Here is a 144,179-nt window from a genome sequence, read left to right as displayed (position 1 = left end):
ACTTCCCAAATAGGTCTTGACTGGATATCGAGGGTGAAATGCATTGCCTTGACATGAGATGATAGGGCATTCGATTAGATAGCCCTAAACACCTGGATGTTCCTTACTGTACTGGATTAGTCCAGGGTGTCCTGGCATATACCAATGTACAATATACAATCGATACACATAAGACATGAAATGTCCAGACAAAGCCAGACATAGACTTATGGCAATATTTATTAAAGGAACCAAAGTTTATAGGGCATGGAAAAGATATCGCAGCAGTTGTTTACGTTCATGTCATAATCATGTTTTTCAGTATGATTATTTTGAATATCAAATTTCACTAAACTGGAATGCAATTGATTTAAATTTTGTTGTTGCTGAACAAATATGGGACCTCCTCAGGTGACAACTGCAGGATGGCAGGTTTTGGTATACAGAAAGCTGGCATGTCATTGAGATACATAAATGTTGCGATAAATATTTTTCCATATACATGTAAGTGAAATTTGTTCAGACAATGTGCCATTTCTTAATCAGCACGGTGTTCTCTTTATGAGCTTAAAGACATATTGAGGCAATAACAGGCTAGCTAGCAATTAACGATTAGTCTTACAATCGTTTTACTCAATGTGATCCGACAAGAATAATATACCAACGACTAAATTAATATCAGAAAATCTATTTACTGATAGCTGTTGGTATCACAAGTGTTTCATATTTGTGGCACTCTAAGTGCATATATTACATTAAATAAAGTATTTATTATCTGAATTTCTTTAATTCTCAATATCAAAAGAATTATTCAATATCATAAGGTGTATGAGTAAAATTTCACACTGTTGTTTCAAAGGGTATATATACACACCGATAGTCGGGAATCCTTTGATTAAACAGTGTTTAAAAATACAATATGAACTCAAACATTGTTCCTGATACTATGAGATAAACATCCTTTCACTCCCTTCTCCTTGGGTCCGTCTTTTGCAAGTTCTTGTCAGTAGTAGCGCAAAGTAACAATCACATACATATGCTAAGGTTATGTCTCTGCATATAAGGTTTAAACATGTGTTGCACAATGAAATGGTTAAACAAGTTACAGTCTTATCTAATGGAAGGTATGAACACTTTTTACATGACATACCAAATGAAGATTTTATGTAGGGAATTTTTCGTAATGTTAGATACTGTCAGGTCAGTTAAGCGATAACACAATCATTTGATTACAAGTAGAGTTAAAGCACTTAAAGAATAATTACGTATTCGGCATTTTAATCCACCCTGATTCTGAGATGTACCGATTGAAATACTTCTTGTATCAACATTACCACATCAGATCATCTCATGCATATTTGTGTCTAATAATGGTGTAATTCAGACAAGCAAATTGGTAATAACGTTCTTTTTAGCCACGGGAGCGCAGAATTTCTGCAGTAGTGCTGATAGAGGAGAGATTGATGACTCATTCATACAACACATTCCAAATAAGCATATTTAACTTCCAGCTGATGATGGCCACCATATGCTGGTTCTTGTCTACTTGATACTTGACGCAAAAATAGTATGATCAATTTAAAGGCACTATTTCACACCACACTACTCTAAAAATATATCATGCATTTCTCTCAATAATACTATTAGCTCTTAGGGAAGCTACCACATAATTTATTCCCCCAAAATTACGTATTTAGATTACAATATTAAATTAAAAAGTTCGACTGAATTTAATGCAACGTTGTATTAAATCGACTTTCGCACCCTCTACCGGCCGAACATTATTTCAAGCGAACCCCATAGAGTTATGTCCTTTGGAGCGCTCTTTACGAATATCCCATTACTCCTTTAGACACAGAACACAGTCCTAGACACAATGACGCTAATGTCTTTCGCAAAAACATACGCGCAAATTGTGATTGAAACCAGTTCGGCGAACACCGACAAAACCGCTTGCGACAGTTGTCGATGTACAGAGCAATTGTTTACATTCCATATATGGCAAGTGTTCTCTGTTTGGAAGCTGTTCGCCTCGAAGTTTCAATTATCGATTTCAGGCAAATGGTAAGGGATAATGAGTCCTTTACTGCAATAGGAGGCTTAAGTGAGTGTATATGCCCTAATATATATAATATAGGCCAAAATATTGTCGAAAATGTGCGACATTGTGCCTTTAAACCTCTAAAGAGAATTATATTGATATCATAACAAACAAAAATGTAAATAGTTGTTTTGTTTTTAACACAGGTTGTTGGTGCCTTCATATTCCTAGACAACGCAATTATACAACTGCTGCAGTTTGAGAGCAAAAGCAATCCTGGGGTAATTTTAAATGTAACTGATCGACGCTCCAGTCCGGCTATTGTCCCTAATGATCACATGTGCGTTTGGGTGAAACCAAGTCTTAACCTCAATACATATGTACATGCTTTAGAAACACGTGCACGTCAGCTAGGTCTCAACAATGTGAAAGCAAACAGACCTGTGACCGTCCACAGTGAGGCGGAGAGAGAGAATGTTCCCGTACAGAACTATACTATGCCAATCGGTGCCGCAGATAATCATTGGCAATGGGCTTACCTGAAAGGACCGTCCGGTGAGCAAATAGAATTAAACACACTTAAAGGAGATTATGCTTTGGATATTGGTAAAGAATACTGCAAACGAAAGGCAGTTAGCACTATGTTCCTGGACAAACCTCATCCTGACAATACGTGGAAGCTTCAAGCAGGGCTTACAGGGCAAACGTATGGACTCTTCCAGCATGGGACACGGGCAAGGAGCATGATATACGCGATTGATTTCTACACCGAAATACTAGGAGGATATTTGGGTGACATTGGTGGCGTGGGATGGAATGGTGATGGCAACCAAAATATGTTGTTCCAGAAGGAGATGCTTCAGGCAGAGGAATGGCACGTTGACTATCAGAGTCTGGGTATTGCAAACGTGTCATTGTCAGGAAATATGAGCTTTGCTCTTAGATGGAGTTTCTTTGACAACTATGTGGTGGAGACGATGGAATATGACACGGGTAGAAACTACAGCTTTCCTCAGTTTAATCCTACTTTCAACCTCAGCACACCGGCTTTGATCAACAACATGCGCATTACATTCCTTTTACCAGAAACAGTGGATATGAATTCCTATTTAAGAGATATGGAACAGAGGTCAGCTGTCGGAGGATTTCCACAGGTGAAAGGAAACAGGGCCATAGATGTGACCTCTTTCGGTCAGCAGGTTCCCTTAGAGGACTACAGCGCAGCCTTCACTGAAGGACCGCTCCAGGGACTCAGGTACTCCTATCTGAAAGGCCCTTCTGGAGAGCAGGTGTCATTTGTGCAGTTTACTGGCCCATCTTCTGAGAAGCTGAAGAACGCCCTCTTGCGGTATAATGCTGTCAGTACTGCCTTCCCGGAAACCAATCCCTGGAACAGAGGGGGATATGACGAATATTGTTCGCAGTTTCCACCACTACAAGAGTAAACTAAACCAGGGAGTTTATTCATACATTTACATTTGATACACATTCCCATTTCCGGGGAAGTACTGATATTGTTTGGTTTATGAAGACCCTCTGTGACAATTGATCAAACTCTTCCCCTACGTTGGCAACGAGAACGACCAACTTCATACCATCAAATGCAATGTCTAAACTCTCCAGGTTATTTCTCTTAAAAATAAATTTAAATGTTGAAATTCATGTATGTTTTCACCAATTTGTGTGCTTTTTATGTAAACATATGTTACTGTCTGTATTCTTGTTATGACTTCTTCATCTAATCGGTTTATGATATCAGTCGTTGCTGAAGGGTACTGACTTTCTAGTATTTTCCAAAATGATATTTGGGTGTGAACTTCCAATGACAGCATTCGGCTTCGTGCTAGGATTTTAATCATTTTTTCAATATTATCTCATAAACTCACCAAAACACCCACCAACATAGCCTAGTTACACACTGTTACATACCGCCATGAACTTATGCAGATTAGTAATAGACAAAAGGAGGGCAAGGGGATAATAGCACTGATTGGTGATAGCTGAAGCCAGCTGGAAGCACAGATAATTCCATCAGTAAGTTCAAAGCGAGGCAGATATGTTCTTTGGTCGCTGTTCATGGCTGGCCGGAATCTCCTGATGTCTATTGTAGCATCCTTTGATGCCAGTTGTTGGTGGGGGTGGACGGAACTTTGGTAGCTTTCCACAAAGAATTGTGGTTTTGGTTCTTGCAGATGGTTTCTGTTAGCGTTGGTAGGTAAAGGATAAAACTCGACTCCGAGGTTTTGGTAGCAAATGTAAACCCGCGGAGGGATTTTCCCGACTCCCAGGATTTACATTTGCTACCAAAACCGATGAAGAGTGTGTTATCCGACTTATGAACCGTCCTGAATGTAAAACACGAATATGTATTATGTTCAATTTGTGCAAATGTTTTGTGTACCTGTACTGAGCAGAACAAGATTGATGGAACAGCCCGCAAATGATGGAACAGCCGGTGTCAACTGGGATGCGACTGGCAGCCAACACCTAGCCTCGCACGCGCAATGCAGGTGGTCTGCACGTGCGCTGTCCGCAGTACCAATCTTGTGAGGAACACATGATTGATACTGACAAACAATCTAATTTTTCAGAGCGATCCGACGTAGTCTGGTGGATAAAACCGCCAAGGTAGAGATCGAAGGGTTGCGGGTTCGAAACCAGTTGTCGCCACTATATATTAGAAGTTTCAATAATGTGATTTTTTACGATCAGTGACATACAGACAAAGTTGTATCAAACATAACCTAGGATATTAAAAGGTCGAAATTTAACCTGATATGAGGTTTCGAAACGTGTACTTCAAGACATAGGTTTAAAGGTGATCAGTGCAAAGTCACAGCAGAGGTCTACCTGATACTGGAAGGAACCTACCTAACTACAGACAAACTTTTAAAAAGTTTATATATAAGACGGAAGGATAGCGTTCTTTGAGACTGTTGTTCAGGACTTAGTTGCTTCCAGCTGCACCGTGCCAGTTGCTATATATGTAAAGGTGTAAATGTCGGAGGGAATGACTCTTAATGTGCATTTGTCTATATCCCGATGCAACATATATCCTGTAACACGTACAATCTAACTATCTATACAATAAGATCCTCCATTGACTCTGGCTAATGTTGTTTGTTTGTAGCATTTTTGTCTCATTGTTGGTTAGGTTTTTCGTTTAGTGTATTTTGCTTATTAGTGGTTAGAATATGTTTACAGGTTTGTAATAAACCTGTAAATACCACGAATACGAGATTCAGAAAAACACAGTTCATGAAGCAGCCGTTACTTAGTAGCAGCCGTCGAACAGTAAAGACGACATTGCTGATAATTCGAAGATTAAAACTCACATTTTTGTTCATACCGTAGTGTGAGGATTTATTTAACAATTCAACAGCATCCCGATTGTTGATTCTTTCATACGGCAGCATGAGTGACAAACACCTCCATTTAGTTTTCTTGGTTGGCGAGAGTATTTTTTATGTTCTTTCTCTTTCTCCAGGATGTCGTCAGTTGAACTGATGTTCTGTTTTTAGTTGGTTTTGCTTCACACCAACATCATTTGGGACAATTCCACACCATTCTATCAAACCTTGCTTTGAGATTGGATGGAGTTAGTGCAGCTGCAATGACATCGCACGACATCACCACTGGCAGATACAATGCTACCACAGCAGCATGTTCTTATGTCATGACATGAACTTCTCGAAGGGCCCAAATGAGCCAAGAATTGAAGAATGCTTCGGTCTTGGCCATACGCTAAGGACAACTGAAACGTCAGCCTTGTGTTCTCAAACAGGTTTGGTGATGGTTTTTTCTGCTGATAGAGGAGTGAGTGGGTGAGAATGGTTGTACGACGCTTTTAGCAATATTCCAGCAATATCACGGCAGGGAACACCAGAAATGGGCTTCACTTGTAGCCCCCCGTGTTTGGGAATCGAACCCGGATCTTACGCGTAATAGACGAATGGTTTAATAACTTGGTTGACGAAACGTTCAAATAGATAGGCTGGACCAGTATGAATATCATAAAGAATATATGTATCTTTTGAACTCTTTATTCTGTATTATCAACTGTTGATGATGTTGCCACATTGTTTGACTGGCATTTTGGAACAGCAAATTATACAAACTTTATGGAAAACAACTTTTTTATTTCGTGAGTACGACGTTCATTGACAACGGTTCAAGAATCTGTATCAAAACGTGGCGAAATATAAAAATATTCTTATCCGTAAGGTTTGTTCCATGTTGTCAAAGTAAAACGTTTACAGCTCAGAAACTGCACTGAAAATCTGAGTGAGTGAGTGAGTTTGGTTTTACGCCGCTTTTAGCAATATTCCATCAATATCACGGCGGGGGGAACAAGAAATTGGCTTCACGCATTGTACGCATGTATATAACCGAACCCGGGTCATCGGCGTGTGGTGCGAACGCTTATACCACTGGATTACCTCACCGCCCCACCACCACTAAATGAGAAAACACGGAACTTGAAATTAGCCAAAAACAAAAATAACAGGGATTAGTAGCCTTAAATGTCATATGAGCACGTGCATGACGCTGACAAACTTAGCAACATTATTGCGGCGGACTGGGATTCGAACCCACGATAATCTGGTGTGCTAAAGGTTGTGCCATTCTGCATAGCGATTTGCAGTGGCTTTGGACTTGATATGATTTTGCTATGTATAACTATACATAATAATGACCTTAAGATATTAATGTCTCTGACCTGACATCAACGATCAGTACATGTATGAGTATTTCGTCGACAGTGGAATCAATGATTTAATTACATCAAGTGTGTTCTGTCATGAATTTCAAAGTCTGTCAAGTCCTGCACTTGCTTGATAAAGGTTCTGTTATCTGTACGACAACGCCACTCAATGATATTACAGCTTCTCTAATGCCACTTAGCTTCAGGGTTTCGAATTCGAGCGTTGTACGTATTTCAATACCAGTACGTTTTGTTAAAAAGTGAAGTTTAAAAGGTGTTCTTTTCACTTATTTTGGCATGTTTTGATGCAAAAGGAATTCGCGTGTAACCATGTTCTACCTTTCGTGATGTCTCTGCGCAGCTCTGCTGTCATTCAATCTTGTGTTTTTGCCTCAAATTCGCCATCGTCTTACTGTTACTACAAATATTCTCACTACATCTAAATGTACATCCTTGTATCATGGTTCACGCGCTTTCTAGGCGTATATTTTACTTTACTGTACATATTCTGGTAAGGTTGATGTACAACAAACCAGCACAAATTCATCAGCCGGCCTGTTTAATTAGGCGGCGCTGAAGATCGCACACGCCTCATAAATCACACGGGTGTTGATGCTGGTGTTATTGCTTATGTGGGGCGGTTGGGTAGCCTAGTGCTTAAAGCGTTCGCTCGTCACGCTGAAGATCCGGGTTCGATTCCCCACATGGGTACAATGTGTAAAGCCCATTTCTCGTGTCCCCAGCCGTGATATTGCTGGAATATTGCTAAAAGCGGCGTTAAACTAAACTCACTCACCCACTATTGCTTATGTATGTTTAGGGTACATTTTTATAGCATTTTGTCTGTATATATACCTATTGACTTACTGGTCCGGACCAAGTGTCTGTGTTTTTCTTTGTAAAGTGGGCTAATTAAGTTTCTGTAGAGCAGGCTAATGTAGTGTCACTAACAGCATTTACTCTCTCAACGAGTGATATTCAGTGTCATTATATTCTGTAAGCAAATATCGAATATTATCTACAAATATTGCAAATACCATATAATACAATCTAATCAAAACTTATACCCTACTATATACCCTTGTAATGTAGAACAATGAATGTCCTCCTGAGAGGGTACGTAAGTCCCAAAACATTCCCAGTAAATTAAAACTCCACATTTTAAATCGTAGAATATGTGTTATTTTAATATATGGCTAGATTTGTCTCAATTGCTAACAGCTGCAGGGATCGATGATGTAAATCCAGCTAGGGCCCGTGCAGGAAGCAAATGTACTGTAAGTCTCCATGGTCCCTAGTATGGTGATCTACCTTCAGTTGTTGGCAGTATATAGCCTGTTTTTATATTATTTTGTCATCTATAGTTAAACTGTTTTAGATCTAATTACTAGTTTTAAATTCGAATCTGTGATAATCTAGTTATTTTACTGTCCTTCGTTGACAGGTTTTACAATTTACCATTAATTACTATGTATAAAATTAATTGTTCTCTTCACGATATGGCTGAAATATTGCCGATGTGACGATAAATTTTAACTCACTCACTCACTAGAACAATGAATTCAAAAGGTAAACAATGAAAAATTAAAAATAGTATCTCTAAACTGCCGAGGTCTAAATAATGCATTTATAAGAAAACAGGTATCTAACGTTGAAAAGGCTACTATTTTCTTCCTTCAGGATGTACATTTCACCACTGAGCAAGAACAGTTTCTTAAAGAGTGAGTGAGTGAGTTTGGTTTTACGCCGCTTTTAGCAATATTCCAGCAATAGCACGGCGGGCGACACCAGAAATGAGCTTCACACAATGTACCCATGTGGGAATCGAACCCGGGTCTTCGGCGTGACGAGCGAACGCTTTAACCACTGGGCTACCCCACCGCCCCAGTTAATTAAGGAACAATTGGGTGTAACGAATGCTACTTTAGTCATTTTAAGAGCAATGCAAGATATGTGGAAAAAGTAAACACCACAATAAAGAATACCTTACACCAATATGAGGCTAACGATGAAGCGAAAAATGAAGAAAAGAAATATACTATAAACGATCAATTATTGTGGGAAACGTTATTGAAATATAAGGGAATGACCATATATTATTCATCTACTAAAAAAGGAAAATAACACTGAACAGAAATAAGGTTTTAGAAAATAATTAAGAGAATTGGAAAATGATTTAGATATAGAATCAGAGGCTAAAAAGGTTGAAATAATGAAAGAAGTAAATGATGTCCAAGAGGACTTGAAAGATACTGCTAAACAAAAGATCTAAGGCAAACGGGGAAAACCATGTAAGTACTTGTTACAACTAGAAAGTAAACTCTTTTTTAATACATTTATATTGGAATTGGAAAAAATGATGGTTCAGTGACAAAATATCAAATTGAAATACTTGATAACAAACAAAATGTAAAAAAAGTTTTTAATTAAGTGAAGATTGTACACAAATAATATTAAAAGAATTTTTCACGGAAGGTGAAATATCTTGTCAGGTGATGCAGCTTAATCCTTAGAAGGAAAATAAAACCTATGAAGAATCACTCTCACCTTTAAAACAAATTGATAAATGATAAAAGTCCTGGCCCGGATGGATTTTCGATTGAATTTCTCAATTTGTTCTGGAATGATTTCAACAAATTTCTGATAAGCTCTTTGAGCTTTGTATACAACAACGGTTCTTTTTCTGTATCACAAAACAGGGTCTCATCATATGTCTCCCTAAGGGTAATAAAAGTTAAAAAATCTAAAACACTGGAGTCCAATATCATTATTAAATATTACATATAAGCTAGCCTCAGCAGTTATACAGAATAAATACAATATTACATGCTATTATTAATGAGGATCAAAAAGGTTTTGTTCCAGGAAGAGATATATGGGAAGTTACAAGGCAAATATGTGAAATAATGGACTATACAGAAAGATATTAAATTCCAGGTTTATTGCTACTCGGTTGCCAGAAGATTTAGGCAAAATGTAAATTTTTGAATTTTGGACCAAGTGCAAGTGTTCTGTTAAAAGTTACTTTATCTGGCGTACTATTAAATGGGTTTGCGAGTGACATTTTTAAGATAACTAGGGGTGCCGTCAGGGAGACCCACTATCACCTTATATTTTTATTTCATGTACTGAATTGTTAGCGCTATTAGTCAGAAAAATAAAACGATCAAGTTGCAGATGACACTAGAGTGACCTTAGACGGATTTGAATCAAGTCGTTATGCAGTTTTAAATACATTAGCTTTATTGCAACATTTTCAGGATTAAAGGTTAATGCAGATAAAGACATGCTGATATGGATAGGGATAGGGCACCAAAAAAGATAAGATGTGCAAGGAATGGAATTTCGACTGGACACAGTCAAAGTTCAGACTCTTTGGAATAGATTTTGATGTTGAGTTACATGATATAGTAGACAATAATGACAAGTTAGAGAAAATCTACAATGATATTGAGATATTTGACACCAATGGGTAGAAATGTTATTCTAATATACTTGCTACTACCAAAGTTAAATCACATCAATCTCTAGCCCACCTGATGATATAATACAAAAGTTTCAAAAAGATGTTTCAATTTTGTGTGGCAAGGAAAGAAAGATAAGGTAAAGCGAGAAATCATGCATCTCAAACCCAAAGATGGAGGTATTAGTGTACCTATCATAAAAGATACTATAAATGCCCCAAAAGTGATGTGGATCAAGCCACATTGTTTCAGGCCATTGTAGATAAGCTGAATGAGTTGAATGTTGATATGAATGTTGAGATTATTGTCACTGAATTTGAAGATGCTGTGTTTAGTAGACATGTACAGACTAGAGTAAAGGGTGTTTCTATCACTTAACCCAGAGTACATGGAGAAAGGTCCAGAGTCTTGGCTTAGTTCGAACATATCGTGATGATCTAGACTTCAGATTGTTCTGTGGCAAGCTTGATGCTTTAGCCTTTCTCCCATTTGATGAAGTGAGAGATGGTATGGATCATCTGAAGGACATTGTCCCTGAAGATGCCGAGGAACTGCTCACCTACTTCGACGAGAACTATGTGACTGGCACCTACGGACAACGCCCGCCTGCAGCACCTGGCTCCCTTGCCCCACTCCGTCTCAGACTGACCCCACCCCATGTGCTTTGTTATACTTTGTTAATAAATAAAATAAAAAAACTGAAAAAGTGTTTCTTGTTTTCTTGTTACTTTTTTCCTAGCATAATCTGTTACTTTTTCTCGTTTCCTTTTTTCCTGTTATTCTTTTTCCGATCACTGGATCAAGCGGCTTCCATTCGAACATTCAAAATGTATCTCTGTTGCAAATGAAAGCTTAGTTGATTCAAACAATTTATGCTTGGCAAATGCAGAATATGTATGCAACAATATCATTCTTTATGTTTCAAATCAATTCTGGAGGGATGCATTAGTGGCACTGTGTCTCTACCTAAAGAGGTGTTATGCATATGTGAAAGAAATCTCAGATCGTTTCTGCCAATCTTTATGGTTTAATAATAACATCAGGTTAGAGGGAGAGTTCATTCATTACGAAAATATGGCAAAAACGGAAACAAATATTTGTTTGTGATATTGTAGATCAGAACGGAAAATACTTACAAAAAGTTAACATTGAAAAATAATTATGGAATTGTCAAAATATACTATCTCCACTTTGAAGGCATAAAAGGTTCTGTTCTAGCATATAGTAGATCTATACATGTACTTGATATGGGTAAGACCTACTATCAGATTCAATATTCAACACTACCATTCAACATACCTTGCATATGTGCACACAATCAAAAGCGTAAATCGTTTCATAATATAATTTTATCACAATGTCAAAACAGACCGACTGGTCAAAATAAATGGGAGGATATCCTAATAAACAATATAAGAAGGAGGATTGGTCAAATATTTATTTAATGGTAAATAGATGCACAGAAAGTGTATAGTTAAGGTGATTTCACTTCGAGATCACTCACAATATTCTAATGACCAAACATAAGCAACATTATGAAATACAACTACTGCCCGGTGTGTTTTTTCTGCGAATCTACTCCTGAAACAATTATACATTTATTTTGTGAATGCCCTTACACTGTGAATGAATGGAACGACGTATCCAATTGGCTTGATATATTGTCTGAAGGAAATATTGACTTCTCGCACGAAAAAATAATTTTTGATTTCAAGGGTAAAAGTAATAACCCACTTAATGTGGTGTTTTTACTGGCGAAATATACACCATATAAAATAAGTTTTAAAAATATAAAGGCAAACTTTAAATTTCTCCAAAGGGAAATGCTGAACTATTATAAAGTGACAAAATATGTAGCATTCTCTATACAATGCCGGCAAATGTCTATGCTTTTGGTCTTCCTTCCATACGCTCTTTGCTAATTATCTTGATCCATGATGTTTTATATATCACAACTCAACATGGAAAAACATATGAAAATTTGTATCGCATATGAGCTTCTAATGTGTGATAATTGTACTAGTACTTGTACTTAGAAAAGTACAACTTAACAGACCGCCTCCGTGGTGTAATGGTTAGAGCGTCCGCCCGGAGAGCGGAAGGTCGCGGGTTCGATCCGTGACCGCGTCATACCAAAAGACGTTAAAATATGGTACTTCTTGGTTCCTGCCTGGCTTTCGGCATTAATGGGTACAACAAGGACTGGTCGGCTCGGAGTCAGTATAATGTGTCTGAGTTGGGTATTCATGCTTCACTGCGGCATGGTATCTCAGTGGGCTAGCACTATAAAACCAGCTTCAGTCTGGGCTAGTACAAGCAGCCGCACATACACATACACACGCATGCACGTCGTCATATGAGCGAAATATTCTCAAGCACGACGTTAAACTCAATTTCACCTCACCTCACCTCAAAACTTAACAGTTGAATTATCTGTGGATATCTGTATTTGTGTACAAATTTCGGAATATATGATGATTAGTATGTACCACATGTACTGTGTGTACTACAACACAACCTGTGAATTATGAAAATCTGTATCATATATTCACTTCTGACTGTATGACGATTGTGTTAAGTAACATGTCAGCAAGAACATGATGATGTTTTATTACTTGTACGCTGTAGAGGGCAACTTAACAGGTTACTTATCTGTGGATATCTGTATCTTGTACTAATTTCTGTATGATGATTATGTATACTACAACACAACCTGTGAATTATGAAAATCTGTATCATATATTAACATCTGACTGTATGACGATTGTGTTAAGTAACATGTCAGCAAGAACATGATGATGTTTTATTACTTGTACGCTGTAGAGGGCAACTTAACAGGTCACTTATCTGTGGATATCTGTATCTTGTACTAATTTCTGTATGATGATTATGTATACTACAACACAACCTGTGAATTATGTAAATCTGTATCTGTGAATTAACTTCAGACTGTATGACGATGTAGGAAAACCTAGTTCTATGGATAGTCAACTTCTTTATTGCAATGAGTGCAACCTTTCGGCGACGAACACCGTTATCACCGTTAGAACCGAAACGTCGCACTCATTGCAATAAAGAAGTTGACTATCCATAACTTGGTTTTCCTTCATCTTCACAACTTCTGAAATGCATCTCAAAAATTTTTATGACGATTGTACTATGTAACATGTCAACAATAAGATGATGATTGTATAAGTACTTGTACTATGTAGTGAGTGAGTGAGTCCAGTTTTACGCCACACTCACCAATATTCTAGCTTTATGGCGGCGGTCTGTAAATAATCGAGTCTGGACCGGACAATCCAGTGTTCCAGTGAGCACCTATCTGCGCAATTGGGAGCCGATGACAACATGTGTCAACCAAGTCAGCGAGCCTGACCACCCGAACCCGTTTGTCGCCTCTTACGACAAGCATGGGTTACTGAAGATATAACCTGAATTCGAACCTTCATGGGTCAGTGTACTATGTAGAGTACAACTTAAGAGTACACCTATCTGTGGATATCTGTATCTTGTACTAATTCCTAAATGTATGATGATTATTGTATGCTACAACAAAACCTGTGATTTATGAAAATCTGTTTTATGTATTAACTTTTGACGATTGCATTATGTACCATATCAACAATATACTCGGGAAGTAAAAATATGTATTTATTTTTTTTAAATCCTGGTTTCGGTAGTTGTCACCATGGCAGTCAACTTGACAAAGAGGTAACCAAGTGGTTAAAGCATTCTCTCGCCCGTCAGCTTGTCCGTGAGTTAGCCTAATTACTACATTCCAACGGCGGAACAATCTGTGTCCTTTTATGCATTGGGACATTTGACCGCATAACCTCTCAGTAACAATGCCTTAGCTGAGGAACGCCTTCAAGCTGTTACTAAAATCAATAGTTACCACCAGACATCGTGCAGCACAGCCTGCCAGATCGGCTAAAACTACAAACAGGTATGTACTCCTTTTTGCTCCTAAACAAATCCTGTAACGGCATTTGTTGCCAATATTATGAGATGGGTTTATATAATTACCATCAAAAATGTAAAACAACAACAACAAAAAAACGTTCATTTAAATTGTACATGTCAACGCTTTTATTTGTCTGATGGGTGCCTAAGTTCCCACATTATATACGTCCATTCGCCGTCACATAGCTGCTGGCATCAGTCGAATGGTTTGAGATAAAAAGTTGTGTAAATAGTTGTAAATATAGTTGTAAAACAGTTGTGTAAATAGTTGTAAATATAGTTGTAAAAGTAGTTGTGTAAATAGTTGTAAATATAGTTGTGTAAATAGCTGTTAATATAGTTGTGCAAATAGTTGTAAATATAGCTGTAAATATAGTTGTGTAAGGACTTGTAAAGTATAGTGTTATCGTTATTAACTACATAAGTATACAAATATGTTAGTGTTCAGCGGGTAATCAGAGATGAAATTTAAAGTTAATCAGCAAAAATACGATACACTCCGCTATTTTTGTCAGCGTATTGCTGTTATGAACTAATGTAGAGCCGCTATAACGTCTGTCTAATCTCTCTAAATGACTTTCAAAGCACGTATGACGTCATCAGTCAACTGAAGAGGCACCTTTTAAGTTGAAGGAGTTTAAATACGCATTTTTTTCATTTGCTCAAAACTGAACACACTAACATTTACAAATTATGTTTGCTTCTTAAACAGGAGAACGTTTCACGACCGAGTGTTCAAATATTGAAATATCTAAATACGTTAGACTATCTACCGGTTTGTATGTTTATATGGTGAGCGATGCCCCTATGTGTCTCCGTTACTTTGTACCAGTTACTTAGAACCGCAGTTAAATGCACACTGGTAATCCACTTCTGAAGTTAGATAACATTATGTAGATTAAAAAAATGCCTTGTTCTATTCTCAGACAAACCTCCTTTAACCTCTAGTCAACCATAACTCATAAACAGTTGTGTTTCAGTGAGAAGATGTGGATCCTATTAGTGTTCATTGGCTGCATGATTTCGCAAACATCTGGGAAATGCTATGACCCCAATCTCTCATTATACGTTACAGGTAGGTGATTCCCCGTACTACAGTCTTAAACATGGTTAACAAGTTACTTTTTGTTACCTTGTCTGGTGTTCAACTGTAAGGAATAAACACAAATAAAATAAGTCCTCGATCTCCGTACACTTTATCTGATTTGGGTCTTTAATTTTAAACTGATCTTATATAATGTTATCTGATAACATTGTCTTGTGTGGTGCCGTTAAAGCGTTCACTCGTCACGCCGAAGACCCTGGTTCGATTCAACACATGGGTACACTGTGTGAAGCCCATTTCTGGTATTCCCGGCCGTGATATTGCTGGAATATTGCTAAAAGCGGCGTAAAGTAAACTCACTCACTCACTGATAACACTGTCTATTGTACGATATTATAATACGATAGTACGATATGAATTATTATGAAATTGCCATTGTAACAGGTCTTTGCGAAAATTGTGCAATATACTTACAATGCTTATAGCTCTTACGATAAGGTGAGGTGAGGTGAAATTGGGTTTAATGTCGCGCTGGAGAATATTTCGCTCATATGACGACGTGCATGCGTGTGTATGTGTATGTGCGGCTGCTTGTACTAGCCCAGACTGAAGCTGGTTTTATAGTGCTAGCCCACTGTGATACCATGCCACAGTGAAGCATGAATACCCCACTCAGACACATTATACTGACTCCAAGCCGACCAGTCCTTGTTGTACCCATTAATACCAAGCGCCAGGCAGGGACCAACAAGTACCATATTTTAACGTCTTTTGGTATGACGCGGTCGGGGGGTCGAACCCGCGAGTTTCCGCTCTTCGGGCGGACGCTCTAACCACTACACCACGGAAGGGGTTCTTACGATGAGGGTAGGGACGACTGGTGATGGTTTTAATATAGTAAGCTGATAACCTTCTAAAATCTGATGGAACAATGATCTGACCTGTTAAATAGCACGCACTTGTTTTGGAAGAGGTTTCGTTTAGGCTTGTAATCTTATCTCTTGCCTATCCCTGAATGTAACGATTGGGTTCAACTATACCCTCCCAAAAAAAGAAAGCATAGGCTCTATTGATATTTGAAATTTATATGATTTTCAAAATTAATGTTTGATTGTTATAGTTTCGCCATTATAATGCTGACTTATGGTCATTGAACGTATGTACTGTGCAAAACGCATCTTCAGAAACTTTAATGCGAGAAAGTGTCAAGGAATCGTGGGCAGGGGCATTTCCTATACAGAGCCCTTTTGCTCTTAGACGGGTCACTGGCATTATTCAGCTAAATGAAAGAATGTAAAATCGAAACATTGAAATTGGACCTTTGGATGCTGGTCAGTCTCAATCTGTCGTTGCACGTCACCTGATTGTTCACAAGGGTACCATCAGTCGTGTATGGGACTGATATCAACAAACCAATTCTACATAGGATCGGCCTCGAAGTGGTAGAACTCGGATTACCATTGCAGCGCAGGATAGGTACATCCGGGTACTTAACTGTCATAGCAACAACAAGCGCAGTGCCTGGTTTGAGGAGAGTGTCGTAATCATTTAAGCTGGAATTCGAGCCAGAATACCTTATTATGGCCCTGTGCGGGACGTCGACGGGTCCAGTGGTGCAATAACGTTCGATTCTGGAATCAACAAAACTGGTGACGTATATAATATTAATAATAATAATGTGTCCATTTATATAGCGCCAAACTCCACACCAGGTATGCTCATAGCGCTAACAATCAAAGCACAGCACAGTATTACCCCGGATAACCCAAGTTGCCTGTTAGGCGCTAGACGATTATAATCACATGACTTATCCCACCGGGTACCCATTTTCTGTTGGTTGAACACTGAACAGAGGCAATTTTGAACAAACTCACTTGCCTTAGATGAGACCACATGTATCACATGTGCTTCGTTGTGGGGCAGGACTGAGGTCCTAGAAACTCTGAGGAGTCAAGCTGCTAAACACGGTCACCCATCCACGGACCCTCCGCGCTTGACGTTGCTTAACTTCAACTGATTTGTGACCTGAGCTTTATGCACAGGACCACACACCACCACGTGGTTCAGTGATGAATCACGCTTTCAGCTTCAGTGCCGTGACGGAAGAGTACGGTGTCTATAGACGTCAAAATGAACGTTTTGCCCAGTTTTGTGTCAGAATTGTGTGGCCCAGGTTAACAAATATTGTGGGGAACGTGCCATAATGTGGGGAGCCATAACCTACACGCAGAAACCTAACTTTGTGCGCCTCCATGGCAATTTAACTGCTGTTCGGTACAGAGACGAACTCTTAAGGTTTCACATGGTTCTGATCAGATCGCCAGCTCCAGGAAGATAATGCCAGGCCTCACACAGCACAAGCTACTATTCAGTATCTTCAGAATAAAAACATTACAGTACTTCCATGGCCTTCCAAATCGCCCGACCTTAACCCCATCGAGCATTAGTGGGATGACCTCTTCCCGGCGCGTACGGGAATGTCAACCGGCGCCCCAGACGTTAGATCAACTGTCGCATGCATTGCAAGAGGACTGAGCCAAATGCTACTATATTTTACTGAGAAAGCGTAATCTCATACATAAAATATATTACACATGACTATTTTCTAAAAGTCATTGTGTATTCATAGCTTCGAACGCTCCAAGTTGATGCAATATTGATCTAGCAATCGGTAGAAGAAAAGTCGTGCAGAACCAAGGGAATTTAATCACAGTGCAATGAAATCAAGAAAAAATCAGAAAGAAAAGTCGATCTTTGTTGGACAGTCAGTCATATTCTCATTTGGTGATACTGCCAAACCCAAACAAAGTTCAACATTTGTGCAACAACCAACATAAATGTATATCATATTTACAGCAATCAGTAATCATAAAGATTGCTGTGTATTTATTAGATATTTTTCTGTTTTAGTCGTGTTTATCTATGTTTGTTTGTGTCTGTGTAAGTGTTTCAGCGTATGCGTGTATGTGTGCATGCCTTCAGGTGTGTGCACAGTTTATCATTTTTGCAAGGTGAAATAAAAGAGCATTGAACAACTAAGAACAAAAATGACCGAAGTGTGTATCTCATTCATCTCATTCATTTATGTACAACATGTGAAGTAATTGTAAATATTGATGACACAGGTTTAAATAACCTTGTGTTCGTGATAGAGAAGTGTAAATGTGGCCATCGTTTCCATATATTTTATATTCTATATATTCCATATATTCGTGTGACATAATTCATTTGTAAGTATGTTTTACTGTACAGGTTAAAATACCCTTTTAGTCGTGGAGGACACGATTTAGATGTATTTGTATTTCATACTCTCTTAAATACTCGGCCATAGGTAAATGGATTATTAACATATTGGCATAAATTAGCATTTATTTTATATCCGACGATGGGTTACCAGTGTAGTTTTACGCCGCTTTTAGCAACATTCCAGCAATATCACCGCGGGGAACACCAGAAATGGGCTTCACACATCGTGCCCATGAGGGGCACTGAACCTGGGTCTTCGGCGTGACAGGCGAACGCCTTAACTACTCGGCTACCCACCGCCCCCATTTATGTACAGCAACCGTGTCAGTGACGTAATGAGGTAATTGTTAAGGTATGGCGAGGTGAATCCACTTTCCCACTGACATTGAAAGTTTCCCGTGTAGGCTGATAATTCGTGTTGAATTAATATCCGATTTTATCATTATTTGAAGGTAATATATGCACACACGTTAATGACATAATTACAAACGTAAAATGGACAAAGCTATGAGCTTAAATCACTTATGATCACGTGAAAGATTTTATCGCAGGCTGATGTGTAAATCACATCTTATACCACAGATTCACTGTAAAACACGTGACATGTAACAATGACATGTTTTATATTTTGATGGAGAGCAACGATTTTATCACGATACACTCTAAGAGGTACTCCAGCGCCTCGTGCACACTGTGCACTGCTTGTTCATTACGACACTTGGCTCGTCACGCCGAAGACCCGGGTTCGATTCCCCACATGGGCACAATGTGTGAAGCCCATTTCTGGTGTCCCCCGTCGTGATATTGCTGGAATATTGCTAAAAGCGACGTAAAACCCAACTCACTCACTCACTCATTACGACACTGATAGTTAGTATTAATGAGAGAAATGCAATATTGCCTTGTAGAGAATTGTGGCGGGATAGTATGCCTAACTACCGGTAAAAGTATTGGTTCCTGAATAAGAAAGGCTCTAAAACTACACCAGCTATCTTTTTACTAAAATATGTGTCTCGAACAATATCAAACATCCATATAAAAAAACCCGAGACATTGCAACATCAGATGTTGTTCTCAATCAATACCCATATTGCAAACGGTAATTCACAGAAATAGAATACATCAATGCTGGAATGTTATCAACTTTCGGATTGCCATGATTGGTTAAATAGAAGTAACGACAATGTACTCGAATTGCTGACAATCAGTAATGGCGTCAGATTTTCACAATAAGTTACGTTTTGAATGGAACAACTATGCTGAAATCTTTACCTAATAGAATTCATGTCTGCAAGTTGGGCCTGGTCAATATCCAATAAGTAAGATGTATATACGTGTACAGTGCATCAACAACGGCTACTGAATCTGGAGCGGTTTGTGTAGACGAAGAAAACATCAGGGATCCAATTATGGATACTAATTTGTTTTGTTTGTTTAAGGTTTGCCTGCATTTGTTTTAGGTTCATACGACCTTTCACTGACTATTTCCATTTAGAAATCATTATGTGTACGTGTGCACGTCCATGTGCATCTCATATTTGGCATTATATTCTTCAACTATCCATGTGACAGCGGACACACACGAAAAATTGGAGGTGTCTGTCCAAGGTCTTAATGCATTGATGCGTTTCCAGACCTCCAGATAGCTGCGTAGTTGTTTAGAATACTCAAACAATACATTTGAAAACAAGCACACCTCATTTATTTACTTTGAGTTACTTGTGCATAGACACGGATGAAGAAACTGAAGTACCGTGCGTATCATATTAGTAATGCAGCTTACAGGAGGTTGCGAATATATTTCTACAGACGATTTGCAAGAATCATGTCTTCAAGTCATCTACGGTATTGAATAATGCAGGGATGAAAAACGTCTTGCATATTGTAATGTTGTCGACTGACTGGCTGACTGAGTTTAGTTTTACGCCGCTTTTAGCAATATTCCAGCACTATATGGGCTTCACACGTGCGGGGGACACCCGAGACGTGACGAGCCAACGCTTTAACACTAAACCGTTTTGAATTATGTTGGCGTTTGATTTGTCATAATCGTTGACCCTTAACTTTATCACTGTAACGGCCAAGACGACCATGACCACGCTTTAACCACTAGGCTACCCCACCGCCCCGTAATGTTGTCGACGTTTAACACTCAAAGATATATTTTTCCACCAGATTGGCCCATGGGCCACCTCAGAACATACGACTCTTGTAAAATGAAAGTTTGGATTTGAAATTTCAAGTTACAAATCATTTGGCCAAGACTTGTAAACAAGTAATCATTGTTAATCAAATTTGTGCAACACGCCATAGTAGTGTCTGGGTTTGGCAAGACTAGCCGATTGTGTATATCGTATACACAGTAACAAAGATGGCGAACGAGAACAGCAAGTAGGGCAAGGGGTCATCTCAAAAAGGTTTATCATTAAATTCCCAATCTAGGTAAATTGAAGCCTTGTTGTTATATTGTATAGGATCCAAACATTAACATGTGCTGACTATCCTTAGTTCTGCTTTTGATTTATGACAATGCCCCTTAGTGTTATTACTAAAACATGTTTGTATATGGATCCTAGGTGATGGCTACATCCGGGCTCGTTTAAGTGCTGCAACATTAAAGATGGCCGCAAATGGGTATATTGGAACAAGATGTGGACTCAGATGTGGCTGTTTTGCCATGGTTTTCCTATGCTGCAGGTATGATAATTTTTATCAACAATGTTTATAGTGGGCGTCTTTCTGCCTGATACAGGAAATGTTTTTATTTAATGTTCAGAACATGCAAGTTTAGTCCATGAAAAAAGGAACCAAAAATATATTTACACGTATCTTAAAGCACAGTTTTGTTTTGATATGTGACCAGTTTCCCCTGGAACTATTTATCCCCATCCCATGCGTATCACATATTATTAACGATAGACCATTCATTTATCTTAGTGGCCTGAAACAGAGCCTTAAGTTTTATCTGTGTTTAACTTTGCAGTGACAATGAGTGTATCACCATGGACCACGCCTGCCCTCCACGCCGCCTACACCGACGACAAATGTCTCTACACTCGTCTCCACAGCTGATGGATCAATCACAGTTCAAGTCGGATTCCACAAGTATTCATACTGAGCGTCTTGACCCGGAAGTAAATCTCGTACAGGGCCAAGGTCATGATGTTCCCGCTCTGATAGCCCATGCTCCTCCACAACCTCATGAAGGTCAATCACCAGTATATACTGACAGTACCGTTTCCACGAATGCCATTTCAAGCAATGTCATCGACCACGAAGCATTCGCAAGCAGTGTTAGAAACACAAACGTTTCAACACCTGTGACTCATAGTAGCCAACTGGGGAAGAAAAGAAGGTTGAAGCTCATTGAAGTCCTAAAATTGATGATGAATAAAGACAAATAAATTCGAAAAGCTCTTTTGACAGCCACACGAAATATTCAACTATATCGTAATCATGTGTTTATGATTCAATATCAAATATTGATCATGCCTTTCTCTGATTCATTATTTCACAATTGGAGGCAACATGGCCGTAGTTACATTTCATATACGACAAATCGTACAGTATATGGAGGTATATGGAACAGTCGTTTTACAATACATATTTTCATTGACATGATAACAATCCGCTTCATTCCAGTATGTTTTTATTTGTTAGTTATCATTTGGCGGTAAGGGTAGAAAATCTATTAGTATAGTAATAAACTTTCTTCTACTTTGTGCATTATGAGGGTAAACCTGAAGAAGACCAGAAGTGGAAGCCTATATTCCCATGCCTGACTTATTAAAGGCACTATTTCACACCACTCTTCTCTAAAAATAGATAATGCATTTCTCTCAATAATACTATCAGCCCTCAGGGAAGCTACCATATATTTTTCCCAAAAAATTACGTATTAAGATTACAATAGTAAATTAAAAAGTTCGAATGAAATAATGCAACGTTGCATTGAATCGACCCTCGCGTCCTCTACCGGCCGAACATTATTTCAAGCGAACCCCATAGAGTTATGTCCCTTCGAGCGCTCTTTACGAATATCATATAAAACTGCTTTGGAGACAGAACTCAGTCTTAGATAAAACATATGCGCAACTTGTGATTGAAGCCAGTTCGGCAAACACCGACCGAAAACACCAGTTTTCGACGAAAGGAGCAATTGTTTACATTCCATATATGGCTAGTGTTCTCTGTTTGGAAGCTGTTCGCCTCAAAGTTTCAATTATCGATTTCAGGCAAGTCGTAGGGGGTAATAAGTCTTTTATTATACAACAGTGTATGCATATACCCCAATATTCATAATATAGACCAAAATATTGTCGAAAATGTGTGAAATTGTGCCTTTAATCAAACCAGGTGATTGCGGTGAAATGAGGAGCGTACCTTACCCGTCTGGTGGAACCCGTCACAAATCCACGCAGAAGGTAGTCATTTGTTCAGCTGTCAAAACAAACCTGCTGACGTATGGTACACGTTAAAATATAGGCATTATTTTTATCATTAATGCATCAAATTTAGAAATCAAACAACTGTGAAGCAGGAGTCGTGTGACCCTAGATGGAAATTTGGTAGAAAGGGCAGATTCGGCTCGGCCGTCCGTTGGAAGTTCTCAATAGTAGACGCCATAGGCTGACGTTTGTGGACTTATAAAAGTTGAAATGTACCGTCTTGTCGCTAATTATTTGTTACATTGAATGTTTATGACTACTTCTCCTCAGAGGAGATCGTTTATGTTCATCTATAGAGTTCCTGTCTCGAAGGCCGAACAGACTGCGATGTTGCCTAAAGTATATTTTGTCGACCCTTGTGCCACATACTGACTATTGTTAGACCTCAAGGCTGTGTACTAATAATTAAAGTGCAATGGGACAATGCCTATGTTCCAAGAAATTTGATTTGGAAGTGACCCGTGAAGATCCGGGTTAGAATTGATATTCAGTAACCCATGCTTGTCGTAAGAGGCTACAAACGGGATCGGGTGTTCAGACTCGCTGACGTGGTTGACAATTGCGTTGATCGATGTTCATGCTGTTGATCACTGGATTGTCTGGTCCAGACGATTATTTACAGACCGCCGCCATATAGCTGGAATATTGCTGGGTGCGGAGTAAAACTAAACTCACTCACTCACTGATTTGGAGGTATGATGCACCTGGTGTACGCTGCAAACACCTTATCAACGTTACCACGTTTAAGTAAAACGCATCGGTATGCCTTAGACTCGCCAGAATTAACAAAGCTGCAACATTACAATCGAAGCATAGTGGAATACTTCGCGAAGCTCTCATAAAATCATTTGGACCAGGCAAACCTTGCCAGGTGGTATGCATCTGGTGGTGTATGTTTTGTGTTCTGTCTTATGACATGCGGGATCGATTGGTGAATCCACTAATTGATTACAAGTAGTTACTGTACATGATGATGCAGACACTTTGTATTATTAAATAGCATGGTATCTTGATTGTTGCATGGGGTGGTGTGGTTAAAGCGTTGGCTCGTCACGCCGAAGACCCGGGTTCGATTCCCCGCATGGGCACAATGTGTGAAGCCCATTTCTGGTGTCCCCGCCGTGATATTGCTGGAATATTTCTAAAAGCGGCGTAAAATTAAACTCAGTCAGTCACTTGATTGTTGAATATTTCCTGTTGTATTTTTAAAAAGTGACAACATTTTAAGACTGCATATTTTTCAGATGCATTTACAAAACCACACATCATGTTGATTAAAATACGATGAGTCGAAGTATAAAATTATTAACATGCAGCAACAATGCGTTTCAACTGCCAGACAATTTGTGTTTTTTATTGGACACATACTATTTGTTAGCCTGCTGACAGGGTTAATCTATTTGGTCGTGTGAACAAGGCGTCCGACTTCGGATCAGGAGGTCCGTGATTCGAATGCAAGCACTGGACTGGGAAATGTTATGGCCGCTACAATACCGCTTGCCGTTGCGTCGCCAAATACATTTATTCTGCCATCTATGAATCGAAAACACTGCCTTGTTTCATCTGTAAACATAGTGTCGGTAGTACACGTTATGACTGGGGTACTCCATGCATCATGTTCCACTGGACCACAAGGTATTGCAACACACATCCAGTTCAAGAGGTTGTATATGTTTACCATTGTATTTTATGAAACATCAATACTTGCAGTGTGTACTTAACAAAGTGGGTGGTTCCTTGTGACATACTAGTCAGGAAATGGACCATGCTTCAGATAACCCCGCGAGAAATCGTTTATAGAGCATAAGGTCGAATATCCTTATCATTTTTCTAATCATACCTTCAAACTTGACACGTGACCTAATTCAAGATAGTGGTACAAGTCCAACCATTTTGTTTCTCTTCGACAAATATGGAGGCCATAATACACATTGCCTTTCTTCTGTCGGCTGTCTATTTAACAAGTTCTAGGAATGTATCTCTGAGTATTGCCTTCACCTCCGTTACCACTGACAACCTGACGAACTCCATCAGATTCTACACTGAGATTCTAGGCGGGATGCTGGAGCCAGAGTTCATGTTCCGCTACTCTGGAAACCAGCATTACAACATGATGTTCCAGAAGGAGATCCTCCAGGCCCGACAGAGCATGGTCGCCCCGGCGGTCCTCGGGGTCCCGGACATCAGCGATAATGGGACATACGAGGTAAGTCCTGAGAAAACACAATGACATCATAAAACTGCTATATTTGAGGTTAAAACGTACAAAACACAAGATTTAAAAACAATGTCCAAAGAGAAAAACCTGAAATATTCATTTCGAAACTTATTGGGCAAGAACACTTGTATCCCGTTTACTATATCTCATAATGGGACATACGAGGTCAGTCAAATGATACTGAGACTTGGTATCATATCTCAAAACGTTATGAGGGAACCGGATGGTTGTTTCCATGGTCATAGATATGTTATTAGGTTTTTTTCAACAATGCGAAACCGCACTGGGTCCACATAAATAATATCTGAGCCTTAGACGAGTGTGACAGTCCGGACAGCAGCATGTCTGTTACAGAAATGTTTATTGTAGTTTCGATAATGTTAGTTCCCATACGTGCTTATTTAAGAATGTTTATTTGCACATGACACTGATGCATGAAATTCCCACATTTAAATATACTGTACACAGATACGAATTCAACCTTAGGCGCGTCAGAGTGAGTGAGTGAGTGAGTTTAGTTTTACGCCTCACTCAGCAATATTGCAGCTATAGGGCGGCGGTCTGTAAATAATCGAGTCTGGACCAGACAATCCAGTGATCAACAACATAAGCATCGACCTGCGCAATTGGGAACCGATGACATGTGTCAACCAAGCCAGCGTGCCTGCCCACCCGACTCCGTTAGTCGCCTCTTACGACAAGCATTGGTTACTGAAGGTTCATTCTAACCCGGCCCTTCACGAGTAGGCGCGTCAGACGTCAATGGTCAAATATGTTTTCAATTTTGTTAGGAACATTCCCATTCATGTCTATCGCCTTCTTCAAGCTGACATGCGGTGATATAAGTGAAATTTTGTCCAAAACGCTTAAAACTAAACTCACTAAACCCACTCCCCCCATACACCGTTTCTTCTATTCCCAATTCAGGTTGTCGGGGCCTTCATCTTCTTTGACAACGGAATGATACAGCTGCTGCAGTTTGTGGACAAAGAGTGTCCAGAGAAGGGTTTTGATGTCACTGACCGACGTACTAGTCCCGCTGTTGTCCCCAACGGACACATAGATTTTTGGGTGAAGCCCACGTTGGACCTCAACATGTACGTGCATGCCTTGGAGACACGATCCCGCCAGCTTGGGTTCAATAAGGTGGAGGCAAACAGACCCGTCACAGTACACAGCGAGGCTGAAAGAGAACGGGTCGCCATTAAAAACTACACTATGCCTCTTAATGCCACAAATCAGACAATGCAATGGGTATATTTTAAAGGTCCATCAGGTGAACAACTGGAATTAAACAGGATGGCTGGGGATGTCTTGTTAGATGCTGGTAAGGAGTATTGCAAGAGAAAGGCCGTTAGCACAGCGTTCCTGGACAAACCGCATCCTGACAATGTGTGGAAGCGACGTGCTGGGTTTACGGGACAAAACTATGGGCTCTTCCAGCATGGCACGAGGACTAGAGGCCTGTTCGCTTCCGTTGATTTCTATACCGAAATACTGGGAGGATCCCTTGGGGATAATGGTGATGCTGGTTTCTTCGGTGATGGCAAGCAGAATACGTTGTTCCAGAAGGAGATGCTACAGGCAGAGAAATGGCACGTTGACTATCAGAGTCTGGGCATTGCTAACCTCACATTCTCAGGGAACATGAGCCTTGCTCTGAGATTTACTTACTTTGACAACTATGTTGTCGAGACGCTGCAGTATGACACGGGGAGGAACTACAGTTTCCCATTGTTCAATCCTACTTTCAACCTCAGCACGCCGGCTTTGATCAACAACATGCGACTTACCTTCCTTTTACCAGAAACAGTGGATATGAATTCCTATTTAAGAGATATGGAACAGAGGTCAGCTGTCGGAGGATTTCCACAGGTGAAAGGAAACAGGGCCATAGATGTGACCTCTTTCGGTCAGCAGGTTCCCCTAGAGGACTACAGCGTAGCCTTCACTGAAGGACCGCTCCAGGGACTCAGGTACTCCTATCTGAAAGGCCCTTCTGGAGAACAGGTGTCCTTTGTGCAGTTTACTGGCCCATCTTCTGAGAAGCTGAAGAACGCCCTCTTGCGGTATAATGCTGTTAGTACTGCCTTCCCGGAAACCAATCCCTGGAACAGAGGGGGATATGACGAATATTGTTCACAGTTTCCACCGACGCCACATCAACACCTTTAATTTAATTGTAATGTATACCAATGCCTTGATATGGTTTCGCGTTAAATTTAATCAGTTTTAAATCTGATGGTACATACTTACCCATCACGTGCTGTTTTATAGCTGAAATAAAGGCTGTGCTGGACCCTCGTGTATATCTTACCTGGAAACTCAGATTTCGAGAAAGTATTCCTCTAATTTTGTATCGGTTTACTGTTGCTATACTGTGTATAAATGCTTTAGAACAGTTGTAGATGTTGTTCTTTATTTTGTACTCATGTGCTGAATCGAACCCGGGACTTCGGCGTGTCGAGCTAGGCTGCCCCATCGCCCGTCTGTTTACTGAATATCATGCAAGACATTATATGTTGATGGACGTGTGGGTATGTAAATCTAACGTTATTACGTTAATGCGATGTTATAAATGACATATTAAATACCATATATACTGTATATTTTCCCAATTCTTCCAATTTGACAACACATTTGGGTCATTCCTGAAAATGTTAATGCAATGCAATGTTAATTCAATGCAATTCCGCAGAATTGGGGACACGATAACTGATCTTTCACTTACTTAGGGAAACCTTATCAAAGAAATTGATACCTTAGGATAAATGTTTATAAAAAATGTCAGTGATAATCACACTAACGGCCCCACATGGGCATAGGCGGCTTCAGAGGAGGGGTGCACAGCCCTAATTCTCACCGACAGTGATGGATGCAGAGATAGTATGACATGATTGTATGGTTTAGGGACAGAGAATATGCCTCAGCAGAATTATCGTCAGAGGCGAGATGAAGCCTGGAGAGAGACAAGATGTAGCCTGGCTAGTGGTGTGTCAGCGTACCCGACTATACGCAACACCAACAACATCTGGGTGTACCTGAACTATCGGTTACACTGTATAGATAACAACCTCGAATTGTTTAAGAAATACAGTTCGCTCTACGTTCGCTAGCGTCCGAGTGTTAACGTCATATACTAACGGAAGAAATAACCCTAAGTAAACATGTAGCAAAGCACTTTGCATGAAATTTGATGTCACGTATCACGCGAGGCACGTGCACTTTGTACACAATGAACTTACTCACTTTTTCCCATGCTTATTTTACACCTGAAGTTCACACACCTGATATTGAAAATGAAGAACGGTTGATTATTCTCTTGCCTCAGAATGTTGTGGAAAAAACGTTAATACACCTCAACTGTCCGAACGGTTGACAGAAAATCAGCCTCTCCGCGCCGTGGGTATGCTGGAGACTGGAATGCCCCAAAATGATCATGAAGTGGCCAGACATTTTGGCATCTCTATGGAGACGTTTTCAAAATAATGGAAACACGAGAGATTTGTCTCAGGCCGGCCGTCCACGCGTGACGTCACGTCAGCAAGACAACCACATTCGGCTGACCCATCTAAGGAATCGGTTCTATACTACCATGATGCTCAGACCATTCCTGGTTTACGTCCAATCAGTTCCTGGACAGTACGGAACCGACTGAGGGAGCACAACATCCGGCCCCGACGGCCTGCAGTATGTCCATCTGGCAGGGATGAGATCACTGGCCGTTATACAGCCGTTCATTCAATGACAGACGTAACGCCCGTCCGCATGTCGCTCGTGCTGTGATAGATTTCTTGAGACAGCAGAATATTCCAGTACTCCCTTTGCCAGCTGTTTCTCCGGACCAGTCCCCTATCGAGCACGCTTGGGATGAAATGGAGCGACGTTTTACGTCAAGCCCAGAATCAGCCATTGACGTTAGCTGAAGTGGGACAAGCGTTGGTTAAAACATGGAACAACTTATTCAACATAGCAACTGATTCTGAGTTGAATCCCCAAATGTGAGGGACGCATTATATGATTAAAACCGTCAAATAACAGAAATGCCACATTTTAAAATCATTAAAAACTGCACATAATACATGATCCATAAATCCGGGATGTTCACACAAACGCCATAGTTTAGGAGGTGAAATCTTACCCGTATGTCTTAAGTAGAGGCGTTTTTTGTTGCCAACAGTGCGTAGATTTGCGTCCGGTGCGCAAGGCGCGACTCTAAAAATATCCGATCAGTCAAATTACTGACTTGAGCGAGGCATAATATTTGTTGATATTATTGCTGTTTTAGACGATAGAGATGATGACGTCTTCTCTGATACGAAACCTGTGTGTACCGTCTGCTATTCTAATAGAAATGAAATATGATACACTGGAAGATCGACAATGTTTTCAACCAGCTAGTTTTGTCCAATTTCTATCATGGAATATAACACAATGGGTAGTACATTACTGGTCGGATGTGGTCGATTAATTTGTCAGACCGCGAGATTTAGGATTAACTCGTAAACAGAGGTGCCACTGAAGACTTTGAACCCTCACAGAAACACGATATTCCAGCGAATAGACCAATCACTTTATACGTCAGTAGCCAAATCTATAATGCTTGTACGATAAATGTTTATAATCAATTATACATTAGTTGGGCGAATATCCCAGGAACATGGTGAAAAGGTTGAAGCATATTAGATAAGCATTAACACACATCGCAGGACCATTGTTATACAACATATTACGATCTATATCTGACTGGACGATGGTCACAGAATACGACCCGTCAAGGTCCGGGTTAGAATGAACCTTCAGTAACCCTTGTTGTCAAAGAGGCGACTAACGAGATCGGGTGGTCAGGCTCGCTGGCTTGGTTGACACGTCATCGGTTGTCAATTGCGCAGATCGATGCTCATGCTGTTGATCACTGGATTGTCTGGTCCAAACTCGATTATTTACAGACCGCCGCCCTATAGCTGGAATATTTTGCTGAGTGCGGCGTAAAACTAAACTCACTCACTCACAGAGTACACCCGCAATACACAGAATACATGTGTGACCTCAGTGGGCTTTCAGTGACTGCAGATGTATAACACTGTGACAAAATATTCACAGAGTATTATTTCGACAATATCTTTAGTAAACGTAAAGGAACTACATGATTCGGGTTAGAATTGGTCTTCAGCAAATCATGCTTGTCGTAAGAGGCGACTAACGGGATCGGGTGGTCAGACTCGCCGACTTGGTTGACACATGTCATCGTATCCCACAGAAATATATATTCCTATTTTGACACAGGCATTGCTGATAAGAGCGCTTACAAGTGAACAAAAATAGCTTGCATGCCACGAAGGTGGACATGGTACGTGTGATTTGATAAAAATGGATATTCGACAGCCGTTAATGTTGATAACGGTGTTACAGTGGTAAATGTGTTTGTCAACTGACCTATGTCACAAGTGTGTTATCAGTGTGACACATGGTGGAAATGTTCAGTTGGTAATATTTCCTGTATTTTACATTTTATTCCTTGACATAAAAATATCCTTGGCACTAAAATATTCGAAAAACGTATTACTATATACCAGTCCAAATAGGATAAGTGAGTGAGTTTAGTTTTACGCCGCTTTTAGCAATATTCCAGCAATATCACGACGGGGGACACCAGAAATGGGCTTCACACAATGTACCCATGTGGGGAATCGAACCCGGGTCTTCGACGTGACGAGAGAACGCTTTAACCACTAAACTGTTTTTAATTATGTTGGCGTTTGATTTGTTATAATTGTGTTGATTTTCTTTAACTTTAATCACTGTACGGCCAATACGACCTTGACAAGAAGATAGATGTAGATGTACTTGCATGTATGTTTAAGCTTGGCGTTTTAATCAGCTGTTGCCATAGCCTGACGCAATGCTGATGCAAAGTTAAACATCAACTCTGTCTGAATCAGTTTCCCGATTTATTACCATCATGGTTTTCTAAATTCTGTATTCCCGTATTTGCATTAAACACTACAACTTAATAAACATAGTTCATGAAGTACTGAACCCAGCAACATTAAGTTATGCTTTCTCTCCGCAGCACGTACGGCAGATCAGAACAGTGGCCTTTCTGCAAAATATTCCGTCAAGCTAATCTTGCCACTACATGATGAACGATCTCTCCAGCTAATTTCATTAAATTCCGTCTGTTTGCACAGTGCTCAGCCGGATAAAGAAAAACATTCTTAGGAACAATGGGTTTTCAATTTCCTCTGGAAGCTGACAAACGGCCCTCCTCTGCCATTGAACACCAGAATCAACATCAGCCGACAATCTCAACAGCTTCGACGGCGATTGTCTCCGGGCGACGTCGCCGCATGTCTGTCGTTACCGACACGCTCATGCCACCACAAGTGACAAGCTAGCGTGTGTTTCTTGCATAGTCAGTCCTTGTTACTACCAGTTACCTGGCCGTTTCGCGGATTCTTTGGGATTATGGGGCAAAACGTTCTGATGAACTGAGATATGGACAAGGTAAAAGCAGATTTACTTTTTTATGTTCTTCAAATTTACGTCGTGAAACAGCTGCAATGAATCTCTGAGTACACATATATTACTTGAATAATGTATATATATTTTATATCTTTATATTTTATGTCACAAAATGAAAAATAATAATATAACTATTTGAGATTTCTGAGAAACGGTTCGGAGTGCACTCCTGCACTTTTGTAAAGCGTAAGATAAACCATGACCATAAGACTGTGTCGTCCACTAAAACTAAAATCAAACGAAGATATCCAAAAGATCAGTCGAAACGTGCAAAAGACTAAACAATTCCGTTTGGTGTAAAGGGAAATATTGATGTGAAAATATGTGAATGAACACCCATGAAGACAGCACTTTTTGTTTGCTTTTACCACCAAAAACGCTAACACCTATTTGTTTTGCAGTCATAATTTCACAGACTGCTTAAAATATTCATTTTAAACAAACGTAACTGTCGAAAACAAATGCAATAGTTCAGGGGACGTAATGCAACACATCCCTCGAACTAGTCCTCTTTTTCAGATTTATCAATAAAATACATTATGTATATTATCATATAATGATTGGCTACACAATCAAATGGCATGGAAACTACAACTACATGCACTTTATTGAAATTTGACGCTTCTTGCGGAAGTATGTGATGTGTAGATATATATGATACATACTCTACAGCAGAGGCGGATCCAGAGGGTGCGCACCCCTCCTTTTGTCCAGAAAGTTTGTTATATGACCATTGAAACTCGGGTGGAAATGAAGTGTGCACCCCCCTTTTCGCAATAGTGTGCCCCTCTCCTTTCTCAAAAGCTGTATCCGCCCTGTACGGACACATCACATGCCGATTTCCTGTCACTACAGACCACGGAAAGCCCTATCCCCAAGCGTTAAAGAACGTTCACAGTAAGGAACTGTTTCTGAAGCCCATGGATTTTTTACTATCACTTTATGCCAAACACTTGTCGATGCATGCATGACACACGCCGTTCGATTACTTAATCACACGATCATTATAGCGGATGATGATCTGCCACATTCTCGAAATACACTAAATGATTTGTTGAGATCATTAGCAGCCTGTCAGAGTAACCTGTCGGAGTAATTCACGACCTAATGACTATTGGTTGTCATTTGAGTGCGACTGCGTATTCAACTGCTGTGGCTTGTACAAAACAACACATTCAACAACTGTTACACGTTATATGGATGTTAGCTTTTTTTGCGAAGTTGTATTCGTCGAACATTTAACCGTGTAGTTAGCTGCATACATCATTGAAACTGACCAATAACTTTCCCTAACCCCTTCAACTGCAGTCTATCATATTTGTCCAAAATATATGTAACGTTGCACGTTGCACTCTCCCTGTGTGCGCGTTAGTCCAATAGTTCAGATATATCACGCTAATATTCTTTTCAAGAAGGTCGGGATATCCTGAAACAACCTAAAACATCCAAACTTGTAGTCGATATTAGTTTCTCGTAATAGTTGTGTGATAATAATGAAAGAATAGGGAACACTTTGTAACCGGTATTGAAATAGGAGAGTTCATGTTATGACCGCCAACGAGCATGAAGGACGATAGGAGTAAGATGGGAAAGTTGACGGTTTGGGATCTGTAGCGCAATACGCGTAGATTACGGATAGCAAACCTTTATGTTTGTTTCAGTCCAACGAACAAGCAGGATGTGTGTTACAGGCTTTGACCTCTTGTGGTATAGGCACAAAGCCTCTGTGTTACAGGCTATGAGCTCATATTGTCTGCCAGCCTCTGTGTTACAACCTACCAACTCTTGTGGTATAGGCAAACAACCCATGTGTTACAACCTACCAACTCTTGTGGTATAGGCAAACAACCCATGTGTTACAACCTACCAACTCTTGTGGTATAGGCAAACAACCCATGTGTTACAACCTACCAACTCTTGTGGTAAAGGCAAACAACACATGTGTTACAACCTACAAACTCTTGTTGTATAGGCAAACAACCCATGTGTTACAACCTACCAACTCTTGTTGTATAGGCAAACAACCCATGTGGTACAACCTACAAACTCTTGTGGTATAGGCAAACAACCCATGTGTTACAACCTACAAACTCTTGTGGTATAGGCAAACAACCCATGTGGTACAACCTACCAACTCTTGTGGTATAGGCAAACAACCCATGTGTTACAACCTACAAACTCTTGTGATATAGGCAAACAACCCATGTGTTACAACCTACCAACTCTTGTGGTATAGGCAAACAACCCATGTGTTACAAACTACAAAACCTTGTGATATAGGCAAACAACCCATGTGTTACAACCTACCAACTCTTTTGTTATAGGCAAACAACCCATGTGCTACAACCTACAAACTCTTGTGGTATAGGCAAACAACCCATGTGTTACAACCTACAAACTCTTGTGGTATAGGCAAACAACCCATGTGTTACAACCTACCAACTCTTGTGGTATAGGCAAACAACCCATGTGTTACAACCTACAAACTCTTGTGATATAGGCAAACAACCCATATGTTACAACCTGCCAACTCTTGTTGTATAGGCAAACAACCCATGTGTTACAACCTACAAACTCTTGTGGTATAGGCAAACAACCCATGTGTTACAAACTACAAAACCTTGTGATATAGGCAAACAACCCATGTGGTACAACCTACCAACACTTTTGGTATAGGCAAACAACCCATGTGCTACAACCTACAAATACTTGTGGTATAGGCAAACAACCCATGTGTTACAACCTCCCAACTCTTGTGATATAGGCAAACAACCCATGTGGTACAACCTACCAACTCTTGTGGTATAGGCAAACAACCCATGTGGTACAACCTACAAACTCTTGTGGTATAGGCAAACAACCCATGTGTTACAACCTACAAACTCTTGTGATATAGGCAAACAACCCATGTGTTACAACCTACCAACTCTTGTGGTATAGGCAAACAACCCATGTGTTACAAACTACAAAACCTTGTGATATAGGCAAACGACCCATGTGTTACAACCTACCAACTCTTTTGATATAGGCAAACAACCAATGTGCTACAACCTACAAACTCTTGTGGTATAGGCAAACAACCCATGTGTTACAACCTACAAACTCTTGTGGTATAGGCAAACAACCCATGTGTTACAACCTACCAACTCTTGTGGTATAGGCAAACAACCCATGTGTTACAACCTACCAACTCTTGTGGTATAGGCAAACAACCCATGTGTTACAACCTACCAACTCTTGTGATATAGGCAAACAACCCATGTGTTACAACCTACCAACTCTTGTTGTATAGGCAAACAACCCATGTGTTACAAACTACAAAACCTTTGTGATATAAGACAAACAACCCATGTGTTTACAACCTACAAACTCTTTTGGTATGAGGCAAACAACCCATGTGTTACAACCTACAAACACTTGTGGTATAGGCAAACAACCCATGTGTTACAACCTACCAACTCTTGTGGTATAGGCAAACAACCCATGTGTTACAACCTACCAACTCTTGTGGTATAGGCAAACAACCCATGTGTTACAACCTACCAACTCTTGTGGGTATAGGCAAACAACCCATGTGTTACAACCTACCAACTCTTGTGGTATAGAGCAAACAACCCATGTGTTACAATCCTACAAACTCTTGTGGATATAGGCAAACAACCCATGTGTTACAACCTACAAACTCTTGTGGTATAGGCAAACAACCCATGTGTTACAACCTACCAACTCTTTTGGTATAGACAAACAACCCATGTGTTACAACCTACAAACTCTTGTGGTATAGGCAAACAACCCATGTGTTACAACCTACCACAAACTCTTGTGGTATAGGCAAACAACCCATGTGTTGCAACCTACAAACTCTTGTGGTGGTATGGGCAAACAACCCATGTGTTACAACCTACAAACTCTTGTGATATGGGCAAACAACCCATATGTTACAACCTACCAACTCTTGTTTGTATAGGGCAAACAACCCATGTGTTACAACCTACAAACTCTTGTTGTATGGGCAAACAACCCATGTGTTACAACCTACAAACCCTTGTGATATGGGCAAACAACCCATGTGTTTACAACCTACAAACTCTTGTGGTATGGGCAAACAACCCATGTGTTTACAAACTACAAAACCCTTGTGATATAGGCAAACAACCCATGTGGTACAACCTACCAACACTTTGGTATAGGCAAACAACCCATGTGCTGCAACCTACAAACTCTTGTGGTATAGGGAAACAACCCATGTGTTACAACCTCCCAACTCTTTGTGATATAGGCAAACAACCCATGTGGTAAAACTTACAAACTCTTGTGGTATAGGCAAACAACCCATGTGTTACAACCCACAAACTCTTGTTGTATGGGCAAACAACCCATGTGTTACAACCTACAAACTCTTGTGATATAGGCAAAACAACCCATGTGTTACAACCTACCAACTCTTTTGGTATAGGCAAACAACCCATGTGTTACAAACTTCCAAACCTTTGTGATATATAGGCAAACAACCCATGTGTTACAACCTACCAACTCTTGTGGTATAGGCAAACAACCCATGTGTTACAACCTACCAACTCTTGTGATATAGGCAAACAACCCATGTGTTTACAACCTACCAACTCTTGTTGTATGGGCAAACAACCCATGTGTTACAAACTACAAAACCTTGTGATATAGACAAACAACCCATGTGTTTAACCTACAAACTCTTTTTTGGTATAGGCAAACAACCCATGTGTTACAACCTACAAACACTTGTGGTATAGGTAAAACAACCCATGTGTTACAACCTACCAACTCTTGTGGTATAGGCAAACAACCCATGTGTTACAACCTACCAACTCTTGTGGTATGTAGGCAAACAACCCATGTGTTACAACCTACCAACTCTTGTGGTATAGGCAAACAACCCATGTGTTACAACCTACCAACTCTTGTGGTATGGGCAAACAACCCATGTGTTACAACCTACAAACTCTTGTGATATGGGCAAACAACCCATGTGTTACAACCCTACAAACTCTTGTGGTATAGGCAAACAACCCATGTGTTACAACCTACCAGCTCTTTTGGGTATAGGCAAACAACCCATGTGTTTGCAACCTACAAACTCTTGTGGTATAGGCAAAACAACCCATGTGTTACAACCTACAGGCTCTTGTGATATAGGCAAACAACCCATATGTTACAACCTACCAACTCTTGTTGTATAGGGCAAACAACCCATGTGTTACAACCTACAAACTCTTGTTGTATAGGCAAACAACCCATGTGTTACAACCTACAAACCCTTGTGATATAGGCAAACAACCCATGTGTTACAACCTACAAACTCTTGTGGTATAGGCAAACAACCCATGTGTTACAAACTACAAAACCTTGTGATATAGGCAAACAACCCATGTGGTACAACCTACCAACACTTTTGGTATAGGCAAACAACCCATGTGCTACAACCTACAAACTCTTGTGGTATAGGGAAACAACCCATGTGTTACAACCTCCCAACTCTTGTGATATAGGCAAACAACCCATGTGGTAAAACTTACAAACTCTTGTGGTATAGGCAAACAACCCATGTGTTACAACCTACAAACTCTTGTTGTATAGGCAAACAACCCATGTGTTACAACCTACAAACTCTTGTGATATAGGCAAACAACCCATGTGTTACAACCTACCAACTCTTTTGGTATAGGCAAACAACCCATGTGTTACAAACTACCAAACCTTGTGATATAGGCAAACAACCCATGTGTTACAACCTACCAACTTTTTGATATAGGCAAACAACCAATGTGCTACAACCTACAAACTCTTGTGGTATAGGCAAACAACCCATGTGTTACAACCTACCAACTCTTGTGGTATAGGCAAACAACCCATGTGTTACAACCTACCAACTCTTGTGGTATAGGCAAACAACCCATGTGTTACAAACTACAAACTCTTGTGATATAGGCAAACAACCCATATGTTACAACCTACCAACTCTTGTTGTATAGGCAAACAACCCATGTGTTACAACCTACAAACTCTTGTGGTATAGGCAAACAACCCATGTGTTACAACCTACCAACTCTTGTGGTATAGGCAAACAACCCATGTGTTACAACCTACCAACTCTTGTGGTATAGGCAAACAACCCATGTGTTACAACCTACAAACTCTTGTGATATAGGCAAACAACCCATATGTTACAACCTACCAACTCTTGTTGTATAGGCAAACAACCCATGTGTTACAACCTACAAACTCTTGTGGTATAGGCAAACAACCCATGTGTTACAACCTACAAACTCTTGTGATATAGGCAAACAACCCATGTGTTACAACCTACAAACTCTTGTGGTATAGCATTCTCTTCCCACAGAGGTTACTCCTGTCATATCTTCCTACATAACCTCTGTTCTAATACGACCCTTTCTTGGTGTCAGCGTTCAAGGCTCGTGATTGGAGACAAGCCGATTTAGTTGTGCAATCAGCGACGTTGTTTCAAAAGTGATCATTCGCAAGGCCTCGGTAATTTCCGTATGCTTCGGGAAAACTAGAACCTCTTCCCGAGCGCGATGCGCAAACGTTTCTTCTAGACAGAACTCAGTCATGTAATGGCGTATCAATGGCGTCTCCATCGCCCTCGTTGACAACGGACAAGCTAGCCATTAAACGTCTTGTGTGTAACATCAACACAATTCCCCGGCAGATGGGGGATATTTGTGGCCCCGCATTTGCTTGTGTTAGTCAAATTGAATCTAAGTCGATGTAACACGTGTTCTGATTGGATAGAAAGAAGGGAGATAATTCGTGTTGCGATCTTTTGCCGCTAGGGGATTTTACGAGGACCGGGAAATATGGCCGTATTAGAACAGAGGTTATGTAGGAAGATATGACAGGAGTAACCTCTGTGGGAAGAGAATGGTGGTATAGGCAAACAACCCATGTGTTACAAACTACAAAACGTTGTGATATAGGCAAACAACCCATGTGGTACAACCTACCAACACTTTTGGTATAGGCAAACAACCAATGTGCTACAACCTACGAGCCAACGAGCATGAAGGACGATAGGAGTAAGATGGGAAAGTTGACGGTTTGGGATCTGTAGCGCAATACGCGTAGATTACGGATAGCAAACCTTTATGTTTGTTTCAGTCCAACGAACAAGCAGGATGTGTGTTACAGGCTTTGACCTCTTGTGGTATAGGCACAAAGCCTCTGTGTTACAGGCTATGAGCTCATATTGTCTGCCAGCCTCTGAGTTACAACCTACCAACTCTTGTGGTATAGGCAAACAACCAATGTGTTACAACCTACCAACTCTTGTGGTATAGGCAAACAACCAATGTGTTACAACCTACCAACTCTTGTGGTATAGGCAAACAACCCATGTGTTACAACCTACCAACTCTTGTGGTAAAGGCAAACAACACATGTGTTACAACCTACAAACTCTTGTTGTATAGGCAAACAACCCATGTGTTACAACCTACCAACTCTTGTTGTATAGGCAAACAACCCATGTGGTACAACCTACAAACTCTTGTTGTATAGGCAAACAACCCATGTGTTACAACCTACAAACTCTTGTGGTATAGGCAAACAACCCATGTGGTACAACCTACCAACTCTTGTGGTATAGGCAAACAACCCATGTGTTACAACCTACAAACTCTTGTGATATAGGCAAACAACCCATGTGTTACAACCTACCAACTCTTGTGGTATAGGCAAACAACCCATGTGTTACAAACTACAAAACCTTGTGATATAGGCAAACAACCCATGTGTTACAACCTACCAACTCTTTTGATATAGGCAAACATACCATGTGCTACAACCTACAAACTCTTGTGGTATAGGCAAACAACCCATGTGTTACAACCTACAAACTCTTGTGGTATAGGCAAACAACCCATGTGTTACAACCTACCAACTCTTGTGGTATAGGCAAACAACCCATGTGTTACAACCTACAAACTCTTGTGATATAGGCAAACAACCCATATGTTACAACCTGCCAACTCTTGTTGTATAGGCAAACAACCCATGTGTTACAACCTACAAACTCTTGTGGTATAGGCAAACAACCCGTGTTTACAAACTACAAAAACCTTGTGATATAGGCAAACAACCCATGTGGTACAACCTACCAACACTTTTGGTATAGGCAAACAACCCATGTGCTACAACCTACAAATACTTGTGGTATAGGCAAACAACACATGTGTTACAACCTCCCAACTCTTGTGATATAGGCAAACAACCCATGTGGTACAACTTACCAACTCTTGTGGTATAGGCAAACAACCCATGTGGTACAACCTACAAACTCTTGTGGTATAGGCAAACAACCCATGTGTTACAACCTACAAACTCTTGTGATATAGGCAAACACCCCATGTGTTACAACCTACCAACTCTTGTGGTATAGGCAAACAACCCATGTGTTACAAACTACAAAACCTTGTGATATAGGCAAACGACCCATGTGTTACAACCTACCAACTCTTTTGATATAGGCAAACAACCAATGTGCTACAACCTACAAACTCTTGTGGTATAGGCAAACAACCCATGTGTTACAACCTACAAACTCTTGTGGTATAGGCAAACAACCCATGTGTTACAACCTACCAACTCTTGTGGTATAGGCAAACAACCCATGTGTTACAACCTACCAACTCTTGTGGTATGGGCAAAACAACCCATGTGTTACAGCCTACCAACTCTTGTGATATAGGCAAACAACCCATGTGTTACAACCTACCAACTCTTGTTGTATAGGCAAACAACCCATGTGTTACAAACTACAAAACCTTGTGATATAGACAAACAACACATGTGTTACAACCTACAAACTCTTTTGGTATAGGCAAACAACCCATGTGTTACAACCTACAAACACTTGTGGTATAGGCAAACAACCCATGTGTTACAACCTACCAACTCTTGTGGTATAGGCAAACAACCCATGTGTTACAACCTACCAACTCTTGTGGTATAGGCAAACAACCCATGTGTTACAACCTACCAACTCTTGTGGTATAGGCAAACAACCCATGTGTTACAACCTACCAACTCTTGTGGTATAGGCAAACAACCCATGTGTTACAACCTACAAACTCTTGTGATATAGGCAAACAACCCATGTGTTACAACCTACAAACTCTTGTGGTATAGGCAAACAACCCATGTGTTACAACCTACCAACTCTTTTGGTATAGACAAACAACCCATGTGTTACAACCTACAAACTCTTGTGGTATAGGCAAACAACCCATGTGTTACAACCTACCAACTCTTGTGGTATAGGCAAACAACCCATGTGTTGCAACCTACAAACTCTTGTGATATGGGCAAACAACCCCATGTGTTACAACCTACAAACTCTTGTGATATAGGCAAACAACCCATATGTTACAACCTACCAACTCTTGTTGTATGGGCAAACAACCCATGTGTTACAACCTACAAACTCTTGTGGTATAGGGCAAACAACCCATGTGTTACAAATCCTTACAAACCCCTTGTGATATAGGCAGAGCAAACAACCCATGTGTTACAACCTACAAACTCTTGTGGTATGGGCAAACAACCCATGTGTTACAAACTACAAAACCTTGTGATATAGGCGAAACAACCCATGTGGTACAACCTACCAACACTTTTGGTATGAGCAAACAACCCATGTGCTACAACCTACAAACTCTTGTGGTATAGGGAAACAACCCATGTGTTACAACCTCCCAACTCTTGTGATATAGGCAAACAACCCATGTGGTAAAACTTACAAACTCTTGTGGTATAGGCAAACAACCCATGTGTTACAACCTACAAACTCTTGTTGTATAGGCAAACAACCCATGTGTTACAACCTACAAACTCTTGTGATATAGGCAAACAACCCATGTGTTACAACCTACCAACTCTTTTGGTATAGGCAAACAACCCATGTGTTACAAACTACCAAACCTTGTGATATAGGCAAACAACCCATGTGTTACAACCTACCAACTCTTTTGATATAGGCAAACAACCAATGTGCTACAACCTACAAACTCTTGTGGTATAGGCAAACAACCCATGTGTTACAACCTACCAACTCTTGTGGTATAGGCAAACAACCCATGTGTTACAACCTACCAACTCTTGTGGTATAGGCAAACAACCCATGTGTTACAACCTACAAACTCTTGTGATATAGGCAAACAACCCATATGTTACAACCTACCAACTCTTGTTGTATAGGCAAACAACCCATGTGTTACAACCTACAAACTCTTGTGGTATAGGCAAACAACCCATGTGTTACAACCTACCAACTCTTGTGGTATAGGCAAACAACCCATGTGCTACAACCTACCAACTCTTGTGGTATAGCATTCTCTTCCCACAGAGGTTACTCCTGTCATATCTTCCTACATAACCTCTGTTCTAATACGACCCTTTCTTGGTGTCAGCGTTCAAGGCTCGTGATTGGAGACAAGCCGATTTAGTTGTGCAATCAGCGACGTTGTTTCAAAAGTGATCATTCGCAAGGCCTCGGTAATTTCCGTATGCTTCGGGAAAACTAGAACCTCTTCCCGAGCGCGATGCGCAAACGTTTCTTCTAGACAGAACTCAGTCATGTAATGGCGTATCAATGGCGTCTCCATCGCCCTCGTTGACAACGGACAAGCTAGCCATTAAACGTCTTGTGTGTAACATCAACACAATTCCCCGGCAGATGGGGGATATTTGTGGCCCCGCATTTGCTTGTGTTAGTCAAATTGAATCTAAGTCGATGTAACACGTGTTCTGATTGGATAGAAAGAAGGGAGATAATTCGTGTTGCGATCTTTTGCCGCTAGAGTTTTACGAGGACCGGGAAATATGGCCGTATTACAAACTACAAAACGTTGTGATATAGGCAAACAGAGGTTATGTACAACCTACGGAAGATATGACAGGAGTAAGATGGGAAAGTTGACAGGCTATGAGCTCATATTGTCTGCCAGCCTCTGAGTTTACAACCTACCAACTCTTGTGGTATAGGCAAACAACCAATGTGTTACAACCTACCAACTCTTGTGGTATAGGCAAACAACCCATGTGTTACAACCTACCAACTCTTGTGGTATAGGCAAACAACCCGTAATGTTACAACCTACCAACTCTTGTGGTAAAGGCAAAACAACACGTAATGTTACAATCCTACAAACTCTTGTTGTATAGGCAAACAACCCATATGTTACAACCTACCAACTCTTCTTGTATGGGCAAACAACCCATGTGTTGGCAACCTACAAACTCTTGTTGTATGGGCAAACAACCCATGTGTTACAACCTGCCAACTCTTGTGGTATAGGCAAACCAACCCATGTGGTACAACCTACCAACTCTAGTGGTATAGGCAAACAACCCATGTGTTACAACCTACAAACTCTTGTGGTATAGGGCAAACCCAACCCATGTGTTACAACCTACCAACTCTTGTGGTATGGGCAAACAACCCATGTGTTACAAACTACAAAACCTTGTGATATAGGCAAACAACCCATGTGTTACAACCTACCAACTCTTTTGATATAGGCAAACATACCATGTGCTACAACCTACCAACTCTTGTGGTATAGGCAAACAACCCATGTATTACAAACTACAAACTCTTGTGGTATAGGCAAACAACCCATGTGTTACAACCTACCAACTCTTGTGGTATAGGCAAACAACCCATGTGTTACAACCTACCAACTCTTTTGGTATAGGCAAACAACCCATGTGTTACAAACTACCAAACCTTGTGATATAGGCAAACAACCCATGTGTTACAACCTACCAACTCTTTTGATATAGGCAAACAACCAATGTGCTACAACCTACAAACTCTTGTGTGGTATGGGCAAACAACCCATGTGTTGCAACCTACCAACTCTTGTGGTATGAGCCAAACAACCCATGTGTTACAACCTACCAACTCTTGTGGTATGGGCAAGCATTCTCTTCCCACAGAGGTTACTCCTGTCATATCTTCCTACATAACCTCTGTTCTAATACGACCCTTTCTTGGTGTCAGCGTTCAAGGCTCGTGATTGGAGACAAGCCGATTTAGTTGTGCAATCAGCGACGTTGTTTCAAAAGTGATCATTCGCAAGGCCTCGGTAATTTCCGTATGCTTCGGGAAAACTAGAACCTCTTCGAGCGCGATGCGCAAACGTTTCTTCTAGACAGAACTCAGTCATGTAATGGCGTATCAATAGCGTCTCCATCGCCCTCGTTGACAACGGACAAGCTAGCCATTAAACGTCTTGTGTGTAACATCAACACAATTCCCCGGCAGATGGGGGATATTTGTGGCCCCGCATTTGCTTGTGTTAGTCAAATTGAATCTAAGTCGATGTAACACGTGTTCTGATTGGATAGAAGAAGGAGATAATTCGTGTTGCGATCTTTTGCCGCTAGGGGATTTTACGAGGACCGGAAATATGGCCGTATTAGAACAGAGGTTATGTAGGAAGATATGACAGGAGTAACCTCTGTGGGAAGAGAATGTGTTTGTTTCAGTCCAACGAACAAGCAGGATGTGTGTTACAGGCTTTGACCTCTTGTGGTATAGGCACAAAGCCTCTGTGTTACAGGCTATGAGCTCATATTGTCTGCCAGCCTCTGAGTTACAACCTACCAACTCTTGTGGTATAGGCAAACAACCAATGTGTTACAACCTACCAACTCTTGTGGTATAGGCAAACAACCCATGTGTTACAACCTACCAACTCTTGTGGTATAGGCAAACAACCCATGTGTTACAACCTACCAACTCTTGTGGTAAAGGCAAACAACACATGTGTTACAACCTACAAACTCTTGTTGTATAGGCAAACAACCCATGTGTTACAACCTACCAACTCTTCTTGTATAGGCAAACAACCCATGTGTTACAACCTACAAACTCTTGTTGTATAGGCAAACAACCCATGTGTTACAACCTACCAACTCTTGTGGTATAGGCAAACAACCCATGTGGTACAACCTACCAACTCTAGTGGTATAGGCAAACAACCCATGTGTTACAACCTACAAACTCTTGTGGTATAGGCAAACAACCCATGTGTTACAACCTACCAACTCTTGTGGTATAGGCAAACAACCCATGTGTTACAAACTACAAAACCTTGTGATATAGGCAAACAACCCATGTGTTACAACCTACCAACTCTTTTGATATAGGCAAACATACCATGTGCTACAACCTACCAACTCTTGTGGTATAGGCAAACAACCCATGTATTACAAACTACAAACTCTTGTGGTATAGGCAAACAACCCATGTGTTACAACCTACCAACTCTTGTGGTATAGGCAAACAACCCATGTGTTACAACCTACAAACTCTTGTGGTATAGGCAAACAACCCATGTGTTACAACCTACAAACTCTTGTGATATAGGCAAACAACCCATGTGTTACAACCTACAAACTCTTGTGGTATGGCATTCTCTTCCCACAGAGTTACTCCTGTCATATCTTCCTACATAACCTCTGTTCCTAATACGACCCTTTCTTGGTGTCAGCGTTCAAGGCTCGTGATTGGAGACAAGCCGATTTAGTTGTGCAATCAGCGACGTTGTTTCAAAAGTGATCATTCGCAAGGCCTCGGTAATTTCCGTATGCTTCGGGAAAACTAGAACCTCTTCCCGAGCGCGATGCGCAAACGTTTCTTCTAGACAGAACTCAGTCATGTAATGGCGTATCAATGGCGTCTCCATCGCCCTCGTTGACAACGGACAAGCTAGCCATTAAACGTCTTTGTGTGTAACATCAACACAATTCCCCGGCAGATGGGGGATATTTGTGGCCCCGCATTTGCTTGTGTTAGTCAAATTGAATCTAAGTCGATGTAACACGTGTTCTGATTGGATAGAAAGAAGGGAGATAATTCGTGTTGCGATCTTTTGCCGCTAGGGGATTTTACGAGGACCGGGAAATATGGCCGTATTAGAACAGAGGTTATGTGGAAGGAAGATATGTATGGCAATGAAGAAATAATGATATAGGCAAACAACCCATGTGTTTACAAACTACAAAACGTTGTGATATGGGCCTGTGGTACAACCTACCAACACTTTTGGTATGGGCAAACAACCAATGTGCTACAACCTACGAGCCAACGAGCATGAAGGACGATAGGAGTAAGATGGGAAAGTTGACGGTTTGGGATCTGTAGCGCAATACGCGTAGATTACGGATAGCAAACCTTTATGTTTTGTTTCAGTCCAACGAACAAGCAGGATGTGTGTTACAGGCTTTGGACCTCTTGGGTATAGGCACAAAGCCTCTGCAATGTTACAGGCTATGAGCTCATATTGTCTGCCAGCCTCTGAGTTACAACCTACCAACTCTTGTGGTATAGGCAGACAACCAATAATCGATACAACCTACCAACTCTTGTGGTATGGGCAAACAACCCATGTGTTACAACCTACCAACTCTTGTGGTATAGGCCTTACCCATGTTACAACCTACCAACTCTTGTGGTAAAGGGCAAACCCAACACATATGTTACAACCTCTACAAACTCTTGTTGTATGGGCAAACCCAACCCATGTGTTTACAACCTACCAACTCTTCTTGTATGGGCAAACAACCCATGTGTTGCAACCTACAAAGCTCTTGTTGTATGGGCAAACAACCCGTATTGTTACAACCTACACAACTCTTGTGGTATAGGCAAACAACCCATGTGGTACAACCTACCAACTCTGGTGGTATGGGCAAGGCAACCCATGTGTTTACAACCTGCAAACTCTTGTGGTATGGAGGCAAACCCAACCCATGTGTTTACAACCTACCAACTCTTGTGGTATAGGCAAACAACCCATGTGTTACAAACTACAAAACCTTGTGATATAGGCAAACAACCCATGTGTTTACAACCTACCAACTCTTTTGATATAGGCAAACATACCATGTGCTACAACCTACCAACTCTTGTGGTATAGGCAAACAACCCATGTGTTACAAACTACAGACTCTTGTGATATGGGCAAACCCCCATATTATTTTCAACCTACCAACTCTTGTGGTATGGGCAAACAACCCATGTGTTACAACCTACAAACTCTTGTGGTATGGGCCAAACCCATGTTATACAACCTACCAACTCTTGTGGTATGGGCAAACCCAACCCATGTGTGTTACAACCTAAAAACTCTTGTGATATGGGCAAACAACCCATATGTTACAACCTGCCAGCTCTTGTTGTATAGGCAAACAACCCATGTGTTACAACCTACAAACTCTTGTGATATAGGCAAACAACCCATGTGTTACAACCTACCAACTCTTGTGGTATGAAAGCAAACAACCCATGTGTTACAAACTACAAAACCTTGTGATATAGGCAAACAACCCATGTGAGGTTTCAGCCTACCAACACTTTTGGTATGGGCAAACAACCCATGTGCTACAACCTACAAACTCTTGTTGTATAGGCAAACAACACATGTGTTACAACCTCCCAACTCTTGTGATATAGGCAAACAGCCCATGTGGTACAACTTACAAACTCTTGTGGTATGGGCAAAACAACCCATGTGGTACAACCTACAAACTCTTGTTGTATAGGCAAACCAGCCCATGTGTTACAACCTACAAACTCTTGTGATATGGGCAAACAACCCATGTGTTACAACCTACCAACTCTTGTGATATGGGCCAAACAACCCATGTGTTACAAACTACAAAACCTTGTGATATATAGGCAAAACAATCCATGTGTTACAACCTACCAACTCTTTTGATATAGGCAAACAACCAATGTGCTACAACCTACAAACTCTTGTGGTATAGGCAAACAACCCATGTGTTACAACCTACCAACTCTTGTGGTATAGGCAAAGAACCCATGTGTTACAACCTACCAACTCTTGTGGTATAGGCAAACAACCCATGTGTTACAACCTACAAACTCTTGTGATATAGGCAAACAACCCATATGTTACAACCTACCAACTCTTGTTGTATAGGCAAAGAACCCATGTGTTACAACCTACAAACTCTTGTGGTATAGGCAAACAACCCATGTGTTACAACCTACAAACTCTTGTGATATAGGCAAACAACCCATGTGTTACAACCTACCAACTCTTGTGGTATAGGCAAACAACCCATGTGTTACAAACTACAAAACCTTGTGATATAGGCAAACAACCCATGTGGTACAACCTACCAACACTTTTGGTATAGGCAAACAACCCATGTGCTACAACCTACAAACTCTTGTGGTATAGGCAAACAACCCATGTGCTTTACAACCTCCCAACTCTTGTGATATAGGCAAACAACCCATGTGGTAAAACTTACAAACTCTTGTGGTATAGGCAAACAACCCATGTGTTACAACCTACCAACTCTTTTGATATAGGCAAACAACCCATGTGCTACAACCTACAAACTCTTGTGGTATAGGCAAACAACCCATGTGTTACAACCTACCAACTCTTGTGGTATAGACAAACAACCCATGTGTTACAACCTACCAACTCTTGTGGTATAGGCAAACAACCCATGTGTTACAACCTACAAACTCTTGTGATATAGGCAAACAACCCATATGTTACAACCTACCAACTCTTGTTGTATAGGCAAACAACCCATGTGTTACAACCTACAAACTCTTGTGGTATAGGCAAACAACCCATGTGTTACAACCTACAAACTCTTGTGATATAGGCAAACAACCCATGTGTTACAACCTACCAACTCTTGTGGTATAGGCAAACAACCCATGTGTTAAAACTACAAAACCTTGTGATATAGGCAAACAACCCATGTGGTACAACCTACCAACACTTTTGGTATAGGCAAACAACCCATGTGCTACAACCTACCAACACTTTTGGTATAGGCAAACCAACCCATGTGTTACAACCTACCAACTCTTGTGGTATGGGCAAACAACCCATGTGTTTGCAACCTACAAACTCTTGTGGTGGTATAGGCAAACAACCCATGTGTTACAACCTACCAACTCTTGTGGTATGGGCAAACAACCCATGTGTTACAACCTAAAAGAAACTCTTGTGATATGGGCAAACAGCCCATATGTTTACAGCCTACCAGCTCTTGTTGTATGGGCAAACAACCCATGTGTTACAACCTACAAACTCTTGTGATATGGGCAAACAACCCATGTGTTACAACCTACCAACTCTTGTGGTATGAGCCAGAGCAACCCATGTGTTTACAACCTACAAAACCTTGTGATATGGGCAAACAACCCATGTGGTACAACCTACCAACACTTTTGGTATGGGCAAACAACCCATGTTATACAACCTACAAACTCTTGTGGTATAGGCAAACAACACATGTGTTACAACCTCAAACTCTTGTGATATAGGCAAACAACCCATGTGGTACAACTTACAAACTCTTGTGGTATGGGCAAACCCATGTGGTACAGCCTACAAACTCTTGTTGTATAGGGCAAACAACCCATGTGTTTACAACCTACAAACTCTTGTGATATGGGCAAAACAACCCATGTGTTACAACCTACCAACTCTTGTGGTATGGGCAAACAACCCATGTGTTACAAACTACAAAACCTTGTGTGATATGAGCCAAACAACCCATGTGTTACAAGCCTACCAACTCTTTTGATATGAGCCAGAGCAACCAATGTGCTACAACCTACAAACTCTTTGTGGTATGGGCCCAAACAACCCATGTGTTACAACCCTGCCAACTCTTGTGGTATGGGCAAAGAACCCATGTGTTACAACCTACCAACTCTTGTGGTATGGGCAAACAACCCATGTGTTACAACCTACAAACTCTTGTGATATGGGCCAAACAACCCATATGTTACAACCTACCAACTCTTGTGGTATGGGCAAAGAGAACCCATGTGTTACAACCTACAGAGCTCTTGTGGTATAGGCAAACAACCCATGTGTTTACAACCTACAAGCTCTTGTGATATATAGGCAAACAACCCATGTGTTACAACCTACCAACTCTTGTGGTATGAGCCAGCCAACCCATGTGTTACAAACTACAAAACCTTGTGATATGGCCAAAACAACCCATGTGGTGTACAACCTACCAACACTTTTGGTATGGAAGGCAAACAACCCATGTGGTACAACCTACAAACTCTTGTTGTATAGGCAAACAACCCATGTGTTACAACCTCCCAACTCTTGTGATATGAGCAAACAACCCATGTGGTAAACTTACAAACTCTTGTGGTATAGGCAAACAACCCATGTGGTACAACCTACCAACTCTTGTTGTATATAGGCAAACAACCCATGAGTTACAGCCTACAAACTCTTGTGATATAGGCAAACAACCCATGTGTTACAACCTACCAACTCTTGTATGGTATGCAACAAACAACCCATGTGTTACAAACTACAAACAAATCCTTGTGATATGGCAAACAACCCATGTGTTACAACCTACCAACTCTTTTTGATATAGGCAAACATCCATGTGCTACAACCTACAAACTCTTGTGGTATAGGCAAACAACCCATGTGTTACAACCCCACCAACTCTTGTGAATATAGGCAAACAACCCATGTGTTACAACCTACCAACTCTTGTGGTATAGGCAAACAACCCATGTGTTACAACCTACAAACTCTTGTGATATAGGCAAACAACCCATGTGTTACAACCTACCAACTCTTGTGGTATAGGCAAACAACCCATGTGTTACAAACTACAAAACCTTGTGATATAGGCAAACAATCCATGTGTTACAACCTACCAACTCTTTTGATATAGGCAAACAACCAATGTGCTACAACCTACAAACTCTTGTGGTATAGGCAAACAACCCATGTGTTACAACCTACCAACTCTTGTGGTATAGGCAAAGAACCCATGTGTTACAACCTACCAACTCTTGTGGTATAGGCAAACAACCCATGTGTTACAACCTACAAACTCTTGTGATATAGGCAAACAACCCATATGTTACAACCTACCAACTCTTGTTGTATAGGCAAAGAACCCATGTGTTACAACCTACAAACTCTTGTGGTATAGGCAAACAACCCATGTGTTACAAATCCTACAAACTCTTGTGATATGGGCAAACAACCCATGTGTTACAACCTACCACCAACTCTTGTGGTATAGGCAAACAACCCATGTGTTTACAACCTGGCAAAACCTTGTGATATGGGCAAACAACCCATGTGGTGCAACCTACCAACACTTTTGGTATAGGGCAAACAACCCATGTGCTACAAACCTACAAACTCTTGTGGTATAGGCAAACAACCCATGTGCTACAACCTCCCAACTCTTGTGATATGGGCCAAACAGCCCATGTGGTAAAACTTACAAACTCTTGTGGTATAGGCAAACAACCCATGTGTTTACAACCTACCAACTCTTTTTGATATAGGCAAACTAACCCATGTGCTACAACCTACAAACTCTTGTGGTATGGTGCAAGCAACCCATGTGTTACAACCTACCAACTCTTGTGGTATGAACAAACAACCCATGTGTTACAACCTACCAGCTCTTGTGGTATGGGCAAAACAACCCATGTGTTACAACCTACAAACTCTTGTGATATGGGCAAACAACCCATATGTTGCAACCTACCAACTCTTGTTGTATGGGCAAACAACCCATGTGTTACAACCTACAGAGCTCTTGTGGTATGGGCAAACAACCCATGTGTTACAACCTACAAACTCTTGTGATATAGGCAAAACAACCCATGTGTTGCAACCTACCAACTCTTGTGGTATAGGCAAACAACCCATGTGTTAAAAACTACAAAACCTTGTGATATGGGCAAACAACCCATAATGGTGCAACCTACCAACACTTTTGGTATGGGCAAACAACCCATGTGCTACAACCTACCAACACTTTGGTGTGGCAATGACAACCCATGTGTTACAACCTACCAACTCTTGTGGTGTAGGCAAACAACCCATGTGTTACAACCTACAAACTCTTGTGGTATAGGCAAACAACCCATGTGTTACAACCTACCAACTCTTGTGGTATAGGCAAACAACCCATGTGTTACAACCTAAAAACTCTTGTGATATAGGCAAACAACCCATATGTTACAACCTACCAACTCTTGTTGTATAGGCAAACAACCCATGTGTTACAACCTACAAACTCTTGTGATATAGGCAAACAACCCATGTGTTACAACCTACCAACTCTTGTGGTATAGGCAAACAACCCATGTGTTACAACCTACAAAACCTTGTGATATAGGCAAACAACCCATGTGGTACAACCTACCAACACTTTTGGTATAGGCAAACAACCCATGTGCTACAACCTACAAACTCTTGTGGTATAGGCAAACAACACATGTGTTACAACCTCCCAACTCTTGTGATATAGGCAAACAACCCATGTGGTACAACTTACAAACTCTTGTGGTATAGGCAAACAACCCATGTGGTACAACCTACAAACTCTTGTTGTATAGGCAAACAACCCATGTGTTACAACCTACAAACTCTTGTGATATAGGCAAACAACCCATGTGTTACAACCTACCAACTCTTGTGGTATAGGCAAACAACCCATGTGTTACAAACTACAAAACCTTGTGATATAGGCAAACAACCCATGTGTTACAACCTACCAACTCTTTTGATATAGGCAAACAATACACAGCCTACAAACTCTTGTGGTATGGGCCAAAACAACCATGACAACCTAAACTTTCTTGTGGTATAGGCTCTTCTTGTGGTATAGGCAAACAACCCGTGTGTTACAACCTACATGTGTTGAGCAAAACAACCCATGTGGTACAACAACTCTTGTGGTATGGGCAGTGGTGCAACCTACAAGCTCTTTGTTGTATGGGCCAACCCATGTGTTACAACCTACAAACTCTTGTGATATAGGCAAACAACCCATATGGGCAAACATGTGTTACCCTACAAACTCTTGTGGTATAGGCAAACCCCATGTGTTACAACCTACAAACTCTTGTGATATAGGCAAACAACCCATGTGTTACAACCTACCAACTCTTGTGGTATAGGCAAACAACCCATGTGTTACAAACTACAAAACCTTGTGATTCTCTTCCCACAGACTCTTGTGTTAGCTCTCTTCCCACAGAGGGTTACTCATATCTTCCCTACATAACCTCTGTTCTAATACGACCCTTTCTTGGTGTCAGCGTTCAAGGCTCGTGATTGGAGACAAGCCGATTTAGTTGTGCAATCAGCGACGTTGTTTCAAAAGTGATCATTCGCAAGGCCTCGGTAATTTCCGTATGCTTCGGGAAAACTAGAACCTCTTCCCGAGCGCGATGCGCAAACGTTTCTTCTAGACAGAACTCAGTCATGTAATGGCGTATCAATGGCGTCTCCATCGCCCTCGTTGACAACGGACAAGCTAGCCATTAAACGTCTTGTGTGTAACATCAACACAATTCCCCGGCAGATGGGGGATATTTGTGGCCCCGCATTTGCTTGTGTTAGTCAAATTGAATCTAAGTCGATGTAACACGTGTTCTGATTGGATAGAAAGAAGGGAGATAATTCGTGTTGCGATCTTTTGCCGCTAGGGGATTTTACGAGGACCGGGAAATATGGCCGTATTAGAACAGAGGTTATGTAGGAAGATATGACAGGAGTAACCTCTGTCGGAAGAGAATGGTGGTATAGGCAAACAACCCATGTGTTACAAACTACAAAACGTTGTGATATAGGCAAACAACCCATGTGGTACAACCTACCAACACTTTTGGTATAGGCAAACAACCAATGTGCTACAACCTACAAACTCTTGTGGTATAGGCAAACAACACATGTGTTACAACCTCCCAACTCTTGTGATATAGGCAAACAACCCATGTGGTACAACTTACAAACTCTTGTGGTATAGGCAAACAACCCATGTGGTACAACCTACAAACTCTTGTTGTATAGGCACACAACCCATGTGTTACAACCTACAAACTCTTGTGATATAGGCAAACAACCCATGTGTTACAACCTACCAACTCTTGTGGTATAGGCAAACAACCCATGTGTTACAAACTACAAAACCTTGTGATATAGGCAAACAACCCATGTGTTACAACCTACCAACTCTTTTGATATAGGCAAACAACCAATGTGCTACAACCTACAAACTCTTGTGGTATAGGCAAACAACCCATGTGTTACAACCTACCAACTCTTGTGGTATAGGCAAACAACCCATGTGTTACAACCTACAAACTCTTGTGGTATAGGCAAACAACCCATGTGTTACAACCTACAAACTCTTGTGGTATAGGCAAACAACCCATGTGTTACAACCTACAAACTCTTGTGATATAGGCAAACAACCCATGTGTTACAACCTACCAACTCTTGTTGTATAGGCAAACAACCCATGTGTTACAAACTACAAAACCTTGTGATATAGACAAACAACCCATGTGTTACAACCTACCAACTCTTTTGGTATAGGCAAACAACCCATGTGTTACAACCTACAAACTCTTGTGGTATAGGCAAACAACCCATGTGTTACAACCTACCAACTCTTGTGGTATAGGCAAACAACCCATGTGTTACAACCTACCAACTCTTGTGGTATAGGCAAACAACCCATGTGTTACAACCTACCAACTCTTGTGGTATAGGCAAACAACCCATGTGTTACAACCTACCAACTCTTGTGGTATAGGCAAACAACCCATGTGTTACAACCTACAAACTCTTGTGATATAGGCAAACAACCCATGTGTTACAACCTACCAACTCTTTTGGTATAGGCAAACAACCCATGTGCTACAACCTACAAACTCTTGTGGTATAGGCAAACAACCCATGTGCTACAACCTACCAACTCTTGTGGTATAGGCAAACAACCCATGTGTTACAACCTACCAACTCTTGTGGTATAGGCAAACAACACATGTGTTACAACCTACAAACTCTTGTGATATAGGCAAACAACCCATATGTTACAACCTACCAGCTCTTGTTGTATAGGCAAACAACCCATGTGTTACAACCTACAAACTCTTGTGGTATAGGCAAACAACCCATGTGTTACAACCTACAAACTCTTGTGATATAGGCAAACAACCCATGTGTTACAACCTACCAACTCTTGTGGTATAGGCAAACAACCCATGTGTTACAAACTACAAAACCTTGTGATATAGGCAAACAACCCATGTGGTACAACCTACCAACACTTTTGGTATAGGCAAACAACCCATGTGCTACAACCTACAAACTCTTGTGGTATAGGCAAACAACACATGTGTTACAACGTACCAACTCTTGTGATATAGGCAAACAACCCATGTGGTACAACCTACAAACTCTTGTGGTATAGGCAAACAACCCATGTGGTACAACCTACAAACTCTTGTGGTATAGGCAAACAACCCATGTGTTACACATGTATTCTGGACAAGCAATACAGTATCGTAGCAACAATATTTCCCTTTTAATTTCAGATCATGTTGGTGATGGCGCTGACATGTCCCGGCGTCAACTCGGCAACAACGACTGGTACGTCGGGGACATTAAACACAATTCTGAAGGGGCATAGCTGGTTTAGACACTGCTGTAAGGTTTCTTGAAAAAAACAGTATTCTGTCTAAATTATAGCATCTGGTATTAACATAAGCACAAATAGGGTTTTTAACACGGGTTGTATATGTGAAAGAAGTATATAATATAACCAATTTGAATAAGTAACATGCTGTTACACAACACATCTATGTACAAGCTTGGTAGTGGGGTAGCTGCGCCTTTAAAGCGTTCGCTCGTTCTATATGTTTCACGATTTCACCCCCGTGGAGGTAACATATCTTAACATTCCATCCCACACACACTCTGGCAGTGGAGAAAGTATCAGTTTGTCGGGTTCCAAAGCTTCTACCTTCTGATCAAGAACGCACAAGGTACACAATGTATCGTGAATTTCTGGATCTGTTTGAAGCTGGCCCACAAAGGTGCTTACAGCGATTTGTAACATGGGATGAAACAAGGGTTCACCACTCCAGCCAAGTCCAAACAACAATTTAAACACCGTGCGCATTTGATATGACGACCATCCAAGACAACGAAGACTGAGTATCAGGTGGAGGGGTTATTGTCTCAGCGGTATATTTCTACTTTTTGCAGCGAAAACGAGATAAGATTTAGCCTTAGTGGTGTGGGAACGTGAGGAGATGCGTGCTCTTCCATTATGACAGTGTTCCATTGAAAACATCAGTCATGGTCATAGTGCAGGGGCTTGTGTAATTCCGTGGGAATTTCATGTTAATTTTTGGAACCAATACTAATTGTAATCACCATTGTGCATGGATTCAGGAAAAACATGGTTCCATTTTTTCTGTTTGCTATAAGTGTCATTGTGGGGTGATTGAATATGAGTTACCAAAATTGCTTGCGACACCATTTCGAGATAAAACAAGTTTTCATAAACCTATCACAACATAGTCATGTAGCATATCAAAAGGCAGCTTATGATGCATGATAAAGAGATAACCACATAATATGCTTCTAATTTCAATTTGGTGACATAAAATATAACATAATCATATAAATTAATCAAATATTGTCTTTCCTTCATCGGACACCAACATTGTAAGTATTGATCTGTATTAATAGAAACCATTTGTTCAATTAATGTATTCTCCCATTCCATAATATATACTACCATGACACACGTATGTAGTAATAATAGTACCCAGGTAAGGTTATTGTGACTATCATATAGTCATGCACAAGTGTCAAATCAGGCCTACCAGTACAGTCATAATTGACACACTGACACTCGTGTCTGGGTAATTAAATGACAAATGACATAAAGCCAAATCTGCAGTCAATATAAACTGAATGTATTAATACAGGAGTGACAATTATATCACAGTGAACAGATACCTACATATTACAAGTGGGGTATGCAAGTGCAATATATACTACCCATCAAAAGTTTAGACTCACTAGTGTAAATGTAGCCACTTACTTCAGTCAAATGTTCTAAATTAGATTTTGGCTAAATATACATACTGTTTAAAGGTACTGTTTACACATGAACTGATGTATTGTTAAACGAATTCGCAACGTTGAAACGTTTATTGTTATGAGTTCAATAAATGATGAAACTCAGAGAAAATTGGCGAATTCTCAACAAACCTTTACACCAAAAAGCAGCTGTTCATATGCACTATATTTGCACATGCTTTACAGCAATTTGATGCATGATTCTCGCGCGATTTATCTGCATAACGTTTGCAGGTGGTTCCCCAAAGTTAGTGGAGAAATTCATATTCGATGTTACCACACACACACACACACACACACACACACACACACACACACATACCGTGAGAATTTAGTGAGTATTTTAAGTAAGTCTAAACTTTTGATGGGTAGTATATAATGTGCACTAGTATATTTATTTTAACTTTCCCATTGTTAAGTAACTTGCATAATCAATTAATCCACCATTAACCTGCAAGAACAAAATATGCTGTTGAAATACAAGCTTTGACATTATTTGTCATACAAACACAAGCATGAATTCGACGCATATGTTTTTCTTAATTTGGAAACTAGAAGGGCCCTCGTTAGAGAACATGTCTCCGCCTTGCACAGCAATCTCTTTTCACTAGTACATTTTTAAAGTACTACTGTGTACTTGTACTTTAATGTACTTTCTCCAAACCGGACGCAGATCGCATACCTAACATAACCACCAAGATTCATTCAAATCCATCCATAACGTTTTGAGATATTATTCATATTCTCCATCTATTTAACATTGCGATTATTTTCAAAGTACCTCTGTGCTCATGTATTTTAACATACTCTCTTAAAAAAAACGCAAAATAAATTTTGAAAATAACGATCGAAAGTTTGTACAGATATGTCAAATTAAGCATGCTTTGAGGGTTGAATATTGTTGTTGGTATGGTTTAGAAGAACATGCGTGAGCGAATGCAACCATAAACGATTTTGAATGGTTTTATCGATCATGATAGTCATGATGAACTTGACTGTTATGGAACACAACCGAAAGTAACAATTATTGCTTTTCATGTGCAAAGCATGAGTGCAACATATGACTATAAAAAAGAACCAAATGCATCTCGCAAATTCATCCAAGACCCTTGCAAATACTGGATGAGAAAATGGGACGTCTCAACGGTGCCCACCGAAATATTGCCATTGACAATTACAAGCTGGCGGATCCAAGAGTGTCGTGGCGAGGACCTTCAGCATTCATCTCAGCACAATAGCTCGTTTGTGGGATCGTTCCATTTCGACAAATGACCATGAGTCACCACACCAGCCCAAGATCGCTACATCCGGGTAACCCAAGTACATGACTGCCATCGTTCCGCCCGGGACACAGCACAAGAACGGTTTGGAGCTCGGAGAATGTCCGACAAGACAATCAGGAACCGTCTGCGAGACGTAGGAGACGGTTCCTGCGTGCCAGACGTGCAAAAGTTGCCCCCTTTCTGGCATGATTACATCAACGTCCGCGAGTCAGGGGTGTAACGCGGTGCAGCCATGGAACCTTTGAAGCTGGAAGCACATATGGTTCAGTGATGAATCGCGGTATCCCCTCAAGCGACGTGACGGAAGACAACGTGTCTACAGACCACGCAATGAACGTTTTGCATCGACCTGCAGCAGGCAAGTGAACAGATTTGGTTGCGATGGTGTGATGATGTGGGGAGCAATCTCATACACCTGCAGATCGGAATTGTTGCTCGTCCAAGGTATTCTTAAGGCCGCTCGATATATCGACCAAATTCTCTACCTTCACATGCATCGCCTTGTCGACCGCCAAAGGGAGCTGCTTCAACAGGACAACACCAGTCCTCACACAGCACGTGCTACAGTGAACTATCTGGCCAATAACAACATCAATGCCCCCCCCCCACCCCCACCCCACATCTCCTCATCTCCAGATTTCCGGATTTGAAACCAATTGATTACCTGTGGGATCAGATACATAAACGTGCACGTCAACGTCGTAATCCGCCATTGAGGCTTTAACAGTATGCTGCAGGAGGAATGGAGAAGGATTCCACAACGAAACATCCAACAACTTATTCAATCTGTGTCATGGAGGTGTCGTGTAGTTCTAGCAGTAAAAAATGGTCATACAAGGTAGTAACATGAACGTCACCTCGTGGACAGCAGTAATGACTATAATGACTATCATTCTTGTGAAATGTGCACGAGATACCAATGTATTGCTCTACATAATTTCAATGCTGCACCGTATATTTTCGTTGATTTACATAACTGAATAATATTTTACTGTTGCGTTTCTATTTTTTTGAAGAGTATACTTTCTGCACCATCTAATTGATTTGTCCTTGGGACATACCCGAGAGATCCAGTAAGTTTCATTGAAATCCATCTCGTAGTTTTTGAGAAAAGATGCTAACACATACATACACACACACAAACAGGGTTGAATGCATATCCTCTGCAACAAACCTTCGGTTTTGGCAGAAGCAATTATGATCATATTGATTATTATGCATACATATATTATTGAGATTCATGGTATATAATGGTAGTTGTAAAAGACATATCACAACGTACATTTTGATATACTACATGCCTATGTTGTGATAGGTTTATAAAAATATATTTTTCTCACATTGGTGTTGCAGCTCGATTATGGGTACCGATGTTCAGTTACCTCAGAATGACACTTATAGCCATCAGAAAAAATGGAACCATGTTTTTCTGGATTCATATGCAATACTGATTACAATCATCAGTGGTTTCAAAAATTAACATGCACTTCCCACGGAAAGCATTTTTGCTACATAAGCCCCTGCAGTATCACGGCTACCTTCCACGAGAGTGGATTTGAACTCCTTCACCACCCACCTTATTCTGACCTGACTCTCATGAAACATGATGAGAGACTTTGTGGATTAACTGGGAAAATATCCCTCCTGCATAGTTGGCAAAAGTGAATAATTGTGGAAGGGGGCTGTGTTGAAAAATATACAATTTAAATATCTTCAGGTAATGTCTTTCTGTGTGAAACTCTAAACAAAGCAAGTACTCCTTTGCCAGATCTGAAATAACCTGTATCTGAGGGTGTCTGCTGTAATGTCTTTGTGTTCCCTGCCCTAACTGTCGTGCATTTCTGTGCTTTAATCAATATTTCCCGTCAGTCTTTCACGAACCGGCCTATTTCTCTAGACCCCCTCCCTCACAGAATATGTCTAGGATGAGATGGAGAAACAGAATATGTCTAAGATGATCTGCAATTTCACAAGGCCATTTTTAATACGCTGTCACTGCATCAATGCATCTGGTGGTAACACTCCATATTGGCATTGTTATCTGCGCTTTTTGTCTCTATATCTTGTTACCAGATATGGCATTCCTCAATAAAAGAGTTTTGGTAAACACAGATCGGACGAATGTCGAAATTTTGCCATTATTTTCGATGAGCTATTTAAAGTATCTACAACGGTTTATATAAAGCAGCTACCTTTTTCCGTTGGTATAAAGCAAACAAGACGTCACAATTTAATTATTGAAACCTAAAAGTCCAGAAACTCTCCACTCTGTGGCCAGTTTCTAACAAAGGATTTGACAAAATTCAAAAATTCAAAATTTAAAACTACCTCACTCATGGTCAAATAATTTGTCAGAAACTGACCACAGTGAGAGTTTCTGGAAATTTTGGGTTTACATAATTAAATTCTGACGTGTTAAACCATTTTGTTAAAACAGCTGGTGAATGGCTTAAGGCAAAGGTGAAGTTGAGTAGCAAACGGCGATGTTACTTGGATGTAGTTGTTTGTAACCTTGTGATGTTACACATGTAAGCCCACAGCGGCAGGTGCATGACACAGTTGTCTGATGATACTACTCTGTTCCTTCACAGGGCCATCCAGTGCATGTTTCCGGGATTGGAGCTACTGGAGAGGGTCGTGCTACAGGGTGTTCCAGAGCGCCAACCAGTCCACGTGGAACACATCTCAGACCACATGTCACCAAAATGGCGGGAATCTTGTCGAAATAGCCGAAAGAAGGGAACAGAATTTTCTGCTGAATCTTCTGCCTGGCCCGGCAGAGATGTGGATAGGTATATATCAGGAGGTAAGGAAACTCTATATCAATTTGAAATATTGTTTATACCTAGATCAGTTTCTTTTATCGAAAATAGATTACAATTAGACGCTAAAAAGAGCTTGTTTTATGTAAATGACGATAACCTGTCTTTTGTTATGAAACTGTCACTATAATGGCTGGGTACTTATAACACTTCTGTGTCGAGATACAGTTTAATGATAGACGTTACTTACGTCAACGGGCATACGTCACGAGGAGAACGGCCACTCAAAGGGTACGAGTCACCAAAGTCACGAGGTATACGTCACCTATGTCATAAGGTAGAGTCACGACGTATGAGTCATCTTAGTCACGAGGTACACGTCACCTATGTCATAAGGTAGAGTCACGACGTATGAGTCACCTGTCACGACGCATACGTCACCTTTGTCATAAGGTATAGTCACGACGTATGAGTCACCTATGTAACGAGGTATACGTCACCTATGTCATAACGTATAGTCACGACGTATGAGTCACCAAAGTCACGAGATACACGTCACCTTATGTCACAAGGTATAGTCACGACGTATACGTCACCTATGTCACGAGTTGAACGTCAAATCACAAGGCATGTCACGACGTATGACGTATGTCACCTTATGTCACGAGGTATGTCGTAAAGGTAGAGTCACGACGTATGAGTCACCAAAGTCACGAGGTATACGTCACCTATGTCATAAGGTATAATCACGACGTATGAGTCACCAAAGTAACGAGGTATACGTCACCTATGTCATAACGTATAGTCACGACGTATGAGTCACCAAAGTCACGAGGTATACGTCACCTATGTCATAAGGTATAGTCACGACGTATGAGTCACCAAAGTCACGAGGTGAACGTCACCTATGTCATAAGGTATAATCACGACGAATGAGTCACCAAAGTAACGAGGTTTACGTCACCTATGTCATAACGTATAGTCACAACGTATGAGTCACCAAAGTCACGAGGTATACGTCACCTATGTCATAAGGAATAGTCACGACGTATGAGTCACCAAAGTCACGAGGTGAACGTCACCTATGTCATAAGGTATAGTCACGACGTATGAGTCAACGTCATATGTCACGAGGTGTACGTCACCTGGCGTCACCTTATGTCACGAACGTATATGTCACGAGGTATACGTCACCTATGTCATAACGTATAGTCACGAGGTATACGCCACCTGTGTCATAAGGTATAGTCACCAGCTGGCAAGGGTATATGTCGCTTCCGTGGCACCATGTTATGTTACTTACGTCGCCATGCCCCACATATATGTCATTATTACACAGGACATGCACAAAGTAGTTGTCTATATCAGCGTTAACTCAGGCAGAAGGTCGATGTTTCAGGCGAGTGGAGACTGGAAATGGCGAAGTGGGAACGCACCGACACTGTCTAGTTTCTCAGCACTGTCAGGTAGGTCATGTTCGCTCAGAACAAACGCACGTACGTACGCACGCACACACACAGAGGTATTTGTATAACATATATATATAATTAATATAAGTGATGAAAGAAAATAAAACAGTATCCATCTGTAGGGACTGAGACGCACTGAATTAAAACGGATGTGAACATGTGACCTTGACGACAGCTGAATCCCATATGTCTGTATTTCTGTCCTAATGACTGATATAAAACACACTCCGCTTCCAGTGACAAATCCGTCTGCTACGCCACTGTGCGGGACGATCTCCAACAACGGAATTCTCGGAGCACGGACGTGTGACAGTAGATTACAGTTCATATGTGAGGCCAACCCTGTAGGTACGTATACCGCTGGTACTGAGGCTGCGAGAATGTATCTTGTCACAATTTGAAAATATTTTTCACAGACGTAATTGTTTACTTTGGATGCCGCAGAAATATTCCAATGTTTTTTGTTGTTGTCTTTTGTTTATGTTTTTTGTTTTGTTATTGTTTTTTTAAATATTTTTGATATTTCTTTTAGTTGTTGTTTTGGTTTGTTTTTTGGGGGGGAGGGGTGTATGGAAAACCGCACAGCAGTACACAAAAGTTCAATAGTTATTGTCAAGGAGGGGATTACAGGTGTCCTGTGTGATTGTGAGATCATGAATGTGATTTCTCGTCGTTTTTGAAATAATTCCGCATTATCAGTGTGTGTATCAGGCACTATATATCATGTAACAAGAGAAAATGAAGTCAGAGAATCACAAATGTATGTCAGTATACGTCTACAGCTGATTGTATATCTTTAACTCAGAACCTTGCAATTCCTCATCTTGAACTCCGTACCTTACAGATCCTCATCTTTAACTCAGAACCTTAGAATTCCTCATCGTTAACTCAGAACTTTACTATTCCTCATCGTTAACTCAGCACCTTACAATTCCTCATCTGTAACTCAGCACCTTACAATATGCCTCATCGTTAACTCAGAACCTTACTATTCTCATCGTTAACTCAGTACCTTACCATTCCTCATCTTTAACTCAGTACCTTACAATGCCTCATCTTTAACTCAGCACCTTACAATGCCTCATCGTATACTCAGAACCTTACAATTCCTCATCTTTAACTCAGTACCTTACCATTCCTCATCTTTAACTCAGTACCTTACAATGCCTCATCTTTAACTCAGCACCTTACAGTGCCTCATCTTTAACTCAGCACGTTACAATGCATCATCTTTAACTCAGCACCTTACAATGCCTCATCTTTAACTCAGAACCTTACAGATCCTCATCTGTAACTCAGCACCTTACAATATGCCTCATAGTTAACTCAGAACCTTACAATTCCTCATCGTTAACTCAGTACTTTACTATTCCTCATCTTTAACTCAGCACCTTACAATTCCTCATCTGTAACTCAGCACCTTACAATATGCCTCATAGTTAACTCAGAACCTTACTATTCTCATCGTTAACTCAGTACCTTACCATTCCTCATCTTTAACTCAGTACCTTACAATGCCTCATCTTTTTTAACTCAGCACCTTACAATGCCTCATCTTTAACTCAGCACCTTACAATGCATCATCTTTAACTCAGCACCTTACAATGCCTCATCTTTAACTCAGAACCATACAATGCCTCACCTTAAAATCAGTACCTTACAATTCCTTCCAATCACGTGTAGACTGCGCCGCCCTCCGTGACTGGCACCACTGCCTCTGGTTCAGCGATGCCGACGACTCCTGGCCGAATACAAGACTCACATGTCACCAGTTTCACACCGACCTCGCCTCCTTCCCCAACCCAGCGGAGTCTTCCACACTGAGAACCAAGCTGCAGTGAGGCTGACATTGTAACCTCAGACTGATACTGTAACGTCAAACTGATAATGTAATCTCCACAGTATAAGTGGAGATAATCTGATACTGTACATTCCACACTCAAATATCGTTTGACAGTGACTCGGATAGTCTGAGAGTGTCATCTCCACACTCAAATCTTCAGACACAGTTAGAAGATGATATTTTAGTCGCAAGTGAGTGAGTGAGTTTACTTTTACGCCACACTCAGCAATATTCCAGCTATATGGCGGCGGTCTGTAAATAATCGAGTCTGGACCAGATAATCCAATGATCAACAACATGAGCATCGATCTGCGCACCCGATCCCGTTAGTCGCCTCTTTCGATAAGCATGGGTTACTGAAGGCCAATATTCTAACCCGGGCCTTCACGGGACTTTAGTCGCAAGACACAGGTAGAGGCTTACACTATACTCATCACACACAAGTAGAGACTTACGATATAATTTACAAACACAGCTGTAAACACCATATTGTAAGGATATTAATGTATGCTTGATAGTTATTTCATACATGCTGCTATATCCATTCCTACAAAACCCATAGGTTTCGAATTTTCACATCCCTTATCCCTGATTACCGTTTTATCATTTCAGTCTAAACGTCTCCTACTGGGTGGGAATCCAGTTTCGACCGCCCTTATCTGATCTAATCTGGTTGGATGGCCTTAGAGAGACCGACTCCAGCCGGTTCCCGATCCTGAATGCAGCGAGCCCAGGGTACGTCCACTCCAAGTCACAACATGATTCCAAGTTGAGATGCCGTTCTGGGAAACCACCAAAGTGTACATAAACACAGTCTCTGATGGTCCTACATTTCCATGTATATCATTTTATATTGGTTGTATTTGACGTGGTGTGGCGGATGTATAGGACGTGTTGTGGCGGCGGTATTGGACGTGTTATGGCGGAGGTATTGGACGTGTTGTGGCGGAGGTATTGGACGTGTTGTGGCGGAGGTAGTGGACGTGTTGTGGTGGAGGTATAGGACGTGTTGTGGCGGAAGTACTGAACGTGTTATGGCGGAGGTATAGGACGTGTTGTGGCGGAGGTATAGGACGTGTTGTGGTGGAGGTATAGGACGTGTTGTGGTGGAGGTATAGGACGTGTTGTTGTGGAGGTATGGGCGTGTTGTGGCGGAGGTATAGGACGTGTTGTGGCGGAAGTATTGAACGTGTTATGGCGGAGGTATAGGACGTGTTGTGGCGGACGTATAGGACGTGTTGTGGTGGAGGTATAGGACGTGTTGTGGCGGAGGTATAGGACGTGTTGTGGCGGAAGTACTGAACGTGTTATGGCGGAGGTATAGGACGTGTTGTGGCGGAGGTATTGGACGTGTTGTGGTGGAGGTATAGGACGTGTTGTGGTGGAGGTATAGGACGTGTTGTTGTGGAGGTATGGGCGTGTTGTGGCGGAGGTATAGGACGTGTTGTGGCGGAAGTATTGAACGTGTTATGGCGGAGGTATAGGACGTGTTGTGGCGGACGTATAGGACGTGTTGTGGTGGAGGTATAGGACGTGTTGTGGTGGAGGTATAGGACGTGTTGTGGCGGACGTATAGGACGTGTTGTGGTGGAGGTATAGGACGTGTTGTGGCGGAGGTATAGGACTTGTGGTGGAGGTATAGGACGTGTTGTGGCGGAGATATAGGACGTGTTGTGGTGGAGGTATAGGGCGTGTTATGGCGGAGGTATAGGACGTGTTGTGGCGGAGGTATAGGACGTGTTGTGGCGGAGGTATAGGACGTGTTGTGGCGGAGGTATAGGACTTGTTGTGGTGGAGGTATAGGACGTGTTGTGGCGGAGATATAGGACGTGTTGTGGCGGAGGTATAGGACGTGTTATGGCGGAGGTATAGGACGTGTTGTGGTGGAGGTATTGAACGTGTTGTGGCGGAAGTATTGAACGTGTTATGACGGAGGTATAGGACGTGTTGTGGTAGAGGTATTGGACGTGTTGTGGCAGAGGTATTGGATGTGTTGTGATGGAGGAATAGGACGTGTTGTGGCGGAAGTATTGAACGCGTTATGGCGGAGGTATAGGACGTGTTGTGGCGGAAGTATTGAACGTGTTGTGGCGGAGGTATAGGACGTGTTGTGGTGGAGGTATAGGACGTGTTGTGGCGGAGGTATAGGACGTGTTGTGGCGGAGGTATAGGACGTGTTGTGGCGGAGGTATAGGACGTGTTGAGGTGGAGGTATAGGACGTGTTATGGCGGAGGTATAGGACGTGTTGTGGCGGAGCTATTGAACGTGTTATGACGGAGGTATTGGACGTGTTGTGGCGGAGGTATAGGACGTGTTGTGGTAGAGGTATTGGACGTGTTGTGGCGGAGGTATTGGACGTGTTGTGGCGGAGGTATAGGACGTTATGTGGTGGAGGTATAGGACGTGTTGTGGCGGAGGTATAGGACGTGTTGTGGCGGAGGTATATAGGACGTGTTGTGGTGGAGGTATAGGACGCGTTGTGGCGGAGGTAGTGGACGTGTTGTGGCGGAGCTATTGAACGTGTTATGACGGAGGTATTGGACGTGTTGTGGCGGAGGTATAGGACGTGTTGTGGTAGAGTATTGGACGTGTTGTGGCGGAGGTATTGGACGTGTTGTGGCGGAGGTATAGGACGTGTTGTGGTGGAGGTATAGGACGTGTTGTGGCGGAGGTATAGGACGTGTTGTGGCGGAGGTATATAGGACGTGTTGTGGTGGAGGTATAGGACGCGTTGTGGCGGAGTAGTGGACGTGTTGTGGCGGAGGTATAGGACGTGTTGTGGCGGAGGTATAGGGCGTGTTGTGGCGGAGGTATAGGACGTGTTGTGGCGGAAGTATTGGACGTGTTGTGTGGGGAGGTATGGGACGTGTTGTAGCGGAGGTTTCGGACGTGTTGTGGCGGAAGTATTGGACGTGTTGTGGCAGAGGTTTCGGACGTGTTGTGGCAGAGGTTTCGGACGTGTTGTGGCGGAGGTATTGGACGTGTTGTTGTGGAGGTATTGGACGTGTTGTGATGGAGGTATAGGACGTGTTGTGGTGGAGGTATAGGACGTGTTGTGGCGGAAGTATTGAACGTGTTATGGCGGAGGTATTGGACGTGTTGTGTTGGAGGTATCCGACGTGTTTTGGTGGAGGTTTCGGACGTGTTGTGGCGGAGGTATTGGACGTGTTGTGGCGGAGGTATTGGACGTGTTGTGATGGAGGTATAGGACGTTATGTGGCGGAGATATAGGACGTTTTGTGGTGGAGGTATAGGACGTGTTGTTGTGGAGGTATGGGCGTGTTGTGGCGGAGGTATAGGACGTGTTGTGGCGGAAGTATTGAACGTGTTATGGCGGAGGTATAGGACGTGTTGTGGCGGACGTATAGGACGTGTTGTGGTGGAGGTATAGGACGTGTTGTGGCGGAGGTATAGGACGTGTTGTGGCGGAAGTACTGAACGTGTTATGGCGGAGGTATGGGACGTGTTGTGGCGGAGGTATTGGACGTGTTGTGGTGGAAGGTATAGGACGTGTTGTGGTGGAGGTATAGGACGTGTTGTTGTGGAGGTATGGGCGTGTTGTGGCGGAGGTATAGGACGTGTTGTGGCGGAAGTATTGAACGTGTTATGGCGGAGGTATAGGACGTGTTGTGGCGGACGTATAGGACGTGTTGTGGTGGAGGTATAGGACGTGTTGTGGCGGAGGTATAGGACGTGTTGTGGCGGACGTATAGGACGTGTTGTGGTGGAGGTATAGGACGTGTTGTGGCGGAGGTATAGGACTTGTGGTGGAGTATAGGACGTGTTGTGGCGGAGATATAGGACGTGTTGTGGTGGAGGTATAGGGCGTGTTATGGCGGAGGTATAGGACGTGTTGTGGCGGAGGTATAGGACGTGTTGTGGCGGAGGTATAGGACGTGTTGTGGCGGGTATAGGACGTGTTGTGGTGGAGGTATAGGACGTGTTGTGGCGGAGATATAGGACGTGTTGTGGCGGAGGTATAGGACGTGTTATGGCGGAGGTATAGGACGTGTTGTGGTGGAGGTATTGAACGTGTTGTGGCGGAAGTATTGAACGTGTTATGACGGAGGTATAGGACGTGTTGTGGTAGAGGTATTGGACGTGTTGTGGCAGAGGTATTGGATGTGTTGTGATGGAGAATAGGACGTGTTGTGGCGGAAGTATTGAACGCGTTATGGCGGAGGTATAGGACGTGTTGTGGCGGAAGTATTGAACGTGTTGTGGCGGAGGTATAGGACGATGTTGTGGTGGAAGTATAGGACGTGTTGTGGCGGAGGTATAGGACGTGTTGTGGCGGAGGTATAGGACGTGTTGTGGCGGAGGTATAGGACATGTTGAGGTGGAGGTATAGGACGTGTTATGGCGGAGGTATAGGACGTGTTGTGGCGGAGCTATTGAGACGATGTTATGACGGAGGTATTGGACGTGTTGTGGCGGAGGTATAGGACGTGTTGTGGTAGAATTATTGGACGTGTTGTGGCGGAGGTATTGGACGTGTTGTGGCGGAGGTATAGGACGTTATGTGTTGGAGGTATAGGACGTGTTGTGGCGGAGGTATAGGACGTGTTGTGGCGGAGGTATATAGGACGTGTTGTGGTGGAGGTATAGGACGCGTTGTGGCGGAGGTAGTGGACGTGTTGTGGCGGAGCTATTGAACGTGTTATGACGGAGGTATTGGACGTGTTGTGGCGGAGGTATAGGACGTGTTGTGGTAGAGGTATTGGACGTGTTGTGGCGGAGGTATTGGACGTGTTGTGGCGGAGGTATAGGACGTGTTGTGGTGGAGGTATAGGACGTGTTGTGGCGGAGGTATAGGACGTGTTGTGGCGGAGGTATATAGGACGTGTTGTGGTGGAGGTATAGGACGCGTTGTGGCGGAGGTAGTGGACGTGTTGTGGCGGAGGTATAGGACGTGTTGTGGCGGAGGTATAGGGCGTGTTGTGGCGGAGGTATAGGACGTGTTGTGGCGGAGGTATTGGACGTGTTGTGTGGGGAGGTATGGGACGTGTTGTGGCGGAGGTTTCGGACGTGTTGTGGCGGAGGTATTGGACGTGTTGTGGCAGAGGTTTCGGACGTGTTGTGGCAGAGGTTTCGGACGTGTTGTGGCGGAGGTATTGGACGTGTTGTTGTGGAGGTATTGGACGTGTTGTGATGGAGGTATAGGACGTGTTGTGGTGGAGGTATAGGACGTGTTGTGGCGGAAGTATTGAACGTGTTATGGCGGAGGTATTGGACGTGTTGTGTTGGAGGTATCCGACGTGTTTTGGTGGAGGTTTCGGACGTGTTGTGGCGGAGGTATTGGACGTGTTGTGGCGGAGGTATTGGACGTGTTGTGATGGAGGTATAGGACGTTATGTGGCGGAGATATAGGACGTTTTGTGGTGGAGGTATAGGACGTGTTGTGGCGGAGGTATAGGACGTGTTGTTGTGGAGGTATAGGACGTGTTGTGGCGGAGGTATAGGACGTGTTGTGGCGGAGGTATTGAACGTGTTATGGCGGAGGTATTGGACGTGTTGTGGCGGAGGTATTGGACGTGTTGTGATGGAGGTATAGGACGTGTTGTGGTGAAGGTATAGGACGTGTTGTGGCGGAGGTATAGGACGTGTCGTGGCGGAGGTATAGGACGTGTTGTTGTGGAGGTATAGGACGTGTTGTGGCGGAGATATAGGACGTGTTGTGGCGGAAGTATTGAACGTGTTATGGCGGAGGTATGGGACGTGTTGTTGTGGAGGTATATGACGTGTTGTGGCAGAGGTATTGGACGTGTTGTGGTAGAGGTATTGGACGTGTTGTGGCGGAGGTATTGGACGTGTTGTTGTGGAGGTATATGACGTGTTGTGGCGGAGGTATAGGACGTGTTGTGGTAGAGGTATTGGACGTGTTGTGGCGGAGGTATTGGACGTGTTGTGGCGGAGGTATAGGACGTGTTGTGGTGGAGGTATAGGACGTGTTGTGGCGGAGGTATAGGACGTGTTGTGGCGGAGGTATATAGGACGTGTTGTGGTGGAGGTATAGGACGCGTTGTGGCGGAGGTAGTGGACGTGTTGTGGCGGAGGTATAGGACGTGTTGTGGCGGAGGTATAGGGCGTGTTGTGGCGGAGGTATAGGACGTGTTGTGGCGGAGGTATTGGACGTGTTGTGTGGGAGGTATGGGACGTGTTGTGGCGGAGGTTTCGGACGTGTTGTGGCGGAGGTATTGGACGTGTTGTGGCAGAGGTTTCGGACGTGTTGTGGCGGAGGTAAAGGACGTGTTGTGGCGGAGGTATTGGACGTGTTGTGGCGGAGGTATTGGACGTGTTGTGATGGAGGTATAGGACGTGTTGTGGTGGAGGTATAGGACGTGTTGTGGCGGAGGTAATGGACGTGTTGTGGCAGAGGTTTCGGACGTGTTGTGGCGGAGGTATTGGACGTGTTGTTGTGGAGGTATTGGACGTGTTGTGATGGAGGTATAGGACGTGTTGTGGTGGAGGTATAGGACGTGTTGTGGCGGAAGTATTGAACGTGTTATGGCGGAGGTATTGGACGTGTTGTGTTGGAGGTATCCGACGTGTTTTGGTGGAGGTTTCGGACGTGTTGTGGCGGAAGTATTGGACGTGTTGTGGCGGAGGTATTGGACGTGTTGTGATGGAGGTATAGGACGTTATGTGGCGGAGATATAGGACGTTTTGTGGCGGAGGTATAGGACGTGTTGTGGCGGAGGTATAGGACGTGTTGTTGTGGAGGTATAGGACGTGTTGTGGCGGAGGTATAGGACGTGTTGTGGCGGAGGTATTGAACGTGTTATGGCGGAGGTATTGGACGTGTTGTGGCGGAAGTATTGGACGTGTTGTGATGGAGTATAGGACGATGATTTTGTGGTGAAGGTATAGGACGTGTTGTGGCGGAGGTATAGGACGTGTCGTGGCGGAGGTATAGGACGTGTTGTTGTGGAGGTATAGGACGTGTTGTGGTGGAGGTATAGGACGTGTTGTGGCGGAAGTATTGAACGTGTTATGGCGGAGGTATAGGACGTGTTGTGGCGGAGATATAGGACGTGTTGTGGCGGAAGTATTGAACGTGTTATGGCGGAGGTATGGGACGTGTTGTTGTGGAGGTATATGACGTGTTGTGGCAGAGGTATTGGACGTGCTGTGGTAGAGGTATTGGACGTGTTGTGGCGGAGGTATTGGACGTGTTGTGGTGGAGGTATCGGACGTGTTGTGGCGGAGGTATCGGACGTGTTGTGGCGGAGGTATTGGACGTGTTGTGGCAGAGGTTTCGGACGTGTTGTGGCGGAGGTATTGGACGTGTTGTTGTGGAGGTATTGGACGTGTTGTGATGGAGGTATAGGACGTGTTGTGGTGGAGGTATAGGACGTGTTGTGGCGGAGGTATAGGACGTGTTGTGGCAGAGGTATAGGACGTGTTGTGGTGGAGGTAGTGTACGTGTTGTGGCAGAGGTATGGGACGTGTTGTGGCGGAGGTATAGGACGTGTTGTGGCGGAGGTATAGGACGTGTTGTGGCGGAGGTATAGGACGTTATGTGGTGGAGGTATTGGACGTGTTGTGGCGGAGGTATTGGACGTGTTGTGGCGGAGGTATAGGACGTGTTGTGGCGGAGCTATTGAACGTGTTATGGCGGAGGTATGGGACGTTTTGTGGCGGAGGTATTGGACGTGTTGTGGCGGAGGTATCGGGCGAGTTGTGGCGGAGGTATTGGACGTGTTGTGATAGATATGGAATGTGTATGGTGGCTGATTAGGGCCATCGCTTCCTCGCCTTAAAATTTCTGAGGCGAGAAAGCGAGAAACCATAAATGGGTGGTAGTGAACACATGTTTTGAGGGAGGTATAGGTCGTTAGATAAGGGTCATTAACTACGTCTTGTTCCAGAGCGGCTGGCGTTTACTGTGGGTGTGTGCAGCTGGGCGACAGCGGCCATCTGGAGTGGGGGCTGGATGACTGTACTTCATCAAAGCCCTTCATCTGTGAGAGAAAGGTCCATAAAGGTAAACAGCAAAACACCAGAAGCTTGGACTACTTTAGTAACTGTATATTGAAGGATAGTAATGCGACAGGCTTAGCGCAAGTATATTATCGTGCAGTAAGGGGATACGAAATATCTTATTTGAGAAATAGGACTGCAATTTTGACATCTCACTACTTTCAATTCTAACCACTAATGTGGAATATCAGAAGGAAACTCAAAATATACAGAACAGAGTCATGGGAAATGTGCTGTTACTCGACGTGGTGTTATTTTAAACGCGAGTTTGATACATCAAATCTGAAACAACAATCAAGTTTTAGCATGCGCCTCACAGGCTGCACGGCTTTCAGTTTGCTCCTCAAACTTTGTCAGATTTCTGTGGCAGGAGGCATCTGTTGTGTACAACTTTTACATGGATATACATGATGACATTTCCTTTCTAATGATGTCAAAATGTTGTTGAAAATATTGCTGAAAAAACTGTTTTTGATGCAAATTGTTGCAATTTTGCATGTATTTTCAATCTGTGAGTTGTGGCTCACATACCAAGTACAAAGGACTACCTATTGTTCTGTGATTGATCCAAGCCAGGACATGGGACAGTGGAGGCTTGTATCATACACCAGAGATGAACTTCTCCTGATTGGAGACTCTTGGTTTCAACCTATTGTATGGACAACACCCTGCCCATTGTTACACATCAATGCCACCAATCAGCAATCTAGTAAATCGGTGAGAAAACGTAAAAGAAGAGGGCAACGATCAGGAAGAAGGAAACAAAAGCAAGGCTTGCTTGGGCTTAAAACAGGTCAGAAAAAATTGAACTCTTATAATATTTCTAAAGTTCAAACAAATCTGAAAGTGTGCTTACTTAATGTGCAGTCTTCTCGCAACAAATGTGAGGTAATTTTGGATTTAATTCTTGACAGAGACATTGATTTAATGATCTTGACAGAAACTTGGTTGTTTAACCAAGGTGATGAATCCAAGATGGCCGCTATGACACCAAATGGCTACATGCTTCAGCATCAACCAAGACTAAGTCGTGGTGGCGGAAAAGCAATTATCTATAAGTCACACCTTAATGTAAAGCCGCTTACAAAGCCAAAAGTGTTCTCAGAAACTTTTGAAACTTTGGATTTCATACTATCACGGGGAAAAACAACAACAAACCTTGTTGCATTGTATCGCCCCCACCGTCAAGAAAGAATGGTCACACGTTTTTACAAGATTTTTCCTCATTCATGGAGATGAAAGTTGTTGAAAGATCAAGGCTAATCGTGATGGGAGATTTTAATATACATTTTGACAATCCTTCTAATACTGAAACTATCCATATGTCAAAACCTCTTGACTCCTTAGACTGCATTCAACTAGTGAACGGTACCACACATAAGGGTGGTCATATCTTGGATTGGGTGCTCACTAAGAACACAGTGAGGTGTGTAACCAGAACTAGTGTTGAGGACATTCAAGTGTCTGATCACTACCTATGACAGTTGACCTCGATACTGAAAGACCTCCCCATCCTAAGAAACACATAAGGTGCAGAAACATGAAGAAGATGGATAAAGAAGCTTTCCGTCAAGACCTCATGTCCTCAGAACTTTTACAGGCCCTGCCATCTGACCCAGACCAATACGCTGAACTTTACAACAAAGTACTTCTTGAGTTGCTTGATCATCATGCTCCCGAGAAGGTGAAATTGATACCATGCCGACCAGAAACAACTTGGATTATGACCCCCTGAAATCATTTCGGCCAAAACACACAGGAGAGTAGCTGAAAGAACATGGCGCAAATCTCATCTCGAGATTCACAGACAGATCTACTGTGAGGCAAGGAACAGGGTTACAGGTGAGATCAAGCGTTCTAAACAGCGTTGTATGAACTCTAAGATCCGGGACAGTATGGATGACCCAAACTCACTGTACCAACTTATGTTCAGCTTACTTGGTAAAGAGACACATAATCCACTTCCAAATCTTGGAGACTCTGTGCAGATAGCTCAGTCATTTCAATCATTTTTCTTCGATAAGATTGAGCGAATCCGTAAACCTATGATTGAAAATTCTACAGATGATCAAGACAGTATATCTTCGTGTGATCAATTATCGTCCTGTATCCAACCTTACCTTCATGTCCAAGGTCATAGAGAGAGAGCAGTGGGAGACAGGTTATCTCAGCATCTGATGCATCATGACCTCTACGAGCCATATCAGTCGGCTTACCGTAAGGACCACAGTACTGAGACAGCTCTTGTCCGTGTGTTTAATGACTTGAGACATCTTTATTGGTCCTCCTCGACCTCAGCGCCGCATTCGACACCATTGATCATAGCAGGCTTCTGTCTCGTCTCAGGAATAACTTTGGTATTGATGGGATAGTGCTGGATTGGTTCACATCTTACTTGACAAATCGTCATCAGGCTGTATTCATTGATGGTTGCTCTTCTGACAACGTTCATCTCCAATGTGGTTTTCCTCAGGGATCTGTACTGGGACCGGTCCTTTTCACACTATACACAAAGGATCTCGGGACTCTCATTGACCAGTTTCAAGTCTCGCGACAGTTGTATGCAGATGACACCCAGCTTCATAACCCTAACTTCATAACGGACCACATGGCAGAGTGTTGTGACCAGATCAAGTCATGGATGTTCACCAACAAGCTGAAGCTAAATGAGGACAAGACGGAGTGTCTTCTGGTAGGGACAACACCTCGCCGAGAGCAGACCAACATCAAGTCGTTTCACTTTGGCGAAACCACTGTTCCACTATCTAACAGTGTTAAGGACCTTGGCGTGACTGTTGATCCAGAGCTGTCATTGGACCAGCACATTACCATCTTGTGCAGGACATGCTTCCTACTCCTCCGAAACATTGGAAACATTCGAAAGCTTCTCACAAAGGAGTCAGCTATAATCCTTGTTCTCTCATTGGTGATGACAAGACTAGATTATTGCAACAGCCTCTTTGCTGGTGCAACAAAATCCCAGATTGGTAGACTGCAACGGGTCCAGAACACAGCAGCAAGAATAGTCACTCTCTCACCCAAGTCAGCTCACATCACTCCTGTGTTGAAGGACCTCCACTGGTTGCCCATTCCACAGCGCATCACTTTTAAACTCTGCATTCTCGCCTTCAGATGTCTCTCTGGAAGTGCACCTCAATATCTGTCCGACCTCCTAAATGAACTATTATTATTATTATTACTATTATTATTATTATTATTATAAATGTCATTAACGCGAAGTCTTTATCCTTCAGACAACCAGACAAAGACAACAACATCTGCTGCCACACACCGTACATCGTCGTATACACCAACTACTACATATGACATTCACGCAACATCTGGTTCAACACAAACAGCAGCAAGTACATCAGCTCAACGAGCTTCTTCCTCTCAAGTTACCACTACGTCTGCCATCATCGTCACCGGAAGCCCGAAGTCAGCCATCACTGCCGCCACCGGAAACCCGACGTCATCCACCATTGCCAACGGATACCCGACGTCAGCCATCACCGTCACTGGAGACCCGACGTCAGCTGGAGGTAACCCGCTTACGTTCCCGGCACACCTGACAATGAGTACTGCGCATCCACGGACAGAACACACTACTTCCAGCGTGCTTGAGGCTGTCGAGGTAGTTGACAGCACCACGGTGACCTCAGGTTGGACACGACAATCCAGTGAGTTTGAACTGTATATACCTCGTTTCTGACATATATATATTTTATAAATGGTCTATGTTCCTAAATTAGGTGAATGAGTGAGATAAACGCCGATTTGAACAATATTCCGGCTGTATGACGGCTTGTCAGCTTTGTGTATGGGACAAACAAAATATAGTACACGTCTGAGGTATTTCCACTTGTGTGACTTTCACGAATGTGGGTCTCATAAACTGACAAAGCTAGTTTCACAATCAGTGTCAATCTTGAATTGAAACCGCAATCTTCAGTTTCTGGAGCTCCAAAGGGACGCAACTCTTCGGGGCGCATTGCGTTCATTACTGAGCTACTCCGCTGTGTAATAGATGGACGCAATATTTCCAAGATGGTCAGCTTGGTGTTTGAAACGCTAGATATGGTCAAGCATTTTGTTTTCAGGAATCAGACAGACCGCTGAAGGAATTCGAAACAACTCAAAAGAAAGTATCACAATACACACGATGGACTAAAGGAACGGCATTTTTTACAATAGACATTGTTTTAAAATGTTACAAAATTCCGATGATTATTTGAGTGAGTGAGCGAGTTTTACGCGGCACTCAGTAATATTCCAGCTATATGGCGGCGGTCTGTAAATAATCGAGTCTGCTACAGGCAACGCAACCGCTATACATCGTGGGAGGAGACGAACAGACATCATTGGCAGATCCAGAGGGGGGTCAGGGGTTCGACCCCCCTTTGAAAATGACTTAAGACCACACTGAAGATTTTTTTTGCGTTGGCGGAGCCAATGGGGCTTTCAGGGGATCAACCCCACCCACCCACCCACCCCCTCTTTCAAAATTCCTGGATCCGCCCATGGACATGGTACGTATGTTCCTAAACGCGACACCAATATTTCAGCGGCCCGAAAATTAGGAAATATGGACTAGAATATCCAGTGACTGGTCTCGAAGAAAGCACACAGTTCGTGTTCACTGAAACACAGCCAACTAGGTAAACAGAGATTCACCAGCCAATCCATCTTACCAGAAAATGCTGCTGGTGACCAACTCGGATTGCCCTCTGGCCAACACCTTCAGTAAATAATGACTGATGTTTATTTTGTTTATTGACATACCTGTTTACTGATGCACCCACAAACAAACATTCATGATCAGATCACTACAATGTTTATTATTGCAGAGCTGCCGATGCGCCCTCGTTCGCTGACTCGCCGCCGCCTGCCTGCGCACATTCACTCCTTATTGCCTGCGCATGTCCGCACCCGTAGATCCAGACGCTGTCATTCTCACTTGTTCCACGTGAACGCTCATGAATGCTGTTACAACGAGGCGTTACTCCGCTGCACAGACTACCACCTCATCCTCACGTGCACGCCGCCATACCCGAGGTGCACATCTGCGCCTCGTAGCGGGGTTACATCGACCCGAGCTGTTGCGCATGCTCAGACACTAACTACAACTTCCACTTCTTCAACAGCAACAGCAGCACGACATGCACCTCCGCCAACCGGAATACCGTCAGATCCACGTCTAAAGGAGATACAGTCCACCATGCCATCCAAAGAAACAGCAAAGAGAAGAATGTCTTCGACCTTCCAGAGTCCTGCTCTCACGGAGAATATGGATTTTGACCATAACGATAGTTTCGCACTGGTTGGTATCATTCGACAAATGAAATATAGTCGTGCAGTTCAAAAACTAATTGCAGTATATATATTACACTGTGAAAGAAGTTCCACAACTGATAGACTAATACTTTTACATTGAAAAACTGTCTGGTGAGCTATACGTTACAGTAATTAAATGTCAGTTCCACAATACCAGTACTACCATATGGATCATATATTTCAAACCCGTGAAGGTCCTGGTTAGAATTGATCTTCAGTAAGCCATGCTTGTCGTAAGAGGCGACTAACGGGACCGGGTGGTCAGGCTCGCTGACTTGGTTGACACATGACATCGTATCCCAATTGCGTTGAACGATGCTCATGCTGTTGATCACTGGACTGTCTGGTCCAGACTCGATTATTTACAGACCGCCGTCATATAGCTGGAATATATGACGGCGGTCTGTAAATAATCGAGTCTGGATCAGGCAATCCAGTGATCAAAAGCATGCACATCGATCTACACAATTGGGATACAATGACATGTGTCAACAAAGTCAGCGAGACTGACCACCCGATCCCGTTAGTCGCCTCTTACGACAAGCATGGCTTACTGAAGATCAATTCAAACCTGGATTCATTATAGAAACTTAGTTAGGTCGATGTGTAAATTTCGTATATCTCTCCTTGATTTCAGAGTTAATCAACAACGTCAAAAGAAAGTCAATGACAATTCTCATATAGAATCTATTTGTTTGCACAGTGATATGAATGTTGTAGAAAATGAATACAATGTTTTCTTCATTTGTAATAGATATTCTCCTCTCCATAACGAATACTTCTTGTCCATCCAAAAAATATTGTAAAGTAGGATTAACATTACAACAAATATTAAACATACCTGATGTAAATATAAAACACACCTGATGTAAATATACTACGTTTAAAATATATATATTTGCTAAAAATATTTAGCTTTAGATCTTCTTAACATATTTTTGGTCATGTGACAACTATTGTGGTATAATTGTACTATGGGCCATGTGGCCTAAAATACGGAATAAATTTGATTGATTGAGTACCAAAACAATATGTATGTGTTTCAGTGCAGCGAATCGGATCAGCCGTTGGATTGCCTTATGAATCATATTCAAGATGGCGATCTCAAACCAGAAGTGACATACCAAGCATTGTTCAAGCTATTCCTCCATCTTCGTATTGCCATCACAATGTCTCCGTCACAGCAAGCAAAGACGAACTTCGAGGTAGACTAACATGGGACTAACATGTGTCTGTCAATATAGTTTTGGTTTCACTTTAGTTTAACTCTGGCGTTCATTCTGTGGTTTTGCTGATCAATGTTTATTTTACTTCAGAACTTCTTTCGGATACTGAACTTTTTCATAGAGGGCAGCTACAGTAAGCACTGGCACAGATACAACATGGTGAGTCGTTACCCACGCATCTGTAACATGTATATGTGGTAGATACAACGTGGTGAGTCGTTATCCACGCATCTGTAACATGTATATGTGGTAGATACAACGTGGTGAGTCGTTATCCACGCATCTGTCACATGTATATGTGGTAGATACAACATGGTGAGTCGTTATCCACGCACGTGTAACATGTATATGTGGTAGATACAACGTGGTGAGTCGTTAACCACGCACCTGTAACATGTATATGTGGTAGATACAACATGGTGAGTCGTAATCCACGCACCTGTAACATGTATATGTGGTAGATACGACATGGTGAGTCGTTATCCACGCACCCGTAACATGTATATGTGGTAGATACAACGTGGTGAGTCGTTACCCACGCAACTGTAACATGTATATGTGGTAGATACAACATGGTGAGTTGTTACCCACGCACCTGTAACATGTATATGTGGGAGATACGACATGGTGAGTTGTTACCCACGCACTTGTAACATGTGAGTGAGAGAGTTTAGTTTTACGCCACACTCAGCAATTTTCCACCTATATGGCGGCGGTCTGTAAATAATCGAGTCTGGACCAGACAATCCAGTGATCAACAGCATGAGCATCGATCTGCGCAATTGGGAACCGATGACATGTGTCAACCAAGTCAGCGAGCCTGACCACCCCATCCCGTTAGTCGCCTCTTACGACAAGCATAGTCGCTTTTTGTGGCAAGCATGGGTTGCTGAAGACCTATTCTACCCCGGATCTTCACGGGTCACCTGTAACATGTATATGTGGTAGGTACAACGTGGTGACTCGTTACCCACGCACTTGTACCATGTATATGTGGTAGATACAACGTGGTGAGTCGTAATCCACGCACCTGTAACATAGATATTGTGGTAGATGCATGGTGAGTTGTTACCCACGCACCTGTAACATATATATGTGGTAGATACAACATGGTGAGTCGTTACCCACGCACCTGTAACATGTATATGTGGTAGATACGACATGGTGAGTCGTTATCCACGCACCCGTAACATGTATATGTGGTAGATACAACGTGGTGAGTCGTTACCCACGCAACTGTAACATGTATATGTGGTAGATACAACATGGTGAGTTGTTACCCACGCACCTGTAACATGTATATGTGGGAGATACGACATGGTGAGTTGTTACCCACGCACTTGTAACATGTGAGTGAGAGAGTTTAGTTTTACGCCACACTCAGCAATTTTCCACCTATATGGCGGCGGTCTGTAAATAATCGAGTCTGGACCAGACAATCCAGTGATCAACAGCATGAGCATCGATCTGCGCAATTGGGAACCGATGACATGTGTCAACCAAGTCAGCGAGCCTGACCACCCCATCCCGTTAGTCGCCTCTTACGACAAGCATAGTCGCTTTTTGTGGCAAGCATGGGTTGCTGAAGACCTATTCTACCCCGGATCTTCACGGGTCACCTGTAACATGTATATGTGGTAGGTACAACGTGGTGACTCGTTACCCACGCACTTGTACCATGTATATGTGGTAGATACAACGTGGTGAGTCGTAATCCACGCACCTGTAACATAGATATTGTGGTAGATGCATGGTGAGTTGTTACCCACGCACCTGTAACATATATATGTGGTAGATACAACATGGTGAGTCGTTACCCACGCACCTGTAACATGTATATGTGGGAGATACGACATGGTGAGTTGTTACCCACGCACCTGTAACATGTGACTGAGAGAGTTTAGTTTTACGCCACACTCAGCAATTTTCCACCTATATGGCGGCGGTCTGTAAATAATCGAGTCTGGACCAGACAATCAAGTGATCAACAGCATGAGCATCGATCTGCGCAATTGGGAACCGATGACATGTGTCAACCAAGTCAGCGAGCCTGACCACCCCATCCCGTTAGTCGCCTTTTACGACAAGCATAGTCGCTTTTTGTGGCAAGCATGGGTTGCTGAAGACCTATTCTACCCCGAATCTTCACGGGTCACCTGTAACATGTATATGTGGTAGGTACAACGTGGTGAGTCGTTACCCACGCACTTGTACCATGTATATGTGGTAGATACAACGTGGTGAGTCGTAATCCACGCACCTGTAACATAGATATTGTGGTAGATACATGGTGAGTTGTTACCCACGCACCTGTAACATATATATGTGGTAGATACAACATGGTGAGTCGTTACCCACGCACCTGTAACATGTATATGTGGTAGGTACAATATGGTGAGTAGTTACCCACGCACCTGTAACATGTATATGTGGTTGATACAACATGTCGAGTCGTTACCCACGCACCCGTAACATGTATATGTGGTAGATACAACGTGGTGAGTCGTTACCAACGCACCTGTAACTTGTATATGTGGGAGATACAACATGGTGAGGTGTGACCCACGCACTTGTAACATGTATATGTGGTAGTTACAACGTGGTGAGTCGTTATCCACGCACTTGTAACATGTATATGTGGTAGATATAACGTGGTGAGTCGTTATCCACGCACTTGTAACATGTATATGTGGTAGATATAACGTGGTGAGTCGTTATCCACGCACTTGTAACGTGTATATTGTGGTAGATACAACATAGTGAGGTGTGACCCACGCACCTGTAACACTCGTATATTGTGGTAGATACAGTATGGTGAGGCGTGACCCACGCCGCTGTAACACACATATTGTTGTAAATACCTTCTCTCTTATTTGTATATGCACAAATGCATGTATACGTACATATACATAATTTGGCTTCGTTGAGTGCTAACCGTCGCCATATAGCTGTAATATTGCTGAGTGCGGCGTAAAACTAAACTCACTCACTCGTTGTGTGCTGAAGTTGGATATGAACACTGCAGAGCCTGTGTGACGTCATATCCATTGTGGAGGTGTTCCTGAACAGCAACATCAAGCACCTGCCCCTTCGCGACGTCATCAGGAGGACGTACTCTCATGTTGGTGAGCTGCTTCCTCGTTCATGTACAATGTACAGACTTTGGATAAACAGCTGGGCATTGGTAAATGTCAAATTGGCAACTGTTATATTAAAACATGTGACATAAAACGATAATGAAGGTAATTCTAATGTACAGCAGCAGATTGTTTATAGATTGGTTTCCGGGTCCGCAGACCCCCAAAACTTAGGAATGATGTAAATAATACCAGTTTAAAATATCTTAGTTCTACCGAAGCACATAATCACAGAACTGTTTTTATGGGGAGTTTTTCGTCTGAGCTAAACGTTTCATAAACGCTAATTCAATACAAATGCTTATATCTAGCTTTATTGTGACAACTAAATCACTAAAATATTTATTGAAAAATAGAGAATTTGAAATTAATTCTGTTTTTTCTTACCGTCACTTTTTCAGAGCCTAATTTGATTTAGATTTATATATCTACAAACGACCAACAAGAACCAGTTGGCAAGAAAGGAAATGAGTAATGAGATTTGAGTAACAGCTGAACATTAACTATGATAGAGAGACATGGTAACATGTTTAACTATGACTAATTTATCAGTTACACTCGCTTGATTTCAGAAATATTGATTAAGCGTGTTCCTAGAAATGGTATGAAGTACTTCCGGTACCATGGCAAAAATGGTCTTGGAAGCATAACAAGTATCCGCCCCACAGTGCCGCTCAGTACATCATTCAACGACGGTAAGTGGCCTTATCACATGGTTGAAACATTGTGAACATTCATTGTCAGTTCAGACAAATATTCCCTTTCAAGTCGTAGCAGCTGATTTTACTACCTCTTCCCCGCGTATGAATTTCTACGCATACCGCTCCATTCAGCCAACAGTTATCAATGATAACTATTTCAATACATTGAGTGAGTAAGTTGTTTTGAACTGACAGTGTTTCAGTTAAGTCACGGCGTGTTAGGACATGCAGGTCTGAGAGGTTTCCCGCTTTGGTGCCAGCAAACCCAGAATCATTCTGTGGGAACCGGTGTTCACCCAGGGTTCAAAACGCGCCTGGCGTACCTAGGGGGCGCAATTCTGGGCAGCAAATTTAGATGCGTCAGATGACTAGCCTACCGGTTCCCAATGCCGTGTTCAGGTCAGGACAATTTAGGACGTTTAGACTTAGCCATATGTTATAGTGAGTGAGTTAAGTTTTACGCCGCACTCAGCAATATTCCACCTATATGGCGGCGGTCTGTAAATAATCGAGTCTGGACCAGGCAATCAAGTGATCAACAGCATGAGCATCGATCTGCGCAATTGGGAACCGATGACGTGTGTCAACCAAGTCAGCAAGCCTGACCACCCCATCCCGTTAGTCGCCTCTTACGACAAGCATAGTCGCTTTTTGTGGTAAGCATGGGTTGCTGAAGACCTATTCTACCCCGGATCTTCACGGGTCACCTGTAACATGTATATGTGGTAGGTACAACGTGGTGACTCGTTACCCACGCACTTGTACCATGTATATGTGGTAGATACAACGTGGTGAGTCGGGATACGGGACCTGGTCCCCCCAAGGACTCAATTTTTTAAATTGAGTCCTTGGGAAGTCCCTAATCCCTTTGATGAAAATCGGTCGAATAGTTTCTGAAATATTGACTTTTAAGTGAGCATGGGGTCGGTCGGGAAAAAAGCTCGGGTCGCCTCGGGGGTGGTTGCTCCTCCGAGCGCTGTGGGCGGACGAGTCGCAGTGCGTGTGCGTGTGTCTCTCTCGGCTTGGTGTACGGGTGGCTGGCTGACACGCTACATTAAGCAGAAAAATAGGCATGCAAGACTGATAAAAAAATCATGACGAGAAACTATCATCACACGGCTGGTGATGTGTAAGGGACTGTGTTGTGAGGTACGATCATCAACTCCTCTCGGACGAATGGTCTCGGCGGCCCTTCTTTCAAGTAGTACAAGTTCGGTTCGCCGTCTTTGATGTCAACCAGGTCGATGTTGTACGTTTTCATGGACCATATCGGATCGGTGGCGCGTTTTCTGCTGTCTCCCTCGTATTCGCCCAGCTGGTATAAGTACCTAACGCTGACACGGTCCGGTAATGTTTTCATTGTTTTATCGTGACGTGCCGCGGCCGCTGGTGACGATTCGACTGATTTCATTTTGATGGCTTTTACCCACGAGTCTGTTGACTTCGTTGTTGATGACATCCACCACTCGTGGCAAGCGTACAACCCATTCCGTGTTTCTGTTTCCGGGATCGATTAAATCCAGCAAGTATTGGTGCGAGAACAGGCGTTCGGCTAGGGTGCGATTGAATCTCTCAACAATGGCTTGGCTACGGTGAGCTCCCGCTATACCTCATCTCACCTGGACGTCGTGCGGGGCATCGTCCGGGATCGACTTGCAATACGGCAGGCCAGGTCAAGCGACTGAGTGTATATGCATTCGAATCTTTGGTAATCAACGGTTTGGCTTCCTTGTAGAGACTGGCGACGTCGACGATGGTCAGGGCGAACTTGTAGGTTTTTCTCCTCACCCTGTCGTGAGGGAGAAACAGGAGGTCGGTTTGGTGGACGTGATTCGGCGTTGAAATGTCGAATTTTCTTCTCGGGATGTATCGAGGCCCCATCAGGTAGACATGCCAGATGGCTTGTTTTTTAAAGCCAGGCTTTGGCTTTCTCTTCCAAGCTCGAGCGGCTTTGTTGAGTTTCGCGCCTTTCCAGTACCCTCGCGGGATGTAATAAATTTTTGTCCATGATATATGTACGCATGTGTGTGTAAGCGTTCAATTATTTGATACGCGCGTGTGTGTGTGTGTTGGTGGAGTCCGTACGCTTAAGTGGTGACTCCGTCGATGGCGATCCATCGTTTCATGTCCATGGGAGACAGCCAGGTCTTGTTGATTCTCAGTCCGTATATCCTGTGTCCGTCGCTTCTCAGCATGTTCGTTTGGTGTTTGAACGTTTTATTCTTGAACAGGGCTTCCTTGAATCTGGCGTGCTTGATGTGAATTTCACCAGATGTTTTTTGACGCCTTTCGCCTTTCGGATTTCATCGTCGTCGGCTTTCTTGATTGAATACATCTTTGGTCTCAAGATGACGTTCTTGGCAATCGGCGTGCCCGCGCAACTTGGGCAGCATCGTTTCCTGGTTGTTAGGCTTCTTGTCGAAACGGTCACGTGGCTCGGTCAAAACCTGTGGGCTTTTGTCGTCGCCGTGGCGGGTCTGGTGTACGTCGCAGCTAAGGAATTATCATCCAAATAAGACACAGTCTGACCGCGATCCCGCCGCCGTTTTGCGACCAACATACGGCTGATTGTTTGCCTGCATGTGCGGGGGCAGCTGCTGCTGCTGTCGTCGTCGTGGTTCTACTTCTTCCGGTGTCGGTGCCACAATGCCCGTTTTCATACTGCGGCATGACTCGACTCGCGTTATTGACGCCCGGGTTCAAGCCCAACTTTTGATCGCCGATGGCGATGACGATTTCGTTGTTGTAGCCCATAACTACAGTTGCATGTCGCTCTGAGCCATGTACAATCCCGCGCCGAACTCGTAGTCGACTTTCGAACGGGCGTATTCCAGCGCGTTTTCATAGCGTTCGCTGGCACTTGGTAGATCGACCCTCTAGCAATGGCATCCTCGACGTTAGCCATGAACTGTTTCTGCGCGTCGTAAGCCATCCCTTCACAACCAACCATGCTGGAATGCATTTGCGTCTGAGCGCCCAGCATGGCCCACATAAACGTTCATGTCGAATCGTTCAATCTGAGGACACCGGCACGAGTAAACCCTTTCGAAGTGTCCAGCATGAACATTTTCCAATTGTCCGCGGGTCCCAGCTCAAACCTCCAAATGCGGTAATCCTTGCTGTCATTGAAAGCCATGTAATCGTCGTTCCACTCGTTCGTCGTGACGTAATGATACGACTTGTAACCCCAATCTTTCACCAGCTGTTTGCTGGCTTCCACGAGAGACATGTTGTCAACAATGGGAATTCCCAAACCGTGTTTCGGACCCGGCAAACGCCAATCGACCATCTTCAGATCTAGTCTGAATTCACCGCAAACGCGTTCGTATGCACGTCAATCGTATGAATTGTTTACGGCATTCCACGCCTTATCCTGTGAAATCGGGGCGCTGATTTCTTTCAGGATATGTCTGATCTGGTGAAACGAGAATACAGACCAACTCAGTTCATCACGACGAGTGTCGTTCAACGTCACGCCACACCCGGTCGTCGCGCACCACACGGCGAAATTGAATTGATTCTGCCAAAACTGCATCAGGTTGTTAAACCAAGCGTGTACCGTTTTCACATTCATGACCGAAAACCCGTAATTTATAAACACATCGATGAACCGAACTATGAAATGTAAACCATCCTTTGCATCCACCACAATACTCGATTGCATCAGATTGGTAGCACTTATATTATCACTTTTAGAATAAAACACTCCCGGTTTGTACATATTGAATTGTTATATATTTCATTTTAGTATACATACCCACAGTTCAATATGTACGTGACGCTTCCGGGAATTACGAGCAGCGAGTCCATTCAGCTGCTGCACGCGATCGATAACACGTTGGGTCAGCTCCAAGTCGAGCTCTGCGACATCACCTACTACCCGCGATGGACCAACATCAACGGCAGAAACAACAGGCTGTTCGTCAATAACGCCCGCAACCAAATATCAGACGGCTACTACAGCATGTGCTCGCTCAATGAAGAAATCTTCAAACCCGTGGGAGCTTAACTCAAAATGAGCAACTCCAACGGCACGGTCATGTTAGCCGTGGAACGCTCCGGTTTACGTGGAACGACATACCACAGGAAACCACCATGACCGGCACAAAATTACCCGATCTTGTTCCGTATCGCGAACTGTGCATTCATCTTGATCAGCTGAGCACAACCGACAACGTTCAAGGCGAACGACCTTCCACACTGCTGAGAGCCGTGCCGTTGAAAACGGAAAACTACAATGACGGCAGAACCCAATCGTTTTCGTCGCAGCAGTACAAGAAATTAATCCGAGGCAACATCATGGAATTGAAAATATCGGTTTTAGACATTAAACACAATCCCGTAAGTATAGGGTATCTCAGCGCGACACTGCACATACGACAATGACGGAGTCTCAAGATCCACGAACACGCGTTAGAAAATGCGCCAACATAGCGATCTCCGACCTCGGGGACACGTGCGGATTCAACGAACCAGGAGTCGACAGCAAGGGGCAAACCATTTTATGCCATTAATAAATTCCATAAGTGGGCAGCAAAAGCTTTAGGAGTATCAGCAAGGGTACTGACAAATGTTCTGGAACACAAACATTGTTAGGGTGTTGCGAAGCAGGTAGGGGTCATGTCAAAATCACACAAATTAAAACATTTGGAAAACTTTCAAAAGAACCTTGTAAGGCAGTCTATCAACAAGCTCTATTCTGAAAACAAATACACGGCGCTGAAAATTTTAAAAAAGCATTTGAAGCAAGAACACAACCTCAGAGTATCAAAGTACACACTCTGGCGACTCTTACACTCTTCGGATATCGTTTTCAGAAATTTTCGGGGGAGAATAGGTCAGTACTCTGTGAAAGCCCTGATATCGTTCACTTGAGAAATAATTTTCTCAGGGTTATAAAGAAGAAGCACGAGGAAGGGTTCGAGCCAGTGTACTTGGACGAGACCTGCGTCAATGCCTCGCACACTGCAAGCAGTCAGTGTCTACCCGATGGGGGTGATAAGGGGTCAGGTAGAAAGCTGCCTCTGGGGAAACGAGATAGACTAATCATTCTCCATGCTGGTTGCTCCATCAAAGGCTTTCTCCCAGGCTGCGACTTGGTATACAGGGCAAAGTCCACAGATAACAGACTACCATTCCGAGATGAATGGTGCGGTTTTCCTCAATTGGGTTAAAAACAAGTTGGTACCAGCTCTACCAGAGAAGTCTTTTATCGTAATGGACAATGCCCCATACCACAGCATGCAGGACCCGACAGTAAAGCCACAACATCGAACAGTCGAAAAGGTGATATGATATCATGGCTCAACAAATTTCAGATCGTACGGCCTTCAAAGGCAACGCAGCCTCAGCTATATGAGATCATAAAACCCACAAAGGTGAACCTTTCTTCAAAGTTGACAGTTACATAAAAAGTAAGGGTCACGATATTCTGCGACTTCCACCCTATCACTGTGACCTTAACCCCATTGAAATGATATGGGGTATTGTCAAAGGTTGCCAGATCATTGATTACGTGACGTAGAGGTCAAGAAATCCCTTAACAAAATCACGACTGAAAATTGGCAAAACTGTGTCAACGAGGTAGCTATGTTGCTCAGATCAAACAGGCAACTTTTGTCATCCCTTTAAGATTATACTACGACGGAAGGAACCGACAGGTCTTTAGATTTTGTCCCCTGTGGAGTCACCCCGGACAGATATTTTCAAATGATAGGAAACTTTTTGGTGGAGTGGGTATTAGTAAATGATAAACATGTGTACTATTTATATTTATGTGACAATTTTGTACAATGATAAAATTTGCAATTCATCAGTCCGTTTCTGACTCAAACGGACTGTAGTGGAAATCAACATGACGTAATCAGCCAGTCAGCCAGCCAGACGGTCGGATATACAAGCCGAGCCGAGACACACTCACTGCGACTCGCCCACTGCGCTCGCTCGGTGCTATCGAGACGGCAGTGAGGCGACCCCCCCGAGAGGAACTGCTGAGAGATGCGTTTCATTCACCTTCAGACATCTGTAGCCTCGCTAGTCAGCCGGCCGTGCATCATCATAGCCGAGCCGAGACACACACGCACACACACACATATACTTGTCGACGGCGATCGCTCAAAGCAACCCCCGAGACGGTAGCGAGGTGATGACTGCCTAGACCTGCGTTTCATTTAACTTCAGAGAGCTCACACATCGCTACAAGTACGCCCTAACGAGATGGTAGCAAGGCAGCTCGGGGGAACTGCCTAGAGCTGCGTTTCATTCGGCTGAAAACACCTCTCGCCTCGATAATATATAGCAAGTACGTTGGATTGTAAGCTTTTCGACATGCTCACTAAAAAGTGATTATTTCCAAAACTATTCGACTGATTTTCGTGAAATTTTGCATGCATCTCGGCAGATGATTACGCTATAGCAAAACGGCATTTGGAACACTCTCGATGACTTCATTAGATTAATTAAGACTTAATTAAGACAAAAAGTTGGACATTTTGCCTTTTCCTGACCGACCCCATGCTCACTTAAAAGTCAATATTTCAGAAACCATTCGACCGATTTTCATCAAAGTTTGCATGCACCTCAGTAGTAGTATACACAATGGAGCTACGGTATTAGGGACCTGGTCCCGTACCCCATTGTGTATACTTCTCCCCTTACGACAAGCATGGGTTACTGAATATCAATATTCTAACCCGGACCATCACGGGTACCATATGTTATAATGACCTTAGGTTATAATGGCCATAAATCATGGGACTTGTTCTAAGGTAGGTCCGTTGTTTCTTTGTTATCACACGTGGCACTATTCTTGCTATATGTGCTGGCGGCGTGGAAACTATTCTGCCTCAACCCCACGTGTCTTCAAATCGCTACGGCGTTGGAAGTTGCTCATTATGTCAATCACTGTCGAGTATGTACACGACGTCTTGATGTTGCTGAACTATTGCTGGGTACGTTGCTGCTGACGTCCACGTTAGTCAACACAAAATGTGTAACGTCTCTGCTTTGGCAATATAAATGTAGCCAATGCCGTTGCACATGTTGCAGATGTCGTCGTTGCTATCGTACTGATGAAGGTGCCAGTGCTGGACGCTGCACTCGTAGACAGGTAGGACACAGCGTTGTCAGGTTTGACTACTACCACGTCAACAAACATGCCCCTGCAGCTAGACCACCCACTCACACACACCTGTAGACACGCACGCAACAATTCACGCACACACATCACACAAAAATAGTGTCTGTACACAGTGTTCTGTGTACGATTGTAGGTAGAACGTTGGGTATCATTCTCACGTATGGTACAAGTATGTTTTTTACAGGTTTACTCTCAAAAGTTAGACGTCCCAAAAGTCATACATCCCAATTGTCAGACAAATCAATCAGGCGTGACTGTGATTACAACCTAGTCTTACCCACTGATATAATGAACCTGTCCCATACACTAACGAGATGGTTTTCACATTTTAACAGAAATACTTTGATCAGAATACTAATGTTGACAGTTAACCTAGAGAAAACTCAAATTGTTGTTTTAAGAAGAGGTGAACCCTTAGCGAGAAATAAGAAATGGTGTTATAAAGGTGAACGTGTCTTAACAGTTGATTCATATAGATATCTAGGTATTCCTTTTTCATCTTCTTGTAAATTCAATAAATGTATATTAGATTTATCATCTCGGGGTAAAAGGGCACTTCTAGAAGTACTACACCACTTATATAAATTAGATAATGTTGACTATTCTGTATTTTTCAAAATATTTGATACCCAAATTCAACCAATCCGTTTGTATGGTGCCGAAGTATGGGGTATTAATACATTTTATAAGATTGAAATTGTACATTTAAATGCATGTAAGAGGTTCTTAAATGTTGGTCCCCAAGCACCAAATGTAATTGTTTATGGTGAATGTGGACGTTACCCAATGTATATAAATGCACAACGGCGTTTCATAAAATACTGGCTTAAACTTGTAAATATGCATCAACAAAGAATTAAAAAAGCATATGATATGCTAATGTATTTCGATAATTGTGGTTATGATAACTATGTTTCATCTGTGCGTAATTTATTGTTTTCATATGGATTTGGTTATGTTTGGTTATTTCAAAGTGTTGGTAATGAATCCCAGTTTCTTCAAATGTTTAAACAAGTTGCAGTTGACATGTATATACAGTATGGAATAGCACAATTGAAGAAAGTTCAAGGTATAAGCTGTACAGACAATTTAAAACCCTTTTAGAGCCAGAAAAATATTTAACTATGTTAACAAATAAGAAACACAGAAATATTCTTACTAGGATCAGAGAGTTTGCATGCTTGTTTTTACGATGTTCACTTTGATCAAAACAGGATTATAGATTTTTTATGTTTTTGAGTTTTCATTAACCTGATGGAGTTACTTCCTTCCTAACATTGTTTTACCAAAATAAACAATATAAAATAAAGTCATTGTCATTATCCATAATCTCTTCTCTTTGTGTTTGGATTAGTGCATTTGGACTAGTCCATTAATGAACGAAGGTAACAGTGTAGTGAACCTCAGTGCAACCAACCATAACCTTTGTTGTTTTAACGCGTCAAACTTTTGGGACGTCTAACTTTTGGGAGGACCTTGTGTATCATGCATCCTAATTACTGATTCTAAATGTCAATTGTTATTCTACAGTTGAAGGTGAATACATGTGCCAAAGGACACACAATGCATATTAATCATAATGTGACATATGGCCTTTGTGGCATATCACAGACTTAGTAGCATTTTGCACACGCACACGCACACGCACACGCACACGCTCCGGGAACCCCCACTCTGTAATATCACGTAGTACCACGGCAAAGGTTTGATATTGTTTCACTTCGGAAACGAATATTAGAATAGAGGACATGTAATGGCGTAAGACAGTCAGTGTTCATATCAAATCAGTATGTGTTGTAACAGCAACAGCAGTGGATTGGTGCTCAGCCCAGTGTTGTCCCTGATCGCCTACAGCAGGGAGCGACATGTCAGTCTCACTCACACATTCAACCTCCTACACACGAACAGCGCAGTTGAGGTAGGTGTGTTGTATCGTATGTTTCAATGACCGTGAGTCATATTTACGGCAAAGATGACGAAACACTATTCTCAAGTGAATTATTTATGAAGGTTTCAAACTTCAACTTCAAATATATGATAAAAAGTCAGCCTGCGCTTCTAATGACGGTCACAAAATAGTGTGTATAGTGTACCTTCATCTTTAATCGGTTACCTTGACGCCACTTTCAAAACCCTTTCAAAACTGAACAGTAAAACAATAGAGAAAATGATACTTCGCAGACACTCTCCATCACAAAATTCTTAGCGGTCGAATTTTCACATTTTTCTTACAAATTTCGTGCAATTAGAACAACTGCTTGGCTGCGTCTCTTCGATCGTTTTAGCACTCATTCTCTGGTTCAAAACCAATTCATTCACACCATTACCAAACGTTTCATGTCATAATAACTTTTGCATCTGAATATAGTTCACTGTGTTGATTGACAGCAGTTCCGCGAACAAGAGAAGGGAGGACATGTCCTGCAGTGTGTGTTCTGGGATAACAGTTCCAGGTCTGTTTGTATCTCACCACGTTAACTCAATACAGTTCATTTACAACCCACGTAAGGTTTGGTAGAAGTCTACCAAGTATTGGAAAAACCCTCGGTCAATAAGACGTTTTCACTCACAGTCATCACACATGTAAACAGCTGCCATCAAGCAAATATAGAAATATATAAAGGTACACTGTGTTGTCTGTGATTGTACTTAGGAATAACTAACAAGCAAATATAGAAATATATAAAGGTACACTGTGTTGTCTGTGATTGTACTTAGGAATAACCAACAAGCAAATATAGAAATATATAAAGGTACACTGTGTTGTCTGTGATTGTACTTAGGAATAACTAACAAGCAAATATAGAAATATATAAAGGTACACTGTGTTGTCTGTGATTGTACTTAGGAATAACTAACAAGCAAATATAGAAATATATAAAGGTACACTGTGTTGTCTGTGATTGTACTTAGGAATAACTAACAAGCAAATATAGAAATATATAAAGGTACACTGTGTTGTCTGTGATTGTACTTAGGAATAACTAACAAGCAAATATAGAAATATATATAGGTACACTGTGTTGTCTGTGATTGTACTTAGGAATAACTAACAAGCAAATATAGAAATATATAAAGGTACACTGTGTTGTCTGTGATTGTACTTAGGAATAACTAACAAGCAAATATAGAAATATATAAAGGTACACTGTGTTGTCTGTGATTGTACTTAGGAATAACTAACAAGCAAATATAGAAATATATAAAGGTACACTGTGTTGTCTGTGATTGTACTTAGGAATAACTAACAAGCAAATATAGAAATATATAAAGGTACACTGTGTTGTCTGTGATTGTACTTAGGAATAACTAACAAGCAAATATAGAAATATATAAAGGTACACTGTGTTGTCTGTGATTGTACTTAGGAATAACTAACAAGCAAATATAGAAATATATAAAGGTACACTGTGTTGTCTGTGATTGTACTTAGGAATAACTAACAAGCAAAGTTGGGATTGGAATAATATTCAAAGTACTTCCCGTCAAAAGTTTAGACTCACTAGTGTAACTGCACTTACTTCAGGCGACTGTTCTAAACTAAATTTTGCCAAATATTCCTTACTGTTTAAAGGTACTGTTTACACATGAACTGATGTATTGTAAAACAAATTCGTAACGTTGAAAAGATTATTGTCATGAGTTCAATAAATGATAAAATTCAGTGAAAATTGGCGAATTCATAACAAACTTTTACACCAAAACGCAGCTGTTCACATGCACGATATTTGCACATGCTATTCAGCAATTTGATGCATGATCCTCGTGCAATTCATCTGCATAAGGTTCGCATTTGGTTCCCCCAAGTTAGTGGAGAAATCAATCTTTGATGTAACCATATATATATACTATCCCAAAAAAAGAAACGCATAGGCGTTTTGTATTTTTATAAATCTATTAATTACCAGTTGTGTTCAAACAATCGTCAAAATATGTAACAAAAGTGTTGATAACATGATTTTACACTATTGCACAAGTGAAAAATCGACTTTACCTGAAAATGTTGATTTTGATGAGATTTCTTATTAAAATTAAAAACGCATCGCACCTTCCAGTTGAAACTGTGCAGCAAAGAGCATGCACTGTCTGGCTATAAAAATCCAGATTACTTTCGGAAATCGGCAATCGGCATTCGTTTTGAAGGAGTTTCAAGGTCAAATCACTACGCCACGTCTTGACGCTGCGACACGGAACATCGCCATTGAAAGAATGCACGCTGGAGATTACCAATTTTCTGTTGCCAGGCGTCTGAATGTTAGTCTGAGCACGATATCACTGCTTGCAGCTCGTTACAACCAAACAGGTTTAACAAATGACCGTCCCCATACAGGCAGACCTCGAGTCACCACTGCAGCCCAAGATCGGTACATCCGGGTACTACATTTGCGTAATCGTACTGCCACGGGTGAGAGCACAACAGCCAGGTGGCCTCAGACCACAATTATTTTCCTTCTTTGCTATCTACGGTGACATGCCAGTGCACCATAATTAATATCGGTCGTAGGCTGTTCTCCTGTTGCATGCTGACCAACCTGCCACTTGTCACTTAATCGGCAAAATATGAGCCTGGATCGACCATGTCGATTTTGCTGTATCCACTGTAAACAATGGTCACCGGAAGTTACGAGCCGAAACACACCAGACAGCCTTGAACTTGGGGTCAAATCAAAGGAAGGCTGGTGTCAATACCATGAGTAGATTGTGGACCCAAAAATTTTGCAATAAAGTACAATGTCTTACCTTTCATTTTAAAGCTATCACAAGTCACCCTGAAAAAATCAGCACAAGCAGAACAGCCCATTTAAACAAGGCACTATATTCTCATATTTTACTTCCGGGTCATGGTAAAAGTTAAGGGGTAACTGTGGTCTGAGGCCTATCAGGACACCAAAAAGTCTGCAAATTAAATAAAACTTCATCAATACTAAGCCCAGACACTATGTAAGGCTCACAGAAAATTTGAAAGCCCTAACTCATACACAACTTGACTTATACTCCTTTTACTCCATGCTGTATCTCTGGCATTTGAGTGTTAATTTTGGGCATGAATTAATTTCAAACACAATTCTAATTTGTCTATAACTCCATAACCAGGTGGAAATTGACAAAACATCAAGTGTTCCTCTTTTGTTATTGCATGTGCTATCAAAGGACACTGGTTTCAGTCCATTAAAGCATTTTTTTCATTTTTTCTCTATTTTTATATACATACATGCATTTTATACTAAAATAATTCCATTAAAGTTCATATTTTTTCAACAAAAATGAAAATTGAAACTGTTAAATTTTTTATTCATTAGAAAGCCCTATCTTTCCTCGTTAAATTGATTGGCTGCACAAGCAGATGTGTACAACCAATCAAGTGCAGCTGAGTCACCAAGCGTGTCCACTCTCACCTGACACCTGGCCAATACGCGACAAAGTGTCAGTAGGTGTGTATGGCTCAACTGCGATTTACACTAGTGGCACAAGACATGTGTATGTCTTGAGTTTCCAATACATTTTCTAATACATATACCTGCTTGTCAGTGCCAGTGACAACACACAGAGATGGGATATATAAGTACATGCTGTGCTCAAGAGCTCATTAGTTCTATTCGACACAATCACGATGAAAGGCGACCGCAAGAGAATCAAGTCACAGTTCAGCAAAGGCCATACTCCCTGGAACAAAGGTCTCACCCTTGAATCGGAAGAGTCGGAAAGTGCCTCTCCACCCCAGATACCCAGGACAGTCACTAGGTTGAGTGCAGAAGACTTCTCCCTGGTCACCAAGTCAAGGCTGGATGGCACTGGGCTGTCAACACCTGACTGCGATGGCATCTCTACTTCAGTGAGGCTGCTGCGTCCCACTTCAACGAGCAAGCATGACCTGAAACAAGAGTCAAGCAAAGATGACTTGGAGGGTATGCGACTAGTCGACAATGAAAAGGTGGCCGAAGCATGGAACACAGCTCTGCGACTGCATCGGTCAACATCCAGTGACTGTGACGACCCTCAGCTGCAGATAGCCAAGGAGAGAAAATGGGAGCATGCTGGAAAATAACACTGAAATGTGTCACATGTGACTTTGTAGCACCTGAAATGAAGTTATACAAAGAAATCGAGACGGGTAAACCTGGGCCAAACCCAGCAGCACCCAACGTGGGACTTGCCTTGGGTCTACAGGACACACCTATAGGAAATACGAGAGCGAGGTTACTGATGGCCAACATGGACATTACACCCCATGCAGGAGCAGTATGCAGAGGACCTCCAACAAGGTGGCTAAGGCTGTAACTGAACTTAACACTAAGGATATGGCAGAAAAGGTGGAGTTAGTGAAGGAAGTTAATCGAAAGAGGGGTACTGAGCCGTGTGAGATGAACATTGCTATGGATGGCCGATACAACTTGACAACAATAGCAAAGCAGGAAGAAGCCAGGGCAGAATGCATCACAAAGCAATCGGCATCGCCTGTGAAACTGTTACTGACAAGAAGTTCATCGTCGGTGCGTCATTCCAGAATAAGCTCTGCTGGACTGGTGCCTGGCTGAAAGCAAAAGGCATGGATGTGAAATGTCCAGGGGGGCACCCAGACTGTACTGCGAACATGTCGGCCTTCACGCCATTCTCTGAGTTCAAAATGGGAGAGGACATTGGTAATCAGCTCGCACTACAGGGTGTACTCATAAAGTATGCCACAACCGATGGGGATTCGAAGTCTGCAGATGGAGTAGACAAAGCTCTCAAAGTGTTGGACCCAATGTGGAAGGTGCAAAGGCTAGCTGACCCAACCCACTTGGCTCAAGGACAGTTCCGACAATGTTACAGAGCTGATTTTAACCCAGATATGTTCCCCGGCACTACTCGTACACATAAAATGGAAGCAAAGAAGGTGCTGAGCCAGGATGTCAAAGCACGGTGCAGCCTGATACTAAAAGAACTCATGAAAGATCATGCAGGTGACATGAAAACACTTCGTAGTATCTTACCAAGAGTGCTCGAAGCAACCCTCAAGTGCTACAGCGGCGACTGCTCCAGGTGTGCCCGGTACTCAGTTGTGTGTAGAGGAGGTGTAACAAACAGCTGGTGGCAGCGATCCATGTTCCTCGGCTGCAACAGTATCACTCATTTCAATATGGATGACAATGATAAACACTTGCTTAATGAAATTCTCAAAATGAAGTTAAGTGTAGAAGTGGTGGAACAAATGAAACTGTACACAGACACACAGAAATGTGAAGCTGCCAATAGATCACTGAGTATTTCTTTGCCAAAGAATGTAAACTTTTCAAAGGAACATGATTGGGAGGGCTTCTTCTACAATTCACAGGCTCAACAATGGCCCTGGGACATCAGCAATCGACAAGTGCGACCATTCTGGGGTGAAACTTTCAAGCCGAGCTGTGCGGTCACTTGAACAAATGGACAAAGGGGCTACCTATCACAAAGACTATCAGAAAAGCCCCAGTGTTGTGAAAGGAAACTTACACAGCATGGAAGCAAGATCTGTGAACATTTGAAGTCTAAACAGACTGACAAGCAGAGTGGGGACTACAGAAAGGGTCAGTTAGACCCTGTACCGTGTTTCAGCAAAACCATGAACATTCTTATTCAAAATATTGAAAATGTGCAGTGATGCTGCAGAACTGTATGTCCTAATTACTTGCTAAAGACAGATGCTGTTTAACTTTAAGTTTAAATACATCATAATGTCTCTAAAGCTATGTGTTGTGAATAAATGCTATGTCACAACTAACTGTGACTAATGGTGAAAATCAGGAAATATGAATAAAATTTTACTATATTATATGATATAGTATTTTTCATATACTTTGCCTTTGTTTTTCTGTTCTCCTATAACTTCAATACCAAAGGCAATCTGGGAAAGGTGCATGGCCTTTACACACACCCTGTTTACACAGGCCACTCTGTCTGCATTTATGCTGTGTGGTTCAAGCAGACAGGTGTTCGACATAGGTGCATTAACTGTTGTGGCACAAATGGCTGATGTCGTAATCACCTATGTCGAAGTTTCCCTGTGTACTATAAAACTCAGCCTGTGAGCATGAGTAGTACGCCACTGGTAGGCTATGGGGCAAAAATACCGCAATACCCCATACCCACTGTGCTTGCATGCTCCAGTCCACATATGACATATGCCATTTTCCTCACTGAGGGACTGAATTTTTCACAAACTTGGCTCTATATCTTTGGAAAAGGCTTGAATATTAGCCATTTTAGGTATCACATGCATCTAAAAGGCACGTGCGGCGTAGAGATACATACATTCACCATAATTGAACCAATCTGTCTAAATATGATGCGTCCGCTCACTCACTAAAACAATATGCAATCAGAAAACTGAAATAAATTCATAAAAAAATGTAAAAAAATATTTTCAGTTGAAAACACATGTATACATATTTGAAATGTTCCTGTCAGTAAATATGCAAAGTTTCAAGTGAATATTTTGAAAAAATAACAGACATATAGCAAAGTAAACACTTGCACTACCTTCACCATATCAGGCCTCAGACCACAATTATTTTCCTTCTTTGCTATCTACAGTGACGTGCCAGTGCACCATAATTAATATCGGTCGTAGGCTGTTCTCCTGTTGCATGCTGACCAACCTGCCACTTGTCACTTAATCGGCAAAATATGAGCCTGGATCGACCATGTCGATTTTGCTGTATCCACTGTAAACAATGGTCACCCGGAAGTTACGAGCCGAGAAACACACCAGACAGCCTTGAACTTGGGGTCAAATCAAGGAAGGCTGGTGTCAATACCATGAGTAGATTGTGGACCCAAAAATTTTGCAATAAAGTACAATGTCTTACCTTTCATTTAAGCTATCACAAGTCACCCTGAAAAAATCAGCACAAACAGAACAGCCCATTTAAACAAGGCACTATATTCTCATATTTTTTACTTCCGGGTCATGGTAAAAGTTAAGGGGGGTAACTGTGGTCTGAGCACAACAGCCAGGTTGTCTGGACTTCTGAGGATATCCGGTCAAACTGTACGGAACAGGTTGAGAGAGATTGGACTGAGAGCCAGAAGACCCGACGTTGGGACCATGCTACGTGGTCACAATCGCGCTCAACGTCTCCGTTATCTAAAATTATCCACTTGGTTGTATAGACATTACCTTCTTCTAAACTGATGTAAAAAATCATGTACTAAAGTCTGTTTGTTGACAAGTTATACATGTTTGAAAATACAACATTTTCGCAACAGATTTCTGGGAAATGCGTTTCTTTTTTGGAATAGTATATATACATAACGTATAGTGAGTGTTTTGAGTGAGTCTAAACTGTTGATGGGAATTATGTGTATGGCAGTACATTTGGGAAGGGAACACCTTCAAAATCGAGTAACGGTGTAACGCAAGTTTTATGGACTACGGGGTGTGTGGGGGGGTGTGGGTTGGGTTTATGTGATGTGATACATTTTCCATCATAGGTTTTATTTGTCATAATGATTATTCTTTATTCATTGAAATATTTTGATAAGGCATAATGATGTCAACATTTTGTTTTTAAGTCACCTTTGGCGTTTCCTCCTTTCATAACCAAATTCATATTTGAGTCTACACCCAGTTCAAAACATGCACTGAGTATACAGATGCCTATTTCGGGTCCTATGTTTTCCTTTTTCATGTTTCTCATACAAGTGCATGGTCAACATATGGATGCACTATGACGTCAACAAACAACCTGACGTCACAGTGTCACTGCAACCACACCACCAACTTTGCCATCCTGATGCAGATCAATGATTTCGAGGTACGATAGTTATCTCGGCATAATTATGATATATTGGTGATTACACTTTATCGATAAAGCTCAGCTTATTACTGATAGTTATCTCCCTTTAATACGTCTTTGGAGTAGCTGCAATGTACCAATTTCATAAACCATTTCAAATCAAAGGTCGTACCTATAGCGGATACCGTCAACATGCAAGAATGTATAAGAAACATATGTTGACTGGTCCTGTTTTTGTTTGGGGTATTACACTTTGTTGAAACAAACTAATATGCATGGCTCTGTTCGGGCGGAGGGAAGGCTTAGTGGTTAAAGCCTTTGCTCTTCACGCCGAAGACCAAGGTTCGATTCCTCACGAACAATGTGTGGGTACAATGTGTGAAGCCCATTTCTTGTGTCCCCCCGCCGTGATATTGCTGGATTATTGCTAAACGAGGCGTAAAACTGTACTCTTTCACTCACTCATGGCTCTATTCTATTATTAGGTCACATATTTACATTGAAGACTGAAATGTAACAAATGTCAAGCTGACTTGGTCAAAACATACCTAGTATCTTTTCAACAAACGGGGGGCGGTGGGGTAGCCTAATGGTTAATGCGTTGGCTCGTCACGCCGAAGACCCGGGTTCGAATCCCCACATGGGCACAATGTGTGAAGCCCATTTCTGGTGTCCCCCGCCGTGATGTTGCTGGAATATTGCTAAAAGCGGCGTAAAACCAAACTCAGTCAGTCAGTCAACAAACGGTGACTACTAGACACAACACGTGCCTGACAAATTGCCTGTAACTTTGGCAACACTTTGTCATCTTCTCTGGCTCTCTTCATCGAACCCCGAGTCACTACTCTCCTCACTCTCCAGTAAAACCCTTCCTCAACAACCACTTTTCTCTTCTCCTCTACATTTCCTAACATGGAATGAACACCAGTAAGGACGAGTAGTCTGTTATCTCCTTGAAACAACTATACTATAACAACGTGATGATGCTGCTTGTCCATATAGTTCATGAAGACTTCCAACAAAAACCAAGGTTAGAACATCAGTTTGGTTACAATGTAGGGGAGATAACTGATACTCTGTGTTTGTTGCAGCTAGCCGCTAGCGACAAGCTAGCTCTGGAGGTGATCACATACATCGGCTGCAGTGTGGCGCTCATCACTCAAGTGTTTGCCATCACCATCTACACGTTTGTCGGGTAATTTACGTGCTAATCCCCACATCTACGTGTGGTGAGTCGCAAATGCAATGCAGCATAAGAAAATTTACGTCAGTCGATTTCTGAAACGTATGGAATACTGCAAGGGACATTCTCGCGATCTCGACCTTTGGAAACAAGGTAAAATGCTAAAAGCGCGAGAATGCGAGATCGCGAGAACGCGAGATTCTCGCGATCTCGCATTCTTGCACTTTTGGCATATTTAGCTTGTTTCCAAAGGTCGAGATCGCGAGAATGTCCCTTACAGTATTCCATAGAAACGACTTTAAGCCAAATTGAATTTCCTGAAGAATTGCTAAGAACCATGTCAAGTAGTATATCCCACATGTCTGGTCTATCCGTCTATAAAATATGCTGCTTCCGTTTATTTGTTTAAAGCTTCAAACACATTTTTTAGCAGACACATTTGCTGTAAGTGATTTTCGTTGTTTGGTTTAATAACCCTGAAGCACCAGGTGTGTATTTTCTTTTTTGTGCGTCAGTCTGTAATGTAATCAGGCATGTAGTATTGTCAATTTTACATATGGTAGCAGGTGTGTTTGTTGGTTGTGCCAGCGTTCTCCCGCGGGCCTCTAATTTAAAAACTCCCGACTAGGCAGACTCGACGTACCGTCCCATAATCTACCGTATCGCACTCACCACCATCAGTCACCTTTTGGACGATCATTGCTTGATGAGGACACCTTGGGAATCCTCAGAGGAGTCAAAACTAAACATCAAACTCTGTCCAACTCAGATATCTGTAATTATTCCCAACCAATATCAACGACTATTGCAAGGAACATAGTTTGTCATACAGACCCTGAAACAAATATACCCAATGCAGCCCATGCAAGTCTAGAATGTCCGGCTAGTCTAGATTACCACAGTTTGAAAATGAAGGCAGTATCTAGGCTCCGGCTTAATATATATTAGGATTATATTTTAGAAACTTTTTCTTTAAAATATATTCATTTCAGAGACATAATGTCAGTCCACAGGGAACACGTGGCTTGCACAGGCCCTCGCGTCTTTGCGAAGATTAAAGGTTAAATTTTTTTTTTAGATGAACCCCTACTCGAAATGTTTTACAGTACAATAAATCATCACAAGGCCGGACACTTCGGTGTACCCCACTCGCCTGTTTTGCCGATCGCTACGGCACCATCGCATGCAATCGATTAAAACTTAATGTAAACATAATCATGGATGATTGGCCTATCGATCACCACTCATGACACCTACCAATTCTTTATTGTTATTTCTGCAAGTCGATTGAAACCCGATTTTGACCCTAAACTAAACGATCTTGACACAAATGGATGACGATATGTCCGCAAAAACCGGGGGTGTGGTCGAAGCATATTTTCTTAACATCTTTAATCCTCGCAAAGACACGAGGGCCTGTGGTGGCTTGTGGCTTAATCATATTAGCCATGCTTCGTTATCTAACTACAGTGTCTACGTAATGCCATTTCTAAATACCTCGACGGACACGGCCCTCGTAAGGTCTTTTGGTTGATACAGGCTCAATATACTATTTTCACTTTGTGTTCCAGGTCCCTGAACTCTGAGCGAGTGTACATGTATGTTCACCGGAACCTGTGTATCGCCATTGTGTGTGCTCAGGTCACCTTCCTGGCGGGCATCGACGCCGTACAACACAGGGTTGGTATACCTACACGAGTGAGTGAGTTTAGTTTTACGCCGCACTCAGCAATATTCAAGCCATGTGGCGGCGGTCTATAAATAATCGAGTCTAGACCAGACATTCCAGTGATCAACAGCATGAGCATCGATCTAGGCAATTGGGATACGGTGACATGTGTCACATGCGAGGGCGTCTTCCTCGACCGGTCCTCATTTTAACGCCCCCTGTTCGACGGTAAAGGTTGATGAGACGGGAAATGACGCTTTTGGACTTCCTGAAGAACCGGGCAACACAATTCTGAGATTGTCCACCCTCTATCTTGCCAATGGCTTGCCATTTCTGTGCGTTTGTCAGGTACTGTCGAGGTGGCATTTGCACAAGAGATAGTGGGACACGCTTGCTGTCAGTTTTATAGGCTAGAATGCACGTGTGGTGCATGATGCACGTGTATCATGTGAAGTTAATATAGTGCTGACTGTCGTGTCAGCCGTAAGTGATTTCCGATCTGGGTTCGAATGCAGTCAGCTTGCAACTTTTATGTAGCATTGTTTCAACTATAAATTCCACTTGGGGTTCCCTTATTTTTTGTTGTTGTAGTATACATGCTTAAAATCACCCTGGCTTCATGTAGCATTACTTGTATATATATCCTGTACAACTGTTGGTTAATATTCACCTGACAAAGGGGCAAGGATTAACCCAGAACCGTTGTGTATACAATAAAGAAGAAATTTAACATCCATAATATTTTGTCTTATACTTGAATACCAACTTATATATGCCTCTCAAGAACCTTATTAAGAATTTATTAGAAATGGCATTACATGCTATTAGATATAATTATTAATGATATGATAAATAATGCTTGACAGATTGCCTTTTGATATAATACATCTAACGTGTCTTGGGTTACACAATTCCATAAGTTTTTGTCGCTATATGGCTGAAACGATGGCGGTGCGACGTTTGAACTCCCCTACTTATATCGCTAACGTTGTGACGTCACCAACAGCTGGTGTGCGCGGCGGTGGCGCTGGTGCTGCACTACTGCTACACCGCCGTGTTCGTGTGGATGCTGGTGGAGGGGCTGCATCTCTACAGCAAGGTGGTCCAGGTGTTCGGCACCGAGCGCTCCCGCATGATCTACTACATGACCTTCGGATGGGGTGAGACTCTCCTTTTACTTGTCTGTGTCGGGTGAGACTCTCCTTTTACTTGTCTGTGTCGGGTGGGACTCTCCTTTAACTTGTCTGAGTCGGGTGGGGTAGGACTCTCCTTTCACTTGTCTGTGGTGGGGTGGGACTCTCCTTTCACTTGTCTGTGTCGGGTGGGACTCTCCTTCCACTTGTCTGTGTCGGGTGGGGTGGGAATCTCCTTTCACTTGTCTCTGTCGAGTGGGGAGGGACTCTCCTTTCACTGGTCTGTGTCGGGTGGGGTGGGACTCTCCTTTCACTTGTCTGTGTCGGGTGGGACTCTCCTTTCACTGTGTCTGTGTCGGGTGGGGTAGGACTCTCCTTTCACTTGTCTGTGTCAGATGATACTCTCCTTTCACTGTGTCTGTGTCGGGTGGGGAGGGACTCTCCTTTCACTTGTCTGTGTCAGGTGGGACTCTCCTTTCACTTGTCTGTGTCGGGTGGGGTAGGACTCTCCTTATACTTGTCTGTGTCGGGTGGGACTCTCCTTTCACTTGTCTGTGTCGGGTGGGGTAGGACTCTCCTTTCACTTGTCTGTGTCGGTTGGGACTCTCCTTTCACTTGTCTGTGTCATGTGGGACTCTCCTTTCACTCTTCTGTGTCGAGTAGGGAGGGACTCTCCTTTAACCTGTCTCTGTCGGGTAGGGAGGGACTCTCCTTTAACTTGTCTGTGTCGGGTAGGGAGGGACTCTCCTTTAACTTGTCTGTGTCGGGTGGGGTAGGACTCTCCTTTCACTTGTGTCTGTGTCGGGTGGGGAGGGACTCTCCTTTAACTTGTCTGTGTCGGGTAGGGAGGGACTCTCCTTTCTGTGTGTCGGGTAGGGAGGGACTCTTTCTTTCACTTGTCTGTGTCGGGTAGGGAGGGACTCTCTTTCACTTGTCTGTGTCGGGTGGGGAGGGACTCTCCTTTTAACTTGCCTGTGTCGGGTGGGGGTAGGACTCTTCCCTTTCACTTGTCTGTGTCGGGTGGGGAGGGACTCTCCTTTCACTTGTCTGTGTCAGGTGATACTCTCCTTTCACTTGTCTGTGTCGGGTGGGGAAGGACTCTCCTTTCACTTGTCTGTGTCGGGTTGGGACTCTCTCCTTTCACTTGTCTGTGTCATGTGGGACTCTCCTTTCACTCTTCTGTGTCGGGTGGGGAGGTACCCTCCCTTTAACCTGCCTGTGTCGGGTGGGTGGAACTCCTCCTTTCACTTGTCTGTGTCGGATGGGGAGGGACTCTCCTTTCACTTGTCTGTGTCAGGTGGGACTCTCCTTTCACTTGTCTGTGTCGGGTGGGGTAGGACTCTCCTTATACTTCTGTCTGTGTCGGGTGGGGACTCTCTCCTCTTCACTTGTCTGTGTCGGGTGGGGTAGGACTCTCCTTTCACTTGTCTGTGTCAGTTGGGACTCTCCTTTCACTTGTCTGTGTCATGTGGGACTCTCCTTTCACTTGTCTGTGTCGAGTAGGCTGTGGGACTCTCTCTTAACTCCTGTCTCTGCCGGGTAGGGAGGGACTCTCCTTAACTCTTGTCTGTGTCGGGTAGGGAGGGACTCTCCTTTAACTCTGTGTCGGGTGGGGTAGGACTCTCCTTTCACTTGTCTGTGTCGGGTAGGGAGGGACTCTCCTTTAACTTGTCTGTGTCGGGTAGGGAGGGACTCTCCTTTCACTTGTCTGTGTCGGGTAGGGAGGGACTCTTTCACTCACTTGTCTGTGTCGGGTAGGGAGGGACTCTCCTTTCACTTGTCTGTGTCGGGTGGGGAGGGACTCTCCTTTAACTTGCCTGTGTCGGGTGGGGTAGGACTCTTCCTTTCACTTGTCTGTGTCGGGTGGGGAGGGACTCTCCTTACACTTGTCTGTGTCAGGTGGGACTCTCCTTTCACTTGTCTGTGTCAGGTGATACTCTCCTTTCACTTGTCTGTGTCGGGTGGGGAGGGACTCTCCTTTCACTTGTCTGTGTCAGGTGGGACTCTCCTTTCACTTGTCTGTGTCGGGTTGGGTAGGACTCTCCTTTCACTTGTCTGTGTCGGGTGGGACTCTCCTTTCACTTGTCTGTGTCATGTGGGACTCTCCTTTCACTCTTCTGTGTCGGGTGGGGGGTACCCTCCTTTAACTTGCCTGTGTCGGGTGGGGTGGGACTCTCCTTTCACTTGTCTGTGTCGGATGGGGAGGGACTCTCCTTTAATTTGCCTGTGTCGGGTGGGGTAGGACTCTTCCTTTCACTTGTCTGTGTCGGGTGGGAGGGACTCTCCTTACACTCCTGTCTGTGTCAGGTGGGACTCTCCTTTCACTTGTCTGTGTCAGGTGGGGGTAGGGACTCTCCTTTCACTTGTCTGTGTCAGGTGGGACTCTCCTTTCACTGGTCTGTGTCGGGTGGGGTATGACTCTCCTTTCACTTGTCTGTGTCGGGTGGGACTCTCCTTTCACCTGTCTGTGTCGGTCGGGGTAGGACTCTCCTTTCACTTGTCTGTGTCAGGTGATAATTTCCTTTCACTTGTCTGTGTCAGGTGAGGAGGGACACTTCCTTTCACTTGTCTGTGTCGGGTGGGGGTGGGGGACTCTCCTTACACTTGTCTGTGTCAGGTGGGACTCTCCTTCACTCTTCTGTGTCGGGTGGGGAGGGACTCTCCTTTCCTTGTCTGTGTCAGGTGGGTTGGATTTCTCCCTCAGCTATTTTTGTGTCGGCTGGGGTGGAACTCTCCCTCAGCTATTCTGTGTCGGGTGGGGTGGGAGGCTATCATCTTGCCTGTGCTTTGGGTGTCGGGTGGGACTCTCCTTTCACTTGTCTGTGTCGGGTGGGGTAGGACTCTCCTTTCACTTGTCTGTGTCGGTTGGGACTCTCCTTTCACTTGTCTGTGTCATGTGGGACTCTCCCCTTTCACTCTTCTGTGTCGAGTAGGAGGGGACTCTCCTTTAACCTGTCTGTGTCGGGTGGGGAGGTACCCTCCTTTAACTACCCTGTGTCGGGTGGGGTGGGACTCTCCTTTCCTTGTCTGTGTCGGATGGGGAGGGACTCTCCTTTCCTTGTCTGTGTCAGGTGGGACTCTCCTTTCACTTGTCTGTGTCAGGTGGGGTAGGACTCTCCCTTATACTTGTCTGTGTCAGGTGGGACTCTCCTTTCACTTGTCTGTGTCGGGTGGGGTAGGACTCTCCTTTCACTTGTCTGTGTCGGTTGGGACTCTCCTTTCACTTGTCTGTGTCATGTGGGACTCTCCTTTCACTCTTCTGTGTCGAGTAGGGAGGGACTCTCCTTTAACCTGTCTCTGTCGGGTAGGGAGGGACTCTCCTTTAACTTGTCTGTGTCGGGTAGGGAGGGACTCTCCTTTAACTTGTCTGTGTCGGGTGGGGTAGGACTCTCCTTTCACTTGTCTGTGTCGGGTAGGGAGGGACTCTCCTTTAACTTGTCTGTGTCGGGTAGGGAGGGACTCTCCTTTCACTTGTCTGTGTCGGGTAGGGAGGGACTCTTTCTTTCACTTGTCTGTGTCGGGTAGGGAGGGACTCTCCTTTCACTTGTCTGTGTCGGGTGGGGAGGGACTCTCCTTTAACTTGCCTGTGTCGGGTGGGGTAGGACTCTTCCTTTCACTTGTCTGTGTCGGGTGGGAGGGACTCTCCTTACACTTGTCTGTGTCAGGTGGTGGGACTCTCCTTTCACTTGTCTGTGTCAGGTGATACTCTCCTTTCACTTGTCTGTGTCAGGGTGGGGAGGGACTCTCCTTTCACTTGTCTGTGTCAGGTGGGACTCTCCTTTCACTTGTCTGTGTCGGGTGGGGAAGGACTCTCCTTTCACTTGTCTGTGTCGGGTGGGACTCTCCTTTCACTTGTCTGTGTCATGTGGGACTCTCCTTTCACTCTTCTGTGTCGGGTGGGGAGGTACCCTCCTTTAACTTGCCTGTGTCGGGTGGGGTGGAACTCTCCTTTCACTTGTCTGTGTCGGATGGGGAGGGACTCTCCTTTAATTTGCCTGTGTCGGGTGGGGTAGGACTCTTCCTTTCACTTGTCTGTGTCGGGTGGGGAGGGACTCTCCTTACACTTGTCTGTGTCAGGTGGGACTCTCCTTTCACTTGTCTGTGTCGGGTGGGGTAGGACTCTCCTTTCACTTGTCTGTGTCAGGTGGGACTCTCCTTTCACTGGTCTGTGTCGGGTGGGGTATGACTCTCCTTTCACTTGTCTATGTCGGCTGGGACTCTCCTTTCACCTGTCTGTGTCGGTCGGGGTAGGACTCTCCTTTCACTTGTCTGTGTCAGGTGATAATTTCCTTTCACTTGTCTGTGTCAGGTGAGGAGGGACTCTTCCTTTCACTTGTCTGTGTCGGGTGGGGGTGGGGGGACTCTCCTTACACTTGTCTGTGTCAGGTGGGACTCTCCTTTCACTTGTCTGTGTCGGGTGGGGTATGACTCTCCTTTCACTTGTCTGTGTCAGGTGGGACTCTCCTTCACTCTTCTGTGTCGGGTGGGGAGGGACTCTCCTTTCACTTGTCTGTGTCGGGTGGGTTGGATTTCTCCCTCAGCTATTTTGTGTCGGCTGGGGTGGAACTCTCCCTCAGCTATTCTGTGTCGGGTGGGGTGGGAGGCTATCATCTTGCCTGTGCTTTGGGAGACTCTTAACTTGTTCAACAATGTTTCAGTAATTCATGCTGTACAAACACATAATTCACTTTCAAGTTATAACAGATTCAAACAATTGAAAAATACAGTTGAAAATCGTTTTGCTGTAACGGTCGGTCATGGGCATGATAAGAAATCAAAATAGTGAAATATGAACATGGCAGCTCATCATCATCATCATCATCATCATCATCATCATCATCTTTTGATGTTACGCCCTCGTTGTTACTGTGTCTGGGATACAAACATTTACATGATGATTTGTCAAACAATTTTTGTATGACAGTTCGTCAAAAATGTCATTCGTGACTACGTAAAGCGTATTTAAGACTGCTGAAGAACAATTCTAACCCGAATTTTCTCTGGTTCCGGAACTGACTTAGATATTAGTTTACGATTATGGAAGTATAAAAATGAAAGCATGTATATGAAATCCAAAAGTGTGCAGTGTTCTTTACATTCATATACACTCCAAGAAATCATTGGTGATTTAGTTATTTGGCAATGGACAATTTCGAGGTCTGAATGGGTTATGATTTGTCCTTTCTGGTGTCCCCCGCCGTGATATTGCTGGAATATTGCTAAAATCGGCGTAAAACCATACTCACTCACTCACTATGATTTGTCCACGACGGCGAAGTGACTCAGTCTTTGATAGATTTTTAGCAGTTGTATTTCAGCTGGAGTCACATGAATGATATACAGTAATCTATTAACACATTACACACCTGTGTACCATGGCGTGACGCGTCAACGCTTAAAATTCCCTGCCTACATGAGAACACCAAGAACATTAATCTCCCCTACGTGCCGACATTTCGATGGATATTCTGCCATTTAATGCAGCGAGATTGTTGGTATCTATCTTTCTCTGTATGATTAGGGTTCAATGAAGAACCCACTGGATAAATTAAAAAGAATAACTTGTAACAAGAATGAAAACGAACAAAATGTGAATTATCTGCATGGACTTGAGATATATTATAGCAATTTAACAGTGATGTACATTTACATGCTATATATTTATGACATTACTTTGATTGTCATTAACATTTTTGTGTGTTTTTTCTAATTTAAAAAATATAATAATATATTGTACATTGTGGTTAAATAAATAATTAAATTTGTTTCGAACTTTTTGAAATATATTGGATTTATTATTTTTTCTAAGTATAAAATACACGAGTTGTGTCCCTTGGTGTGCATTTTAACCTCCGTAAACCTTCGACATTTTCCGGAACCTGAAAGAACCCCATTCGTAACTACTCGCCTCTTTCCGTGACCTACAAGTAAGCACATTCGTAACTACTCGTGTCATTTAGTAATATATCCCGGAAAAACACGAGTTGGTCACGAACATCACTGGTTCTCGCTCGAAACTGCTATAGAGGGTCACTCAGCTATAACCAGCCTTCTTCATTCGAGGTTCTACACACAGGCCCCCACTGCGGGTCAGAAAATCGATAAACTAGGCCCCGGTTTAGTATCAACACCCCTACTATCTGACCCGCAGTGGGGGCCTGTGGTTCTACACGGGGTCGTTATTACTAGTCGCTCACTAAACTCACTCTGTATCAGGTGAATATGCTGAACAACTTCCCGGACCTCTCTGTTCCCGTCAGTGTTTGGCAGATTTAGATATGAACAAGACATGAGTAAAAGACATGCAAAACTGGTCTAAATACATCAATATCATCTTTACTGGTAAGTTGTTAGGAAGCCCTTCAAAAACGTGTATGAGATTCCTGTTACCTTAATTTTGTCCTTTTTCAATGAGACCCTCAATCTCTATATGTATTTGAACAATACCCCTGTCATGTTGAGTTTATCATTATATATGCATTAATGTTATACTTTTTTCTCATGTACCACATCAGTGGGTTTTCTGAGAATAAACTATATAATAATGTATCGTGATATGCATCAAGGAAACTTGACTGTCGCTTTGCCATGCAATGAAACACGTGGTAACCTCTCATGTGTGCTGGAGTTACTTCTGGATAGACTCTTCAGAAATATGACCAAAAATGTACAAATCTGCCAGGTCGTTATACCGGTGTTTACTGTTGTTTGTTTTTGTGGAAAATGTAAACAAAACCTACCCAAAACAACAACAAACAAATTAACATCGTGTCAAAATGAACAGAGTATCAGATTATGTCCCGTAAACACAATCACTACCTAAAGCATAGTGCATGAACACAAACACAAGAAATAGTTTTTAAAAAAGAAGAAATATAGAAAATGGATTATTCTCGATGAACATGTTAGGTTAAATAAACGTAATAAAATTTACGCTGTTTACAAAATACATAATAGAAATTATTAGTAGCCTCCACATGGTCGCTGGTCTCCAAAACGTCGAAAAGAAAACAAAAAAGGTGTGTCAGAAGTGGGATTCGAACCCACGCCCACATTCGTGGACCAGAACACCCGGACCTCGATTCGAGGAAGGCTATGCCTTGAGTCTGGCGCCTTAGACCACTCGGCCATCCTGACAACTGAGATGCTTCACAGTGATTTTTAACAAGGTCTTTACAAGACTTAAAATAGAGGGCCAGTGTTTCAGCATGACGTGATTACATACTGGAATGCTAAATATAAAAGTAAACTTACCGCATTGCGTAAATCTGATAGTAGAAGCCAGCCTAACGAGACTGACCTAAATTTACCGCGTGAAGCGGGTTTGCCAGGTCACCGTGACCATAATGTGATCTTGAACCATTTTCGAACATTTCGTTACCTTATTTCACAATAGATAGAATCTACGTATATTGTGTTCGATATTGCAACGCTTGATAATAATGGCAACGATTACAAATATTTAGAGAGTAATATTGCTTGGACATGATGTTTTCATCGGAAAAGAATAGCCATACAATAGTTATCTCCCTTTGACCATGTGGGTGAAGCCATCGAAGGATTTTATGCACGCTTGTCATACTTGCTACGGACAGCAGACAGACTACAATGCGGACAAATCGGTTTCCAGAGTGAAAATGGGACATGTTAAACTTTGAAAATGCAATTTATGATTTAAAATTCTTGACCATTATCTGATTTGTAATACTCCTACTCGCTCAACAGGTGTACCGGTGATCCTGGTGACGATCTCCGCCGCGGCCGACTGGGAGGGGTACGGTACAGAGCACAGGTGGGTGGTACTATAATATTGTAAAAGTATATCTACACAAGGCTTGACACATATATGTTGTATCAGGTATCAAAACAATATATAAATCTAGAACAATTACAGAGATTCGATGCACTAGTTCGCAGTACCCTTTGGTTTGGAATAAACATGATAGTTGGGGTTTTGTTTTTCATTTAAAGCGTTTTTAACTTAAAGCTCATGCAGCTGAGACACTAATATATGCACCAAGACGAAAACAATGTTTTCCAACCCCTCCCGAACTTGCTAGAAACATTAGGTATTATCGTAATGTCATTTGTCTTCATCGCTGGATGATTCGGGTGTCGCGTACCCAATGCAAGGTACATGCATGGACAATGTATAAGGCCAGTATGTTTGGTAGTAAACGGTGCTTGTCATATTTCATGCTTGCAATGTGTTCCATTCGATGTTCGCAGCTGCTGGCTGTCCACTAGTCGGAAAACCATCTGGACATTCGTTGGCCCAGCCCTCGCCATCATAATAGTGAGTCAGTATGCTTGAGCGTAATACATTGTTTACATTAACATGTAATTAATATGTCATTTAAGTCGGGGTCTTTAAGTATGAGCTGAGCCGATTGCTGCCTTATATCACTCTCAAGATCCGAGCCTGGTCTTCAGCCACCCGTGTTCATCGTTAAGGGACAACTAACGGCATCAGGTGGTCAGAATTGCTCTCTTGGAGGATGCATGTGATCCTATCTCAGTTTCTTAGCTCGATATTCGGAATGTCTCTGGACACAAATATTTACAGACCGTCTGAGAGTCGGCTACAAACAAAACACTTGTGTAGTGGCCCAAACTAGCGCTGGACAGTCATGCTGAAATCTCGGGGTAGATTTCCATCATGGGTACAGTGTGTAAGTCACATGTTTGCTATAGTATTGCTGGGGTATAGCTGGAAGTGGTGGAGAACAATACCACTCGTGAGTGGGCACTCCCTGACCCGGGCTCAGGTTGTATTGACGTTGTGTAGAGGTACATTCCATTCCCAACGCCCGACCCTTCTGAATCCAAGATTCACCCTGATTGTGAAGACGACGCCATTGCTCGCGCGGGGCTCACTGTGTCTGGGCCGTCACTTACCGCGTTGCCCGCACATAAAGCTGACATGAAACAAAAACACTCACTCACACAATGATCTACTATCTCACTCACTCAACTACACAACCATTCACTCACTCACTCACTCACTTCACTTTCCAGGTTAACATGGTCATCCTGGCTGCCGTCATACGGATCGTCATATCCTCGTCTAAACTTGAGAAACACGGCGAGTATGACCACATAAGGTACGTCACAGCTGGCATATAGATATTTACGATACGTCATACCAACAAGATCACTTTGGCTTTAGGTGAAAAGACAATTTGCTTTACGTCGCACACTTAGCTTAGCTAATATAACTTTGTCCCTCTACACGGCGAACAATGTCTTCTAAGGCACGTCACACAAATACCTCAAGTAAGACCTGTCTTTGAAAGGCACATCATCCAGCACGACGAGTACATATATTATAAATTTTCTTTTATATCAAAGGACCTATTTATTTACCCCTGGTTGTGAGATAAAATTAGCCGTGGCATATTTTATGTCATATGATTTATGAGTGAGTAAGTATTGTGTTTTACGCCGCTTTTACCATTATTCAGCAATATCACGGCGGGGGACACCGTAAATGGGCTTGACAGATTGTGTCTTCGGCGTGACGAGCGAACGCTTTATATTAACCACAAGGCTACCCCACCGCCCCCATATGATGTATGAAATATGACAACGTTCTATTAAAGTTGGAGATTGTCGTGGTGAGTAGGTTGGATCTGCCGACAACCTCACACACGATTCCACCCAAACTAATGATAACATTATTGAATGGAGTTTTGAAAGAAGTTCATGAAAATTGAGCTTCTTTTCGACATTTTGGTTAACATTTTGAATTCACATGTTAATTTTCAAAGGCAGAGGTATTCACCAGCCTCACGAGTATCTTCGAATGCAACTGATTTTCGTAGTCTCCTGGCGTTTTACTGCATATAATTTCAAATTATTTATTCGGACGTTTTCGCAAGTAACGTGTACTGTCTGCATTTTGGGGGTTTCAGTGTATTTTGCATTCTGCGAAATTATGAACGTTTTGAGGATGTACTCTAGCGTTTGATTGCTCTGGCCAACTTTCAGATATAAACAGGTTTGCGTTTGAATGGGAGTATTCTTGAATAAGGAATGCATGACATGGAGACGAATGAACGAGCCGGTCATCCCTCTCTGTGTTGGACAGTCTGGCAGAAATGAGTGTCAGTGAGAATGACCATCGTCCGTCCCACCCTCTTCTCCTCCATCCATAGCCCCAAGCCGTTGATAATGTCAATGAGCTTCACCCCCGGGCAGTGTCAATTCATTACATTGAGATGCAAAAGATTCCGCCTAACAGTGCCGAATGAAATCGAATTCAATGACGTTGTTTCATTGTGGTAGATCGATCTGCGTCTAATCCTGTCTCATCAGTTAGCCTTTGATTGATCAGGTGAAATGAACATTGATAATCCATGTACTCAAAATACAGGTCACAAAGTTGCTGAAAAAGCGATTTGTCAGCAAAACTGAACTCTCTGTTAAACGCAGTCCCCGTGATGTCGGTAATGTTGGGACCTATTGAACTGGAATACGATGATATGCGTCAACCATGGCACCGCGACTGGCCACCCCTCTTACCGACAAGCCTGAATGGCAGAAGACCAGGTCTAACCCAGATATTTAGTGGTTCAGTTCAACCTGGCTTCTTTTCGATTTTGTTGTTTTGTGGGGTTTGGTGGGTTTTATTTTTGGGGTTGCTGTTGTAGTTTTTGTTGTTTGTTTTTCCTCACCTGACATCCTTTCTGTCCCCAGGGCCGGCATCAAGGGGGCGTTGTTTCTCCTCCCCCTCCTTGGACTAACGTGGGTGTTCGGGCTGGCTGCCGTCAACCAACGCCTCGTCGTCTTCCAGTACCTGTTTGCCATCTTCAACTCCCTGCAAGTGAGTCGTCTCCCTCAGTCAAAGTGTGTGTGGGTCAGTGTTTGCGGGCGGATTGAGTGTGTGCGCGCGTACACGTGTGCTTGTTGGCCGCTCTCTAAAATATATGAGACGGGCACCTAGCTCGAACTGGTTAAAATTCAGTTATTCAGTAAGTGTTGATGAATGAAGAGGTCGTAAAATGCTTAAACCACTGGCGTGTCTGAGCCCCAAATGTCTTTAACTCGAATTGCCGTTTTCCACTTGAAATATAATTATAAACTTGTATCCAGTGCTTATCATATGGTAATATCGTTAAAGAAAAATCTTCGCCTTTCTGTTCTGTCACTGACAGGCTCCATATATAGTTGAACAAGTTGAACCACTTTCACACAGGGGTATCTCGTTCCCCAAAAGTTCAAACAAACTGCAGACTGGTTCCTGTCTATATATGAGCTGCGACACCTTTACCCAGTGACAGACATGTTTGCTGCCGATTGTAATAAGGCTGACAGGCATCATCGGGGAATATCCCGTTTGCTTAGCGCCCGTTGTCTCTGCGCTTGAAAATCTAGTAAATGCCATATACCTATTGAACTGTTTGATCGTTAAGTTCTAGAAGTTGATGAGTAATGTCGGAAGCGTACATGGATAACAACTTTCTTGTCATGGCAGATACAGACGTTTCGATGTACATTCTAAGGCTACTTTAGCTCCATAACGGTTTAAGAATCAACATCGACACGTCGTTCTGTACAATTAACAACAAGTTGTTAACCATGACGTTGTATCCTTCATTATAATCCGATTAGTTCCCCATCTGAAACAACGACGACGTGTGGTGAGTGTGTTCGCTCGTAGCGCTGGACTATATCCTCAAGTAACTACAATATGTGGAGCCCTATTTTCGGGTCTTCCGCCGTCACATTGATGAAGTTCTGCTAAAATTAGCGTTTCTCTCCTTGAGGGGCGGTGGGGTAGCCTCGTGGTTGAAGTCGACGACCAGGGTTCGATTCCCAACATGGGTACAATGTGTGAAGTCCATTTCTGTTGCCCCCCGCCGTGATATTGCTGGAATATTGCTAAAGCCGCGTAAAACCACACCTACTCACTTCTTTAACTTAAACTGTTGCAAAAGTATATATTTATTTGTCTTGTAGAAAAACTCTAACACAGGTTTTCCCTACTTGATTATAAAGTTCACTGGGATATTCCTAAAATATATCAGAGACATCTTTAAGCAACTTTTGTTTCAGGGATTTTTCATCGCAATGTTCCACTGTGCGTTCAACGGCGAGGCGAGTATAATGATTTCTGAAACCTTGTCAGCAGCAGTGTGTTTATAGTATACCATGTGTTACTTCCCGCCACGTTGTTTATATTGAGCTCGTCATCAAAGACAGCAGGTGCCCGGTTATCAAAGATTTACATGTACTCCTCGTGACTGACACCCTAAGTCGACAGGTCATGCACGTCTCGTGGATCTACAAACTAATCGTGGACTGGTTATACATTAAGTCGACGAAGCACGCCCAGAACAGACGCACTTGTTAAAGTAGATGTGAACCTTCTGTCCTGACTGTGTTTTGACGGACATTTCATAGTTAATAAAAAGTAGTGTAGTCATTGTTCCTGAAAATAGTTTATTCTCACTTAGATATACACCCGGCAGTAGATAAGACATGAATGTATGTATATTTGGCAATGGTCGTGAACATATGTTATAGTCATTTAGCTATTAAAAGATATGATGTCGAGCCATTTCATGACAGACAACAGCTCTAGTAGCACATTGTCCATAGCCAAAATAGAGTATTCCACGGTTAATTTGTTTATATTGTCGATTAATATCTGTCTGCCACGAAATGAGGAGTTTGAAGTGTGACCAGTACGTATTATAGGACTTCTAAAACTAAAACTACATGTATTCTCATGTCGATCTTTGGGTAATTAGTTGACTGACGCTGTGTATAGATGAACTATATTCACCCATGTTGTGATATCAACAAGTGTTGCTTCTGTACCAGGTGCGTCAGGCTCTACGTCGTCTTCGGGAGAAACAACTACTACGGCGAGGTGATCTGTCCAGCGGATCACATAGTACAGGAAGCCAGGTGGGTGCAGCCCGGTTAGAGCGGCCTGGTGCCAGGTGGGTGGAGCCCGGTTAGAGGGGCCTGGTGCCAGGTGGGTGGAGCCCGGTTAGAGTGGCCTGGTGCCAGGTGGGTGGAGCCCGGTTAGAGTGGCCTGGTGCCAGGTGGGTGGAGCCCGGTTAGAGTGGCCTGGTGCCAGGTGGGTGGAGCCCGGTTAGTGGGGTCTGGAGCCAGGTGGGTGGAGCCCGGTTAGTGGGGCCTGGTGCCAGGTGGGTGGAGCCCGGTTAGAGGTGGCCTGGTGCCAGGTGGGTGGAGCCCGGTTAGAGTGGCCTGGTGCCAGGTGGGTGGAGCCCGGGTTGAGTGGGGTCTGGAGCCAGGTGGGTGGGGGTGCCCGAGCCCGGTTGGTGGGGCCTGGAGCCAGGTGGGTGGAGCCCGGCCAGGTGGGGCCAGGAGGGTGGGAGTAGGGCCTGGAGCCAGGTGGGTGGAGCCCGGTTAGGTGGGGGGCCTGGACCCAGGTGGGTGGGGTCCGGACACAAGGGAGGTCTGGGGTAATGCTTGTGGTGGGTCTAGGCAAATGCTGTGGCCATGGTCGTATAGGCGTGACATGTTCCGGTGGCACTTGAGACAATTGATGATGCTGGACTGGGGCACCATAAAACATTGCCAAGAAACCTTAACACCCTGATGCATTTATCCGTTTACAAGACTATCAGAGAACCTCTGTGATCTGGAAATCCATCCCTCCCGTCGTTTCATTTATTTTGGTTTGGTTCGGTAACTAAATGCACAGTAGAATGGATATAAATCGTGATGAAAATCAGATAGTCATTACAAATCTACGTAAATGATTAGCTTGGTTGAAGTATTCGCTGATCACACCGAAAACGGATTCGATTCCCCACATTTACTGTTACAATTAATGAAGCCAATTTGGTGTGTCACTCTGCGGTATATTGCTGGAAGATTGTTTCAAAATATTGTTAGAATCGTCTTCATAAAGTCACGCAACGACATAATCTGGAATTGGCTCAAAACTTGCAATATTTCACTTACGGTAAACATCAGTACTACTTCCATCACCATGTTGGTATCGTGTCTCAGCGAATAAATGCAATAAAAATGATAATTAATTATGTATGCTTCGATTTCTCTTTTTTTCAGTTTATCAGTTTGTTTTTATAGAAAATGATTAGAATCAATATATCTCTTTCAAAGCTCTCGTTATGTTAATTCCCAAGAGGTGTTAACAGATTTATTCCCGCTAAAGTGATTTTGATGTGCACCTGATGATCTTTAGATGTCAGACACGTGGGCAGTAAGGACCACCCGGCCGTACCCAGACTACCGACACAACCAGGTGGCGCCCTTGGCTACCATGGCAACTACCACAACAAGACTCAACAGCCCGACTCAGTTAAAAGAGTTAGGTAAGTTTTTATTGAGGCCTTGTCACAACATCAAATCCCACCAGTAGTAAAGTATTCAGACTACATTTTGCTTCGTTAATAATGAATACTCCCCCAACAAGACAATAGAGTGGCTTGTACTAAGCGGCTTACCTCACAACACACGTTCAAAATTAACTTTGTGTCAAGGAGAAAACTGTGTGATTGCTTTTCCTGTCAATAGGCCATCAAACTTTAAGATGTGTCGTGCATGTGTTGCCATGGTGATTGCTGTTCGCCACCATGACGCAATTACCTGTTCTTGGCGACAGCGCTTCACAGATGTCTTCATAACACACGAAAGTTTCAAAACCAGAGAGATTGCAAAGTCCTCTATTTTTGTTTGTTTTGTTTTAGTTTGTTATTTTTAAATTGTCCTTAGTTTTCTATCTTATATCGACAAACACTGACTGGGAACATTGAACATAAACGCACAACACAACATAAACTATTTTCGTGATATCATTTTCACAAAAATACATGCTTTCTGATATATTGATTTTTGTGACATTTTTCAAATTCATGTTCTAAATTCTGATTTCCATGTCAGATTAAATGCATTGACACCAGTGTTTCTCCAGTGACGAGTTTCTGTTGAGTTTACTAGTCATATACCTACCTGCTTGTCTCAGTGACCTGGTGTTTCTAGTCTCCGCCGAGAGGAAATCACCAATCTCTCAACATCAACGTGTTCATAGTTCGTTTCAAAATCTGTTAGTCTCGTAAAATTATTTCTAAACTTAAGTTTAACTTTGTAGTCTAAACTTATTAAAGAAAAACAAACAGATATTGCTTGTAAATAATTAAATACTAAATATATATCAACAATTTTCGTTCTTGCAGTAATAAATATTTATCACTGATGGTGTGTTTAAGTAGAAATCTAATGGTTTTTATTTTGATAAACTATGTATTAAAATAGAATATTAATACATTTGATATCTCAGAATGAGTGAGTGAGTTATTATTTAACGTCACATCGGCAATATTTCAGCCATATCGTGACGATCAGAATGATTTTGATTTGATTTAAAATAATATAAAAATGAAAAAAAACTATGTTTTACATATCGGTTTGCTCGTTCTCCGCCAAGGAAGCATTGTGTGTCTTAGTTTTAAATTAATCGTTCATCACTCGATACGCGGACTTCAACGATGTGTGCGCGCCTCTCAGGAGCTTATGGACTTGGCTTTTGTCTGTACGGCATCTGTAGCCTGAGGCTCCCATCTAGCTGCGCATATCAATAGTAGAACCAGTTTGAGGAAAATAGGGCTCAGCCTAGTTCCCGAGGTCTGCTGCGCCTGCACTCTCCTACCCACAGTTCCATGCGGCCAGGCTGGACTGGGCTTCCACCACGACCTCGATAACAATGGCGGCGTTCACTGTAATCTATCTTAAGATGCACAGTGATTATGCTGGTGACGAGGAAAGATATTGTTATGTTGGAATTACAAATCTGGAATAATGGTAGAAATAGCCCGCGTCATATTAGTGAAAGGGTGACCTGTATTATTTGCCATTTAGCGTACAGGCCTCGGTAGCGCAGTAGGTAGCGCGTCAGTCTCATAATCATACCGATCATGTCAGAGCAATCTGAAGGTCGTGAGTTCGATCCTCACCCGGGGCAGCTTCTTTTGTATTATTTATGAGTAATGTTTGCAGGTTAGGTGTTTGCCAACGTCAAACAGAAATATATATTTGCAATGGTAAAGTAATATATTTATACAACGCAATGTTTCACTTTTCAAAATGTCACGCCGATGTACACATGAACGCTGTGCCACTCAATACTTAACTGAGCGTACAACCCCCAAAAGAGAAGAAAAAAGCTTGAGATGCCAGGGTCCAAGGGCCGCAGCTCCCCACAGGCTCCAGAGTCGAATGCATAACTGCACATTCCCTATTTCAGAAAAGTCTGTGAAAACGATGTATTCAGACCCATTTGTGTGATTTTAAGTGGTCAAAATGTGCATTTATTGTAAGAACCCAATTTGGTGCGAGAGCTACCAGTTTTGTGGCAAAAACATGACGAGAGAAATAATAGCGTAAGTCTGAAACCGTGAGGCAGGTAACTATGCGTTTAATGTGTGTGTACTTCACCGTTTGTATAATTACAGATGATCAAGTTGACGGTAACCATGGTGATCATGAAAGGGAGAGAGAGGAACTATCCTTGATGTACATCTAGCCACCCGGAAGGGACTACCATCTTGCCACCCGGGACCAACATCTTGCCACCAGGAACCTATACCACCTGACATATCTACGACCGCGTGTCATCTCTTCTCTGTAACACGTCTCTGTGCCCGATCAAGGACTCGATATATAGCAACAAATGTTGACGTATGCAGAATGTGCACAAATATGACTTATATCCTTTCAAAGCCACATGTTAACTAGATCGATATTCCTATCAATTATTATTTCAAAATGGGGGTGTATCAGAATTGAGAAGGACTCTCAAAGCACATTGCTTCTTTATCCACAGTCCGACGTAGAGCATGTTAACGCTGAATCAAATTGTGTTCATTTTTCTTAATTTGATTTAATTTATATTTTCATTTCCGGCCCTTACCTAAACGTTTCTTTTTTATATTATTTGAAATGTTTTATGTGCCTCCAACGAGGGTGTTAGTGTACAGTTACTGGTGTATCTAGCCGTGTCAATGATTTAACCACTCTCCTAGTCAAATTTAGTAACCTAACCTACCTCTAAAGGCTTTAAGCGTCCACCCGTCCCTTCTACATGCTCTCATCATCACTCATATGTCAATCGTCCCCCCACCTAAACACCCACCCACACCCACACATCCCATCCATACTTTAAATGGTCGCTCCATGCATCCGTACACACGTACCTCCATTCTTGTCCTCGCTTCGCTTCACCGACCCTCCGTCCCTATCCACACGCTTCACGGCTTGTGCTTTCTACTGTTTTCCCTCTTAAATGTTGACTTGTTACTCTCAGATGCCGTTTAAAGACATCACATTGAACTGACACTTTGTAGTGCGTCTACATTTTCTGAAAGGTTCATTGACTTCGGAAATTAGAACTATCAGATAACATTTTCATGAGTAAGGACCCCCTTGGGGATCCCGTGTTATAAACATGACCTCGGGAACCCATGTGATTGTCGTAAGAAGTGACTAAATTGGATCATGTGCCAGACGCGGTGACTTGGTAGAATCTGCGTCATGGCACACCGACAACGTTGTACGTTGCTCATGTCATTAATCCCCAGTTACAGCGGTTGTGAACATGTGTGTTCCAGTCATACAATTAATGTCTGTAAAGGAAGAGTGGTTTGGGGAGTGAAGACGGTAAAGCGTTTCGTCACACCGATGTCCCGAGCTGGATGCACCACATGGTATAATGACACCTGCCTAGATATTTCTCACCCACTCCTTGTTCACATAGGCGGATCCAGAGGGGGTGCACGGTTGCCCCTTGTCCTGAAAGTTTATTCAATGACCATTGAAACTCTCGTGAAAATGAAGTGTGCACCCCTCCTTTCTCAATAGTGTGCCCCCACCCCTTTCTCAAAAAGCTGTATCCGCCCCAGGTTCATGATCAAAATGTTTATGTTAGACAATAAACATTCCCGTTAAGTAGCAGTATATATGTTTGTACATCTCCGTTGTGGAGCTGAGGTACTGAATGCAACACCGTCGTATCAACACTGGACTCGTGACTCCGGGTTAGAATTCGTCGTCAGTAACCCTTAATTGTCGTAAGAGGCGACTAACGGGATCGGGTGGTCATACTCGCTGACGTGTTTGACACATGTCATCGTATCCCAATTGCGTAGATCGATGCTCATGTTGTTGAACACTGGATCGACAGACGTTTACCACTTTGGTGCCGTGGTGCTAACAAACCTCGAAACATAATCAGAACGACAGTGCCTAGCATCCCAAGGGAGGCAACTCTGCACAGACAATTGCTCCAATTCAGGTGGGGCATCACAGGTGGCGCTCGATGTAGCAATACTAAAGGAACCAGGCTGACGACTGGGCAGGCTGTGTCTACAAACGTGGGTGGACAACATATAATAGTATATTCGTAGACAATTGGTTTGTTTCAACCATAATACAACTATTGAGTAAAATAGACCAAGCCAAGTGGAATAAACGACTATATTTCTTGCCCGGCAACAGGTCTCTCCGAGCAGAGTACGCCATGAAAGAGAAAGCATGGGTTGTCATGAAAATTGTCAATTAACTTCCCGGACATCCAATTCTCATTTTACACCGGTCCGTGCAGTAAACGGGACAATGTAACTGTATATTCACGTGTCGGTAGCCATATTGTGCCTGAATCTGAAGCGAGTGATTGTAGGCTAATGACTGACAGAACTGCAGTCACATTCCCGGAGACATCAATTTGCCTGATAATCTATCTCTGTGTTGCACTTGATCATACACGGCGATGAATCTATTAGTATGTTGCTGGTATCCTTGCAGAACCATCGACGGCCGTACTGAAAGATTTGCACACATTGTTTTCCTTAGGGTTTTTTAATAAAACATATCAGTAATCTTATCAGTCAGTCGACTCATGGTTGATATTTTTCTGTGATAAAATGTTATTTCGTTAGTTTTGCTCTAACTGTGTGTATTGACTGAAATTATTAATAGGATGAACATATTATCGACCGTGACTTGACTGCATCGAAGACACGTTGACACGTGAGTTGCCTCCCCTGGGCGTGTCAGAAATATCTGATCATGGTTTCGAACTCTGATAGCCCTGATTATGTGAGGTTTGTCGGAACCATAACCGTGCTGGTGGGTTTAACCAATGGCAACTAATTCACTCCTGTTCTCTGAGCTATACAGGAACCACTCCTACTCGAACATGACCACCTAACTCTTGGCAGCTATGGGGCACTCATTACAGCACATAGTATGCGGAGGTACATGGTTCAGTTTGCACGCAGTCAAATGTTCTTTAATGCATGTATATTTTTGTCGAGATAATTGAAAAGTAAGATGGGTTTAACAGTGTTGCAGATCTCAGACGTTTACCACTTTGCTGAAACCCTACACAGATAGTGCTCACAACTCACAACGCAACTCTGTTGAGCAAGTTGTTTCGCCTTAGACAACTCGGCAACCCACATCCACTGCTAATTAAGTATTCAAATGTTATTACGCGTACATGTTTGCAAAACGAGGCCTTATGACTGCAACTAGACCACCAAGTAGTGGTGAAGTTCCACATCTCAAAGATCTGGAAAAGGATACAAAACAGGTCTACAAAAATGACTCTTCCAAATACCTGTGGACACATACCATGAAAAATGCAGGATTAATGTTTTTTTAATCTACCCTGTAAATGTATATATGCAAAATATCCAAATCTCTCACACGATCAAATAATCCTATCTGCGATCTACTTCAACGCACACCTGTCTGGTCCTGTTTGAGCGTGGTATACTCTTCTGCAGACAATGTCCCACCTCAATGTTCTCCTCAATACCCACTAACAATATCCCCGCTCCCAAATCCTCACCCCAAGCATGCACGCTCTCTCTCACACACACACAAACCTTCGCTGACAACACCCACCCACAACAACCCTCCGTAATCCCCAACCCACAATCTCTCCCCACAACACCCACCCACAATAACCCTCCTTAATCCCCAACCCGCACCCCACCCACCCACAATAACCCTCCGTAATCCACAACCCACAACGCCCACCCACAATAACGCTCCGTAATCCACAACCCACAATCTCTCCTCACTACAAATTTCAATTCAATTTCTTTATTCTCATAAACCACCTTGGTGGTACAAGAGCATATATTGCAAACATATATACAAATACAAATTCAAATTCAAGATGGCAGTTAACAACATAGTAACATTTTTTCTGACAAGAGATGATAGATGTAGGATATATTTGGATAGATTTACTATGTCTCGAGATCTCTCCTCACTACAGCCACTCACAATACCTACTGCATTCCCCTCCCCCAATCCTCACTCACACCTACACAATCTCCACCCACAATCAAAGAGTTATGATTGTGACTTACAGATCACAAACATTGTACACGTGTTGCCAATACATCACACATGGCTCATGGAAATAATTATTGTGTTGAATCGCACGTATATGCGCCAATAGTATATGTGTGAATATTAAAGGAGACGTGTGTATATCTACGTTTTTTTAAAGAGACACATGTATATATGTGATTAATAAATGAGACACCTTTATATGTGTGTGGAGACTAAGTGCTTGACTTTCTAACGTTAACAACCGCGAAAACTGGCATCCGCCGCAAGCCATGCCAGCGCATTGTAAAGCTTAATAAGCATCTCCGTCTACTTTGAAACTGCAGTGTGGGGCTGCAGGTACTATTCTGTCACAACAGTAAAGCACAGGCGTCATCAGCCTGAGAGTGGTCGACGTATCGAAATGAGGTTATTTCTACAGTGCCTCAGCTACAATAGCTTGGACAGCGTAAGACTCGCTCAGCTAATGTACTCCAATGATAAGTCCGGTTCATCCGCTTGCTGTACCTGTCTGTCACACTGTTCGCAGTGGTGGACGCCGAACACCTATATACACGGTCTCCTCATGTTGATCTGCCCCTCGGGTTATTGGTGAATGGACGTGGACATTGCAGCTTATATCTTCCGCTTCTTCTGTTCAACTTAAAGGTGACAAAACTGTTGCAGCAATACATTGAGTATAGGATCTGAATTTGAGTCTCGTTCGCTAGCAAAGGTGCAAGTGCCGTATTCTCGTCCTTTTTTAACCTTGTGCGTTTTTAAACTAATTTTGAACACTCTTATACCACACATAAAGACCACGATAAGATAGTATGCTCATTATTATGACTATAAACAGTCAACACATCGTCAAAACATTCCAAAACCTCCGAAATCCGTTTTAAATGTTTTTACTCGTGTTCTTAGCAATGAAGACGCCAGTTTTTTTCAGTCAAATCTCCTGCAAATTCTTTCTGTCTAAAAGTAGATGGAAAATCTACAAAAACATGCATACATATAAAGATGTTTTTCACCACACTACGTACGAATCATTTCGTTCTCTTCGACATCACAATCTGCAGTCAGTTTCTATTATTTGACTAAAATGGCACTTAATGTTCTCAAATTCAATTAAAAGTTTCAAAAACCTTTTATCTGAAGAGAGCTCGGGAAATTAAATATGCGAGTTTACCATGACAATGAGTGGTTTCATTAATGTTTCATCATCTTGTTGAAACGGAAGCAGCTCTCTTTAACTTCAGCAACCATTTAACCACACATTAGTCTCTATCGCCAAAGCAGATCAGACACGAGCAGGTAGATATGTTTATCTGTCCTACTGAAATGTTTTCTTGTTCATTCTAACTTCTAAATTCGGCCATATCTTCTCCACATATAATTCAGAGTAGTTTTCTTTTGTTATTGAAGCATTCTCCGTACTTCGTCTTTTCTTGATTCCAATGAACCAGGGTGAACCTCCACAATACATGTATATAGTATTCGCCGCAAAGCAGGGTTAAACGGAATTCTTTACGAAACATGCTGACGTACGGTCGAAGTATTGCGTTTTGGTTCGGGTTTGGCTATTTATCGATTTGAGATTTTTTTATGTGTGGGTAGTTTTTTTAATCAAGTTACACTTTCAACAGAAAGTGTGGTTTCTCCGATGTAGAATATATGTGTCTCCTGTTTTCACAATATAACAAGTAGTAAGTCACGCGTGACAGGATGAGATGTTCTTTTTCAGTTTAGCTGAAGATGTAAAAGTAGAGACACTTCAACATAAGTCGTGATCCCCAACCCACAATTTCCTCCCACAACACCCACGCACAATAACCCTCCTTAATCCCCAACCCACAATCTCTCCCCACAACACCCACCCACAATAACCCTCCTTAATCCCCAACCCACAATCTCTCCCCACAACACCCACCCACAATAACCCTCCTTAATCCCCAACCCACAATCTCTCCCCACAACACCCACCCACAATAACCCTCCTTAATCCCCAACCCACAATCCCTCCCTCCTCCACCCACCCACAATAACCCTCCTTAATCCCCAACCCACAATCTCTCCCCACAACACCCACCCACAATAACCCTCCTTAATCCCCAACCCACAATCTCTCCCCACAACACCCACCCACAATCACCACGTATTCAGCACTCAGCAATATTCCAGCTGTATGGCGGGGCGGTGGTCTGTAAATAACCGAGACAATCCAGTGATCAACAACATGGGCATTGATCTACGCAATTGGGATACGATGACATGTGTCAACCAAGTCAGCGAGCCTGACCACCCTATCCCGTAAGTCGCCTCTTACGACAAGCATTGGTTACTGAAGATCAATTCTAACCCGGACCTTCGCGGGTCACTTCAACATGACTGACTGACTGAGTTTGGTTTTACGCCGCTTTTAGCAATATTCCAGCAACATCACGGCGGGGTACACCAGAAATGGGCTTCACGTATTGTACCCATGTGGGGATTCGAACCGGGTCTTCGGCGTGACGAGCCAACGCTTTAACCACTAGGCTACCCCACTGCCCCACTTCAACATGAAGACAGCTGAGAACATAATATAAACACAATTGGAAATACATGACATAATCCCCTATCCGCTCCAGTCACTATATTACGTAAGTGACTGATATTTAATTATGACAGGTGACACTTTCCGATAACAACACACTCTGTATATATATATACCATTGCTAAGAGAGTTTCTAATCATCTTTTTTCCTGATTTTAAAGGTTCATTAGTCACGTTATATTCCCTAGTACATGTAGGTAATATTTCATACATTACAAGGTCTCGCAAGGACATTGTACATACTCAGCAATTTGATTTGATTTGTGGAAATGCGTTGAACCTTGTCCCTGATTCCATACAGTACACCTAATCAACTACATCCTGTCTTGGCAACGGCACGGAGTACACAGGAATACATGGAACTGTCACCTGTAAACACCTACAGCCTGTCGCATCCCGTGTTTCAAGTATTTCCGTAATGATCCTAAGTATTAAGATTGATCGGTCGTCATCATGCTCCCGAAGGGGTTCGCCTGGTCTATTGTGTTTGCAGTGTCACATGCCGCCATCTAGGTAATTATTCGCCCTTTCCGTATAAATGTGCTTCATAATTAATCTAAATGGCTAATTTTTATCAGTAATAATCTCTACTCAGTCACACCGCCGTGAGTGTGTAAACAGCAGAGATCGATTATCTCCCCCTGAGTGACTTCTCTACGTCAGGTCTCACACACACGACGTGGACGTATGCATGCATGATTAATAATTTATAGGGACACATTTAGGCCGCAGATAATGTTTTAATTGTCCTAGGCCCCGTTCCCTAAAGCCATCGTAGCGCTACGACAGTCGTAAGTCTATGTTAAAGTATGGGAGTTAAGATCATCTTAGAGCTACGAGGAACGGAGCCATGGGGAATTTATCTAAACTAAGTGTAAGTAGTACCTTTTGAAAACATTTATGATGACGCAGGAACGCCTTTAACTTTTCCATCTCAAAACACAACATTCTCAACATTCAACTCTTTAGTATGATGATAGTATTAGCCTGGGTCCCGATCCACAAAGCATTCGTAGCGTTGCGCCCTCTCGTAACTCTATAGTGTATCATAGGCGTATGAATGTCGTAGCGCTACGAACGTTTTGTGGATCAGGGCCCCGTTCCTCAAAGCGATCGTAGCGCTACGACAGTCGTAAGTCTATGTTAAAGTATGGGAGTTACGATCACCTTAGCGCTACGAACGCTTTGAGAGGCCCCGTTCCTCAAAGCGATCGTAGCGCTACGAGTCGAACTATGTTAAAGTATGGGAGTTAGTCATAGCGCTACGATCCCAGATCCCTGGATAACAGAATCCGTATCTTATAACATGAAAAATATGTTTGGTTGGAAATGAAAAAGTTTTCACCTGGCAACAGTTCACTGTTTGACCTTAATGTAAATATAATTCTCTGAATTTATCTAATCATTTATAATGTGATACCTACTACCAGGTATGAGATGCAGGTTTGATGGATAGTGTTTCCGTGGACGTGAAATAATTTCAACATCCTGTTTATTGTTTGGTTTCATGCATACTTCATGTACTGTTGTATTGTGCAGTTTCTTAGGCACCCTTTCAATTCATAGAAACGTCTATAAATGATTCATTTCAAATTGCGATGCATCCATTGTTATAATTCCGTTTTAATGTAGTGCACGATATCGGAGACAATATATTTCACGTGAGATTTCCTTGGCGGAGGTAAGTTGTTGTTCGGAAAAGAAAAGGCTGCAATGCCTCCTTATATGGGGTTTGCATTAATAATTACCAGTATATACAGATTACGAGATGAACCTATCGTGTTTTGAACTTTCCTTTTCTAAAACGTGCCATTACACGCTGAATAATCAGCTTTTTTAACAGTCCGAAACGGGGAGACAAGAAGTGAACACGTAAGCCATTATATTAATGATGTCTGTGATAGAATTCATGTACTACTGCGTGTTTCGAAATAATGCTTGCAAAATACATTGGGTTTTCTACAAAAAAGACGTGATAAAATCTTCTTCGACAGCTATGTATTCAATTTCATTGCAACCAACACTGCGTAAACTAAGACCTTACTTGACTATCAACATGACACCAACCTTTGTTGTGATAACATCTAGAAATAGTGATAGACAAGACGCAAAATTATGTATATCTCTACCGACATTACTAACTATATATTATTTAGTTATTTTAAAGTTGCACGTATGTACCATTTGGCTTGAAAGTTGAAAAACTCCACAGAAATGTATAATCAGATTGGCTCTCGATACTATGGGGCGGTGGGTTAGTCTAGTGGTTAAAGTGTTCGTTCGTCACGCTGAAGACCCGGTATCGATTCCCCATATGGGTACTGTATGTGAAGGGTTTTTATTTCTGGTGTCCCCCGCCGTGATAATTCTACATGCGTAAAACCACTCACTCATTACTCACTCACCAAACCCACTCACTCACTCACTGCAACCCAAACTTAGACTGGAGCGAACGTGCCTTCCGTTTCCCTTCGCTGTCCGCGGCTGCCAATGTAGTTTTTCTCTGTGCGGTGCCGTTCACAACTGTAGCATAAGTACATTCCCGACGTGTAGTAACGTTCAACCCCTAACCTGATTATTTACTGGTGGAACTAACTTGCTTGGGAATCCATCGTCTGCTACAAGAAAGTTTGTCTGAATACCACCGTTTTGTAACAAGCCAGCTGCGCTTTGAGATGGTTTCTTTTGACACAGTGGCTGCTGTATCTTAGATGCATTTTTGTGTGTTCTGAAATACACTTCATCGCTTTTACACAGCGGTTGTGACTAAGTACTTGTGCAGTGTTCCAGTGAGTAAAAATCATCTGCTATTTCCTCAACTATCGGCATTTTCACATCGGTGTATTTACCTGTCGGTGTGAAAAGGCATTGGATACCTGCTGAAAATGACATTTGGACCAATTTAGAAACAGTCATTCTTATGCGATGGAGATAATATACTCGTAGATGTAACTTTATTGCCTACTGTTGGTCAAGGTTTGTGGGTTTGTGTTGTACAACACATACTGTTGGTCAAGGTTTGTGGGTTTGTGTTGTACAACAAGAACCTAGGTGGCTCGGGTACAGGGACAGGCCACAGGAAACTGCTGAAACTGAACACGTCGCTAAAACAAACTGATCCCTAAAATTGCAACCGCATTTGTGCGTCTGCAAGGCACATGACCTGACCTTGTGTGCAGTTTCAAGGCACATGGCCTGACCTTGTGTGCAGTTTCAAGGCACATGACCTGACCTTGTGTGCAGTTTCAAGGCACATGGCCTGACCTTGTGTGCAGTTTCAAGGCACATGGACCTTGACCTAGGCACATGGCCTGACCTTGTGTGCAGTTTCAAGGCACATGGCCTGACCTTGTGTGCAGTTTCAAGGCACATGACCTGACCTTGTGTGCAGTTTCAAGGCACATGTCCTGACCTTGTGCAGCTGCAGGACACATGACCTGACCTTATGTGTTCAAGGCACATGACCTGCAGCTGCAGGACACATGACCTGACCTTGTTTGTTTTCAGCTTCAGGCACATGACCTGACCTTGTGTGCAGCTTTAAGACACATGGCACATGTCCTTCAAGGCACATGACCTGTGTGCAGCTTCAAGGCACATGACCTGACACATGACCTTCTCGTGCAGCTGATGACCTGACCTTGTTTGCAGCTTCAAGGCACAAGACCTGACCTTGTGCACACATGGCATTACCGTGTGCAGCTTCAAGGCACATGACACCTTGTGCTTCAAGACACAAGACCTGACTTTGTGCAGCTGCAGGACACATGACCTTACCTTGTTTGCAGCTTCAAGACACATGACCTGACCTTGTGCAGCTTCAAGGCACATGGCATGACCTTGTGCAGCTTCAAGGCACCAGACCTGACCTTGTTCAGCTTCAAGGCACATGGCATGACCGTGTGTGCAGCTTCAAGGCACATGATCTGACTTTGTGCAGCTGCACGACCCATGAACCAATTTTCGGCAAGGTGGCCAAGTGGCCCCATGTAGCCTCGGTTGATGGTACACGTGATGATACGTTCGCTTCGCTGCTGGTCGAGGGAAGCGTGCTGCTGAACCGGCTACAGTCGCCGCCGTCGCGGGATGACGTCACGGATAACACCCGACAATAAACAAACGGATCCTGTCTTTTGGAATGATATTTATTCTCATCTTTATACACGGTTTGCTCATCACAATATATATACAGTGTATATGTATATATTCTGAAGTGAATCAACGTTCTCATACAACGAGACACTGTACATTGCATTATTACCTTTTTGTATTTTATATGTTACTAAATAGTTACTATAGTCTTACTTAAACACCAGTATTAATCAGGGTTAGTCCTTGCAATTCGGCTGTAACAGATGCGAGTTTGATAGAATGGCAACACTAGACATGATACAGGACATGTTTCATCACAGGAAGGACTTATTGCTGGAGGGAGACCTCTCTCTATCCTTCTTCTTGAGGGAGATGCAGACACGAACATTGTTAAGAGAATACCAGGAGAATACGCTAAGCAGCAAGTCCAGCAAGAGCCAATCTGCTGCAACTAATGACGTCATCTTTATTCTCTTATCAACTCACTATACGAGCGAGATTATCAGGGGTCCTTTAATTCCATAGTAAACTATTTCCTGTGTGTTAAGTTTCCGGCACCAACGGTTCCTAAAGCGCTCCTGCTCCGACAGAAGATGTTTCAGGGTGACGTCATCATGAAGGTCAATGGTCAAAAAGTTACTCCATCTTGCTTCAGTCTGATGGCATATGCCCTTCACCTCACGCACTTTTTGACCATTGACCCGAAAAGTGACGTCATCCAGGTCAGTGTACAATGAGGTGACGTCATTATGATTCACAGAAGAGGCATGTGCTACAAAACAAGAATGACGTTGACAGGATGATGAAGACTGACGCGGAAGGGAGATAATTCTGTTATAGATGGTGACGTCACTTTTCTCTCAGCGCTATATTTGTTTAACACAGCACCTGAAATGTAATAAGCAATATCAGAATCACGACAAACAAGAAGTACACCAAATATTACTCCTACAAGCACATTAGGGCAAAGTTTAATGTCATCGCACCCGATTGAAATTTTAACAGGGTCAGATGGTCATCCAGGGTCAGTGTCGGGTAAGTTGGTAAGGTGCGGGAATGCACAGCAGTAATAACCAAGGCGGGCTTTGGTTATAGCTTGACACAACAACAGTCATGCAGACCTACACTCACCACTTCGTGTAAAGGATAGCGTCAATACTAGGTTTATAGGAAGGCAGCGGAAGTAATTACATGGGGCGTGTTGTAACCACAAGAATGTATACCTAAAATAACTCAGCATAATGGGCAAAAAAACGATGACAAGAGCCGTTTTGTAAAAGTCGCAGAGGCAAAGTGCTGCTGGACTAAAGTGTGTCTCTCACTCCAGGGTGTTTCGGTCAAGCATATGTCACGTAGTGTTATCGGACTCTGAACGACAGAGAACACGTTGCTGGGTCCCGTACACATCAGTTTGTAAATTAGCCATTATCATGAGAGAGATATGTTCCGTTCGGCTGAATAATTCACGTGTCGAATCTTTAAAGGAACATTACCGCCATATTTCTGAGGCCACAACAGTACCGGGCTAAATGCCTCCGACTTCGATGATTTGCTGGTGACAGCTACCCCACGGAGTATTGATTTTCAAACGGGGAAGGTGTCCAAATCTCTTCCAGGCATCAATACAAGCATGTTAATGTGTTGAATTATTGATTTGTCCTGAAAAGATTATTACAGCTCCAGGAGAGTTCTTCTGCTGATTGATAAGCTTAGATACATACTCCCAGCGGACATGAGGCACACCTTGGTCGTCATCTTGGTGACAATTGTTGTCTGTCCTTGTATATTCACGGTTCCGCCATATGACTTTTGTCATAGCGTTGTTCCACAACAATAGAAAAGAGGTTGATAAGTTCAGATATGATGTAAAGACTCAGACCGTTCTAACCAGAAACTCTCAGGGGAGGTAACCCAAATAGAGAAGCTTTAGTACTGTAGGATGAAGTAAAGGGTGAATGATAATCATACAGGCGGGGAGTGGGTAAGTGAAGGAGGCGATCTAGAAATGTAGTAGTGGGATAAAGGCGGAATAACTGGCTTGGAATCTTTACCCTCTGTCAACTAAGACACTACGGTTGGCTGTGCAGAGTTGTGTCCCTTGGGCGTACCAGAAACCTATGATCCCAGAATTTTATTTTCACTCTAAATTCTAAAACCGTGATATCCTGGGATTTTAGTTAGAGGCAGCGAAAGCTAAGATCTGATTTCACTGAGATTGTTTAATTATCACATTGTCACAAAGTTATATATTTCATCCTATGTGTTGTAGGATTAAACAGAATACATAACAAGTGGACACGTAAAATAATATTTTACCTGGACCGACGACATGACATGGTCCCTTTTCCTGTTAAAAGATCGAAAGTAGGAAAACATCAACTATTTTGAAAGGTGCCAGGTGTGCGCAGATCACGTGCACTAGACTATATCTATTTCAACACTTGAATGTTTATGATTCAAACCAATAAATGCAGATGTCAAGATAAAATGAGACGAAACATTTCACTTAAGAGTTCTCCAGGAATTGATTTTCATAGGGGATGTAGATAAATAATTTCTCGAAACAAACTTAAGTTTTTACTCTAATTTCAAACTGAGTTTGACAATTTGAAACAGCTAAATTTTTAACTTAGCTGCATTTTTAAAATATAAAAGCCCAAACACCTTAAGTTATCTATTCACCAAACTCAAATTGTCTACTATGTTTGAGTGTAATATCGATTTCAGTTCATATCTGGGAAATCCATTTTCCTGCGCTTTCCCAAATTTCCCTGGAATTTTATAACAGAAAGTGATCCGTTCTCATATTTCGTCCTTTGGGGAAATAATGTTCTATTTCTTACTTTTAATATGCACTGCCCAGTTGGTTAGTCGGTAGTAAACAAGCATTTATGCGCTAATCAGTCTTTTCTCCTCGCTCTCATTAACTATCATCTTTCTAGACATTGACTATCCTGCCTGGAGGGACACGAACATCGTGTCCGTGTGTAACGAGCTCAGAATTAAGTTTCATATCAATGTCCATCATATCACAGAGGTGGAAGACAAACATTCTGGTATCTGAAGGGTAAGAGTCAAACCGGGTATGGACGCCAAATGTTGTAAATCCAATTCCCCTTAATTGTGAGAGAACCTCCATCTGCATAACTTATTCTCGTTATCTACATCACAACGTTTATTTGTCTCGCCATACGGTTCTAGTTAGATAAATATGACATTATTCATCATTAATTATTCATCACACTTTAACTGGGTATAGCCCGGGGTCTCAGTTGGATTGACGCGGCCACGTTACCTGTTGAAATAATGAGCCTTGCGATCGTACCAAGACTGCTTCCTGACACTGTTTGCTATTTGCATACAGGTATCTTATATTTGATCAACAGTTTGTCACTCGCTGTCACTAAACTCAGGGGAGAAACAGATATTGTTTCAATCGATTTGGCTAATAATGTCGTTCAATATTGGTGTACATATTACCCGTAAACGTAAGATACAATCTAACTCGAAAGCGATACAAGAGAGAAAGGTGGGAGGACTTTGGAAGGTGTAGCCCCGTATAGGGAGCTTTCATCCGTCCACGTAGTCGGATATATGTAGCTGTTCACACTGCCTGGTTAGGAGGCTGCCTGACATCCTACTTCCCCTTGTATATACATACGTTCCATGTCGTGTGACATATGTAGATGTCTTATGTTCATACTGCCTGTTATATGAGATGTGCAACGCTCAGGTAGACTGGTATATAGGTATGGGGTAGACGCTTAGGTAGACTGGTATATAGGTATGGGGTAGACGCTCAGGTAGACTGGTATATAGGTATGGGGTAGACGCTCAGGTAGACTGGTATATAGGTATGGGGTAGACGCTCAGGTAGACTGGTATATAGGTATGGTAGACTGGTATATAGGTATGGGGTAGACGCTCAGGTAGACTGGTATATAGGTATGGGGTAGACGCTCAGGTAGACTGGTATATAGGTATGGGGTAGACGCTCAGGTAGACTGGTATATAGGTATGGTAGACGCTGGACTTCAGGTATATAGGTATGGTAGACGCTCATAGGTAGACTGGTATATAGACGCTGACAGGTAGGTAGACTGGTATATGGGTATCAGGTAGGACTGGTATATAGGTATGGGGTAGACGCTTAGGTAGACTGGTATATAGGCAGGGGTAGAGACTGGTATATAGGTATGGGAGGGGGTAGACGCTCAGGTAGACTGGTATATAGGTATGGTAGACTGCTGAGGTATATAGGTATATAGGGGTAGACGCTCAGGTAGACTGGTATATAGGTATGGGGTAGACGCTCAGGGTAGACTGGTATATAGGTATAGACGCTCAGGTAGACTGGTATATAGGCATGGGGTATACGGGTAGACTGGTATATAGGTATGTGGTGGGACAGGTAGACTGGTATATAGGTATGAGATAGACGCCTCGGGTAGACTGGTATATAGGTATAGGGTAGACGCTCAGGTAGACAGGTATATAGGTATGGTAGACTGGTATAGAGGTATGGGTTAGACGCTCAGGTAGACTGGTATATAGGTATGGGGTAGACGCTCAGGTAGACTGGTATATAGGTATGGGGTAGACGCTCAGGTAGACTGGTATATAGGTATGGGGTAGACGCTCAGGTAGACTGGTATAGACTGGTATATATGGGTTAGACGCTCAGGTATGGGTATGAGATAGACGCTCAGGTAGACTGGTATATAGGTATGGGGTAGACGCTCAGGTAGACTGGTATATAGGTATGGGGTAGACGCTCAGGTAGACTGGTATATAGGCATGGGGTAGACGCTCAGGTAGGTGGTAGACTGGTATATAGGCATGGGGTAGACGCTCAGGTAGACTGGTATATAGGTATGGGGTAGACGCTAAGGTAGACAGGTATATAGGTATGAGATAGACGATCAGGTAAACTGGTATATAGGCATGGGGTAGACGCTCGGGTAGACTGGTATATAGGTATGGGGTAGACGCTCAGTTAGACTGGTAAATAGGTATGGGGTAGACGCTCAGTTAGACAGGTATATAGACATGGGGTAGACGCTCGGGTAGACTGGTATATAGGTATGAGATAGACGCTCGGGTAGACTGGTATATAGGCATGGGGTAGACGCGCAGGTAGACTGGTATATAGACATGGGTAGACGCTCAGGTAGACTGGTATATAGACATGGGGTAGGTTGACATATAGATGTGGTATACGTCCATGTAGACTGGTATATATATATTAATTACAATGTCCATATTTCCTGATATCTGCGGGAGATATGCCAACACTTTCCGAGCTGTATCGGTCGATATCCTCACAGTTGTGGACATAGCCGAGGATCCTCACGACCACGTCCTGTCGAGTTGACATTTAAAAATCTCATTTCGTTTCGTATCCAAATTTTCTTTCTGCTTAATTTAAATTTGCACCCATACGTTAAGACCTTCAAACTTTTCGGCATCCGAACAGGAGCAGGTAAACTGTTCAAGTAGGTGCCGGCAAGTGCTTGAAAATATGAAATGCACATAAAGGGCCAAACAAATGTTTTGATGGGCCCTTACTAAGCACATTGACTCTGGGCACTGCACACTATTCACTTTCTGGGTAGCGGTCCAAGATGCACTCTGATGAGTGCCGGGAAGATTTTGTAAGTCAAGTGTTCGTACTGAATTTGATGACGGTGACGACTATAATTTGTCTAAACAACAAGTTATATAAAGGTTTCAAGATCCCATAAGCGGAGAATATGTGAAGAAGTTTTAACTGATAGTTTGGCTTGCGCTCGAAAGTTAGTATTTGTGCCGCCGTTGACTATCGAATAACGCAAAGTTAAGTCGAAATTACCACGCAAACGACGAGAAAACCATCAAACTAAAGATGTGTGAGGTGTGTGTTTTGTTGTCCATTACGTGCCTATCTTTATACCAGTATCTTCAGACTATCTAGTGCGGAAACACCCATGTACTGTGCTGTTTTACGTGGTCAGTAAAATATACCACTCACTTCCTCCGGAAATATCACTTTACATCAACACTTCACATACGTTCAACAAAGGAAACCATGGCAACGGGACAGGAAATTTGGTAGAATAATTTCATTGATATCCGCTAAGTATAGACTATTACATGTGACATCCGGCGACGTAGCACTATAAGTATCTGAAGTTAACGAAGCATTTTGCACAAATGTGATAAATATCAAAATAACGTTGCAGCCGCATCTGGCATTCGTTTACATAATCAATGAGTGAAATGTGTTTAAGGCTGCATCGGGAATTTTACCGTGGTTCAATATGATGCTTCATGATATATAAATATAATAAAATATTTGCATGGCACGTAAGCTCTTTATGCTATTTACTTTCAACATGAGTGGAGCTATGAAAACATTCGTCTGCGTGGATAAAGTATTCATAATTGCCAAGAATAACACGGGTTAAAAGCTGCGATGTTTGATAAATCATCCTGTCAGAATTATCTGAATATTCTATTTGTTACCGGTAATTATTTATCGTATCAAAAACGAAATAAATATATTTATTGAAGGTCACCTTTTCCAGTTTTAGACTGTGAACGTATTTCTCTCAGCAGTGCTGTTATATACGTAGACTTTCACTAATGGGAAAGTCGTCTATTATGGACTTAAAGAATTTATGCCAATCAGCTGTACATCTAAGTCAATATATGGCTTCTATAAAACAAGGCAAATGGTCTTTTTGAAGACTTGATACGAGGATGGATATACCACTGCTGGTTTAATGCACTGATGATGAGGTTTTGCACCCAGCCAATCAATAGCGACGGTAAATCTGGATTATTACGCGTAAAAATATCAAACTGAGCTTCCATATATTTATAATGCTATTATGAGAACATTGCGGGTTGTAGCGATCAAGCAGTGTCAGTATAGTGCATTTCAAGAAAGAAAAAATAGTTTACATAGGACGCACAGCTGACGTATGCAACAAAAGTTAGATTTGTGAAACTTTGTCTGCACACGGAACACGTGTTTCCGCTATTTGAGTTTGCTTTTGAGTCAACCATGATTTGTCGCCGTGATATTTACTAAAGCTATGACTTCCAATAATCGGAACCTGTTTGGGTAACAATAAACTACAGTAAAAGACATATATTGTGCACTATTTTTGTCGCATCGCTTCATATAATACACTTTCCTAACTAAATTATTCAAACGTGTCCTGAACAATTTTTCATGCAAAGTACGTTGGACATACTGTTCTTGATTCCTTCAACAACAAACAGAATAATAAGGGTGCTAAAAATATACTATGACGCAAACATAATATGTCCAAATACACAAATGACCAAACCCTATTAACTTTGATAGATGGTCGATTTCCAAACCATTTCCCAACACCCCTCAAGGTTCAGAAAGCATCCACTTCTGTTAGCTAGTGATTGTTAGCACTTAAAGAAAATAACAGACAAATCCAATTGGTCAGACATACATCAGGTGTCTCTGAGGTTAAACCTCCTTGTTGTATAAAGCCTCCTGTCACATAAATTCTTTCAAGCACCTTGTCATACCGATCCCCGTCCCTCATCTTCATCGTGGGCAGTTCCTGTATAGTCAATGCGCCCAACAGACAATCAAGCCGTTGATGGCACAAATATTTCAGTCACGATCTAAACCCACATGAAACTTGAGGTTTATATGTACATGCACGGGCGCAAATATGTCTCATATTCCCCTCCTCTTTCACTCGTAGTGCACGTTTGTCTGGACATTCATTTATGTATCAGTGTGCAATCACAAAATAATTCCTCAAACGTATCTACTGATTCTGCACGGTTGCCATTGTTTTTCCACATACCACTTCTTGACTACTGACTTTGTTTTTCTCAAATATATGTATCTTCAGCACTCTTTACACCGCATCCTTTAGTTTCTCCCAATATACATACTACTTCTATACGACTACCGTTGGTTTCTTCCAATTTATACTACATCTTAACGACGACTATCTTTGTTTTCCCCAAGATCTCTACTGCCTTTACACGACTACCTTTGATTCGTCCCAATATCTCCATAGTGAATTATTTAGATGTTATACCAAAGCCTCATGGAGGCTCCTGTCACTTATCATGCCACTTTGGTGAATTCCATGAGCGAAATGGTGTGCGACCTAGGATCAATAGTAATGTGAGATCCAGACCCACAGCCAGGTGATCCAGGGACAACTGGTGAAGGTAGGTAAGCCTCAACCCACTCAGCACCCGGAGTCCCATATCACAAAGTATATGAGACGGAATCGTCATGACTACAGATCCTTTGGGGACAAAAGAAGGTAAATGATCGATTCCTTTGTCACAGTGATCATTACCTTCATGTGTCCTCCTCAAACTAGAGGTAAATGTTTAGATCCCTTCTCGCCAAAGGTGATTATTTATAGTAATTGTTTGAATTTGTTCTTCTTCATCTAGAAGAACATTTAAATATGCTCTTGTGTCTTTGCCAAATTTATATCCATCTTGATGTTGAGGTAAATAGTGAATCCTATGTTCAATAATTACATAAGTAGGTTCGGGTTCTCCGTGATCATAGGTAAATAGTTGAATCCTTTGTTAGATAGTTACCTTATTGGGTTCTCCATGATTTAGAGGTCATCGGCGATGCCCTGGAGCTTGGACAACCAGTTGGAGTACAGCGCCCTCTTGCCGCCCCGACAGCCGTCGAAGCCGTTACAGAAGAGCCTCTTCCTGATGACATCCGGTAGTCTCATCAGGCGCTGGGCCACAGCTTTCGTCGGAGGCTCGGAACGTTTCCCAGCATTCCCACAGCCGAAGTAATTACAAAATGGCCGCTTGCCGAGGACTGGAGGATGCTGTCGCCTTCTGCCCCGGAACCTTCCGCCACATCCGGTGAAGCCGTTGCAGAAGACACGTTTCGTAAGAGCGTCGGAGTTCCCAAGTGTCCTACCCTGATCTGAAGAGTCGCTGGACAGTCTGTCGAACAGATTAGCCCACACTTGGGGCACGTTTAACCGCGCATCCACGAGGCGGTTCTCGGGGGGTAGGGACAGTGGTTCCGGCAAAATGTGGGACTCGGGTGATTTGTTCTGTAAGAAACAGAAACAGACATGATATGCTCTGTAATAAACAGAAACAGACATGATATGCTCTGTAATAAACAGAAACAGACATGATATGCTCTGTAATAAACAGAAACAGACGTGTTGGACAAGGAGATTCGGACTTGAACTGATCTCAAGCAACAATGCTTAGTACAAAGCGGCGACCAACGTGATAAGGTGGTCAGGCTAGCCGACCTGGTTGATGCCGGTCAGCTTAGACCTATTGCTTTGATCAATGGTATTAATTATTAGATTGTATGGTATCCGCCGTCATATAGGTGGAATATTCCTGAGTAAGCCATTAAACAACAAACAAACCCAAATATTAAGATAAAACACCATGGCAGCTATAGTTCTATATACACGGGGTTGGTAATATATACCCCAAGGTTAAATGCATATGTTTAAGACGTTTATAGTTCGTCATTATAGACAAAATATACACAAAAGAGGCATCCACCTACATCAGGACCTGCCCTCCTGCCCCGTAACCTTCCGCCACATCCGGTGAAGCCGTTGCAGAAGACGCGTTTCGTTTGAGCATCGGATGTCCTGACTTGACCTGAGGACTCGCTGGACAGTCTGTCGAACAGGTTAGCCCAAACTCGGGGCACGTTTAACCGCCCATCCATGAGGCGACTATCAGGGGGTAGGGACAGTGGTTCCGACAAAATGTGGGAATCGGGTGATTTGCTCTGAAATACACAGAAATAGGTAGAATGTAGAAATATTCACGTTGGTGGCAACATTTACCCAAACCTAAGCCCAAGCTTCGAGCACAAGTCTAGTACGTAAATGCTTTCTCACGTCAGGGCTGGCATGAAATAGGGACCACGGAGACATTTTATTAGCATCACCACCATAAGATATCCTATGCACGATCAGAACAACCTATAGCTGATTCGGTTTTCGAAGCTGTATTTACGATTCTCAGAGAGTTTTGCCTTACGGTTGAACAAATTATTTTCAAAATGAAAGGAAATCTCCGGAGTCCATTGTAGGAATCCGACTGAATAAAGAGTTGCAAAAGTACGAGGATGTAATGTTGTGGTATGGAGGTTACCTGTGGCACATAGTCTTCCTCTAGGTCGTTTGACGCGCTGACAGCCAACAGCGGGAGAAGCAGAAGACAGAGCAGACGACACGATGGCATTTTGTAGAAAACTGCGTTACACTTCTTCCTGTCCTCAAACACGGCCCAGCGAGAGATACTGAAATGGCCATTAAAATAGAGGCTGTTAATGTAAGCTAGCTTCAACCTGAGAACAGAATTGAATCAGATCGGACCAAAATGAAATTAAAGACTACGAGCCTGCTTGGAGGTAAGTGGCTCCGGACAGACAGTGAGGGAGACTGTCATGGTGTCTTCATCCTACTTGCTGACTAAACTCGATGTGATAAGACCGCGACAAGTGTCAGCTTCAGACACAGCGGTGTAAACTGTGGGCAGTCGGAGAAGTCGTAACAACAGAGAATGACGTCGTCCCTCCGTCAGCCTAACTGGAGGAAATACCGTCACAATTTATCAAATTAACTCAACTGTCCACTTGTCTTAGTTTGCTGCGACCAAGGTACCCAGTTTGTCAAGGATATTCTGTATATTGACTTGAGGACTCTCCTAAGCTTTCATATGTTTAAAACTGATTAGCCCAGCGCCAGCGCACATCAGTGTCAGAACCATCTCAACATACACGGGGCCAAAACCTTTTTTGTGAGCTGTAACTATTGATTAAATCTCTCAATCACTACAGCTGGGTGTCGTGGCTTCATTGAAGGTATCAATTATGCAAGGAAACCGAGCGGTACGGGTCTTTACAGTTTCGAATGTTATCATTTAGTTTCTTTGTCATCACGGATTTTTTGTTGTATTCTTTTAAATATTTTACCGTATTTCATACTTGCTTTCTGAATTCATCGATTACAGACACTGCAGGAAGGGTTATTTAAGAAAATCATTATACTCATAATTATAATGAGTGGGTGAGTGTGTAGGTGTCGTTATGTTAATTGGGTGTCTCTTCTGTTTTAGCTTTCTTGTTCTATGTTTCTTTGTAGTTTGTATTTATTTATTTTATTTATTTATTAATTTATTATTTTATTTTATTTTATTTTATTTTATTTTATTTATTTTTTTATTTATTTTTTTTTTTTTTTGGGGGTTGTCTTGTGTCGAGCGGGAGGGTGAGAGCTTGTGGGTGATTTTAGCAATATGGCAGAAATGTCTCGAAACGGGTTTCAAACATCTTAACCATATGGAGAATCGACTGGGGTCTACACTGGCCAAAGCGTTAACCACTTGGCTACATGTTTGTTTTGGTGGCACCGGTTCATCTACTTTCGCGTTTTTGAGGATACACACAAGTTGACAAAGATATGTGACACGAACCGTAATGCGATATTTTACGCTGGGAAATAGGAAAATGAATGAGTGAATGTGGTTTTACGCCGCTTTTAGCAATAGTCCATCAATATCGTGTGAAACCAGAAACAGGCTTCACACATTGTACCCATGTGGGAATCGAACCCGGGTGACGAGCGAACGCTTTAACCACTATTCTACCAACCGGCAATACGGAAAGGGATTTAGCTTCGACGCAAACGTCGCTGCTTCTGCCCTACTGCTCCCAAATGAGGTCCTGCTGTCAGCCCTCTACAGTCACAGTCACTATGGTGATGACAGCCAACCCAGTCGCTTCTTGCCACTTATGTGTGTATTCAGAGTGTTTCCTAGATCAAATAGTCCTGCACCCGATACAAAGATGTGCCTGATGTTTATCAATCCACGTTTAAACGATTCACAAGGAAGTACTTTAACTAAGTGAGCCATCGCGACAGCAATCTTAATGTCTATTTATACATTAGATCGTATCTTTAAAGGAAAATGGACCTTTTTGTCAAAGCTTTTGTAGTGACGTTAGTTACAAAGGAAACAACAGTTATTTCTGCAGAGTTGTTTTAAAATGTATCTACAATATTAACTGTTAATCTTCAATTCTTAAAAAATGTAAAAAAAGAATGAAGAAATAGACTTTCATTGTGTACTAAAAATCTCGCAAAAATACATTTTTATACACCTTCTGGTGCATGGTAAAAGTCAACCGTTTCTCTCAACTAACAAATCGAAAATGCTATGTATATTAAAAGAAATATTTGACATTTGGAGATGGACCCAGGCTGTGATACGATGTGTAAAACAATTTGTGAAGTTTCCCCAGAATGAATATATAGTACACATATAGCGTACGTGGCATGGTATGCATACCGCCATAGGAGACATTATCTCAGTAGCAGGAACATTGAGCTCCGTGTAAGTTCAATACGAGAACACACATACTGTGACATCATATCACATGTGTCTTTTGGACGTGTGTGTATCTGACCTGCATACCAGGATATACATTATATATAACAATGATATAACACGATATAACATGTTCCTTTTGGACGTGTGTGTATCCGACCTGCATACCAGGGTATACATTATATATAACAATGATATAACACGATATAACATGTTTTTGGGACGTGTGTGTATCCGACCTGCATACCAGGATATACATTATATATAACAATGATATAACACGATATAACATGTTTTTTTGGACGTGTGTGTATCCGACCTGCATACCAGGATATACATTATATATAACAATGATATAACACGATATAACATGTTCCTTTTGGACGTGTGTGTATCCGACCTGCATACCAGGATATACATCATATATAACAATGATATAACGATATAACATGTTCCTTTTGGACGTGTGTGTATCCGACCTGCATACCAGGATATACATCATATATAACAATGATATAACGATATAACATGTTCCTTTTGGACGTGTGTGCGTGTTATCTCAATACCAAATATACAATATATATAACGACGTATAACACGTTAAAACATGTGCCTTTTGTACATGTGTGTGACTCCATATCAGGATATACATAATATATAACAACGATATAACACGATATAACACGATATAACACGATACAACATGTTTAGTTTATGTGTCATTATAAACTTGCATTTAACAATGATATGACTTGTGTCTTTCATACGCATGTAGAATCTCAACACCAGAATATACATTATATACAACACTGATCACATATGATATAACATTGTGTGAAGATTGTGTGTGCCGCTTGTGTGCAAATAACGTACTCCCAAACAGTTCGAGACCCGTGAAGATCCGGGTTAGAATTGATCTTCAGTAACCCATGTTTGTCGTTAAAGGCGACAATAATGTAATGTATGAAATATTACCTACATGTACTAGGGAATATAACGTGACTAATGAACCTTTAAAATCAGGAAAAAAGATGATTAGAAACTCTCTTAGCAATGGTATATATATATAGAGTGTGATGTTATCGGAAAGTGTCACCTGCCATAATTAAATGTCAGTCATTTACGTAATATAGTGACTGGAGCGGATAGGGGATTATGTCATGTATTTCCAATTGTGTTTATATTATGTTCTCAGCTGTCTTCATGTTAAATTGAAGTGACCCGTGAAGGTCCGGGTTAGAATTGATCTTCAGTAACCCATGCTTGTCGTAAGAGGCGACTAACAGAGACTAACGGGATTCGGTGGTCAGGCTCGCTGACTTGGTTAACAGTAACCAATCATCGTATCCCATTTGCACAGATCGATGCTCACGCTGTTGATCACTGGATTGTCTGGTCCAGACTCGATTATTTACAGACCGCCTTCATATAGCTGGAATATCGTTGAGTGCGGCGTAAAACTAAACT

The 144,179-nt window shown here is 42.5% G+C and overlaps 4 protein-coding genes, 2 long non-coding RNA genes and 2 other non-coding genes across 9 annotated transcripts; 6 read left to right on the top strand and 2 right to left on the bottom strand.

Moving 5' to 3' along the window:
- Window positions 1-14,044: 14,044 nt before the first annotated feature.
- On the top strand, window positions 14,045-22,067 carry LOC124264862. The gene is made up of 4 exons (XM_046699642.1): window positions 14,045-14,138; window positions 15,136-15,230; window positions 21,023-21,143; window positions 21,430-22,067. Exons 2-4 carry the CDS (start codon window positions 15,143-15,145, stop codon window positions 21,848-21,850), a joined length of 630 nt encoding a protein of 209 aa, XP_046555598.1. The 5' UTR covers window positions 14,045-14,138; window positions 15,136-15,142; the 3' UTR covers window positions 21,851-22,067.
- A 2,715-nt stretch (window positions 22,068-24,782) lies between these two features.
- LOC124264861 lies at window positions 24,783-27,411 on the top strand. Its single transcript, XM_046699641.1, has 2 exons — window positions 24,783-25,100; window positions 26,040-27,411. Exons 1-2 carry the CDS (start codon window positions 24,807-24,809, stop codon window positions 27,285-27,287), a joined length of 1,542 nt encoding a protein of 513 aa, XP_046555597.1. The 5' UTR covers window positions 24,783-24,806; the 3' UTR covers window positions 27,288-27,411.
- Window positions 27,412-62,376: 34,965 nt separating this feature from the next.
- LOC124264863 lies at window positions 62,377-115,423 on the top strand. The gene is made up of 23 exons (XM_046699643.1): window positions 62,377-62,518; window positions 63,854-64,007; window positions 71,886-72,001; window positions 73,482-73,681; window positions 74,471-74,984; window positions 75,396-75,659; window positions 76,845-77,317; window positions 78,378-78,536; window positions 78,648-78,716; window positions 81,583-81,682; window positions 82,267-82,389; window positions 89,443-89,503; window positions 91,337-91,451; window positions 91,922-91,986; window positions 99,198-99,309; window positions 100,383-100,486; window positions 102,046-102,154; window positions 103,150-103,303; window positions 111,002-111,068; window positions 111,506-111,572; window positions 112,295-112,380; window positions 113,975-114,101; window positions 115,334-115,423. Exons 1-23 carry the CDS (start codon window positions 62,377-62,379, stop codon window positions 115,421-115,423), a joined length of 3,471 nt encoding a protein of 1,156 aa, XP_046555599.1.
- Window positions 110,299-110,413, bottom strand: Trnal-caa. Its single transcript has 2 exons — window positions 110,376-110,413; window positions 110,299-110,344 (listed from the first exon to the last, which is right to left on the bottom strand). It is a non-coding gene; the product is annotated as a tRNA-Leu (tRNA).
- A 525-nt stretch (window positions 115,424-115,948) lies between the features above and the next one.
- LOC124264867 lies at window positions 115,949-121,111 on the top strand. The gene is made up of 3 exons (XR_006895278.1): window positions 115,949-116,191; window positions 117,465-117,594; window positions 119,731-121,111. It is a non-coding gene; the product is annotated as an uncharacterized LOC124264867 (long non-coding RNA).
- Window positions 119,145-119,240, top strand: Trnam-cau. The gene is made up of 2 exons: window positions 119,145-119,181; window positions 119,205-119,240. It is a non-coding gene; the product is annotated as a tRNA-Met (tRNA).
- A 9,234-nt stretch (window positions 121,112-130,345) lies between the features above and the next one.
- Window positions 130,346-140,656, bottom strand: LOC124264858 (conoCAP-like). 2 transcript variants are annotated; one of them, XR_006895275.1, is made up of 5 exons: window positions 140,475-140,656; window positions 139,876-140,106; window positions 138,915-139,396; window positions 132,627-132,657; window positions 130,346-131,198 (listed from the first exon to the last, which is right to left on the bottom strand). XR_006895275.1 is itself a non-coding variant. In XM_046699640.1 (4 exons), exons 1-3 carry the CDS (start codon window positions 140,562-140,564, stop codon window positions 138,935-138,937), a joined length of 783 nt encoding a protein of 260 aa, XP_046555596.1. In that variant the 5' UTR covers window positions 140,565-140,656; the 3' UTR covers window positions 130,346-131,198; window positions 138,915-138,934. The 2 variants fall into 2 exon arrangements, 1 of the variants encoding a protein (XP_046555596.1); XM_046699640.1 differs by lacking the exon at window positions 132,627-132,657.
- On the top strand, window positions 133,295-134,615 carry LOC124264859. Its single transcript, XR_006895276.1, has 3 exons — window positions 133,295-134,164; window positions 134,221-134,330; window positions 134,579-134,615. It is a non-coding gene; the product is annotated as an uncharacterized LOC124264859 (long non-coding RNA).
- Window positions 140,657-144,179: the final 3,523 nt, after the last annotated feature.

This window comes from Haliotis rubra, unplaced genomic scaffold (genome assembly GCF_003918875.1).
Source record: "Haliotis rubra isolate DU_JTF1 unplaced genomic scaffold, ASM391887v1 Scf949, whole genome shotgun sequence".
In the NCBI taxonomy this organism is placed as follows: domain Eukaryota; kingdom Metazoa; phylum Mollusca; class Gastropoda; order Lepetellida; family Haliotidae; genus Haliotis; species Haliotis rubra.
This window is presented reverse-complemented; position numbering and strand designations above follow the sequence as displayed.

Coding starts and splice junctions, on each gene's coding strand:
- LOC124264861 (XM_046699641.1), top strand. CDS start 24,807: ATGGAGGCCATAATACACATTGCCTTTCTTCTGTCGGCTGTCTATTTA. Junction 25,101..26,039: donor GCGATAATGGGACATACGAG/GTAAGTCCTGAG, acceptor TTCCCAATTCAG/GTTGTCGGGGCCTTCATCTT.
- LOC124264863 (XM_046699643.1), top strand. CDS start 62,377: ATGACTGATATAAAACACACTCCGCTTCCAGTGACAAATCCGTCTGCT. Junction 72,002..73,481: donor TGAGAGAAAGGTCCATAAAG/GTAAACAGCAAA, acceptor TACCTATGACAG/TTGACCTCGATACTGAAAGA. Junction 99,310..100,382: donor TGCAGATCAATGATTTCGAG/GTACGATAGTTA, acceptor TGTTTGTTGCAG/CTAGCCGCTAGCGACAAGCT.
- LOC124264862 (XM_046699642.1), top strand. CDS start 15,143: ATGTGGATCCTATTAGTGTTCATTGGCTGCATGATTTCGCAAACATCT. Junction 15,231..21,022: donor TCTCTCATTATACGTTACAG/GTAGGTGATTCC, acceptor TATGGATCCTAG/GTGATGGCTACATCCGGGCT. Junction 21,144..21,429: donor ATGGTTTTCCTATGCTGCAG/GTATGATAATTT, acceptor TTAACTTTGCAG/TGACAATGAGTGTATCACCA.
- LOC124264858 (XM_046699640.1), bottom strand. CDS start 140,564: ATGCCATCGTGTCGTCTGCTCTGTCTTCTGCTTCTCCCGCTGTTGGCT. Junction 140,107..140,474: donor AGGAAGACTATGTGCCACAG/GTAACCTCCATA, acceptor TGTGTATTTCAG/AGCAAATCACCCGATTCCCA. Junction 139,397..139,875: donor GCAGGAGGGCAGGTCCTGAT/GTAGGTGGATGC, acceptor TGTTTCTTACAG/AACAAATCACCCGAGTCCCA.